This window comes from Syngnathus acus, chromosome 3 (assembly GCF_901709675.1).
Source record: "Syngnathus acus chromosome 3, fSynAcu1.2, whole genome shotgun sequence".
In the NCBI taxonomy this organism is placed as follows: Eukaryota; Metazoa; Chordata; class Actinopteri; order Syngnathiformes; family Syngnathidae; genus Syngnathus; species Syngnathus acus.
Window position 1 is genome coordinate 18666194 of NC_051089.1, and position 121896 is coordinate 18788089.

The following is a 121896-nucleotide window of genomic DNA, read 5'->3' on the forward strand; positions in this document are numbered from 1 at the left end:
CTTCACGGACATCTTTAACATTTCCCTGCAGCAGGCCATCGTCCCTTCGTGTTTCAAGGCTGCCACCATCGTACCTGTGCCGAAGAAACCTGCTCCGTCCTGCTTCAATGACTACCGCCCCGTGGCACTGACGCCCATCATCATGAAGTGCTTTGAGCGGCTTGTCATGGAGCACTTCAGATCCATTCTGCCCCCCACCATAGACCCCTTCCAGTTTGCGTACCGAGCCAAACGGTCCTCTGAGGATGCCATCTGCTCTGCCCTCTACTCGGCCCTCACCCACCTGGAGAGAAGTGACTCGTATGTGAGATTGCTGTTTGTGGACTTCAGTTCTGCCTTCAACACCATTGTGCCACAACGACTCATCTGCAAACTCGACAAGCTGGGCCTCAGTACCTACCTCTGCAACTGGCTACTGGACTTCCTCTGTCAGAGGCCTCAGGTGGTACGTGTTGGCGACAAAATCTCCGCCAGCATCACGCTGAGCACGGGGGCCCCCCAAGGCTGCGTGCTCAGTCCGCTGCTCTTCACCCTGCTGACGCATGACTGCGCTGCAACCTACAGCAACAACCGCATATTGAAATTTGCTGACGACACGACTCTGGTGGGTCTCATCACCAAGGGCGACGAGACTCAATACAGGTTGGAGGTTGACCTTCTGACCACGTGGTGCAGGGACAACAACCTCCTGCTGAACGTCAACAAGACCAAGGAGATTGTTGTTGACTTCCGGAAGGTTCACACCCAACACCTGCCGCTCACCATCGACGGTGCTGTGGTGGAGAGAGTGAGCAGCACCAGGTTCCTGGGGGAGCACAACAGTGAGGATCTCTCCTGGTCCACCAACACCGCATCACTGGCGAAGAAGGCTCAGCGCCGCCTGTACTTCCTGCGGAAACTCAGGCGAGCAAGTGCTCCTCCGGCCGTCATGACTACATTCTACCGTGGCACCATTCAGAGCGTCCTCTCCAGTTGTATCACTGTTTGGGGTGGCGGCTGCACTGAATACAACATGAAGGCCCTGCAGCGCATAGTGAACACGGCTGGTAAGATTATTGGTGCTTCACTCCCCTCCCTGAAGGACATTTACACCTCCCATCTCACCCGCAAGGCGACCATGATTGTGAGTGATGTGAGTCACCCCGCTCACTCTTTGTTTGATCTTCTGCCCTCTGGGAAGAGGTACGGGAGCCTGCGCTCCCGCACCACTAGACTCACCAACAGCTTCATACTCCAGGCTGTTAGGATCCTGAACTCTCTCCCCCCTTCTGCGTAGCGTCCTGTACTTTTGCGCTATATTCTGACTGTCTGCTGTATGCACACTTGCTCCATTTTTGCTCCTCTTATTTATTATGTTATTTGTTTATTTATTATTTATTCATCACTCTTATTTATTCATTGTTTGTGCCTAATTGTTTTTATTTTTTGTGTTGTTTACTTGTATGTATATTGTGTACTATGTCTTGTCACCGTGGGATAGTGGGACCGTAATTTCGATTTCTTGTGTCTTGGCATGTGAAGAAATTGACAATAAAGCAGACTTTGACTTTACGATGGACACCAATGTTCCCTCTAAGCTGCGCGCGTGCGCAATCGCGCACTGCCCGCACATTCTCAGTGCACAAGCGAAGCGAACACACAGCGTTTGACGTCCCATTAACCTACCCCCCCCCCCCCCCCCGAAGCGAAGCGAGCTGCATGAAACCCGGCAAAGAGCGAGCCGCGGGTTGGCCACCTGATGTTGCTCACAGTAGTCCTCAGTTTGCTCAGGGAGCTTGTGTGTATGCCCAGATACAGGAAAAATTAGAGGGAACATTGATGGACACTATCGTTTTTTCAGACTCGACATGCGTATTTGTATACATACATCATCAAGAGACTGTTTATTGCCCCCTCCTTTGTGAGTCAGCCCGGATATCGCTACAGTTTGGACAACACAAGGCGGAGATTCCTCTGCATTCAATGGCCAATTCTGGAAGCTGTTTTTAGTTTCCTTTTTGAACAACTACAAAGCGACAATAATAGAGACTGTGCCTGCTAGAACAATATGAACGAGGGGGCGTCCGGAAATTCACACAGGGCGTGCACTTGTTCAAGTGTGACCGTTCAGAAATTCAGTGCGTTGCTTAATTTTTCCATTCCGAAATTCAGAGTGCATCAAAAACCAGTGCGTGTACAGCGCAGCCTGTAAATGCGTTTACATCAATAAAAAGCCAACTGGAAACACAGTGCGTCAGTGCTGGCTGCATTCGAAAATGAATGGGAACGGAGTGCACTCTGCCTCTCCAAACACGCCCCACAGGCATCACTACTAGTAAGAGGTAATAATACATTTCGGATGTAACTTGCCCGACACTAGTGCGAAATTTACAAATCGGCGGGTGGCCGCATTGAATTATAAAAAAATTCATATGTCAATGACAGACAATATATGCAATTTGATTTAAAGTTTCATGCTGACCAATTTACCGTCATTGGAATCACTTACCAGGGAGAGACTGCGCTGGGATTCCATGGTCCCTAACATGACTCTCCAAAGCGCTCTCATCCGTGTAGACGCGTTTACAGCCGTGAAATGGACACAGCGTCTTCCTATTTCCTGTACAAGAGGTACAAAATTAGTGAAACTGCTTTAAAAAATAGATGAATCAGGAAAAAAAAGGCTGAAACTGTAGATATTGCAACTATTGCTGAGCGTATAACCGAAGAAATTGTCTTAACGCTAAACCTGACTGACTGGGAGGCTTTGTTAAAGGAAGAAAATAATAATCAAATACAAAATAACAACCTTCAGTTCCTCCATCAAACGCCTGTCGGGTCATACCAGAAGAGGACATTGTACGTCCGCACTTGTACTCTTTATCCGATGTTGGTAGCAGTTCCGCTCGGGGAGCATTTTGATGACGTCAATAACGGCAACTCCAATTGGACAAACTACACTAAAACCCATTGAATTAGATTGCGAATGTGTCATAAAGTGTCATAAAACCCCAAGTGTCATGAAATGGATCGAATTAATTAACTAATTAAAAATATCAAACAGCTACCAGAAAAGATTAATGAAATTGGCGATTTGGCGTCAGTTTACGTTACCTGAATTATGAAATTGATTGAATCAATTAACTGATTGAAACTATCAAACAGCTACCAAAAAAATTGAATGGATTTGGCGCTCAACTCAGTCTTTTATGCTTTCACAAAATTTGATTGTTATTGAAAAGCTCGCCAAACTCGCCAAAGTTTATGGCGATAGATTGGGGTCAAACGTTTTGTACTTCAAAAAAAAAAAACCCTCATACCTGAAAAAATAACAATTTCACCCATCCATTTTCTATACCGTTTCGTCCCCAAGGTTGAAAAGGATTTTCAAATCATTGTATTTTGGTTTTATTTACATTTTACACAATTTCCCAATTTCAATCGAATCCGGTTTGTAGGTAGGTAAGATTGCAATTAATTTTGAAAAACATTGGTGTCTTACCAAACCAACGACAATGAAAGACACCAACCCACGATGTGCTTTCAGTGGTAGCACAATAAATGGAACAAGCAGGTAATGTCTGTGTGTAATTTACAGCACGGCACAGAATTCACTCCGAATTGCCCCTCAGTGTGAGTGCGAGTGCAGATGGTTGTTCGTCACTGTGTGCCCTGCAATTGGCTGGCAACCAGTTCAGGGTGTCCCCCGCCTACTGCCCGATGACTGCTGGGATAGGCTCCGGCACACCCGAGACCCCATCAGATTTATATACTATATACAGGACTGTCTCAGAAAATTTGAATATTGTGATAAAGTTCTTTATTTTCTGTAATGCAATTAAAAAACCAAAAATGTCATACATTCTGGATTAATTAAAAATTAACTGAAATATTGCAAGCCTTTTATTATTTTAATATTGCTGATTATGGCATACAGCTTAAGAAAACTCAAATATCCTATCTCAAAACAGGGTCGGTTCTAGGAATGCACATAAGAGGGGGCAGTCAGAAATGTGAAGGGGGCATGTTCTTTTTTTTTTATTTTTTTTTTACACATTATATTAACTATTATTTGAGTTGTCGTTAATCATTAGTTATATCACGGGTCATTACGACGAGTTTGGTGGAGTTTTTACTGCTTCTTCCAACTCCTACCACGCTGACTGTAACTTGACACTCTCTGGCTGCGTCTTGCCTCATTTGCATACTCACAGTGATTGGATGTTTGCGGAGGGGCGCGGAGTCCTGACAGCAGGCTGTGCGAGGACACACACTGTACCGACATGAGAGAAGAGAGGGGGCCGATTAACGTGTGTTTCTATCAGCGGATTTTTCACTTCTAAAAGTTTGATTCGAGGGGGCAGGACATCTGTTTGAGGGGGCGTTGCCCCCTCTTGCCCCTGCATAGAGCCGGCACTGTCTCAAAATATTGGAATATCATGAATACGTATACTAGTCGGGTATTCAACTAATCACTTGAATCATCTAATTAACTTGAAACACCTGCAAGGGCTTCCTGAGCCTTGAAAAACACTCTGATCGCATTATTGTGACAGAGCGGTCGCTACAATTTAGAAAATATTTTTAAAGTCCTAATGGACTTTCCAAAATTTAAGTGGACCGCAGTGCGCAGGGAGCTTAATTTGGTCCGATCGCGCAACCGTAGCGCGCCGGGCGCTCACTGTCGCATTGCTTTAGGAGCGTCTTTGTGTTTTAGGATGGCTTTACTGCTCCCACTTGCTTCCTTTGGAGGCATGATTAGAGTTGATGCAATACTCAGAGTAACGAGAACGTAATAACGAACGGAGTCAGTTGGCATGCGGGTCCTCTCGGCTCATCTCGCGAGGTTCGACAACCGAATTTCGTCCGACATCCGAAGCAAAAAAATCTCTAATTTTTTGTTCGAATACCGATTTGTTCGATAACCGGGACGTTCGAATATATATATTCAAGATTCAAGAGTTTTTTATTCGCCATGTTTGAGCGTGCCAAACAAGGAATTTGACTTCGGTAAATCACACCCTCTGTGACTAACAACACTCAGGACATGTGAAAAATGGCAAATATTCTCAAACATCCCCTGATCTTAAACTCCCAAAAGGGCAAGGAAAAACTCAAAACTCCAGCTAGGGGAAATGAGAAACCTTGAGAAGAGACCACAGATGGGAAGGTCCCTCTTCCAGGATGACCAGGCTGCAATGGATGCAGAGAGGACACATAGTACAAACAGTGTAGACAAATTCAAAAAAGGTGTGGAGAGCAGGATGTTATTGCACAGTAATGACTCTGAGACTCTAAGAGTGGTGTGAGTTCATCAGAGCAACAGCCTGGGGGAAGAAGCTGTCTCTGTGTCTGCTGGTTTTGGCGTACCGAGCTCTATAACGCCGTCCGGAGGGGAGTAGTTCAAACAGACTGCAACCTGGGTGAGAAGGGTCTGTAGAGATGTTCCTTGCACGTTTCCTGGTCCTGGACAGGTACAAGTCTTGGATAGATGGGAGGTTGATTCCAATGATCTTTTCTGCAGTCCTGATTGTCCGTTGCAGTCTGTGCTTGTCTTGTTTGGAGGCTGATCCAAACCAGACAGTGATGGAGGTGCAGAGGAGAGACTGGATGATGGCAGTGTAGAAGGTCTTCAGAAGCTCTCGCGGCAGGTTGAACTTCTTGAGCTGTCTCAGGAAGTACAGCCTCTGCTGGGCCTTCTTCCGGACAGAGTCTATGTGACCGGTCCATTTCAGGTCCCAAGAGATTGTGGTTCCCAGGAACTTGAAGGTGTCTGTGGAGAGAATAGTATTGCGGATAGTGAGGGGTAAAAGTGGTGAAGGGTCACGCCTGAAGTCCACTGTCATCTCCACGGTCTTGAGCGGGTTCAGCTCCAGGTGGTTTTGGCTGCACGAGTGGACCAGCCGCTCCACCTCCTGTCTGTACGCATTCTCATCACCGTCCTGGATCAGTCCGATGAGAGTTGTGTCGTCTGCATACTTCAGGAGATTCACAGGAGAGTCACCTGAGGAGAAATCATTGGTGTAGAGAGAGAAGAGCAGTGGGGAGAGGACGCACCCCTGAGGGGCTCCAGTATTGGTGGTCCGGGTGTCAGATGTGATGCCCCCCAGCCTCACACGCTGTCTCCTGTTGGTCAGGAAGCTGGTGATCCACTGACAGGTGGAGGCAGGCACCGCAAGCTGGATGAGCTTCTGTTGGATGATGTCAGGAGCGATGGTGTTGAACGCCGAGCTGAAGTCCACGAACAGGATCCTGGCGTACGTTCCTGGTGTGTCCAGGTGGTGCAGGATGTAGTGCAGTCCCATGTTGACCGCATCATCCACTGACCTGTTAGCCCGGTATAGGCAAACTGGAGGGGGTCAAGCAGGGGGCCCGTGACATCCTTCAGGTGGTTCAGCACTAACCTCTCGAAAGATTTCATGACCACAGATGTCAGTGCCACAGGTCTGTAGTCATTCAAACCTGTGATGGCGGGCTTCTTGGCCACTGGAACGATGGTGGAGCTCTTCAAGCACGAGGGCACCTCACACAGCTCCAGAGAACGGTTGAAGATCCGTGCAAAGGTGGGCGCCAGCTGCTCAGCGCAGACTTTCAAGCAGGAAGGTGACACGCCGTCTGGGCCCGGTGCCTTCCTGGTCTTTTGTCTCCGGAACATCTGGCGCACTTCCTCCTCGCGGATCTGGAGTGCGGGCGCGGCCTCTGCAAGAGAGAGAGTGGGTGACAACGATGATAGAGGTGTGGACAGAGCAGTTGTGGGGAAAGGTGAGTATGTAGATTGTGCTGCAGGAAGTCCCGTTGTGTGGGAGGACCGATCAAACCTGCAGTAGAACCTGTTTAGCTGGTTAGCAAGCCTTGGGCTCTCCACAGGACTTAGAAGTTTTTAGTTTCTGCCTGTAGGCCGGGATCAGATGAACTAGACAGTGGTCCGAGAGTCCTAAAGCTGCACGAGCCGCAGAGTGGTATGCATCCTTGATCACGGTGTAGCAGTGGTCCAGAGTCTGTGCCCCTCTGGTGGGACACGTTACGTGCTGTCTGTATCTGGGGAGTTCGTGTGCGAGGTTCGCCCTGTTAAGATCACCCAGAACAATGATTAGTGAATTTGGTAGAAGTTTCTCCATGTCTGTTACCTGGTTAGCCGAAACCCCGCTAGCTCCACGGCGTGGTGGGGGGTTCGTTCGCTGAGCCACGTTTCAACAAAGCACAGCGCGGCGGATCTGCTGAAGTCCGTGTTCCTTGAAGTGAGGAGCAGCAGTTCGTCCATCTTGTTCGCCAGGGAGCAGACATTCGCCAGATGAATTGACGGTAGGGCAGAACGGAACCCTCTCTGCCTCAGCCTTACGAGTGCTCCGGCTCGTTTTCCGCGCCGCCGTCGTCGCGCTAGCTTGTATAGCACCGCCGCTCCGGCTAGAATCTCCGACAAACAGTCTGAATCAGAGAGAACAGGAGAGAAAATACCAGAAGAAGACTGTCCGATGTTTAACAGCGCTTCTCTGGTAAAAGTGATCCGGGATGGACAGCAGAGGACACAGAAAACACACAAAATAAGACAAAGAAACAGAGAGCGACTCACCGTGGCTGCCATCCGCGGCGCCATCATATAACATCATCATTTGTGTCACTCCAAATCATTAAATCCATCGATCAAATTTCTCGTCCTTTATGTCATCCTGGTGACAAAGGACATGTCCAGAGGAGGCGGCGCCATCATATGACGTATGTATATATATATATATATATATATAAAAGTATATATATATATATATATATATATATATATATATATATATATATATATACATATATACTTTTGGGAGTAGTTGAGACCAGCGTCTCTCCTATTTCTCCTTGCGGGGGTAATTGTGGGAGGACCATACAGCTCTCCTAATTCTCCTCGCAAGAAACCAAAAACGTCTTCTCTCCTTATTGTTTGTGAGATGTTTAAGAAAATAAACCTAACAGTAAGTACAGTGGTGAAAGATGGAAGAGCATTGCTCGCAAACCTAACATTCCTAGAATTTAGACAAGAATTTATTTAAGCCGGTACGGAAAGAAGATTCGTTCCGAGTCTAACTGCTGTTCAAGTAATCAATCTATAGAGGCTTTGCAGCTGACGTCATCAGCCGCGCACATTAGCTTGGCGGCCATCTTGCCGGTCAACATTTCAGTGCCGGTCAACGACTCACACACGCTTTCTTGTTACATCTGCTGCTATTTGAGCTTGAAAATGCCGGAAACCTGCTGTGCTGTTGGATGTAGCAATAGACGAGGCGATAAACCTTCTATAGATTTCCGGCAAACATCCAAAAACGCGATAAATGGATCGCGGCGATTCGTCGTGAACGATGGAAACCTACGATTTACACAAGGATATGCAATGAGCACGTCATAGCAGGTATGTAAACTATTCACCCCTGATTTGTTTCACAAAATGTGAAATAATACAATATGGGATGATACAAATATGATTGTTGAAAATGCTGGGTGCATTTTTAGAAAGGCAGCAAGAGCAGCAAGGCAGGGAATGGGATGATTTCTTCAGTTCACCCCCCCCTCCGTTTTTATTTTTTGTTTATTTTTTCATGATGCTTCATCTGATTGGCTTAAAAATCATATTGGAATTGAACAATTAATTCTCATGAGTGAATGCATTAGGAAATTTCAAAAGAAATTATTATGAACCTTGTGAAAAATGTTTTTTTAATGAAGCATTTTTGAACAAGAGGCTTTTTGTTACTTCATTTGGCACAAGGTAAAATCTACATTGATAAAGTTTTCAAGCCATTGGCACAAGGTTAAAACTTTTATTGGTTAAGTTTTCAAGCCAATCAGATGAGGCATCATGCAAAAATAAACAAAAAATAAAAATGGTAGCAACTTGAACAGACAGGTACAGTTTACTGAATGATTTCACTCTATTGAGTTTTTTAATATGTCAAGTTATGAAATGCCATTACGAAACAAACTGAACTGGGTATATCCCCTTCAACAACGTGCTTAATTATTTATGGTAGTCATTATGAATAATGTGATTGTTTAATTGTTTCAGGTGCAGAAAGCGAAGATCCACTATCCCCAGACTATGTGCCAAGTATATTTGAGCATACCCAGTCACCTCACAAACGAAAACTCAAATGTTCATTGAAGATCTTTGAGAGAAGACAAAATCTCAAGCAGCGCAAGAGAGACCGCGAGAGGGCATTGGCAGCAGCAGCAGCACTTGTCAATATTTCCCAGTCTGTCCCTTGTGAAAATGATCAACTACCCGCTGGTGAAGATGTGATGTTGCTTGGCCCCTGGACTCTTCTTCAACCGCAGATATCTGAAAAACATTTTACTAAAAATTGTTTTCACTATGATTAGATTATTTGTAACAGGTTGGAGAACAATAAATTATTTATGATATATATATTAATTACTAAGTGCGAAAAAAATACAAACCTGCTCTCTGGTAATGGAATGTAACTTTTCCAGCTCTGACCGGCATTTTAGTGCAAGTTCATCTGGGCTGAGTTTCATATTGCCAGAATCGTACAGCTGTGAGAGAGGTACAGGAAGCTTTCGCTTCACTGCCCTTGGCACAAAGTTGTCAGCATAGTCAGGGACAATGCTCAAAATTGCTGGTCTTCCACCGCATTCAGACAAAGCCTTGTAAAAGGCAGCTTTCTGCTCTTCAGTTGGTGGAGGAACATTCAGCAGTTTTCTCGCAGCACTTTCCTCAGGAGTTGAAACTTCTGACTTTCGTTTCTGGGCTGGACGGGCAAAATCGATATTGCATCCTTCAGCATATTCTATGTGCGATGCTGATGGTTTCAGCCACTGACAAGGTAGTGATGTGCATGAAGTGGCCGTCTTCATACGTATTAATGTCTCCAGGGCGAACAGGGATGCTGCTGAATGTGAACATGTTTCACCCAATCCAGCCATGCAGGTACAGTGGCAGCACAGGATCTGACCATCTTTCGCTATTGCTACCCAAGGTCTGAGGGGAGGATCATTCATCCGTTGAGAGTGTTTTACCTGAAACAGATAATATGACATACCTTATATTATTATCAGTCCCTAATTTGGATATAATATACAAGGCTAGACCTCTTACTGTCCATTTATGCATATTTTACCTGGCATTTGGTAAATTTTCTCATGAATCATTCATTAAATTAGCTTGAAAATTTAAACCTGGTTCATTTTGAGCAAGAGACCAAAAGGAATTATCAAGCATGAATTCTAAAAAGTATTTTTGTAGAAATTGTTGCATAAGCTCTATATTGAATAGTTGGAAATTATGTAATGTTTTATTGTAGGAATTAATTTCTCAGATTTCAATATGATATTTTCCTTACCTTGGTCATGAGAAGAAATCGATTCTGTTTGGAATCTGCCATATCAGCCCATCATGCACAAAACCTGCTGTAAAATACTTGTAGGCATCCAGACTCTTGTATGCCTTAAGGTCCTTTCCAGTGTACGGAGATGGTGAATCGACGAGGTAATTATAAATATCTGGATATGAGAGATCAGGCTGGTCGGCTGTTGCAAAATGCTCAGGTGATTTTAGCATGCTTCTCGGTAAAAGGTACGGATCCGTTGTGCCAACAAGGTTCAACTTCTCTCGGTAACGTTTCTTGGATTCTTCATCCAAATGCCCAACTTCATTGGATAGCAAATCAGCCATAATTCGGATGAAATCGGTGAAAATGTAGCGCAGAAATCAAACTGAATCTGTACGAACACGTAGGAACGAGCTGACCGGTTGACCGCCAAGATGGCGGCATAACACAAAATCACGTGATAAAACCACGTGACTGCAAAGCCTCTATAGTTAGATTAATTCCATCATTTCCGGACGCCAGTCCCTTTAAAATAAAAAAGACCCCGGTGTCGAGACCTGGGATAGAATTGATCGCGGCTGTTTCAGAGGCTTTCTTTCCTATTTTCAAGATGGCGGCGTCCCAGTCGGCTGCGGCTGCCACGGCTCTCGACGACCGACGAGCATTTTCACAAAATATGCCGCCTAGGACACTACAAACAACACAAAGTTTAGTCTATCCATCCAGTAGGTTAGTATATGATCGCCAGCGCCTGCTGGAGGTACGGTCATCAAGTGTTTTTGGACTCGTAGCCACAACTACCCTAGTCTGTTTACGTAGCCTCGGAGTGCTTCGGGCACTAGCCCCAGAAGCTCACGATGCAGCGGGCTCGCCGGGCAGCACACGCCGGAGGAGGAGTAAGCGTAGGCGGTGTGACCGGCGGCGGAAGCGCGGCTGTCGAGGTGGGCTAACGGCTAAGCTAAAAGCTAACCCCTACAAACCGCCGCTTCCATCCATCTTCCTCTCCAACGTCCGCTCACTGGATAATAAAATGGACCATCTACAACTGGAACTCTCTTCAAAGAGGGAGGTCAGAAACTGCTGCGCTCTCATCCTGACGGAGACATGGCTGAACTCATCAATACCGGACAACGCCGTTAGCCTGGAGGGGCTCGTAACATTCCGCGCCGACAGAAACAGCGAACTAAGCGGTAAATCCCGAGGAGGTGGGCTGTGTGTCTACATCAACAACAACTGGTGCAAAAATGCTAGATCTGTCGCCAGCTTCTGCTCTTCGGACATCGAGCTTTTGACTGTTAACTGCAGACCCTTCTACCTGCCCAGGGAGTTTACTGTTGTTAGCATCACGGCTGTGTATGTGCCTCCTAGCGCTAATACTAAAGAGGCCATGAGCGTTCTCTATCGGACAATCGGTGAGCTGCAATCCACGCACACAGAGGGTGTTTTCATCATTGCTGGGGACTTCAACCAGGCTAACATGAAGACTATTCTCCCTCATTTTTACCAACACGTGGATTTTCCAACTCGGGGAGAGAACACTCTGGACTTGGTTTACACCAATATAAAAGATGCATTCAGAGCAGCCCCCCGCCCCCACCTCGGCTCTTCAGACCACCTATCTGTTATGCTAATCCCTGCGTACAGGCCCCTGCTGATCAGAGCAAAACCCACAGTGAAGCAGGTGAGGGTGTGGTCTGAGGGGGCCATGGAGGCACTCCAGGACTGCTTTGAGTGCTCTGACTGGGACATGTTCAAATCAGCAGCAACACATGACAATCAGATCGACATTGATGAGTACGCCATGACTGTGTCAGCCTACATCAACAAATGCGCCGAGGACGTCAGCACCACTAAGAACATCATCACCCGAGCCAACCAACGACCCTGGATGACTGAGGAGGTACGTCATACGCTACGAGCACGGAACTCAGCCTTCAAGTCTGGTGACAAGGAGGCACTGAGGACAGCGAGAGCCACCTTGAACCGTGCCATCAGGTTAGCGAAGCGAAGCCACAGTCGAAAAATTCAGGATTTTTTCCACGACGCCAATAACACCAGGAGTATGTGGCAAGGCATACGGGCGATCACTGACTACAACTTACCCTCCCCCCCGGTGGGTGAGGTTGATGCTGACTTCCTAAATGGTCTAAATCAGTGGTCCCCAACCACCGGGCCGCGGACCGGTACCGGTCCGTGGGTCACTTGGTACCGGGCCGCGGAGCCGCACAGGAAAAAAAAAAAAAAAGAAAAAAAGAAAATGTTTTTTTTTTTTTTTTCATTGACGATCAATTCATTCAGATTAAGACGCTCGTCCCGGTCACGTGACATGTTTCCCCAGTCGAGCCCGCAAAGCTAGCAAAAATGAGTAAGAATTTATTTCGAAAAATATAAAAAATTTGGCGAATCTCTCCCAATTACATCTGTCAGTGCATCTGAAAAATAAGGACTCTTGACACAGGGCGCTCGTCTCGGTCACGTGACATGTCACCACAGTCAAGCCCGCAAGGCAAGCAAAAATGAGCAAGAAACAGAGAAGTTTGGAAAGCTTCTTCGGAAAGGGAAAAACGTCCAATGAGGACACTGAAGAAGAAGAGGCTACGACTTCTAAGAAAAGGAAAGCTGCATTTAAAAGAACATTTCTGGAGTCCTACTTAAAATATGGATTTATCGCCACAGGTGACTCTGACGCGCCAAGTTCACTCCGCATATGTGGCGAAAGGCTAGCTAACGAGGCAATGAAGCCTTCAAACCTGCTTCGGCACATGGAGACCAAGCATCCTGCATTTAAAGACAAACCGTAACCACTTCGGGTGTCATTGTCTCCGATTACGCCTAGATGGGAACGGCTCATTTCTGAGAAAAGAGCTCGGTGCTCCCACGAATTCAACGTTTTATTTTTATGTGGTTTATATTTGTTTTTATGCCAGTCGTATCATTTTATTTCATCCTATTTATATATATAAATATTTAAATAATAAATATATAAATATATTTATTTATATAAAGGCCGGTCCGCGAAAATATTTCTGACACGTAACCGGTCCGTGGTGCAAAAAAGGTTGGGGACCACTGGTCTAAATAACTTCTTTGGGCGGTTTGAGGCACTAAACAGCACTCCTGCAGTTAAATCTGTTCCCCATCAGGAAGAGGAGGCACTCTGCCTTGACTCAGCCGACGTGTTGAAGAGTCTGAGAAGAGTCAACCCACGTAAGGCCCCAGGCCCCGACAACATACCTGGGCGGGTGTTCAAGGAATGTGCAGGTCAGCTGGCTGGTGTCATCACAGACATTTTTAACATCTCGCTGGGCCAAGCCACAGTGCCAGTATGCTTCAAGGCTGCCTCCATCATTCCGGTGCCGAAGAAACCTCAAATCACCTCATTGAACGACTACAGACCTGTGGCACTGACTCCCATCATGATGAAGTGCTTCGAAAGGCTGCTCAAAGAACACATCGTCTCCAGACTCCCCCCAACATTCGACCCGTTCCAGTTTGCCTACCGGTAGAACCGCTCTACTGAGGATGCCATCTCCTCCGTTCTCCACCTGAGCCTGGCTCACCTGGAGGAGAGGAACACCCACGTGCGGTTGCTGTTCCTGGACTTCAGCTCAGCGTTTAACACCATCATTCCACAGCATCTGGTGGGAAAACTGGAACACCTGGGCTTCAGCACCCCCCTTCGAAACTGGCTGCTAGACTTCCTCACCAACAGACCTCAGTCAGTCCGGGTCGGACAGAACACCTCAGATGTCATCACCCTCAGCACAGGCTCCCCTCAGGGCTGCGTCCTGAGCCCCCTGCTGTTCACCCTGATGACACACGACTGCGTCCCCAGGTTCACCACCAATCACATCGTGAAGTTTGCAGACGACACAACGGTGGTGGGCCTCATCAGTGACAACAACGACCTGGACTACAGAGAGGAGGTGGAGCAGTTGGTGGGCTGGTGCAGAGACAATAGCCTGATCCTGAATGTGGAGAAGACGAAGGAGATCATCGTCGACTTCAGGAAGAACCAGCCCCACCACGCTCCATTGATCATCAACAGCTCAGCTGTGGAGGTGGTCAGCAGCACTAAATTCCTGGGGGTCCACATCACAGACGACCTCACCTGGACTGTGAACACCACGACACTGGTCAAGAGGGCACAGCAGTTAAGTTAAGTTAAAGTTAAAGTCCCAATGATCGTCACACACACCTGGGTGTGGTGAAATTTGTCCTCTGCATTTAACCCATCCCCGTGTGATTTTAATCCATCCCCTGGGGGAGAGGGGAGCAGTGAGCAGCAGCGGTGCCGCGCTCGGGAATCAGTTGGTGATCTAACCCCCCAATTCCAACCCTTAATGCTGAGTGCCAAGCAGGGAGGCAATGGGTCCCATTTTTATAGTCTTTGGTATGACCCGGCCGGGGTTTGAACCCACAACCTACCAGTCTCAGGGCGGACACTCTACCACTAGGCCAATGAGCTGGTACTTCCTGCGGAGGATGAGGAGAGCCCACCTGCCCCCACCCATCATGAGGACGTTCTACCGAAGCACCATAGAGAGCATTCTGACAAGCTGTCTCTCGGTGTGGTGTGGAGGTTGCAGCGCCTCCGATTGGAAGAACGTGAGGAGAGTGGTGAGGACAGCAGAGAGGATCATCGGGGCTCCTCTTCCCTCCATTCAGGACTTGTCATCCCAGCGCTGCGTGTCCCGAGCCCGTAATATTATCAGTGACCCATCACACCCCCACCATGGACTGTTCTCCCTGCTGCCCTCTGGGAAGAGGTTTCGCAGCATCCGCTGCAGGTCCACCAGGTTCTGCAATAGTTTTTTCCCTGCTGTCGTCAGACTGTTGAACATTCAAACTTAGCATTCCTCTGCACACTTTGTAAATACTGTTTTGTTTCCTGCACTGTTTACATACTTTATAACTGCTGCACTTTATACTTATCTTATTTCATATTTTTATATAGAATGTCACTTTTTATTCAGCCGCAATATCACTACATTGTTGGAAGCCGTATGCAACGTAATTTCGTTTTGTGTGCACCCAGTGTTTACAAAATGACAATAAAGTTTGTCTAAGTCTAAGTCTATAAGATTTGGGGCTTTTGCTAACCGCTCGAAATAGATTTAGCTGTTTTTGTTAAGACCGCGGGGACTCGTTTATTTCCACTGGCATGCACCCACGCTAGCTGAGCTTAAGTTAACTGTTTCGAACCAGATCTGACACTCCTTGATGTCAGGATTAAAGCTGTCTTTATTTAATAAAGAACTGAGCGGTTTACAGTCTAGATAAGCAAGGTGACGACTTATCGTGGTGGAGGAGTTTGCGTGCCCCTATGATCCTAGGAGCTATGTTGTCTGGGGCTTCATGCCCCTGGTAGGGTCACCCATGGCAAAAGGGTCCTAGGTGAGGGGCCAGACAAAGCACGGCTCAGAACACCCCTTATGATGAATAAAATATATGGACCTAGTTTTCCCTTGCCCGGACGCGGGTCACTGGGGCGCCCCTCTGGAGCCAGGCCTGGAGGTGGGGCTCGAAAGCGGGCGCCTGGTGGCCGGGCCTTCGCCCATGGGGCCCGGCCGGGCACAGCCCGAAAAGAAAACGTGGGTCCCCCTTCCCATGGGCTCACTACCTGTAGGAGGGGCCAAAGGGGTCTGGTGCAAAGCGAGCTGGGCGGCGGCCAAAGGTGGGGACCTTGGCGGTCTCATCCCTGGCTGCAGAAGCTGACTCTTGGGACATGGAATGTCACCTCTCTGGCTGGAAAGGAGCCCGAGCTGGTGTGTGAGGCAGAAAAGTTCCGACTAGACATAGTCGGACTTGCCTCTAAACATAGTATGGGCTCTGGTACAAGCCCTCTCGAGAGGGGCTGGACTCTCTTCCACTCTGGAGTTGCCCACGGTGAGAGGCGTCCAGCAGGTGTGGGCATACTTATTGCCCCCCGGCTGGGCGCCTGCACATTGGGGTTCACCCCGGTGAACGAGAGGGTAGCCTCCCTCCGCCTTCGGGTGGGGGGACGGGTCCTGACTGTTGTTTGTGCCTATGCACCGAACAGCAACTCAGAGTACCCACCCTTTTTGGGGTCCTTAGAAGAAGTGCTGGAGAGCGCTCCTTCTGGGGACTCTATCGTTCTACTGGGCGACTTCATTGCTCACGTGGGCAATGAAAGTGAGACCTGGAAGGGCATGATTGGGAGGAACGGCCCCCCCGATCTGAACCCGAGTGGTGTTCTATTATTGGACTTTTGTGCTCGACACTGATTTTCAATAATGAACACCATGTTCAAACATAAGGAATATGTTTGCACTTGGCACCAGGACACCCTAGGCCGCAGTTTGATGATCGACTTTGTAGTCGTGTCATCGGATTTGCGGCCACGTGTTTTGGACACGCGGGTGGAGAGAGGGGCGGAGGTGTCAAGTGATCACCACCTGGTGGTGGGTTGGCTCCGATGGTGGGTGTTGGGTTCACAACATTTATCTGAAAAGAATCTCACAGAGGCAGGAGATGTCTTCGATGGCAAGCGACTTCTGCAGAAGGGCGCAAATCAGACACACAGCAAGTGTAGCTGAGATTCGCGCTCTTGCTCCAGTTTGGTCGTGCCTTTTATTGAGGAACAACAATGGGGCAAATCTACATGAATGCATAGTCTCTTAGACAGGAAGGACATTCCATAATTACATCTCATAACCACAGAACAACAGGGATACTATTATGGAAAGAGCAGTATGGTCGTCTCATGACTTCTACTTAAATAAGACGTTTGTCTGCTTCAGCCATCCCATAACAACCTCATGATCTGTTCATGAATAGCTAACTAAGGAGTTTATTGTATAGCGCGACTCATGACTCCAGTCATGAGCTCCTTAGCCATATGCTCCCAAGTCATTATCACGAGGTCAAACTGTCACATACTGTGGAAGATCTTGCACACATAAGTAGATACATAGAATCCAATGATACAAAATACATTTTTCCCAACAGTGGAGGAAGACGCCGGTCCGACCTGGCAGACCCAAACGCTCTGTGAGGGTCTGCTGGGAACGTCTAGCAGAATTCCCTGTCAGGAAGAGCTTCAACTCCCACCTCCGGCAGAGCTTTTCCCACGTCCCGGGGGAGGCAGGGACATTGAGTCCGAGTGGACCATGTTCTGTGCCTCCATTGTTGAGGCAGCTGATCGGAGCTGTGGCCATAAGGTGGTCGGTGCCTGTCGTGGCGGCAATCCCCGAACCCGCTGGTGGACACCGGCGGTAAGGGATGCCGTCAAGCTGAAGAAGGAGTCCTATCGGGCCATTTTGGCCTGCGGGACTCCAGAGGCAGCCGACAGGTACCGGTTGGCAAAGCGGAACACGGCTTCGGCGGTTGCTGAGGAAAAAACCTGGGCGTGGGAGGAGTTTGGCGAGGCCATGGAGAATGACTTCCAGACGGCTTCGAGGAGATTCTGGTCCACCATCCGGCGTCTCAAGAGGGGGAAGCATGCACTGTCAACACTGTTTACAGTGGAGATGGCATGCTGCTGACCTCGACTCGAGACGTCGCGAGTCGGTGGGGAGAATACTTCGAAGACCTCAATTCCACCGACACGCCTTCCATTGTGGAAGCAGGGCCTGGAGACTCTGAGGTGGACTCTGCAATCTCTTGGGTCGAAGTCACTGAGGTAGTTAGAAAACTCCTCGGGGGCAAGGCCCCAGGGGTGAATGAGATCCGCCCAGAGTTTTTAAAGGCTCTGGATGTTGTGGGGCTGTCCTGATTGACACGCCTCTGCAACATCGCGTGGATATCGGGGACGCTACCTCTGGATTGGCAGAGTGGGGTGGTGGTTCCCCTCTTTAAGAAGGGGGACCGGAGGGTGTTTTCCAACTACAGAGGAATCACACTCCTCAGCCTCCCTGGTAAGATCTATTCAGGGGTGCTGGAGAGGAGGGTCCGTCGGGAGGTCGAACCTCGGATTCAGGAGGAGCAGTGTGGCTTTCGTCATGGCCGTGGAACAGTGGAGCAGCTCTACACCTTCGGCAGGATCCTCGAGGGGGGATGGGAGTTCGCTCAACCAGTCCACGTGTGTTTAGTGGACTCGGAGAAGGCGTTCGACCGTGTCCCTCGGGAGGTTCTGTGGAGGGTGCTTCGGGAGTACGGGGTGCCAAGCCAACCGGGGATGTGTCAAACGCGCACTTTTTATTAAAGTGCCACCGGCTCCCCGGTAACGGGTTCAATAAGCCGGGGTGAAGGGACTCGTCCGTATCTAACCACCCGAGTTGAATTAATTCTACCAGAATCAATCTAATTTCTTTACGACGCCAATCCCTCTCAAGTCATCCGACGCGCGAGCCGAGTAACTCCATTCGAGGCGAGTCGTCGAAATGACCGCGCCATAATGATGGCTCCCTTCGGTTGTCTGATGCTTGTGTTATGTTACGGATATTTTTAGATGCCTTTGTTAAGGCCTCAGGGATTCGTTGTTCTAGCGCACCCTTGCACTAGTTTTGCCGAAGTAACTTTTGATATGGATCCGCTCTACGTACTTGGTTGCGGAAGTAGCGAGCCTACTTCCCTTTATTCGAAGAAAAATCAAATTAGTAGAAGTATGACAATAATAGTATTTGAGAATGAATTTAATGCATTAAATCCTTAATTCTAACATTATATATATAAACACTTAACCGTGGGAATGCTTCAACCAACTCGATTGTTTAAAAAAAATAATTTTTTTCTTAATACGAATCAAAATGATTTACACGAATTATAATTATCCTGCAATTAATTTTGAAGGCAAATTAATCCCTCAAAATCATCCAACGTAGCGTTTGACGCAGCCCGACAAAATTAGGAACGGGCCCGTGCCCGACGGACATTTACTAATTATAACTCTACCACTAATCCAAATAGTCGAATTTAAACCTTCGTTATTTTACTCAAATAACACAAATATTTAAACGAATTAAATGTTTAACGAGATGCACTCATCCCTCAAATAATTATGAAGGCAATTTACTCCCCAAAATTGTCCGGTATGGCTTTTGACGCGGCCCGACAAAATAGGAACGGACCCGCGCTCGACGGACAATTAAATTACTTTTAATTCTACTCTCAAATTAAATATATCTAATTTAAACACCTTCGTTCTTTTTATTTATTACGGTATGATTGCATACCATAATAATCTCCCGTCAATAAATCGAATTATCAAACCAACCACAAACAATCGATTGCATATATCATACAAATTAGCGCACAACGAATTAAATGAGTATATAAAACACATTTATTGAAGAAGCATGAAATAGAATTACAAATCTCAATCCTCCAAAAACTGAACAATCCCACTCACTGATACACTTGCAAATAAAATCATTCAATCCCGGAGTACTTTTGATTGTAAAATATAAATCAGAAAAGAAGGAAAAGGTAGCTACCAATTGGGTGTTATTTTTTTGGTGGAAATAAAGTCGAGTGATCAGTTCGATCCTATTTCTAAAATTCCAATTTGGGAATTAGATTGCCCTCGAGAGGACCGACTACCCGTTGACTGTCCCCCCCACTCGCGGAAATACAGATAGAGTCGTTCCCTTCACCTAGCTCCTCATGCAATGTTGTCCAGTCCATTTCTTTTGAGAAAATCCAAGTTAATCCAGGCCAGCGATCTTGCGTCTCACACAAAGATCTCGAAGGCTTTAGAAAAAGTCTTGGAACTCGTATGGGCTTCTTCACGTATGAACGCGGTTTGGGAGAGAGCCCCGTAGATGTCCATGGCGACCTTTTTATAGACTTCTCTGCCCCCCCCCCCCTTTCGCTGGCCTCTATACTGTCCAGTTTCCCACGCTCATACACCTGCTGTTTTCGGGCAGCTGTTTCCGCCCCACTCTCTATCTTCCACCAAAAGTTCGGCCAACACCCTGGGCCCCTTACTTCCTCTTTTCTTCACTTCTTTTTTTATAAAAATAATACTTCAAAGTTACACTTCAATCAACCATAAAATCAAAAATCAAAACCCTTGAATCAATCTTTTAAACATTTTTTAACACACCACCATTTTCATAGTGGTGGGCACCTTTGTCTAATTGTGTGATAATATTGCTTAAAGCTGTTACAGAATATATTTCAGCCAAGCAAAGAAAATAAAAGAAAATAAAAACATATTTGTATCAATCTTTCAAACAATTTTTAACACACCACCATTTTCATAGTGGTGGGCACCTAGGTCTAATTGTGTGATAATATTGCTTTAAGCGGTTACCGAATATATTTTAGCCAAGCAAAGAAAAATAAAATACCGTTTTTTTCCGTGTATAATGTGCCCCCATGTATAATACGCACCCTAAAAATGGCATGTTGATGCTGGAAAAAAGCCTGTACCCATGTATAATACGCACCCAATTTTTTTTTTTTTTTTTTTTTTTTTAAGTCCCAATGATCGTCACACACGCAGGGAGGCAATGGGTCCCATTTTTATAGTCTTTGGTATGGTCTTAACTAGGCTGGATGTATTTTTTTTTGTTGGCGTTGATTTCTCCGACTGCCCGTAAAGGCACCACCGCGATCAGATGAAAAGAGAGGAAAGTGACGTGCGGACATGTGAAAAAGGCGGCTCTGTATGGGAGAGACGTTGAAGAGGAATAAAAACACCCTTGGAAACCAAAACTTGCCCCTCGTCGTGACTCAGAGCCGCAACAAATGTTTCGGATTTGTGTAGGGTACATTGTGACAGCAAACGAGCAGGTGATCGAGCAAGCGTCTGATACGAGAGCATTGCGTTCGTATGGAGCGTGTTTGAAGTGAACAGCAGAGACGAAAGGAACAAGGCAAAGTGTTGTGAAATAAAATATTACCTGTAATACGCATTTTGTTATTTGCTGATTGTATTAAACTATCACATTCATTGTCAGTCAAGAAGAGAAGAGGACTATTATCCCTTCTTTGACGAAATGACCAGAGCACAGTACAAACACACTATTGTCGGTCAGTCCTGTTGTTGGTTTTGTTGTACCATGATTTTCTTAAAAAGAAAAAAAAAAAAATTTTTAAATTTGTACCCATGTATAATGCGCACCCCAGATTTTAGGACAATAAATTAGTCAAATTTTGCGCATTATACACGGAAAAAAACGGTAAAATAAAAACCACATTTGTGCTTCCGTGCGTGACTCAAAAACCGACCCTGTGTCGTTCTATTTATTTCTATTTTTGCTAGTTCAGCTGGTCTTGCCCATCGTTGGTCTCCTGTAACAGTTTGGCACCATCTCTTGGAAAATTTTGGAATTTCAGCCCTGCCATCCATCCATCCATCTTCTTCCGCTTATCCGGGGTCGGGTCGCGGGGGCAGCAGCTTCAGGAGGGACTCCCAGACTTCCCTCTCCCCAGCCACTTCATCTAGCTCATCCCGGGGGATCCCAAGGCGTTCCCAGGCCAGCTGAGCGACATAGTCTCTCCATCGCGTCCTGGGTCGTCCCCGGGGTCTCCTACCGGTGGGACATGCCCGGAACACCTCCCCAGGGAGGCATCCTGGTGAGATGCCCGAGCCACCTCATCTGGCTCCTCTCAACGTGGAGGAGTAGCGACTCTACTCCGAGTCTCTCCCGGATGACCGAACTTCTCACCCTATCTCTAAGGGAGAGCCCGGACATCCTGGGGAGAAAACTCATTTCGGCCGCTTGTATCCGGGATCTCGTTCTTTCGGTCACGACCCATAGCTCGTGACCATAGGTGAGGGTAGGAGCGTAAATCGACCGGTAAATTGAGAGCTTTGCCTTTTGGCTCAGCTCTCTCTTTACCACGACGGACCGGTACAGAGTCCGCATTACTGCCGACGCTGCACCGATCCGCCTGTCGATCTTGCGCTCCATCCTCCCCTCACTCGTGAACAAGACCCAAAGATACTTAAACTCCTCCACTTGGGGCAGGATCTCATCCCCGATCCGGAGAGGGCATTCCACCCTTTTCCGATCGAGGACCATGGACTCGGATTTGGAGGTGCTGGCCCTCATCCCGACCGCTTCACACTCGGCTGCGAACCGCTCCAGTGAGAGCTGGAGATCACGGCCTGAAGAAGCCAACAGCACCACGTCGTCTGCAAAAAGCAGAGACGCGATGCTGAGGTCCCCAAACCGGACACCCTCAACGCCTCGGCTGCGCCTAGAAATTCTGTCCATAAAAATTATGAACAGAATCGGTGACAAAGGGCTGCCTTGGCGGAGTCCAACCCTCACTGGGAACGAATCCGACTTACTGCCGGAAATGCGGACCAAACTCTGGCATCGGTGATACAGGGACCGAACCGCCCTTATCAGTTGGCTCGGTACCCCGTACTCCCGAAGCACCCCCCACAGAACCTCCCGAGGGACACGGTCGAACGCCTTCTCTAAGTCCACAAAACACATGTGGACTGGTTGGGCGAACTCCCATGCACCCTCGAGGATCCTGCTGAGGGTGAAGAGCTGGTCCACTGTTCCACGGCCAGGACGAAAGCCACACTGTTCCTCCTGAATCCGAGGTTCGACCTCCCGACGGACCCTCCTCTCCAGCACCCCTGAATAGACCTTACCAGGGAGGCTGAGGAGTGTCATTCCCCTGTAATTGGAACACACCCTCCGGTCCCCCTTCTTAAAGAGGGGAACCACCACCCCAGTCTGCCAATCCAGAGGCACTGTCCCCGATGTCCACGCGATGTTGTAGAGACGTGTCAGCCATGACAGCCCCACAACATCCAGAGCCCTTAAGAAATCCGGGCGGATCTCATCCACCCTCGGGGCCTTGCCACCGAGGAGTTTTTTAACTACCTCAGTGACTTCGACCCCAGAGATTGGAGAGTCCGCCTCAGAGTCCCCAGGCCCTGCTTCCACAATGGAAGGCGTGGAGGTGGAATTGAGGAGGTCTTCGAAGTATTCTCCCCACCGACGCACGACGTCCCGAGTCGAGGTCAGCACCACGCCATCTCCACTGTAAACAGTGTTGACGTTGCACTGCTTCCCCCTCCTAAGACGCCGGATGGTGGACCAGAATTTCCTCGAAGCCGTCCGGAAGTCATTCTCCATGGCCTCGCCGAACTCCTCCCACGCCCGGGTTTTTGCCTCAGCAACCGCCGAAGCCGCGTTCCGCTTGGCCATCCGGTACCTGTCAGCTGCCTCCGGAGTCCCGCAGGCCAAAACGGCCCGATAGGACTCCTTCTTCAGCTTGACGGCATCCCTTACCGCCGGTGCCCACCAGCGGGTTCGGGGATTGCCGCCACGACAGGCACCAATGACCTTACGGCCACAGCTCCGGTCGACCGCCTCAACAATGGAGGCACGGAACAAGGTCCACTCGGACTCAATGTCCCACCGCCTCCCCCGGGACGTGGGAAAAGCCCTGCCGGAGGGGGGAGTTGAAGCTCTTCCTGATAGGGGATTCCGCCAGACGTTCCCAGCAGACCCTCACAGAGCGTTTGGGTCTGCCAGGTCGGACCAGCATCTTCCCCCACCATCAGAGCCAACCCACCACCAGGTGGTGATCAGTTGACAGCTCCGCCCCTCTCTTTGCCCGAGTGTCCAAAACATGCGGCCGCAAATCCGATGACACGACTACAAAGTCGATCATCGAACTGCGGCCTAGGGTGTCCTGGTGCCAAGTGCACACATGGACACCCTTATGTTTGAATATGGTGTTCATTATAGAAAATCCGTGTCGAGCACAGAAGTCCAACAATAGAACACCGCTCGGGTTCAGATCGGGGGGGCCGTTCCTCCCAATCACGCCCTTCCAGGTCTCACTGTCATTGCCCACGTGAGCATTGAAGTCACCCAGTAGAACGATGGAGTCCCCAGAAGGAGCGCTCTCCAGCACTTCCTCCAGGGACCCCAAGAAGGGTGGGTACTCTGAGCTGCCGCTTGGTGCATAGACACAAACAACAGTCAGGACCCGTCCCCCCACCCGAAGGCGGAGGGAGGCTACCCTCTCGTTCACCGGGGTGAACCCCAATGTGCAGGCGCCCAGCCGGGGGGCAATAAGTATACCCACACCTGCTCGACGCCTCTCACCGTGGGCAACTCCAGAGTGGAAGAGAGTCCAGCCCCTCTCGAGAGGGCTTGTACCGGAACCCAAACTGTGCGTGGAGGCAAGTCCGACTATATCTAGTCGGAACGTTTCTGCCTCGCACACCAGCTCGGGCGCCTTTCCAGCCAGAGAGGTGACATTCCATGTCCCAAGAGCCAGCTTCTGCAGCCGGGGATCAGACCGCCAAGGTCCCTGCCTTTGGCCGCCGCCCAGTTTGCACTGCACCCGACCCCTTTGGCTCCTCCCACAGGTGGTGAGCCCATGGGAAGGGGGACCCACGTTTTCTTTTCGGGCTGTGCCCGGCCGGGCCCCATGGGCGAAGGCCCGGCCACCAGACGCTCGCCTTCGAGCCCCGCCTCCAGGCCTGGCTCCAGAGGGGGGCCCCGGTGACCTGCGTCCGGGCGAGGGAAAACGGGATCCATTTATTTTTTTCTTCATAAGGGGCTAATGTGAGCCGTGCTTTGTCTGGCCCCTCACCTAGGACCCGTTTGCCATGGGTGATGTCATGCTGTCGTGTTTTGTGAGTTGTTTTTGTCTTGTCCTGTTCGTCGAATTGTCACTTCCTGTTTTGGTAACTCTCCTCTCGTTTCAGTTCGTGGGTCCTTCCTCTGTGCGTCAGGCCACTTGACTTCCCTGATCCCAATTGTGTGCACCTGTGTCGTTGGCCCTAATTGTCTGCACCTGTGTCCTCACCCTTCTGTGTGTATATAGCCTGCGTCTTCCCCTTGTCTTGTGCCAGTGCGTCTTGTCCCGTCTTGAACACTAGCGATCGCGTGAGTAACAGATATCCCCTTAGAGATCCCAGTTTAGAAGATACCTTTTGTCAAGCCTGAGCTCTGTGTTTTTTAGTTATGTTGTTTGCCACCGTATTTCCCTCGTTTTGAGGCGCTTTTGGTTTTTGCTGTCTCCAGCCTTTTTGTCCCTCCTTTTGAGGCGCTTTTTGTTTTTGCTGTCTCCAGCCTTGTTGTCCCTCCTTTTGAGGCGCTTTTTGTTTTTGTGCTGTCTTCAGCCTGTTGGAATAAACACCTTTTGTTGGCACTCTGCATCCGAGTCCTCTCCCTGCTCCAAGCCTGACAGGTGACCCTACCAGGGGCATGAAGCCCCAGACAACATGGCTCCTAGGATCATAGGGGCACGCAAACCCCTCCACCACGATAAGGTGACGACTCACGGAGGGGAGCCCTGCCAATTTATTCAATAATTCTCAACTCAAATTTTGCACCATCTGCTGCTAAAATTTGGAATTTCAGCCTTGCCAATTTATTCCTGGGAGCAATCCATACTCACTTTTTGCACCATTTGTTCCCCCCATACTCCATGTTACATGACAGATGAGAACAGCAAATGAAAAAAAACACTGAAAAGTAGCCAGGGTCTGGGGGCTGCATGCCCCACTGGGGGGGGGGGGGCTGTGCCCCCACCCACTTGCCGCAGGGGGCCAGGGGCCACAGGCCCCCCCAATTGGGGCCGCAGTAGGCCGGGGGCAACAGGCCCCCATTTGGGGCTGCAGGGGGCCAGGGGCAATGTCTCGGACGGGGCTCAGGGGGAAAAGCTCCCTGGAAACGCCTGGATTTTGGCAGTATAGCAACCCCAAAACCATTAATTTCATCACTCAATTTCAACAGTTTTGTTAAAAAAATATTCCTGCTTGGTGGGCTACCAAGGTGAATATAATACAGTCAAGCCTCGGTTTTCGACCACAATCGGTTCCAGAAGGCGGTTCGAGAAGCGAGTCGGTGGAATTCCGAATCTATTTTCCCATAACAAATAATGGAAAATTTTTAATCCCTTCCAAGACTTTAAGCATTTTTTCATTTGCGCATTTTTGTCAGATCGCGCAACCGCAGCGCACCACCGAACGCGCAACCGTGGCGCGTCGCCGACCGCGCAACTGCACTGCGCTGGTCGCATTATTGTGACAGAGCCGTCGCTGAAATTTAGAAAACATTTTTAAACTCCTGATGTCCATCCATCCATCCATTTTCTGTACTGCTTAGTCCCCACAGGGGTTGCGGGCGTGCTGGAGCCTATTCCAGTCGTCATCGGGCGCTTTCCAAAATTCAAGTGGATCTAAGTGCGCAGGGAGCTTAATTTTGTCTGATCGCGCAACTGCAGCGCACCGCCGAACGCGCAAACGTAGCGCGTCGCCGACCGTGCAACTGCACCGCGCTGATCGCATTATTGTGACAGCCCCGTCGCTGAAATTTAGAAAATATTTTTAAAGTCCTGATGTACTTTCCAAAATTGAAGTGCGCAGGGAGATTAATTTAGTCCGATCGCGCAACCGCAGCGCGCCGGGCGCTCACTGTCGCATTGCTTTAAGAGCGTCTTTGTGTTCCGAGTTGTAAGATGACGCTGCTCTCGAGCCATGCCCATCTGAATCAGTTCCTGATCCCGTTCGACTTGTCTATTTCCCTGGCACGATCCTCGTCTTTTTTCTCTAAAACTTTCGCCATTCTGGCTAAAACCTTTGCTAATTAGGCAAATGAGTAGGCCAATGATGTGACGAAGTAGCGGCAAAATGCTGCCGAAAGTAAGGTGGCTGTTGTCGCAATATTGCTGCCAGCCGCTCCCCCCAATATAAAAACAATTTTCACAACGGATCTGCACGATTCACGAAAATGATACTCCCGACGGAAAAAAAACACGGAAATCCGCGGATCCGCGGAAGATTCTCATCCCTGCATCATGGACAACACCTCCCACCCCCTCCATGACTTTATGCGGTCCCTGGGCAGCTCCTTTAGCAGCAGACTATTACACCCACGGTGTAGGAAGAAAATATTGCGCAGGTCCTTCTCTCCCACTGCCGTCAGACTCTACAACATGCTGATAAAATTGTGTTTCGTCTCTACCGCTACTGGTGGCACTTGTCTTTGTCCTTGTCTGTTATTGATCCTTTTTAAATTTGGCACTTGTATTCTTGCACTCTTGTACGCTGCTGTGACAAGTAAATTTGCCCGCTGTGGGATGAATATAGTTCTATCATCATTTATAACCCAGAAGTTGCACTGTACCACAGGAGCTATATTGCACCTTTTTTTGTCGTTATTCTTTGCATTTATAATTTTTGACGACACTTTTACTACACCGCAAAATTTTAATTAATTAATTACTCCGCTGTGCTATTTCCGCAGAATCCGTCTGCTGCAGTCATTTTTCCGCCAGAAGGATAAGGCTACCCCCTACTGGCGATCCTTCGCCGTTACATCACCATTGAGCCCACACACAATTCGGGTGCCAATGTGAGTAAATTATCCTCTCACTAAACCAAACTCCTTTGTCTCATGAGTCTGCGAGCATTTCGACGTCTAATAGACGTCTATTAGACGTCTATATGCTAACCAGACGTCTCGGCTAGAACACGTCTAAAAGTGTAACAAATATAGACGTCTATGGCATACACGTCTTTTAGACGTCTTTTATGTGAAAGTGTTTTTAGACGTTTATTGAGTAGATGTTCGAATGATGGCTAATAGCTATCAGCGCTAATCATTTGAACATCTAGATGTCACGTCTCGTCCCAAGCCGTTCCACTACGTGTCTGTTGTCATGGTTTCTGTCTGTGTGCTTGCCCCTCCCCTCCTGTGTGCCCATGATTGGTTTGATTATTCTCACCTGCCTCTTGTTACCTGTCGTGTGTATATAAGTCCTGTCTGCCCCTCACGTCCCGTCGAATTGTTGTCGTCTTAATGTCTTCATGTCTTTTGGTTGCACATCTTTGTCCGTCAGTCCTGTTGTTGGTTTTGTTTGTTAAGTCATGTCAGTTTGCCGAGTCTGTTAGTTTGTGTTCTCCAATAAACCCTGGTCCAAGCTGCATTTGGTCGCCCTGCTCCATTCCGTTCCTTGACACTAGATGTCTATTCAACTTCAATACATTTAACCTGAGATTCTTACCTTTGTGTAGTTCCAGGATGTTTTGGAAAATATACAGTGTGTTTTTGGACTTCTAAATTTATTTCAGTAACACAGATGTGTATATATTGGCGCTAACTGCAAATCTAAATAAATGCATTTTTGAAAACATTATCAAACCATCAAAAACAGAATAATGTGCAAATATATCATTATTTAGACAGCGTCAAATAAGGACAAAATTCAAAAAATAAAATATTCGAAATATAGAAAAAAAATATTTTGGTTAATTTCCTCATGTAGCCCCCACCACCACAACGCGCTGGCGCCTGTTTTAATTTCAGTGCTATAGATTTATACACTGATTCCTCCGTGGCCTCCGGGTATGATACCTGGACTGCTTCTGCAAACACAGACAGAGGATAAATGGTAAATTTTCGATATTAATATTAGATGAGGATGCATGAAATTTGCTAGGCCGCAGAAAAACAATTCAAGGCCTTTTGCGACCACCTTTTGATGTGCATAACATTTCAATGTAAGCTAAAAGTTAAACATGGTTTCAAGGGACCTGGCTCAATGGCACCACCCGTTATTGACTGGGTTACGCTGTAAGTAATTAAGAAATAAAGTCAGACTATAACCATAGAAATTTAATGGAGAGAAACCATGTTAATTAAGTAACTGTCAGAATGGCACAATTACCCAGTTCAGTCACACACTAACATGACACGATCCTAAAATAACAATTGAAATTTTATTTTATTTTTTTTAAATTTACCTTTAACAATTTCATAGAAGGCCGTTTTTTGGAAGGCCATCTTGCCCTGGCGGCCACTATCTTGCATGTTCTAGAGTGCCATTATGTCATTGGTGAAGAGTCTGCAAATGGAGAAAAAAGAAAAAAAAAATGCACCGCCACATTGTTAAAGTCCACTGTTGTCCGTTCCAATATATCGTGTATAAATATTAAGCTTGTAAGTGTATTCAAACCTTTCCATTGTCTTGTTTGTGCATGTCCTCAAACATGCATGGGGGGGGGTTACCGTATTTATTCTAATTATTCTAAATAATTTATTCTATTCTTATTATCGCCCATATTCTAATAATCGCCCAGTGTGTGTGACATAAATAAAAAACATTGGTACCTCTAATTATCACCCATGCTGCTAAAAATTCCCCCCAAAACTTACGTTTTCCTCCGCGACCGCATGCCGGCGTCATTGCGCAAGTTTAAATAGGACTGATTTGACAGCACGTCGAATGTCCCTTTTAAATTGGTTTTCTCCATAAACTATGATACAATTACACTCGTCACTCCGCTACAATATCCTCACACAATTACGTTATCGGGGCGTGCGCTCGAACAAGACGATCGCGATAACATGACGTGCGCAACATGTGATGTGCGACGGTAACGTGTTGGACTTGGAACATTTATGTTAAAAATGCTTGAAAAAAAAAAGATTACTAAAATTATAAAAAAGATAACTAGCTCCCCATTCTAAATTATTATTGGGAACACTGTAGGTGAATTTGTGAATCTGCAGGAAGAAAAATAAAACAGCCTGGATTGTCCCGTCACCTTGGAGGCTGCTCGCAACTTTTAAGCTTCTCATTGAGTATGGCCACGGTTGCGTTTGCTTCCGCCAGCAACTGAAAAGGGGAAGAAAAGCAACAGAAGAGCTATGTTCAAAAAAAGTGTACATTGACTCTTTTCTGGGCCATGGCAACAATAATAAATATTTTCTTTTGTACAGATATCGACATTTACATTGCAGAACTAAAAGTGGAAAAAAGAAACCTGCTGTGACGTGGTCGCCTCAGTTTGAACCACCGTTTGATTTTCCTTGATGCTTTTGAGCTGCTCCAGCTGCTGCACCTAAAGTATTTGTGAGAAAAGAACATGCTTTGATGAAAAATCCTTTATTCTTTGTGGTCTGTCACAATGGAGCTTTGACGTGCATCTCCACCTCTTGTCGAAGGTCGCTCTCCAATTTTCTCGCCTCGACCTGCTGCAGCAACCTGGACTGCTTGTGCTTGTTCTCGCTCTCTTGCATTGTGGAGACCTTCAACAATCATTTGAACATCATTTAGCCACTGGCCTGGAATTACAATTCGACACGACAACTGTGCTGTTCTCACCTTGTCCTGCAGCTCCGTTTCAAGCTGTTTTTTCTCACGCTCAACTTCTTCCAACGTCTCCCGCAACTGCGCGCGCTCCTCACCGAGAGCCTTCACTCTGCAATTGAGCTTCTTTAACTCCTCCAATGAGCTCTGATGTCGACTTTCCAGCTCGGCTTCGATCCCTTTGATCTTCTCAATTAAATACATTTTCTGCAAACAAACACTCGACATGAATAACAACAACATGAACATTTAAAAACAATCCTACCTCCGTTTGAAATGTTTCAGTCACATGCTCGAGCTTGGCCGTGAGCTCATTTTTGTCCTGTCTGAGCATTTCCAACATCTCCTGCAGCTGAGCTCGCTCCTCACTCAGAGACGTCACGGCGCAATTCAGCTTTTCCAATTCATCAGTGGCGCTCTGAAGCTGACGTTCCTTCTCATCTAGTAAAACATCTCTCTCCGTTTCAACTCCTCTGAGTTTTTCGGTTAAATGCCTTTTCTACAAAAGATAAAAAAAGCAGGGCTGTGGACTCGGTCGGATTTTTGCACCGAGTCCGAGTCCAGCCTCTTGACCACGAGTCCGAGTCCGGCTGTCCATTTTTTCTGTTAATTCATGTGACTGCTTAGTCTTTATTCAAGGCTAATTTAGATCAAAATCTAAATAATTACAACAGTTTTGTGATGGCTTTGTCTTTATTAAACATATAAACGAATACAATAAATAGATACTTTCAAGTTTTAATCATTAATTACACCATTATAGCTCAGACATTTATCTAAACACAAATAATTAGTGACGACCCCACAACTATCGAAACACATCAATGATATAAGCTGGGTGACATAATCGTCCTTGACATTGGTACATAATGTAAACATTAGCCTAAGTGCAACTCAACATGGCCGCATTGATCGTAACTTACGCTCCGTTTCCCCCCCAAATCTAGAGGCAAAACATTGTTCTCTCGCTGCTCCCGGGTTCTTCCATCTTGGCTGCGCATTGTGGGTCTTGTACGTGCACGCACGCAGACAGGCAGGCGCGGGCGCGCACGCAACAACTAAATTTGTTTTCATAACAAGCAAGCAGGGCTGTGGACAGTATTCCTACGCGCATTCTCAGCAGCATGATGAAAATAAAATTGAACGTATTTTTTTTATTGTCGGACTCGGTGGACTCGGTCAAAATCAGCACAGAGTCCGAGTCCGGCAAAAATGACCGAGTCCGACGAGTCAGAGTCCCCGAGTCCGAGTCCGAGTCCACAGCCCTGAAAAAAAGGCTTTGTTTAGTGATTTGTACTGTAATGGAAGTCAAGTCAAGTCAAGTTTATTTGTATAGCCCTAAATCACAAGCAGTCTCAAAGGGCTTCACATAAACAAAAATTGACAATTATTCTCAAAGCATCCCCTGATCTTAAGCTCCCAAAAGGGCAAGGAAAAACTAAAAAAAAACCTGCCAGGGGAAAATGAGAAACCTTGAGAAGGGACCACAGATGGAAGGATCCCCCTTTCAGGATCACCAGGTTGAAAATGGATGCAGAGAGGGCACAAATAATACATAATATGAAAATCAATGAAAAAAAAAAGTGGATGTCCAAGTCAGAGCAAAGGGCTGCCGGAGGAGCCCTCAATTGTCCTGGCAGTGTCTTCGAGGAGGTTGAGCTGCAGTTCCCCCATCCTGAATTGGCCCACGAGCAGCTCTCCCATCAACCTCCTTTTATTTGGTTTGGGGTCCCTAAGTTACATAATTCTAAGGGGTGGGGAAATCAGCACTTGTTTACATGTTCTTGTTGCATAGTCTCTGCAAGCAGACATTAACAGAGAAGCTATTTTTCACGTCATTTCATCATATCATCTAACAGCAGAAAGGTCTTCTCCGGTGGTTTCCTCTTATCGCCGGCTTGAGATCAACTGGGGCCAAGCAGAGGCAACAAGTTTCGGCCCCTCTGCTCCTGTTTGTCAGTCACAACAGACTTTCCACAGCGATCACAAATGTATAATAACGCATAATAAATCATCATGAAATATTACTCCAACACTTACTTACTTACTTAGGCCTATCGCTCCCCGTGGCGCATAGGCCCCCGACGACTCGTCTCCATTTAACACGGTTTTGGGCAGTCCTTTCTGCCTCCCCCCAGCTGTTTCCAAGGCTCTTGAGTTCTGCCTCAGTGTCCCGTCTCCAGCTGTTTTTGAGCCGTCCTCTCCTTCTCTTCCCCTGGGGGTTCCAAGTCAGGGCCTGGCGTGTGGTAGTAGCTGCCGGTTTCCTCAGGGTGTGTCCGATCCATCCCCACTTTCGCCTCAGGATTTGTTTCTCTACTGGCTCCTGTCTTCCTGTCTGCCACAGTTCTTCATTTCTGATTTTGTCTGGCCATCTGATTCTGAAGATGCTCTTCAGACAGCAGTTTCAAGATTCAAGAATTTTTATTCGCCATGTTTGAGCGTGCCAAACAAGGAATTTGACTTTGGTACATCACAGCCTCTGTTCAACATTTAGGTGACTGACAACACTCGGCACGTGTGAAAAATGACAAATATTCTCAAACATCCCCTGATCTTAAACTCCCAGGAGGGCAAGGAAAAATTCAAAACCCCAACTAGGAGAAATGAGAAACCTTGAGAAGAGACCACAGATAGGAGGATCCCTCTTCCAGGATGACCAGGCTGCAATGGATGCAAACAGGACACATAGTACAAATAATGTAGACAATTCAAAAAAGGTGTGTAGAGCGGGATGTTATTGCACAGCAATGACTCTAAGACTCTAAGAGTGGTGTGAGTTCATCAGAGCGACAGCCTGGGGGAAGAAGCTGTCTGTGTCTGCTGGTTTTGGCGTACAGAGCTCTATAACGCCGTCCGGAGCGGAATAGTTCGAACAGACTGCAACCTGGGGGAGAAGGGTCTGTAGAGATGTTACTTGTACGTTTCCTGGTCCTGGACAGGTACCAGTCTTGGATAGATGGGAGGTTGATTCCAATGATCCTTTCTGCAGTCCTGATTGTCCGTTGCAGTCTGTGCTTGTCTTGTTTGGAGGCCGATCCAAACCAGACAGTGATGGAGGTGCAGAGGACAGACTGGATGATGGCAGTGTAGAAGATCTTCAGCAGCTCCCGCGGCAGGTTGAACTTCTTGAGCTGTCTCAGGAAGTTGATGAAGGTTTGTATTTTCTGCCGCGTCCTTTTCGTGCTTCTCCACGTCTCTGAACCGTAGAGAAGGATGCTTTTCATGTTGGAGTTGAAGATACACACTTTAGTTGTTGTGGCTATTTCTTTGGAGGACCAGATGTTTTTTAGAATAATGAACGCTGCTCTGGCGTTGCCTACTCTCGCAGTGACATCGCTGTCTGTGCCTCCCTGATTATCTATGATGCTGCCGAGGTAGGTGAAGGAGTCAACCTCCTGTATGGGATTGCCTTCTACTGTGACTGGGTTGTTGGTTGAGGTGTTTATCCTCATCAGTTTGGTCTTCTTATGGTTTATCCTTAACCCCGCCCCAAGGGATGTGGTTGCTAGTTTGGTAGTCTTGTCCTGCATCTGATTGTGGTTGTGTCCGCAAAGTCAAGGTCGTCTAGTTGTGTCCAGAGGTTCCACTGTATGCTGTTTTTCCTGCCCGTAGTAGTGGTCTTCATGATCCAGTCTATGACTAGGAGGAACATTAAGGGCGATAGGTGGCATCCCTGTCTAACACTGCTCTTGACCTCAGAGCTTTCTGACAGTTGGCCTGCATATAGAACCTTGCATGACATTCCCTGGTAGGTGCTTTGGATCAGAGTGATGATCTTCTCTGGGATCCCATAATGTCTCAGTAGTTTCCACAGTGTTTCTCTGTCTACACTGTCAAATGCTTTTTCATAATCTATGAAGTTGACGTATAAGGGGGAGTTCCATTCTATTGACTGTTCTATAGTTATGCGCAGGGTGGCAATCTGGTCCGTGCATGATCTGTTACTCCACTGTGCTCCTGTTTAAAATAATTCGGGGGTTATTTATTAAAATGGCCAATCCATCATTGCAGTTTTCATTTGACCCACTCCATAACGATGGATAGGGCCACATCTCCTCCCACTGTCTGTAATTTCTTAAAAAGGGTATGCCACATTCTTGAATTAAAATCACATCGGCATTGAGGGTTTTTATGGAGACACTAGACCAGGGGTGGGCAAACTACGGCCCGCGGGCCACATCCGGCCCACGGGACCGTTTCATCCGGCCCGCCAACCCTGAATAAATTGTATTATTAAACATTTTTTTTTGGTCATTTTGCATGCAATGATTGCGTTTCCCCAGTAGATGGGGAACCGCTCGCTTGCGCATTTACTACCGGAAGCCGTGTCAGAAAGCTCGGTGCACACTCACAAGTGCGTGTACCGTGTACGTACTCAGTAGTACGGACATGGCGCACTCGCGCTCTATTTGTATCAGTCCCGAATTTAGAGCGTGGGCTGTGACGACAGCATTCTTGTAATTCGCGCGCTGAGCTTTCAGATACAGTTTTACGCTAAAGCCACCCACAAACCTTCCCCTGGAATCCTTCTATTAAAATGAGTCGCGCAAGGTGGACACAGTGCCGAGTGTTTAAAAAAGAGTGGCCAATTTGGCTCGACGTACGCGACGTGACGTTCAGCCACATCAACATCAACCCGTCACAGATCGAGGTAAACGGACCAACACCTCTGATCTCTCCTAAGAATTGCCACAACAAATTTTACTCCAGACTATGACGCACTAGCAAAAAAGGGAGACCAACAACACTGTTCCCACTGAAAATGAAGGGGAGGCTCTCAGGTTTGTTGTAAAAAAATGCATTTTGAATATGATTTGTACACATAGCAGGGATTGAAACTAGCGACCATTCTCATTTTCAAACAATGCAGGATGCTCAAGGACATTGATGCACCACCTGTTTGCGACTAATCTTAACCTGTAAAGTTCATAAGGCTTACTTTAAGGAAATGTTTCCCGTTTCCTCACCTCTGTTACCAGGTGTTTGTCAGTTAAAACTCTGCTCTGATGTTCAGATACCCCTCACCGTGTTGCTGTTTTGATTACTTTATTTGGATGTATGCTTTCACCGATTCTTCAAGATGATATATTTGGTCAGAATGTTTGCCGTTTGATGTGATCTCATAAGATAAACATCTTTCATTAATCTGACCTGCAGGCACTGAAGTGATGGAGACTGTTATTCATAATAACAGTGTCGTATTTTATGAGAATCACTGATAGCAGTTTTTTAGTGAATTATAATTTTTTTTAATGCTGTTAATAAATGCATTTGTTTTCAAAAAACCTGTTTGGAATATCCATGCTTTACTACCTACTAAAGGCCAAAATCTTTTATGCAATGACCTTTACAGGTCGCTTATATTACTTCACACAAACACTACGTCCATCTGCTCCTGGTTCGGCCCTCCGGTCCAAATTTAGAACCCAGTTCGGCCCGCGAGTCAAAAAGTTTGCCCACCCCTGCACTAGACACTTAGAGCTCTAATCTAATCGGCGGAAACTTGGGGACAGAACCGCAATCAGCAGAATCTCGGGAAGCAGAGTCGCGCTCTGCGGCAAACGGAGAGTCTGAACCGTAATCGACGGCATACGGGAAGTCAGAGCCGCAATCGGCGTCATTTGGAAGTCAGCGCTGTGCGCAGCGGTAGGAGCCACCACGCGCTGCAGCAGTGGGAGCGGGGCCAGGGACTATCACGGGTCCGGCGCACCTGGCTCGAAGTCCGGCGACGGCCGCGGATCAGGCAACAGCCGCAGATCCGGCGGCGCAAAGGTGGATCCCGATGGCGCACGTGCGTGCGGCGTCGCTGGAGCGAAGTCCGATGGCGGCCGCGGAACCGATGGCGCCGGGAGGAACTCCGATGGCGGGCGCGGGTCCGGCGTCGCTGGAGCGAAGTCCGACGGCGGCCGCGGAGCCGGTGGCGCTGGAACAAGCTCCGACGATGGACGTGGATCGGGCGTCACGGCGGGAGCTGGTGGAGGAGGTTGGTCCAGGCGCTGGTCGCTGAAGTGCGGTTGGATTGTTCTGTCAGGATCGGAATGGAGCAGGGCAACCAAATGCAGCTTGGACCAGGGTTTTTTGAGGGAAAAGGTAGTTGGAAGGGAGGATCAGGGGAACGAGCCCAACAGAACCGGTAAACTAACATAACTCAACGGACCGACCGACAGACTGGCTAACGGAAACAGAACTGATAAAGACAGGAACTAAAAGAAAAAAGAAACAAGGACGACATCAACGATCCGACAGGGAGTGACACGCAGACAGGACTTAAATAAGAGACAGGTAACGAGAGGCAGGTGACTGATTAGTACAATGATTGCGAGTAGACACAGGAAGGGAGGGGCGAGTACACAGACGCGGACAGAAACCACGACAAACTACACATAATAAAACAACCGGAGACGAGTCGCTCCCAGGCTTTCCTCTCTTCTCTAACATCGACGGCGATTCAGAGGACCGTTCAGATGCGAGTCTTTTAGCTTTTTGCGCTCAAGGAATCTGGGTGTCTGCACTCAACTCATCTGTGACATGTCACTTTCCATTTGTGTGCTTACCATATGCCCCTCCCTTTCCCTTTCCTCACTTGTTTCCTCTCCATGACTTGTAGGCATTTCTTCTACTCCATCAATTTCCTCTGCGTTCTCTGTTGGTGGGGGTGGCACATGCCCCTCCCTTTCCCTCTCCTCATCTATTCCCTCATTACCTGTTCTCTCGTCACCTGTTCCATCATCACCTGTTTCCTCGTCACCTGTTCCCTCCTCACCTGTTCCCTCCTCACCCGTTTCCTCTCCACCAATCACAGGCCTTGGCGGGAAATTTGAATTGCCAAAATGTTTGTTAGCTTCATTTTCCTTCACCTGTGTCATTTCTCTCCCGGCGTTAGGTTTGTTGGCAAAAGACCTTGGGCACTTTCTGTAGAGATGATCAGTTTCTACACAGAGATGGCACTTTCTGCCATTGGTACACTCTTCAAAAGTATGACCAATAACTACATTTCCGGCATATTATTTGCTCACACGCTTCTGCAAGGTGCCCATGCTGTCCACACTTGCGGCAGAGCTTGGGTTGGCCCTGACAATATATGTAGCCTCGGTTTTCTCCCAAAACTATCATTGATGGGAGATGTTTCAGGCCCTGGAACCCCTGAGGGTTCTCCCATTGTTGAATGGGGACCTGCCAGGAACAATTCCAGATGCCATCTTCATCTCTCACCTTCATAGCCTGGCTTTAACCGTGCAATATCTTCCCAGAAAATTACAAATGTCCTCTGCATTCACTGTCTCATTAAACATTCTGACAATAACTGTTTTCGCAGTATTGTCGGTCAGCCTTTCAACAATAAACACAGAGAACTGGGATTTAACATTTCCATACCGATTCCAAAACTCACGCAGGTTTGCCGCCAGGGCTGTGGACTCGGTCGGATTTTTCCACCGAGTCCGAGTCCGGCCTCTTGACCATGAGTCCGAGTCCGGCTGTCCATTTTTTCTGTTAATTCATGTGACTGCTTAGTCTTTATTCAAGGCTAATTTAGATCAAAATCTAAATAATTACAACAGTTTTGTGATGGCTTTGTCTTTATTAAACATATAAACGAATACAATAAACAGATACTTTCAAGTTTTAATCATTAATTACACCATTATAGCTCAGACATTTATCTAAACACAAATAATTAGTGACGACCCCTTATTTGGGAAGCGAAAAACCCATGTCGTACGGCGTCAGCACTATGTTGTTTTCAATAAAAACATGAAGAACTCACGTTTGCGTCAGTCAATTTTAATTTTTATAAAGGATTATTCTCATTTGATGTCTTTAAATTCATCCGCGTTCTGCCATTGAAGCGGGGTGCATTCAAAGACCAGTCGTACAGACGGAACACTCAATCACTTCACCAAAACGCAACAATATAATTACGTGAGCTCTTTGCATAAACCTCGATGCAAAGAAACTCCTCTTTTTGGGTACAGGCTACAAGGAGTATATATTACAAAGGAGACTTTATACTTAATTGTGATCATCATTCATCCATCCATCCATTTTATTTTATTACTCAGGTATTTTCAAAGCAAATTAATATTGTTACATTTATTAATTTGCTTTAACATGACAGCGCAATATAATTAAAAGCTGACACGATAGCAATGTCAAACGTGTTCATTTAAGAAAAAGCCACACACCTTTTGTGATCAAATCTTTCATAACGAGAATGATTTGAGTGAATTGATTTTACAATTTTTATCCCCCCTCCCCACCATCTGTCACTTTGCTTGGGACAAAAGGAGCCTTCAGAACTGAAATTTCTTCTCAATTATTCATTCAAATCAATTCACTCAAATCATTCTCGTTATGAAAGATTTGATCACAAAACGTTTCCGTCTGTACGACTGGTCTTTGATGCACCCCGCTTCAATGGCAGAACGCGGATGAATTTAAAGACATCAAATGAGAATAATCCTTTATAAAAATTAAAATTGACTGACGCAAACGTGAGTTCTTCATGTTTTTATTGAAAACAACATAGTGTTGACGCCGTACGACGCCGTACGACAGGGGTCCCCAAACTTTTTCCTGTGAGGGCCACATAACTTTTCCCTTCTCTGATGGGGGGCCGGTGTCAGTTTGTAACAGAAAAAGTGTGACGATCGTAGGGGAGCTTAAAAAATTTATTGTTTTCCAGAAAGCCACATATAACCAAATAACGGTTATTTAATAACCCTTTCCAGGTTCTTTACAGAAAAAAAGTCAGGAAACAAATAATAACACTATTAATGAAATAAATAGTAACTAAATAACCCTCTCTGAGTTCTTCACAGAAAAAACAGGAAATAAATAATAACTAAATAACTCTCTCTGGGTTCCTCATAGAAAAAAAAGCCATGGAACATTTACTTTCTGTTGTGCCATGCACAATCTTAACAGATAAAAGTTCAGCTCAGTTGTCAGAGCAGAATCTCTCTGACACATATGAGCAGTCTCTTAAAGTTCTTGTGTTCCTTCCTTATAATCCTTTTGTAGGTTCCAGTAGGCTTGTAGACACCGCTGTCTTTTTTGTTAAAGTTTGCTAGTGCGTCATAGTCTGGAGTAAAATTTGTTGTGGCAATTCTTAGGCGAGATCCGAGGTGTTGGTCCGTTTACCTCGATCTGTGACGGTTTGATGTTGACGTTCATGTGGCTGAACGTCACGTCGCGTACGTCGAGCCAAATTGGCCACTCTCTTTTAAACGCTCGGCACTGTGTCCACCTTGCTTTTCCTTGGGCGGCTCATCTTAATGGAAGGATTCCAGGGGAAGGTTTGTGGGTGGCTTTAGCGCAAAACTGCATCTGAAAGCTCAGCGCGCGAATTACAAGAATGCTGTCGTCACAGCCCACGCTCTAAATTCGGGACTGATACAAATAGAGCGCGAGTGCGCCATGTCCGTACTACTGAGTACGTACAGTGTACGTCGTACACGCACTTGTGAGTGTGCACCGAGCTTTCTGACACGGCTTCCGGTAGTAAATGCGCAGGCGAGCGCTTCCCCATCTACTGGGGAAACGCAGTCATTGCAGGCAAAATGACCAAAAAAAAAAGTTTAATACAATTTGTTCAGGGTTGGCGGGCCGGATTAAACGGTCCCGTGGGCCGTATCCGGCCCGCGGGCCGTAGTTTGGTGACCCCTGCCGTACGACATCGGTTTTTCGCTATAATTCGGTATAATTCGAGGTAGTCCACCCTCACCCAAAGTTAAGGTTTCATGGGAATATTATTGTCATAATTGTCTGGACCATATATGATAATTGTTTAATGGTAGTTATTGATAGATCTTGAAGATGTCAAGTTATAGGTGCATAAGACTATGTTGTTCATGCATATAGCACGTTCATTGTAAGAGGGGAAGAGATGTTGTGTATTTTGGGCTAACTCAAATTCCGTAGTAGAAAAACCCCGGAAGTGGGATGGGCATTCTGTGTTGTTCTGGTACGCCCTGTGAACGCACTGTGAGTAAGGAATAAAGCAGTTATCATTCACGTCGTTGTCCGACCTATTCTTGCTATCTAAGAACCTGGAAAATAGAAAGGATATAACATATATCACGTGTCATTACGACGAGTTTGGTGGAGTTTGTACTGCTTCTTCCAACTCCTACCGCGCTGACTGTAACCTGACACTCTCTGGCTGCGTCTTGCCTCCTTTTTTTATTGTCGGACTCGGTGGTCAAAATCAGCACCGAGTCCGAGTCCGGCAAAAAATGACCGAGTCCGACCGAGTCCGAGTCCCCGAGTCCGAACCGAGTCCACAGCCCTGTTTGCCGCAGAGCAAAAGCTCACATCAAAGCCTTTGCTAAAAGGCAACGTTAGAATGCAGTTCAAATCATATGCTTTAAATTTCAGGGTTTGTTGGTTTAGCTTTCTGGAAAAGTCTAAACTTGACATTACCAGCGGCTCACCATTCATTTCCTTCAAATTGAAGCGTACATTATGGTCCCTCCGCATGGCCGCATGGGGAGCCGCCATAGTGGAAGCACCACCTAAAGACATTTAGACAAAAGGAAAGAAACACTTAAAGAATACCAAACAACTACAAAATAACACAAAGTAAATGAAAGTAACTTGCCACAGTAGATTATGTCACAAAAGTATCAGGTGATTTGTAACACAATGCTATGACACTATTTCCTCCACAAAGTGAGTCAAGTTCACTGCCACGTCAGGGTGAGAACTTGCGACTCAGGAGAGGTGATCGCCTTCCTAGCCAGCTAAGAACAGATACTACACTTGATCTTAGCCAAAAGGCCGAGAAGCGATGGAGTATACGAGTGACGGACTCACTTACAGGCTTCCCTGTCTACCCATTCTCACCGACAGTTACAGTACGGAACAGAGTGCTGCTCTTCTGGGCACTAATAAATCGGCAAACTTGTCTGCCGACTTATTTGTTCATTCTTCTTCACCCGCAGTAAAGCGTGTGTCACGTGCCGTGCCAGAGAGACGCTCGGCCGGCAACTTCCCTCAGCCACACCCTTTTGTTGCCATCATATCTGTCACCTGCTCCCTCTTGTTATCTGATGTATTTAAACCCTGCCCATGTGTTTCTCCCTGTCGGTGTCTACTGTTGTCCCCCGTCTGTGGCCGCGCCTCGTGTTCCTGTCCTGCTCGTCCAGTTGCACCTCGGTCTTGTCGGAGGCTCACGGTCAGAATCTGTTCCGTGTCCGACTGGACTTCTGTATATCTGTTCGCTGGCCGAGAGTCTCTATCCCGTCTGTGTCTTCGTTTCCCCACCTACCTCCCTTCCAACTCCCTTTCCCTTCAATAAACCCTGGTTCAAGCTTCATTTGGTCGCCCGGCAATCATTCCTGACAGCATGTAGTCGTTCACGAGGCACATGTATGTGTCTCCTTTCAGCAATCTCTATCCAAATACACAGTGCAGGTATTCAATGGGTAGTCCCGGTGAACATAAAAGGCAAAGATTGAGATTTTGCAAAGAGCTTTCCAGGGTCATCATATGTATCGAACGGCTGCGCTGGAAAGAGTTGGGCCAGAAGAATAGAATGCAACTGATGCAGAAGTGGCAGGATTGAACCCACGCCTCAGGAGAGACCGGAGCCTTAATCCAGCACCTTAGACCGCTCGGCCACACTACCAACCACCTGTCATTTCTACATTGTATTTTGTTGACAAATCTATTAAAATGTGAACTTGGAGGATAAAAAGTTGGTTTCTCCACCAGCATCCAGTGCTGCCCGACTGAGCTTTGTTCATAATGTAATGAAGCCTGTACACAACAGAGTCGAAACAATATGAATGACAATCAGAATCCAGTTGAGCTGGATCCGAATGCTTGTTTGCTGATTAGAGGACATCATGAAGGACTAGCGCTGAGTAGCAGAGTGGCGCAGCGGGAGCGTGCTGGGCCCATAACCCAGAGGTCGATGGATCGAAACCATCCTCTGCTATTTGGAACTTGTGTCCTTTGGACCTTCTCTCAAGTCATGATTTTGAGAAGAAATAATATTTTCCACACGTTGGTTGTGCTGCGTGGAACTCGACCCATACTCAATGCATACAGTTTATTAGGCATATATGTACTTTCTTTCACCATTCTCAGTCCAAATACACCAGACATGGGCAAAGGACAGTCCGCGGGCCAAATCCGGCCCACGGGGCCTGCCAAACCCGAATAAATTGTATCATTAATCATTTTCCCTGCAATTACTATGTTTCCCCCAATAGATGGGGAAGCGCCCGCTCGCGCATTTACTCCCGGAAGCCGTCTCAGAAAGCTCGGTGCACACTCACAAGTGTAAGCAGTACGGACCCGGCGCAGTCCGCGCTCGATTTTCATCAGTGCCGAATTTCGAGTGTGGGCTGTGACGTCAGAATTCTCGTAATTCGTGTGCTGAGCTTTCAGATACAGTTTGACGCTAATGCCACCCACAAACCTTCCCCTGGAATCCTTCCATTAAAATGAGTGGCCCGAGGAAAAGAAAGGTGGACACTGAGTGCCGAGTGTTTAAAAAAAAAGAGTGGACAATTTGGCTCGACCTACGTACGTGTGTGAGCAGACGTTCAGCTGCATGAACGTCAACACAGCCCGTCACAGATCTAGGTTAGAGGACCGACACCTCGGCTCTATCCTACGAATTACCACAACAAATTTTACTCCAGACCATGATGCACTAGCAACAAAGGGAGACCAACAATACTATTGATTTCTTTATTACTTTATTTCGATGTATTCTTTCACTGTAATTCAAGATGATGTATTTGGTCAGAATGTCTGTCGTTTGATGTGATTTCGCCTCATTAGATAAACATCTTTCATAAATTTGGCCTGCAGGCGCTGAAGTGATGGAAATATTATTCATAATAACAGTGCCGTATTTAATGAGAATCACTGATAGTAGTGTTTTGGTAAAATATTTTTTAATGCTGTTAATCAATGCATTTGTTTTCAAAAAGTTTATTTTGATTGTCCATGCTTTACTACCTACTAAAAGTAAAAACTTTTTATGCAATGAACTTTACATGTCATTTCTATTACTTCACACAATCTACATCCATCTGCTCCTGGTTTGGTCCCCGGTCAAAATTTAGAACCCAATTCGACCCGCAAGTCAAAACGTTTGCCCACCCCTGAATTAGACAAACACAATTACCTTGATTGTCAGTGAAGAAGTATTGTGATTCCCATTTTTCTCTTGAAAGCGACAGCCCTCAACATCAACTTTCCTTGTGTTCTTTCCAGTCGCCATGGCAGAAATGAGCGGCGCTGTTGCCACCTTTAAGTTATAGGAGAAATTACAGTTTCAAGTTTCATGATTTTTTTATTCAGTTTGACAGTGCAGGCGGGCCATAAATAATACATTATAAGACCGAAGCTGCGGGCTGAATGCAATCTGACCGGGGGCTGGATTTGGCCCGCGGGCCGGAATTTGGACATGCATGATGTACAGTGAATAAAGAGCAGCAGTTTTTACTTGTAAACGAACCCAACGCAACATATTGCGCTTCCATGTCGTGTGTTCACCTTTTTCATGACGTTTATTTCGATACAGCAAAATGCAGGTCACAACGGCAAATTCGTGCTACCACATAAAAAGCTGTCAATAACTTTTCATGATCGCCATGATTCCATGAAACACCAAGTCTTGGAAGAAAGCCTGTTTCGGATCTGGTTGTAAAAAAGGGAAGGAAGACCGTCAGGGAATACCAGGTGCTGAAAGCCTTTTTCCCCCACGTCAATTGTGAAAGGTAACTTTTACAACAGCCAACCGCCACTGCTTGGCAGGGTTTCAGGGGCGATTGTGTCTATAAAATGGAACATTTGGATTTCTCTCACGGCTTACGTCCATACTACCCTTAAAACGCCCGATCTCGTCCGATCTCAGAAGCTAAACAGGGTCGGGCCTGGTTAGTACTTGGACGGCAGACCGCCGGGGAACACCAGGTGCCGTCAGCTTCTTTCTTTTTCTTTTGTGCACTTCAATCGTTAAGCAAAACATTTTTACGACACCATATAAAGTTGTCTTCAACAAAGATATGGCAGTTACGCCAGCTTTTTATTGCTCCAATCGCATTTTCAGGCTGCACTGAGCACCATGGACAACTCTGCAGTGTGCGGATCAGGACCGCGGATAGATTTGCACTGTATATAGTGCAGCACCATGGACACCTCCACACCTTGTGCGGCTCAATGCCTATGACAGACCTGCGCCGTAGATAGCTCTCTGTGTTCTTGCTATACAGCACCGTGGACAGCGCTCATGATTTTTTTTATTTGTTAGGGACTATGATAAATTAACAATATTCCAAGATATCAAACGGCTACTAACATACTGTGTGTTCTGCCCTCAGGCGTTTTGACTAAGTTCCTAGTCGGACCTTTTTTCAGTGACGGACCAGCTAAAACAACGACAAACTAATACCAGTCTGCTTCAGCAGAGCGCTGGGTTAAATCTCTGTCTGTAAATATTTTCACATCAGCATAACTTTAGTGTGTGGTGTATTTGTTTTCGTTTCATTACAGAGTTTATCACATTTCTGACTGTACCTACGTATTTTCACGAGTGAAACTCGCGGTGAATAATGTTCGTCCTGCCGACGCTATATTCCGTTTGTGGAGCTATGCTATAGAATTCACGTTGATGCATATTTACGTGTGTATGACTGTACGTATAACTTTGTTTTATTTTTGTAAAGTGAAAACAAATCGTTACATTTTGTAATGCTTATTTTTATTGATGTCATTTCAGTCTTACAGGAAGATTGTGTCATAGAAGAGTTGACAAATAAAGCTGAGGAAAAAATCCAAAATAAAATCGTCAACAAAATGTCTAGACTTCTTCGCCATTACCTGGCTGTTAGCTATCTGTCTAACAATTCAGAACATAGCGAGGGCAGAATAACATATTTTAAGACAATTTAACAGTATTACAAAATATCAAACGGCTATATGCATATTTTAAGGTAATTCAACCGTATTACAAAATATCAAACAGCTGTATACATATTTTAAGATGAATTTCTAAACACAGCAAACTTGAACAGCAACACAATAAAACATGACTAAACATAAACATGACTACTCGGACTCACTTTCACTCTCTGTTTCAGAGTCAGATATAGATGTGGATGTCGTTGATCCAGAGCCTATCTCTGAGTCAATGTCTTTCTCTCCACCCTTGGACTCCTTCCAATTCAACAGCTCTTTCCATTTTGACAACTTGCCTGAAAGGCCAAGTCTGACATCTGGCTTGCCCAGTTCCTCCTATTCCAGCCTTGATGCATTTTCCCGGCTGTCCGTAGCAGACTCCTTCCAGTGCAACCACTTGGCTAAAAGGCCAGGTTTGACATCCAGCTCGCCCATGTCGTCTTCCTGGATTAGCCGTGCCAATATCCCTACTTCTTCATTCTGGAGTCGAGATACGTTCTCCCGACAGTCCTGAGCTTCCTCCTCCTTGTCCTTTTCAGATGAGCTTTCCTGGCTGTCCTGCTCCATCTGTTCCACTTCTCATGATTTTGGAAGGAACAAGATAGGTCGGTTTAGTGTTGACTGAGAAAACAAGAAGATGCAATGAAGCTGAAGCAATCTCAAGTACTTACCTTGGACTCTCGCAGCCATGCTTATCTCGCATGTGGCGGGACAGGATGGCGTAATCTTTTCCGCACTCTGGGCAATGTTTCTTTGTCTAAGGTGAGTCAGGACATGACAATATTATACATTTGATTACTTTCGTGATAGCCAAGTCATCAATGAATAAATGCAAGTGAAAATCGATATTCATTCTTTAATGTCTATTTCCTGGAAGTTTACGTCTACTTCCAGGATCGTGATGTACAGTAATCCCTCGTTACATCGCGGTTCATTTGTTGCGGCTTCAATACATCTCGGATTTTTTTTTTCCAAATTAAAAAAAAGAAATCAAATATTCAAAATAAACCTTCTAAATTGAGGCACTATGGCACGAAAGTTGCTCACACACCAGCATACGGCAGGGAGTGCCCACACTATTGCAGTACATACACTTGTACCTTTTTATAAAAAAAACTTGTGATAATAATAAGAGTTCTATAAACATATTTACAGTATTGTACCTTGTTATAAAAATTGTTATAATAATAAAATAGTTCTAAAAACATATTTACAGTATGTTCACTTGTACCTTGTTATAAAAAGTTGTTATAATAATAAAAGAGTTCTAAAACACATTTACAGTATGTATACTTTAGCTACATCTACATATGTTACGCACAAACACACACACAGGGCGGTGACGCTACACACACACAGGGCTCTCCAATACACATCGAAACCAAATGGTCAGGTGACGCTTTTCTGGAGAGTATAAAACCTTCATTCCTGGAGATGGGGGATGCTGTTACATCTGCTACGGTGCCATGTGTACTGGCCGCCATTTAACAACCAATAAAGAACTAACTGTTACTCCACATCTTAGTTTTCTTGACCCAAGAACAGACACCATCAACAACACGCAACAGCCTTAACCTCTCGGCCACCTCGTCTTGTGTTGAAATGTCCTGTTATGTGCGTTGTGCCAAGATACTTTGGATGTGAAGATAATGAAAATTCAACGAGGTTGTGATATGTAATGAGTGGAGAGCACAATAGAGTAGCAACCCATCGCCTGAATATCTCAGCCACCGCATCTCATGCATGAGTTGTATGGGCGACATGATATGGTATGTACGGCGTGGTATAAGCCGCAAGGTAATATGATACGATACTTTCGATGTGTAGCGAAGAAGAGGTAAGCCACAAAAGGAGCGACACTGTCAACAAAGAAAAACGTTTTTCAATGTTGTCCCACCCCAAAACGTTGGGATCATCGGATCTGCGCAGTTGGATGGTTCCACCAACATTTTAACATCAACATGGTCTGCCTGGGTGTCCTGGCTGAAGATCCGAAAGAAAAGACCCTAAACTTATTGTACGCTATTGCATATTGGTCATGATCGTATAGTGTTGTGGCCGCAGCATCCCCGGAACGAATCTGGGTCATGGCGTAATTAAATTACCTTGCTGAATTTGTCCGTTGTTCACTGTTGTCAAACAGCCTTGTGTTCAAACAGCACAAGCTTCCAGACATTACGTTCACCTACGTTTTAACGTAGGTGGACTAATTCATATTGGCGAAACGCCCTCAGGCGTTCCCATCTTTTTTTAGGCCTGGCTGCCACGAGGCAGCGATAGACACACAATTATGACCCTGAAAGGATACGCGCAAACCGGCTATGATATTAATCAGAATTCATTAATCCCCGAAATGCAGTCCAGGTCCATCATATTCGCCACCAATCGGAATGTAACAGAATCAGCTAATTCACTACAGGCAGAGGCGTAGCCAAGCCGGGGCGGCGCCCCGGTTAGGACTCCCTGCGCCCCGGTTGAAAAAAAAAAAAAAAAAAATTCGATTCTTCATTTTCATGCCGTTTTTTTCTTTCGGTCTTGAGCGAATGTGCTTGCGCTATTCTATGTGCGCGATGTTATCCATTCACCGTTTGCCTCCCGGACGTTGTTTTAGCGATCAGCGAACGCCGTGGGTGATGTTCGATTTTTTTTCCTGTGGGCGTGCGCCCCTACTGGAAAAATTCCTGGCTACGCCTCTGACTACGGGGCTCGTTGGTCTAGGGCAGGCATGTCCAAAGTCCGGCCCGCGGGCCAGATCCGGCCCCCGATCAGATTTCATATGGCCCGCAGCTTCGGTCTTATAATGTATTATTTATGAGCCGCCTGCACTGTCAAACTGAATATAAAAAAAAAAAGAAATGAAACTTGAACCTGTAATTCCTCCTATTACCAAAGGGTGGCAGCACCACCCCTCGCCGCTCATTTCTGCCATGGCGACTGCAAAGAAAACGAGGACAGTTGACATTGAGGGCCGTCGCTTTCAAGAGAAATGAGAATTACAATACTTCCTCGCTGAAAATCAAGGCAATTGTGTTTGTCTAATTTCTAAAGAGACGGTTGCCTTGTTTAAGGATTTCAACATAAAGAGACACTAGTAGACTAAACATGCTGACATATACGACAAGCTAACAGGGAGTAACCGCGCTGATCAAGTGAAGCAGCTCCAAGCTGAAATGGCATCACAACAGCGATTCTTCACGCGGGGCTGTGAGTCAAAATTAAATAAAAATTAAATATTACTTAATATTAAATATTACAAAGTGGCCATGTTAATACTGTTGATGTTATAAACCTGTAGACATGACACAAACTATTACTGCGGATAGTGAGGGGTAAAGGTGGTGAAGGTCTCGCCTGAAGTCCACTGTCACCTCCACGGTTTTGAGCGGGTTCAGCTCCAGGTGGTTTTGGCTGCACCAGTGGACCAGCCGCTCCACCTCCTGTCTGTACGCAGTCTCATCACCGTCCTGGATCAGTCCGATGAGAGTGGTGTCGTCAGCATACTTCAGGAGCTTCACAGGAGAGTCACCTGAGGAGAAATCGTTGGTGTAGAGCAGGGGTGGCCAACCAGTCAGAGACTAAGAGCCACATTTTTTACTGTGTCATCGCAAAGAGCCACATCATACACATGAGCACACATGAACCCCCCCCCCACACACACAAACACGCACGCGCGCGCGCGCACACACACACCCACACACACACGCACGCGCACACACACGCACGCACGCACACACACACACACACACCCCTCTGCTCAGCCAAATTTATTGTGTGACATTATTATGTCACGCACCAACATGATAATGACAAATTGACTCCTACAGTACTAAAACCACAGACCAAAGACCACATTTTCAACAATGAACATTGTGCGCATTGTCTCACGCAGACAAACTCTCAGTTCAACAAATTCCACAAACAAAAACATAATAAGTTTTTTCACTTACTATGTGTGGCGGGACAGACCATTCGTTTAGTCGTTTTCAGGAGACAAGATTTCAATAACGTCACTGAGGCATTTTTTAACGAACTCCACTTCATTGTATGGCTTTTTAGCCCGTGCAATGTTCCAAGCCAGTTGAAACAATGCAAGTGTGACAGTCTCTGAGTGCTTCGTAATTTTTTTGAAAAACTGTACCTATTTTTCTGCCTGACTTGTCAAAGTGTCCAAACTTGTGCTTGCGAAATTCAGTCCCTTTTGCAAAGTCCTTATCGATATTGGCATGAAGTGAGCTGAAGTGGCGCTGAACATTTGAAGCTTTTAAATGCGCTAATGGCGTCCGACATATCAGTCAGAATGGCTTGCCATTGCGTTCAACAAAAAACAACTTTAACTCTGTTAAAAACGTCCTGTGTTCATCGTCATACATTCGTTTAGCTGTGCATTTTTTCCTTGCCATTTTGAGAGCGAAATTGACACTCCTCAAATGGGTTTGTCCCTCCTCCTTTGCGGGATTTCACCTCACGCGCATGCGCGTTTGACCAAAATACCATATTGAACTCAAGCGAAGCAAATACGCACGAAAAATAAACACAAATGTTGATATGAACGTAAAAGAGCCGCATGAAACCAGCCAAAGAGCCGCATGCGGCTCGCGAGCCGCGGGTTGGCCACCCCTGGTGTAGAGAGAGAAGAGCAGTGGGGAGAGAACGCACCCCTGAGGGGCTCCAGTATTGGTGGTCCGGGTGTTAGATTTGATGCCCCCCAGCCTCACACGTGATCAGCTGGTGATCCACTGACAGGTGGAGGCAGGCACCGCAAGCTGGATGAGCTTCTGTTGGAGGATGTCAGGAGCGATGGTGTTGAACGCCGAGCTGAAGTCCACGAACAGGATCCTGGCGTACGTTCCTGGGGAGTCCAGGTGGTGCAGGATGTAGTGCAGTCCCATGTTGACCGCATCATCCACCGACCTGTTTGCCCGGTAGGCAAACTGGAGGGGGTCATCCGTGACATCCTTCAGGTGGTTCAGTACTAACCTCTCGAAAGATTTCATGACCACAGATGTCAGTGCGACAGGTCTATAGTCATTCAAACCTGTGATGGTGGGCTTCTTGGCCACTGGAACGATGGTGGAGCTCTTGAAGCACGAGGGCACCTCACACAGCTCCAGAGAACGGTTGAAGATCCATGCAAAGGTGGGCACCAGCTGCTCAGCGCAGACTTTCAAGCAGGAAGGTGACACGCCGTCTGGGCCCGGTGCCTTCCTGGTCTTTTGTCTCCGGAACATCTGGCGCACTTCCTCCTCGCGGATCTGGAGTGCGGGCGCGGCCTCTGCAAGAGAGAGAGTGGGTGACAACGTTGATAGAGGTGTGGACAGAGCAGTTGTGGGGAGAGGTGAGTATGTAGATTGTGCTGCAGGAAGTCCCGTTGTGTGGGAGGACCGATCAAACCTGCAGTAGAACCTGTTTAGCTGGTTAGCAAGCCTTGGGCTCTCCACAGGACGGGGGGTTCGTTTCTTGAAGCCCGTGATGCTCTGCAGACCTTTCCACACTGTTGAGGGATCAGGATTGGCAGAGAGGTGTCTCTTCAGGTTCTCCCCGTAACACCTCCTGGCTTTCCTGACCTCTCGGTTCAGTGTGTTTCTGGTCTGCTTGAACAGGTCGCCGCTCCTGTAGGCCTCCTCCTTGACTTTGCGCAGCCTCCTGAGGTTTGGTGTAAACCAAGGTTTGTCGTTGTTGTACGTGCAGAAGGTCTTAGTCTGCACACACAGATCCTCACAAAAACTGATGTATGACGTGACAGTGTCAGTGAGTTCATGCAAGTCTGAAGTTGCAGCTTCGAAAACTCCCCAATCGGTGCAGTCAAAGCAGGCTTGGAGGTCCTGCCTTGACTCCACTGTCCACTTCCTCACAGTCCTCACCACAGGCTTAGAAGTTTTTAGTTTCTGCCTGCAGGCCGGGATCAGATGAACTAGACAGTGGTCCGAGAGTCCTAAAGCCGCACGAGCCGCAGAGTGGTATGCATCCTTGATCACGGTGTAGCAGTGGTCCAGAGTCTGTGCCCCTCTGGTGGGACACGTTACGTGCTGTCTGTATCTGGGGAGTTCGTGTGCGAGGTTCGCCCTCTTAAGATCACCCAGAACAATGATTAGTTAATTTGGTAGAAGTTTCTCCATGTCTGTTACCTGGTCAGCCAGCATCTGCGTGGCTTCACTCGCACGTGCGTGTGGTGGAATGTAAACAGCCGCCATGACGATCGAGGAGAACTCCCGTGGTGAATAGAACGGCCGGCAGTTTATGAAAAGTGTTTCTAGGAGAGGGCTGCAAAACTCTTTCAACACCGTGACATCAGTACACCAACGTTCATTAATGTAGAAACAGAGACCACCTCCCTTTGATTTTCCGGAGAGATATTCTCATTCTTTGCTAATTCTCTTGCAAGGGAAATTGTGAACAATTGTGTCCCCTGCAGGCGGCACTTTGCACGTGCAGGTGAACAAAAGATGGCCGATCTGCCAATTGATCGTTTGACTCCTGACCTCCCTCCATTCTCACATGTTGGAGGGGATTACTTTGGACCAATAGAGGTGAGAAGAGGGCGTGGCATGGTAAAACGTTATGGCGTGCTGTTTACTTGCCTGACTACTAGAGCAGTCCATTTGGAAGTAGCACACTCAATGGATACAGACTCTTGCGTGAATGCGTTTAGGCGCTTCATAGCCAGAAGAGGCCAAGTGAAAGAATTAAGATCGGACAATGGAACTAATTTGATCTCTGCTGAAAAGGAGCTACGTGAAGCACTGAAACGATGGAACATGGATCAAATTGAGCGTAGTCTTATCCAGAAAGGTGTCAAGTGGACGTTCAATCCTCCAGCTGGTGCACACCTTGGAGGCATCTGGGAGCGCATAATAAGAATGGTGAAAAGGATATTATCCTCCATCACAAACCAGCAGTCTTTGGATGATGAAGGTTTAGTAACAGTGATGTGCGAGGTTGAATCCATCCTGAACAGCCGTCCTTTGACAACCGTTTCCAGTGACCCTAATGACTTGGAACCACTGACGCCTAATCACCTACTGCAGCTAAAGGTCCAGCCCGTGCTTCCACCAGGAACATTCAAACAGGAAGACTTGTATGCCCGAAGGCGATGGCGGCAAACACAGTATATCGCAGATCTTTTCTGGACACGGTGGATACGGGAATATGTTCCACTCATGCAAGAACGATCCAAATGGTCCCGCATCAGGCCCAACTTTGGTGTGGGAGACATTGTTGTGATAGCTGATCCTACAGCACCGCGAGACTCATGGGTGATCGGAAGAGTAATCGAAGCCATAGCAGATTCCAAGGGCCTTGTTCGTTCTGTGAGATTGCAAACTAGAACCAACCACCTCTTACGGCCCATCAGCAAGATCTACCTGTTGGTAAAAGCCAACAACCAACATTGAACAAAGACTGCGCATGTGCTTACATTTGCATTACATTCATACACTGATACTTGCACACATTTGTAGTATAATTGGAAGTAAAACTTAAAATTAGAATTAAGAAATTAACATTGTTTATTTTTTGTTATAGCCACACGTGGTAGCTATAAGGGGCCGGATATGTTGGAGCCAATTTAGTTTCCTTAGCTTAAATTCTTATTTTTGTTTAAGATTCGCTGGCCTTGGGCCATGGACTTTTATTTGACAAAGCCTTTGGTCACCTGATCAGTCACCTGATCAGGGAAATAAATAGGCTGCTCCCACTTGGTAGTCAGTCTCAGTTAGACAAGGAAGGAAGATAGTAGTGACATAGTTTTTTACCGCTAAAAAGCCCGCTTCAAGCTACTTCAAGTCTGCTCCAAGCTTGTAGTTTTTGGAACTTGAAACTTGGAATTTAGAAACAAACTTTAGTTTACTTCTTTGAACCCTTTATGTTGAAACCTTAGTTGAATTACAAACAATTTGGATTTGTATCTGTGTGCCACCTGTTTGCCTGCCTGCTATTCCCTCTCCCCCCTTTCCTTGCTTGGCCTACCACCTTTGCCTGCCTGCCATTGCCTCTCTCCCTCGGCCTGCATGCCTGCCTGCCTGCCATTGCCTCTCTCCCTCGGCCTGCATGCCTGCTTGCCTCCATTTTGGACATTCTACCTCCACCTTCAAAAGGGTATGAGCAACAGCTGTACACAGTGTTTTAAGATAAGCGTGTGACAAGAACTATACAACATCTAACCTTTGAAATTTAAACTGAACTGAAACTGACACTCACAGGTTCTCACCAGTGTGGGTTCTTGTGTGTCTTTTTAAGCTTCCTTTCTCTGAGAATCTTTGGCCACAAGCTGAGCAGGAAAAACTGCGCAAGCTGGATGTATAAGAGTTGAGGGTGCAAGTCCACATACGTATCTTGTCCATGGTACTGGTGACCAGCAGTTGTGTGATGAGTTGTTATTGTCTTTGAGGATCTTAAGGGAAATTTTATAATTTCTCACGGCACACAAATGTGTCCACACTGGATGAGAATCACTGGATTACAGTCCTGTTTAGACTACATTTTCAAGCGTTTCTTTTGGTCAATCTTCTCAAAGGTTGACACAGTTTTGCCAAGCAAGGCCGCGTACCTCAGTAATAAGAGCACTAGAATTGTAACTCAGAGTGTGTGAGTTAAATTCCCACTAGGGTCTGACAGACAGCTACATCTGCTAACCCTGCTTGGTTGTAGTTGTTTGAATTTTTGATTAGCGGTAGGTGCTTAAGCCTCATTGCTAGCAAGAGAACTGGTCTTGCAAAAAAAGATTCACTCGCTGTGTCCAAATTGAGTTTGAGTTTTTTTTTTATTCACGCAATATCCAAGACATACAACATGAAACAACAAACAGTATTACGGATGCGTGAAAGGTCACCCCAAGCAAGCTATTTAAAGCTTTTAATAGGGGGCCTGGTTTCCCATAAGTATCAGATATTGGCCAGATATCCTTACATTTTGGACAACATACAGATATATAATAGACAATAACAATAAACACACAATAAGGTACAACACACAATAAACATACGACAAGTACCGTATTTTCCGCACTAAAAGGCGCACCGGATTATAAAGCGCACCTTCAATGAACGGCCCATTTTAAAACTTTGTCCATATATACGGCGCACCGGATTATAAGGCGCATAAAATAGAAGCTATACTGCAACAAACTGAGGTTGACTAGGGTTGCGGTATGCATCCACCAGCCAATAACCAACGAGCCCTTTGTAAACAATCGCGTTTCTCAAACGATCTCCTATAAAATGATCGGAACTGACTAAAGTTCGATCTAACGCATTGGTACTACTTACCTATGTTTCCCTTCCATATCGATCCGTAGATTTACTCGAAACATTAACAGAGCAGCCTATTTTGACATGAAATAGCCTGGTGCGTATAGCAGCTATCGTTATAGCATTAGCCATCCGCAAATTCCCACGAGCCTCAGCTCGCAATCTCCCATGAGCCTCAGCAAAGTGTAAACAATCGCGTTTCTCAAACGATCTCCTATAAAATGATCGGAACTGACTAAAGTTCGATCTAACGCATTGGTACTACTTACCTATGTTTCCCTTCCATATCGATCCGTAGATTTACTCGAAACATTAACAGAGCAGCCTATTTTGACATGAAATAGCCTGGTATGTATAGCAGCTATCGTTATAGCATTAGCCATCCGCAAAGTCCCACGAGCCTCAGCTCGCAATCTCCCATGAGCCACAGCAAAGTGTAAACAATCGCGTTTCTCAAACGATCTCCTATAAAATGATCGGAACTGACTAAAGTTCGATCTAACGCATTGGTACTACTTACCTATGTTTCCCTTCCATATCGATCCGTAGATTTACTCGAAACATTAACAGAGCAGCCTATTTTGACATGAAATAGCCTGGTACGTATAGCAGCTATCGTTATAGCATTAGCCATCCGCAAAGTCCCATGAGCCTCAGCTCGCAATCTCCCATGAGCCTCAGCAAAGTGTAAACAATCGCGTTTCTCAAACGATCTCCTATAAAATGATCGGAACTGACGAAAGTTCGATCTAACGCATTGGTACTACTTACCTATGTTTCCCTTCCATATCGATCCGTAGATTTACTCGAAACATTAACAGAGCAGCCTATTTTGACATGAAATAGCCTGGTACGTATAGCAGCTATCGTTATAGCATTAGCCATCCGCATAGTCCCATGAGCCTCAGCTCCAATCTCCCATGAGCCTCAGCAAAGTGTAAACAATCGCGTTCCTCAAACGATCTCCTATAAAATGATCAGAACTGACTAAAGTTCGATCTAACACATTGGTACTGCTTACCTATGTTTCCCTTCCATATCAATCCGTAAATTTACTCGAAACATTAACGGAGCAGCCTATTTTGAAATGAAATAGGCTCGCGGGTACAACTGCTATTCGGTGACGCCCCCTGACTACAGTTGCCGTAATGTTGGGAAGCGATGCGACCTTGTAATTTACTAGTCGTACTAAAACGTACTCAAACATTTTGGCAGAGCACTGTGTACAACCAGTATGGATCAACAAATTCATCAATTGATCCATATACAAGGCGCACTGGACTATAAGGCGCACTGTCGGCTTTTGAGAAACTTTTAGGTTTTTAGGTGCGCCTTATAGTCCGGAAAATACGGTAATAGATAGTCTCAGTATTCTGGTTACACTGGATTTGATGTAAAGTACATTTGCAATTAATAAATTAACAACAGGACACAGGTGTTCATGCGATTAATAATCAGCACATTAAACATACATTGATAGGAGTTGATTTTTTAGATTTGCCTTGAAGATGGATATGGATTGCAACATTTTTAGTGTTTCATCAAGCTCATTCCAAATCTGTGGCCCTCTGCACACAATACTAAAGCTTGTAGATTTTAGTTTCCGTTTTTTCCCAATGATTAGATTGCTATTCCTGGTGGTGTGGGTGTGGCTGGGAGTACAGATTGGGATGAGTTGACAGAGTTTATGGTTTCGTTTATGGACAGTCTGATACATGATGCAAGCATTCTGGAAATAGTTATGCTCAACAAGCCTCAGAAGATTGTGTTGGTGGAAGATTGTTTTAGTGGGGGCGTTAAACTCAGACCATGTTATGGCACGTATGACCTTTTTCTGAAGTATCTCCAGCTTTTTTAGATGGGTTGGAAATGTGTTACACCATATAATATTGCAGTATTTTAAATGAGGTTCAAATAAGGATTTGTACAGAATAAGAAGTGCAGTGAGTGGGAGATAATGTCTCAATTTGAAGAACAAAGCACCATATTTAGACAGTTTGATTGTGAGATCATCAATATGTTTTTTAAAGTTCAAGAACTCGTCAATGTGGATCCCCAGAAATTTAGTAGAGCTGACTCTTTCAATGTTTTGTCCGTTGATTTTTATGCAAATTTGGTCAATGTCCTTTTTTTTATGGGAGCGGAATACGATGTGGTTTGTTTTATTGACATTTAGGGAGAGTTTGTTGCATTTAAACCATGTGTTTATTTTCGCTAACTCACTATAATTTTTTCAAGTGTATTTGGATTTTTGTGGGAAAGAAACAAGTTTGTATCGTCAGCAAATAATACTTTATGTCAGTGGTCCCCAAACTACGGCCCGCGGGCCGTATACGGCCCCCCTCCGCATTAGACCCGGCCCCCTGAACAATACCAGAGATGGAAAAAAATGCTAAACAATACCAGACCCCCTGAACAATAACAGAGACGGGGAAAAAAATGCTAAACAATACCAGAGACGGAGAAAAAAATGCTACTACAACCTCACTTTGCCCCAGCACGTTTTTACCCTTATGGCCACCCATGCCCCAGTCATAGAACGTAAAAAAACGGAATAATGGCAAAAAGGTTGGGTAAGAGAAAAATTGATTCCGAATGCAGGGTATTTAACCCGCAGTGGACACACTTTTTTTTTTTGTTCAATTCAAAGAAAAGACTGCTTGTCTCGTCTGTCAAGAGATGGTGGCGGTATTCAAGGAATACAACCTGCGCCGACATTATGAATCCCGTCACAAAGACAAGTACGCCAGCTTGCAAGGCCAAATGCGAGCAGAAAAGTTCTGAAAGGGGGATCCTTCCATCTGTGGTCCCTTCTCAAGGTTTCTCATTTTTCCCCTGGTAGGGTTTTTTTGAGTTTTTCCTTGCCCTTTTGGGAGCTTAAGATCAGGGGATGCTTTGAGAATAATTGTCAATTGTTTGTCTATGTGAAGCCCTTTGAGACTGCTTGTGATTTAGGGCTGTACAAATAAACTTGACTTGACACCACGGAGCTTCTTATTTTTATTCGTGGACTTACCGCAAACTTTGAGATGTGCGAGGAGCTGGCATCCCTACAAAGCCTGAAAGGCACTACGACTGGGGAGGATATTTTCGACAAAGTATGTAAAACCATGCAACGGTTGGATCTGGACTGGGCAAAGGTTGTCAGCGTCACGACTGACAAGGCCCCAAGTATGGTGGGCGCGTCTCGGGGTTTAATAGGACGCATGAGCCGGGAGATGGAAGAATGGGGTCTCAAGCGAAGTTGAACTTTTACCTAGGATTGTGCACGGCACCGCATAACTTTCTTTCTGTTAAGAACCCACTGAGGGTTATTTGATTCTTTATCGAGTTCATAAATAGTGTTATTGGCCTATATATTTTCCGCGTTATTTTATTCTGTGAAGAACCCAGAGAGGGCTATTTGATCTCAGAAAGGGTTATTAATATTTGGATATGTGTGGTGCGCTGGAGTGTCAGCACGTTTTCTGGAAAACACTAAATGATTACATTTCGGGACACCTGTGATTGTCACACTTTTTCTGTTCGAAACTGACCCCGGCCCCCCATCAGAGAAGGGAAAAGTTATGTGGCCCTCATTGGAAAAAGTTTGGGGACCCCTGCTTTATGTAGTATGGGTGAAGTATTAACAATGTCATTTATGTATAAGATGAAGAGGAGCGGCCCTAAGATGGACCCTTGGGGAACTCCATAATTGATGGGTTTGTATGAAGATTTATGGTTGTTAATAGAAACATATTGGTGTCTTCCAAACAGATAGCTGCGGAACCAGTCTAACGCCAGGCCTCTAATACCATAGTGTTGTAATTTATTTACAAGAATGTCAATCATGATGGTGTCAAAAGCTTTAGACAAGTCCAGAAAAATCCCAATACCATATTCGATTGCCTCGTAGATTTTATCAGTCAAGTCAAGTACTGCCATATATGTAGTGTTTTCCTTTCTGAATCCATACTGGGATGGGGCAATGATGTTTAGTTTGTTTAGATAGCTGTTAAGTTTATTGTAAACTACTCTTTCCCTTGGAAAGAGTAGGCAAGATTGATATTGGTCTGTAGTTGCTAAGATCGTTTTTGTCTCCTGATTTAAAGACCGGTGTGATACGTGCTATTTTTGCTATTTGTGGCACTACTCCAGAGAGTAGAGACAGATTGATGCAATGTGTAAGAGGTGCAGTTATTATATTGGAGATGCTTTTCAGAATTTTACCTGAGATACCATCTGTTCCAGCTGAGTTTGAATTCTTCATATTCATGATTATTTTATACACTTCATCGCAGTTAGTTGGATTCAGGAAGAAAGAGCCCAGGTAATTACCTGATAGGTAGTCTTTAAACGAGGCATCCTGAGGCTGACTGATTTTACTGGATATGTTGCTACCAATAGAGACAAAGTAGTTATTGAATTCGTCGGCAAGACTATTATTTCTGATGATGTTGCTTGTATTATGATCATGGTCAGGGAATACAGGAGTTTTTTGGCTTCTGTTCAAGACCCTGTTCAGTACTCTCCAAGATTTCTTGGAATCACCCTGTGATTCGTTTATCAAGTTGGCAAAATGATTACTCTTCCGCTTTCTGATAATATGTGTAAGTTTATTTCTATAATTAATATATGCATTTTTATTGTTATGGTTAGGTTCCTTTATGTATCTCTTATATAATTTATTTTTATGCTTAATAGACTTTAATATGCCCTTAGTGATCCATGGATTTTGAGTAGTTGTATTACATATGATTACTTTCTCAGGAATGGTCCTTTGAATAGAGTCGGATATTTCTTTGGTTAGAGTTTCAAATGCAGCATCAACATCACTACAATCATATATTCCATACCATGTCTTGGTCTGCAGGTCCTCACCTAGACGTCGTATGGTTTCTTCATTGAGTATTTTCAATTTTATTGAATGACGAGTAGGTGGGGGCCTAGCAGGGAGGTCAATGAATAATACAATAGGGAAATGATCAGAAATCTCAGAGAGTACAGTTCCAGAAGTAAGTGTGGCGTTTGTAAGATTTGTGATGAAATTATCAATAATTGACTTAGTTGAGTGAGTGACTCTGGTATAAGCATTTATTGTGGGAAAGAAGGATGAAGAGTGTAATGTGTTTATAAAGTCATTTTTGGCTGTATCATCCTTGGAAAGATCAACATTGAAGTCGCCAAGGAGGACACAGCTTTTGTTGTTATCATTTATAGAAAATAATGCTTCCTCCAGTTTGGTCCTAAAGATTTCAAAGTCAGCGTCTGGGGGACGATAGATTATACCAATAATGAGGTTTTTCATGCTTTTTCCGCTTATTTCAACAAAAAGGGAGTCACTGTGGTTGTCTGCTACGACAATGTCATCACAAATCCCCACGTTGTATGTGGAGGAAATATATAGGCACACGCCACCGCCAGGTCTGCCACATCTGTTCTTAGTCAACAACTTATAGCCATTAAGATTTAAGATGTCAGTGTATGACCTGTCGTACAGCCAAGTTTCACTGCAGCCAATTGCGTCAAAGCTGCAGCCTGTGTTTGTAAGTAGAGTAACTAGATCATCATGATGTTTATTCAAGCTCCTGATATTTAAATGCAAAAAAGAGCAGTTATTTATATTTGTTAACTGTTTTAATTTTCGGGAATATACTGATTACAATTTATATTTCGATGATGGTCAATGGAATTTATCACCTCGTCTCCTTCACTGTCCATTTCATTAAGTGCCATGCACAGGGTAACGAGTGAGATTTACTGAGATCCAGCAACAAAGACACACAATTAAGACCATGGACATATACGTACATACACTCACCCATACCAAAGCTGGCCTGACAGACGTACACACATACACCCACACACTCAAACACACAAGAACACTCTGTAGACATTACCCGCTGTATTGTCACAGAGCAGACGAACAGACAATTGCCTCGTCCTACCCAGTCAGTAGTATTCAGGCCAGTTCCCAAGCCAAAATGAGAAAATAAATGAATGAGAGAGGAGAAGAGAAAAAGAGGGGGGCGAGTGGTAAGATGGGGGGAGAAAGAGAGAAATAAGCCATTCACCGTCTCCAGGTTAATTGGTTGTCATGACGACAGGGACGCTGTTTTTGATGACGTCATCACCACGCGCCTGTGTTTACAGTTGTGGGGAGGCGGCATGTTGCAAGTTAGTAGACAGTTCTTCTTGGAGTTGAGAATTAATGTCTCCATCTCCTCCACTCAGCCAGTTGTTCGGGGGTTCCTGTACAGTTTGCCGTCGATGTAAAGTTTGTCAATGAACAGTCGAGCAGTCTTTTTGGCTTTCCTTGCCTCGGCCATGATCGGGTGAAGCAGCCTCCGTCTATTCATGATCTCCGGAGGGAACTGATCGCTGATGGAGTAGTTAGAGCCTTTTAGCTCTCTGCCCCTCGACATGACGGCAGACTTCATCTTTGAGTCAGCGACTTTAGCCACAATGGGACGGGGCCTCCTCTGTTGGTCGACCCTGATCCTCCCGAGGCGATGTACTCTGGAGAAGCGAACAGCTCCGACGTCCTCAGGCTTCATTTTCAATTCGTTGACAAGAAATGTTTTGACAAGTTCCTCTGATCTCCGGTGAGTTTCATCTTTTGTTTCTGTAAGTCCGTGTATAATGATGTTATCCCTCATACTTCGGCACTGCAGATCAAGAATGGAGTTCGCCATGTTGACTTTGTCTCTTTGTAGTTCGGCTGTCAAATGTTTGAGGTGGTTTACTTCAGTCCGAAGTGACGCATTGTCAGCCTTTAGCACCTCGATGAGTGAGTTGTTAAACTCCACAGAGTGCTTCAGTTCTTTTACATCAGTAGTCAGTTGCTCGAGTAGATCAAGCTTCTTGAGTTGTAGTTTTATAGATGTTATAGACTCACTGATGTCAGAGATTTCCTTTTCGCTTGAGTTCGACTTGGCTCGGGTATTCATGGCCTCGGGTTTGTTGTTAGGCGTATTACAATAAAATGCGTCGATGTAGGCTTCCATGTCCTCTAACGACTCCTCAACAGGCGAATCCAGTTTGATTTAAATTCTGATCATTGGTCAAATTAGATGCGATGGCATAATTGGGAGGTTTCCTGGCATACTGTACAGCTCAGCACCTCATGTGGTCGGCCATCTTCCTTCCTCACAGGTGTTGTCAATCCAAATTCACAGGCTGCATCCTCAGAAAGTTGGTTTTTTTGCCAATTATCAGGCTGCATGACGTGACTTCCGGTGCGACGCGAACGCACGTCACGTGACACACGAATTCAGCCTTGAAACTGGCATTCGTTAAATGGCGACGGATGCTGAGCGGAGACTACATATATTTTAAAGTCATTTCCCATATTACTCTTTCAAATATCTATTCAGAAACTCTGAACATATAAGGACATATTTATTGAGAGAAAACAGGTGGGGGGGGCTGAGAGTGGACAGGTTTGGCGAACCCCCGACATCTGGTCAAATCAGAGCAGGGGGTGTTTTGTGATGTTGGGGGAAACAGGGGGAAACTTGATTGCTTCCTCTGCAGCTGGTCAACCAGTGCAGCGGTCTTAGCACTTTGTTTACGATGTTGTGAGAACAAACAGAAGAAGTTGGTTCCCCTCAGCAACCGGTTAATCAATATAGTCTGCATTCCAACATAATCATACGATCAAGAACAGTGGAGCCTCGGGTTTCGACTACAATCCGTTCCAGAAGGCTGTTCGAGAAGTGAATCGTTCGAATTCCGAATCGTAACCCTCCTTTTTTAACCATTTTTTTCATTTGCGCATTTTTGTCCGATCGCGCAACTGCAGTGCAGCGCCGAACGCGCAACCGTAGCGCGCCGCCCACCGCGCAACTGCACCGCGCTGGTTGCATTATTGCGACAGAAATTTAGAAAATATTTTTAAAGTCCTGATGTACTTTCCAAAATTTAAGTGGACCTCAGTGCGCAGGGAGCTTAATTTTGTCCGATCGCGCAACTGCAGCGCACCGCCAAACGCGCAACCGTAGCGCGCCGCCGACCGCGCAACTGCACCGCGCTGGTCGCATTATTGAGACAGAGCGATCGCTAAAATTTAGAAAATATTTTTAAACTCCTAATGGACTTTCCACAATTTAAGTGGACCTCAGTGCGCAGGGAGCTTAATTTGGTCCGATCGCGCAACCGCAGCGCGCCTGGCGCTCACTGTCGCATTGCTTTAGGAGCGTCTTTGTGTTGGAGGATGGCTTTACTGCTCCCACTTGCTTCCTTTGGCGGCATGATTAGAGTTGATGCAATCCTCAGAGTAACGAGAATGTAATAACGAACGGAGTCAGTTGGCATGCGGGTCCTCCCGGCTCATCTCGCGAGGTTCGACAACCGAATTTCGTCCGACATCCGAAGCAAAAAAATCTCGAATTTTTTGTTTGAATACCGATTTGTTCGAGAACCGGGACGTTCGAAAACCGAGGCTCCACTTGTCAGGATTGATTTGAGCCAGGGTGACCAAATGCAGCTTGAACCAGGATTTATTGAAGGGAAGGGTGAACAAAGGAACCGGCGGAAAGAGGCTCACGGATAGCGAGCGGGAAACGGGATTCCCCGCGTACCAAGCGCAGACCAGGAAGAGGTTCTGACCGTGAGCCGACACACAAGACCCGGCGAAGACACAACAGGCGAAGACACAACAGGCGCGGACACAAACGGGAAGAAACAGGAGACACCGACGGAGAGGAAACACGCGTACAGGGTTTAAATACATCTGTTTCTGTTTAGTTCATAAGAACTTCTTTCCCTTTAAGTCAACTCTGTAACTTTTATCTATGGATTGTTGTTGATTGAGACTGTTTGTCTTTAAGTCAAAGTCAAAAGTCAAAGTCAGCTTTATTTAAGTGTTACAGAAATATTAGTATTGTGTGAAACTTAGCAAGAAAATCTAGTTGCATTGTTCCACAGGAAAACGGCACTCAACACGCTTCGGGATATCTCAAGGATGAATCAGCCAACCAGCAGCCAACCGGTTGAGGAGGAGCAGGATAGACGGCAAACTAACTGCTGGAGTCACGAATCGGCCAAGGCCTCGCACCACATAACATCCCTTAGCTAATCAGCGTTGCTATAGCCACAATCTCCCCTCCCTTTAGTGTCGCAACGCCTCTGTAACCAGGGCAACCAACACATTAAAAAGAGGAGTACGCAGAAAAAGGACTCAGAATTGATGGAGATTGTAACTGAGCTTCCTTTCTCCATTGTTCTCCTCGCGAGTAAACCAATCCTGGTTGTCTTCTCCTCTTTGTTATAGTGTGTAAAATAATGTCTGATGGTACTTAAACCTGACATTTTATTACTCAGAATTGATGGAGATTGTAACTGAGCTTCCTTTCTACATTGTTCTCCTCGCGAGTATCCAATCCTGGTTGTCTTCTCCTCTTTGTTATAGTGTGTAAAATAATGTCTGATGGTACTTAAACCTGACACAAAGATTGACATCGGGGTGACATATTTTGGGCCTAGTAAAGGTTACCTAGAAGTTATCCATCCATCCATTTACTGAACCGCTTAGTCCCCACGGGGGTCGCGGGTGTGCTGGAGCCTATCCCAGCCGTCATCGGGCAGTAGGCGGGGGACACCCTGAACCGGTTGCCAGCCAATCGCAGGGCACACAGAGACAAACAACCATTTGCACTCGCACTCACACCTAGGGACGAGTTGGAGTCTTCAATTGGCCTACCAAGCATGTTTTTGGGATGTGGGAGGAAACCGGAGTGCCCGGAGAAAACCCACGCGGGCCCGGGGAGAACATGCAAACTCCACACAGGGAGGGCCGGAGGTGGAATCGAACCCGCACCCTCCTAACTGTGAGGCGGACGTGCTACCCAGTGCGCCACCGAGCCGCCCCCTAGAAGTTAGTTCCACAAAAATTACCTTTTGTTAAACTGGTAAAGGGGGTGACTGGTTGATCTAGTCAACCTCTATTGCAGTTCCAAAATTTCACCAGAAGATGGTGCCAAAGTCAGATTTACCAGACATAGTAAAATAATAGTTTAAGAGTTACTGACTAAAAAAACATGATCTGAGTGACACAGCAAAACACAATTTTGGATTATTTTATATTATTTTGTTTTTCTATAATATACTTTGAAACAGTTTGAGTATTTCTTTCTGCTAACGAGGAGAACCCATGATCATAGTTATGGTCAGGGACGTGCGGTCTGAGGAGGCAAGGCACGCCTCCCCTGCCATCATGAAAAGGGGAAAAACAAATTCAATCGTTCTTATTATAAAGTCATTTTCCTTTTAATTGCAATAATTTTGTATCATTTTGAACCAAAATCGCTGAATTTCTATCGTTATTTTAAAACCAAAGACAATTCGCTCAGAGGACCCAGCGTCCTGTCTAGCCTCCTCTGAGGATTGCGTAATCACACGGCTGCCTATGTTGACAGGCTATGCAGTTAGACTGAACTGCTCTCTGTCTTCATGTCGCTGTTTAAGTGTTCAAACACTGGCTATATTAATTAATTTTCGTAGTTGAGATGGTGTATCTTGTGTTTTTTGTCATCTGTCTGTAACGTCGTGTTTCTTTAGATCAGGGGTCACCAAACTTTCTTAAACCGAGAGCTACTTCCTGGGTACTGATTAAGGCAAAGGGCTACCAGTTTGACACACACTTCTGAAATAGCCACTTTGCTCAATTTGGCTTTCACTATGTGTTATTATTGTTATTTCCAGTTCACATGTAAGTGTAATTTTTAACAAGAATAGCAAAAATACAGTCAAATCTTGGTTTATGACCACGATCCGTTCCAGAAGGCGGTTCGAGAAGCGAAACGGTCGAATTCCGAATCTATTTTTCCCATTACAAATAATGGAACATTTTTTAATCCGTTTCAAGACAAAAAAACCCCTGCCTTTTTTAAGCATTTTTTCATTTGCGCATATTTGTCCGATCGCACGTCGCCCACCGCGCAACTGCACCGCGCTGGTCGCATTATTGTGGCAGAGCCGTCGCTGAAATTTAGAAAATATTTTTAAAGTCCTGATGTACTTTCCAAAATTGAAGTGGACCTCAGTGCGCAGGGAGCTTAATTTGGTCCGATCGTGCAACCGCAGCGCGCCAGGCGCTCACTGTCGCATTGCTTTAAGAGCGTTTTTGTGTTTTAGGATGGCTTTACTGCTCCCACTTGCTTTCTTTGGAGGCATGATTAGGGGTTGATACAATCCTCAAAGTAACGAAAATACAATAACAACGAAGTCAGTCGGCATCCGGGCCGCGTGGTCGGGTTTTCTTGGGTCCTCCCGGCTCATCTCGCGAGGTTCGACCTCAGAATTCTGTTCGACACCGAAGCAAAAAATCTCGAATTTTTTGTTCGAATTCCGATTTGTTCGAGAACTAGGACGTTCGAAAACCTCTCTCTCTCTCTCTCTCTCTCTCTCGTGTAACGTCAGAGCTGTCATGCTGTCGGGTTTTGTGGATTGTTTTGTTTTGTCCTGTCCTTCGTATTATCACTTCCTGTTTTATTTTGTATATCACGTTTCAGATCGTGGGTCCTTCCTCTGCACGGCAGTCCACTTGACCCCCCTGTTATCCAACTACGTACACCTGTGTCGTCCGCCCTGATCGTCTGCACCTGTGTCCTCCCCCTTCCGTGTGTGTATTTAGCCTGCGTTTTCCCCTTGTCTTGTGCCAGTGCGTCTTGCTTGTCATGATCACCAGCGATTCCGTAGCCACAGATATTCCCCGTGAAAGCCTAGATAGCAGAGACTTTTTGCCCAAGCTCTGTGTTTTGTTCGTTAGGTTTTTGCCTTCGTTTTTCCCTCAGTTTGAGGCGCCTTTTGTTTGCTGTTCTCAGCCTTTTTTCCCTCGTGTTGAGGCGCTTTTGTTTTTGCCTTTTTCCCTCATCTTGAGGCGCTTTCTGTTCCTGGTGCCTGTCTTCCGTGGAGGAAATAAATACCTTTGTTTGAACTCTGCATTCGAGTCCTCTCCCTGCTCTGAGCCTGACAAGAGCTCCAACTTGGTGATAAGAAAGGAAGGAATTCTCTGGAGCTAGACAGAGAGCTTTGTTGAAGCAAGAGACTCCCAACTCGTAAATAATGAGGCCTTTGGTCAGGCCGACCATCTAATAATTCCAACACTTTGGCACCATCTCCTGGTGACATTTGGAAATACTACATCTTAGGATAGCCAATATGAAAGTAACTCTTACTTAGGCCCCCTTAGGTCCCTCAGTCAAGCTTTGGCACCATCTCCTGGTGACATTTCGAATTATTACGTTTTAGGATAGCCAAGTTGCCTGGGCCAAATCCAACACCCAATTATACACCATCTTGTACCACCATGCCACTTGACAAACACAAAACGTGCATTTTTGACAAATTGTATGTTTTGTAATGACTAAATATTGACTCCATAAATGTACAAGTTCATTCATCCATTTTCTATACCGCTTGTCCCCACAGGGGTCGCGGGCGTGCTGGAGCCTATCCCAGCAGTCATCGGGCAGTAGGCGGGGGGCACCCTGAACCGGTTACCAGCCGATTGCAGGGCACACAGAGACAACCAACCATCCGCACTCGCACTCACACCTAGGGGCAATTTGGAGTGCTCAATTGGCCTACCAAGCATGTTTTTGGGATGTGGGGGGAATTCAGAGTGCCCAGAGAAAACCCACGCGGGCACGAGGAGAACATGCAAACTCCATACAGGGAAGGTCGGATGTGGAATCAAACCGGCACCCTTCTAACTGTGAGGCCGACGTGCTAACCAGTGCCCCACCGAGCCGCCCTGTACAAGTTAATTTGCTATATAATTTTCATGTCATTTCATAATGATGCCAGTCATTTTTTTTCTTTGCCCCACGGAAAGCAAAGATTTTAAAAACGAACGCTCTAAAATGTGTTATTCCATTTATATGTGGCGGACTACTAGATGTTGGCTGAATGAAATGTGTTACGCGTCGTGGATCTTTCCAGAATTGTCGTTACTCGTCACTCAAAATGCAAGCATTACGGGTGTGACCGTGTACATTTTTCCCAACCTGTGGCGCATGCACATGGCGGACGATAGTGTTGGCTCGTGAGTGAACGATTCGTTCAAAAAGAACCTTTTTTCCTCTTTTCCTTTCATATATAACTTCAACCAGTAAGTGTCAGTAATGCCCATTGAAGCTGGTGCTACCTCGCCTTAAAACAAAACGAAGAAGAAAATGATGTAACGTCCCGTTCACGAACGAGTCGTGAATTGCATTTCCCGTTCACCAACGAACGAATCTGTGAGTGAACAAATCACTCAGTGAGTGAATCACTCACTGAGTGATTCGCATTTCCAGTTCACCGCGAGAACGGATCAGTGAGGGAACGAATACTGGCTTTCCCGTTCGCGAACGAGTCAATGAGTGAAATGCCTTCTTGTGCATCAACGGATCAGTCAGTGAATATGGCGTGAACTATGGAAGCCAGAATGTAGACTTAAGATTTACTTATCGTAGGTTTTAAATAACGTGTATGCATATATATGCCCAAATGTTGTTATCCAATATATCGACTGCAGTTCCACATTAGATTGCTGGTTTGAAATGTACTTTTATTATTATTATTATTATAAACATTTATGTTATAACTTGTCTGGTGTTTTATTCCTTGTTTTTATATTCGCCATTCAAAACATAAAAATCAGACATTTGGTTAACTGCTTTATATGACATGTCGGCATAACGTGTGTCGGCTGGCAATAGCATAGCAGCAATGCTGTCTGTCACTCACTCGTGAAGACCAATCAGCAGCGCCAGCGAGCGAGGCTCAGTGGCCTCGTGGTAGAGTGTCCGCCCTGAGACTGGAAGGTTGTGGGTTCAAACCCCGGCCGGGTCATACCAAAGACTATAAAAATGGGACCCATTGCCTCCCTGCTTGGCACTCAGCATTAAGGGTTGGAATTGGGGGGTTAGATCACCGACTGATTCCCGAGCGCGGCACCGCTGCTGCTCACTGCTCCCCTCTCCCCCAGGGGATGGATTAAAATCACACGGGGATGGGTTAAATGCAGAGGACAAATTTCACCACACCCAGGTGTGTGTGTGACGATCATTGGGACTTTAACTTTTAACTTTAGATGGAGGAGGGACTTTACGAGTCAGTGACGTAATTTCCCGTTCATGAACGAGTCAGTGACGCAATTTCCCGTTCACGACCGGGTGAGAGACTGTTGCCAACGGATCAGTGTGTAAGTGTTGTATTATAGATTAATTACCCGAGCCAATTATTATTATATATAATAATTTGGGGGGGTTGTGTAGTTAGGGGGGGATTCATTGAACGATTCGTTTGAACGAATCTTTTGAGTGAACTGATTCTAAAGATTCAGTTGACCTAAAAGAACTGGAATGCACATCACTACCCGTGATCAATCTTTGTCCTTTTTGTAAACAACCGCTGCGCTGCGCTGCTGACGTCACTTGAAATTCAAATTACAGAAATCCCTTGCTACATCGCGGTTCGTTTATCGCGGTTTCACGTTTTTTTTTTCTTTTGGAAAATTTTTGAAAAGATTCACATATAAGTCGCTCCTCATTATAAGTCAACCCCCCCCCACCCAAACTATGAAAAAAACGCGACATAGTCCGAAAATTACGGTAATATTATGACCAGGAAAATTATTATAACGTAAAATGATATTTTGACAGTAAACATACTTTCATGGTTTTGCCACAGGTCAGTGATCAATTATTGTGTCTCATTCAAAAGTGCCTTGTAAATGCCTCTGATTTATGAGTCATGACAGGTAAAAGAAAATACCATAAAGGTGGATGATGCGGTCAACATGGGACTGCACTACATCCTGCACCACCTGGACACCCCAGGAACGTACGCCAGGATCCTGTTTGTGGACTTCAGCTCGGCGTTCAACACCATCGCTCCTGACATCCTCCAACAGAAGCTCATCCAGCTTGCGGTGCCTGCCTCCACCTGTCAGTGGATCACCAGCTTCCTGACCACCAATACTGGCGCCCCAGAGGGGTGCGTCCTCTCCCCACTGCTCTTCTCTCTCTACACCAACGATTTCTCCTCAGGTGACTCTCCTGTGAAGCTCCTGAAGTATGCGGACGACACCACTCTCATCGGACTGATCCAGGACGGTGATGAGACTGCGTACAGACAGATGGGAGGTTGATTGCTCACTCACTCACTCACTCACTCACTCACTCACTCACTCACTCACTCACTCACTCACTCACTCACTCACTCACTCACTCACTCACTCACTCACTCACTCACTCACTTTTGGATCATTTTAGGATATTTTGCTTTGCTGTCATAAAATCCCTTACATCTGTTAACATAAGGAGTACCCATAAGCATAGGTTAGCTATGATTATGTGTTGAGTTAATGATTGTTCGATGAAGTTGTGTTTTACATTCTTTTGCTTTGCCATGAAGTAAGTGCAACAGCTTAAGCGTTACAATGACATCTGTTAAAATAATATAATGCGCACCCCAGATTTTAGGACAATAAATTAGTTAAATTTTGCGCATTATACATGGAAAAAAACGGTACTACCTGTGTGGTGTGCCATTCACCATCAGGACTGACCACGCTGCCCTGCAGTGGTTAATGTCATTCAAGGAACCTGAGGGTCAAGTGGCACGGTGGCTAGAGGAGCTGCAGGCATTCCACTTCACTGTGGTGCATCGGGCTGGGGCCGTACGCCCTAGCCGATGCCCTTTCCCGACGACCATTTGCTGTTGACGCCTGCACCTACTGCGACCGGCGGGATGCCAGGGAGTTGGATCTGCGTTCCGAGGGCGCTGCTGCGGGACCATCGTGCTGCACCGTGGAAGCTGTGGATACTGCGGAGTGGCCTGTCAAGCAGGAGGGGGACCGCGATCTCAGCCCAGTGCGTCAGTGGGTTCAGAGTGGCAGGAGGCCACCCTGGGAGGACGTGATGGGACTCTCCGTTGCTACAAAGGGCCTGTGGAGCAAGTTCTCGGTGCTGCGCCTGAAGGATGGCGTGCTTCAGCATGCGTGGAAGGAACCAGCCACTGGGGAGGAGAGGTGGCAGGTGGTGGTGCCCGGCGTTTTCCAAGAGGCGGTGCTGAGGGCCTGCCACGGGGCACCGGTTCGGGACACTTTGGTAGCGCGAAGACTCTCCGACGGCTGCAGCAAGGGTTCTACTGGGGTCAACATCGTCGAGACGTTGAGGACTTCTGCCGGCGTTGTGATGAATGTGCAGCCTACAAGGGGCCTCAGAACCAGTCACACGCACCGCTTCAGCAACAGAGGGTTGGGGCGCCCATGGAAAGGGTTGCTGTGGACAGCATGGGTCCTTTTCCCGTGACGGACAGAGGGAACTGTTATGTGCTGTGTGCGATGGATTACTTCACTAAGTGGCCAGAGGCATACGCACTTTTAGATCAGGAGGCAGAGACGGTGGCTGACGCGCTGCTGGAGGGCATGTTCTGTCGGTTTGGGACTGCTGACATTCTCCACAGTGACCAAAGCCGAAATTTCGAGTCCAAGGTTTTTGCTGTGCTTTGTGAGTGCCTGGACATGCAGAAGACACGCACCACCCCTTTGCATCCGCAGAGTGATGGCCTTGTGGAACGGTTTAACCGCACCATGCAGCAGCAGCTCGCCATCCTCACTTCCAATCACCAACGTGACTGGGACCGACACATTCCGCTTGTGCTGATGGCTTATCGTTGGACCGTTCAAAGTTCCACGAGTTGCACTACTGCTCTGCTGATGCTGGGCCGGGAAATCAGGAGGCCGGAGTTGTCGTTGGGGAGGCCACCTGGTGACTCTGAGGACCGACCGGGCGGGGCTGGAGTATGCCCGGAGACTGCAGGATCGACTGGAGGCGTCGCATGCATTCACCCGGGACCAGCTGGAGAAAGCCGGTGTGCGCCAGAAGCGGAACTACGACGTGCGGAGCAAGGGGCGGAACTTCCAGATCGATGACTTAGTTTGGGTGTACACACCCAAACGGAAGAAGGGGCGCTGCCCCAAGTTGGACAGCCATTGGGATGGCCCGTGCAGGGTGCTTGAGCGGGTGGGGGAGGTGGTCTACTGAGTGGCGGTTCCCCCTAGGGGCAGAAGGGGTGTCCTGCACCGAGACAGGTTGGCTCTGTACCGGGGCAGTGGGGTTCCCGTGTTTGAGGTTCCCCAGATTCCGCCAGTGTTGTCCCTGCTCAGCTGGCGGGCGGTGAAAGCGGCCCGGGCCGACCCCAGAGACGGAAGCGAAAGCCACGACGGCTGGATGACTTTTTTTGTTGACCCCTTGGGTCGAAGGGTTTCATAAAGGGGAGGGCAGTGTAATGTCCTGTATTATTTGTTGTCGTATCTGGGCGTGTGAGGGCGGGGCCAGGAGTGAGAAGTGACGTCATGCGGGTGGGTTGTGTGGGCTGGTTAGCTTGGCAATAAGTTGGTGTGAGGCACATGGGCGTGAGTTGTGGCCACCAGCAACTCCTGTTTGAATGTGTTTTTCTGTTGCCTTTTTTTGTTATAATAAAAGCGGCGATCAAACCGTCTGAACATCCTTCACGCACTGAGGGGCATTACAATATATATATATATATATATATATATATATATATATATATATAAATCAGTGACGTGCAGTGAGGTTCATGACTGGGGAGGCACTGACGTCAACCCCCATAAAATTCTCGGCAGCGACGGCCTGACGTTGATGGTTGATGAGAGGCTGAGAAGAACAAACAAGAGGGATGAGGCCCCCACCTCGATGCCCTGGCAGGTCACTTAGGGGGGTTGTTTGAGAGGGAGGAGTGAAGTCCCACTTAGAAAGGAAACACTACACTCCTGCGCGACAGATTTTCTTCTGAAAGCAATATGGTAATATGTATTTTAAATAAGTTTTTAACTAGGCATTTTTAGTCTATGATCCTGTTTTCACTTTCACAAACATGTTCTTACTGCTGAAATGGCATACTGAAATGTAAATAAGAGTATAGTGCTAATAAAAAACCTGAAAAAAAAAAAATCTGTTCTTATGAGTTTAATATCTGATGCGTCCCATATCCGGGGACCACATATTAAATTGATTTTTGGAATAGGGAGATGGAATAGGGACTTGCCCCATCCACTCCACGCATCGACCTGGTATAGCAGTACCTACAGGAACGGTGCACCCCCTCTACTGGTCAAATCCATAGTTCATAAGTTAAAAAAACATTTCAATCCGTTCGCTTCATTTTACTTTTGTTCAAGTAATGATTGCACACTTTCTGTAAATCGTATAAACATCATTTCACTTCTCAAATATCACTGTCAGGGTCCGGGGTGGCGTACCCTTTTTGTCCACAGGGAGCAACAGTGAGCAGAGCAGCAGAGTGCAGAGGGCCCAGGTGCGACTCATCAGGCTCGTTAGAGGAGAGCTCTTAAGGAGCATGCTGTCAACTGCTCGTCGCCTGAGTGTCCCTTCGTTGTGATCTTCTCCACGGTTGTGCCTCTAGCTCCTCGCTCGTAGTTCTCGCCTTGCTCTCCGACGCCAAGTTCTTCAGATCCTCTGGTTCGCAGTAAGAGCTCCACCACAGCCACGTTGAATTCTCTGACCAAATCTTGTGCATCCTGCTTGTAGATTACCTCCACCGATCACCGCCAAGATCCACCCCGTCCTGGCTGAACTCCTCACGCTCCGCCACTGCTGCCACGCTCCGTGCTCCTGGCTCCGATCATCCCGCTCTACCTGCACCGCAGCTCCTCCAATAAACACGCACTCATTCTGGATGTCTGAGTTGGTTTTTCTGCATGTGGGTCAAATCAATCGCTAAAACGATGACACTGTGTTTGTCTGCTATATCAGTGGTCCCCAACCTTTTTTGCGCCACGAACCGGTTACATGTCAGAAATATTTTCGCGGACCGGCATTTATATAAATAAATAATACATTTATATAAATAAATAAATAATACATTTATAATAAATATATAAATACGATGAAATAAAATGATACGACTGACATAAAACCAAGTACAAATGACAAAAATAAAACTCACCATTACGTTGAATTAGTGGGAGCACTGAGTTTGTTTCTCAGAAACGAGCCGGTCCCATCTAGACGTAATCAGAGACAATGACACCCGAAGTGATTAAGGTTTGTCTTTTATTGCAGGATGCTTGGTCTCCATGTGTTGAAGCAGTTTTGAATGCTTCATTGCCTGGTTAGTTAGCCTGTCGCCACATATTAGCTTTGCGGGCTCGACTGGCACGTGACCGGGACGAGTGTCTTGACCTGAATTAATTGATCGTCGATAAAAAAAAAAATTCTGTGCGGCTTGGCGGCCCGGTACCAAGTAACCCACGTACCGGTCCGCGGCCCGGTGGTTGGGGACCACTGTGCTATATGATATATTTAACGGTAATTGCTGATCCGAGCAACCAATGATTTATAAAGGAAAATCATGAAAATGATCAGGGGTGCCCAAACATCTGCATCTGACTGTATATAGAGATAAAAGAAGGCTTTCCAGAAGTCTGGTAACAGGGTTGAGTTATTTCGATGACAGTTTCGATTGTGTCTCCAGACTTCCTCAGATGACACGTCAGCAGCACGTCGGACGACGCATCTGAGGAAGACTGGAGACACGGTCGAAACTGTCAAGCAGATAACATCCAGAATTTTTACTTGTCAGAACAAAACAATCTGCAGTATATAACAGGGTTAAGATTTAGAATTTAGCCATGAGTGGGTCTCAAGGGCTTCTCCATGTGAAAAGTGTCAAGATACATAAACAGCACAGGAAGACAAAGCCAAATGGCCAAAGAAACTAAATGGCACAAGAAAAACACAAACTCACTGGCTAAGGTGTAAACACTTCATGGAATCTTCTTATTTCTGTAACTTGTGTTGATGTTTACATTTAACCAAATGATGCCGGATTTTGGCCAGACATTGAGGATCCAAAGATTTACTTTATTACAATTCACTGAGACATAAGGAGCATGACTGGAGTAAGTCAAACAGTACATGTAAAATCGGCAAGTTTCCATGACACCAGTAATTAACTGTAATTAACGTAATTACGTTCACACATAGAATTAATGGTTCCCCTATTTTGGGCAAAAAGGAAAACATTTGGAGTAGCTTCTTTTGCCTGTGGTTTTGACATAAAAAACTGAATGGTGGCTTATTTTGAGAGGATATTAAATTTACAGTTACAAGCTGTACACTGACTACAGTACTTCACATTGTAGCAAAGTGTTATCTCTTCCACGTTGATAAACAATTGAAAAATTAGTATGCTCCTTTTTTGACATACTAACTTTCAAAATACAAGAAATTGTGTTGCGTAAAGAAACACACACAAACAAACAAAAATACGATTATAGTGGAATGGTAAATGGACTGCACTTATATTGCGCTTTATCGACACCGTATGGTCCCCAAAGCACTTTTACAATGCCTCACATTCACTCATCCACACACACATTTATATACCAATGGGAGGCTGCTGCAATGCAAGGTTCTGCCAGGCCCATTGGGAGCAAATTGGGTTCAGCGTCTTGCTCAAGGTGTAACCTTAATTTGGCTGCATATTCTTTACAGCACTGTTCAGCTTGCTTCTCTGGATTATGCTCTTGGGATGCATCCATTTCGGTGCGTTGTGTGATTTGAATTTGGTGGTACTGTGTGTTCCAAGGGGCGGCTTGGTAGCGCAATGGTTAGCACGTCTGCCTAACACTTAGGAAGGTGCTGGTTCGATTCCACCTCCAACCCTCCCTGTGTGGAGTTTGCATGTTCTCCCCGTGGCCGCGTGGGTTTTCTTCGGGCACTCCGGTTTCCTTCCACATCCCAAAAACATGCTTGGTAGGCCAAATGATCACTCCAAATAGCCCCAAGTGTGAGTGCGAGTGTGGATGATTGTCGTCTCTGTGTGCCCTGCGATTGGCTGGCAACCGGTTCAGGGTGTCCCCCGCCTACTGCCCGATGAAAATAGAAAATGGATGGATGGATGTGTGTTCCAATGTCAGTATTTTGTATCTCCTGATTGGATTAGATAGTTTGTGTAGTAGCGGTAGAAGTAAGGATGCTAAAGTGATGGATTTGCAATGTGGGCTTAAAACTGTTACTTGTTTGACTGACATTCACCAGGTATTTTTTCTCTCAGTCTTTGTATGTTTCAATTCCTTGAGCTCTTTGAGGACATGATCTGCCTTATTTAGTTTTTCCATTGCCTTCATCAGCAGATTCCCTGGTATGGATGCTTCATCTCCTTCCATATGGGACTGGCACACACTGCTCATTAGCTCGCTTGTCTCTTGCATTTCCAGAGTCAACTCATTTTCAAGTGTGATCAAGTCAACCTCATTTCTCATGAAAGCCTCTGAATGGCACCGCGAAGAAATAGTATGTGATGAGTCAGACAGCAGATTTCCAAAGGAGACAGATCTAATCTTGGTTGACAGAGGCATAGACTTAAATTGTCGACACATTGAGCCCTTAGATTGATTTTTTGTTGTAGCAGTGACTGCTGCCTGCATCAAATTACCATCGCTACTAATGTTCAGAACATCTGTATCTGAATCACTAACTGCGGTTTTAGACATTCTAAATGTGTTTTCGTGTCCAGTTACTGCACTCTTTGCATTTAGATGTTGAAACCAACCTACACATTCATTATCTGAATTTATTCTCTTTTCTTGTGGTGTTGGCAAAAACATTTGGCTGTAATTGGTGGGGTCGTTCAGCAAACTATCATTGGAGAGGGAAGAAAAACAAACCAATTTTTTAAGCCAAGAAGCGTGATCTTCTTCCTCTTGAGATTTAGTTGTGACTTCTATAGGTTGGATGTTAAATTTAGATGAAAGAGAATGTTTTTTGTTGGGGCTTAGTGGAGGAAAAACTGTCTTTCTTTCTGTGGGTATCATTATCTTTGAACCAGGCATTTGTGGAATGATTTTTGCCTTGTCATTTTCCATAATGATTCCTTCTATGCATGTAGTTGTACCATCACCAACATGAAGAAGAGTTTGATATTTTTTCTGAGGTAGTCTTGCTGTATCATTTTTATTTTCTTGTTGCTTGTCCTCATTGCTGTCTGGGGGACGTTCGGCCTTTTGGTTTGGTGCCGAAAGAACGAAGGAAGGCTTCATGTCTTTGGGTGGTGGGTTTGGAGGGTGGGTGTGATGTTTCAGTTGATAATTTCCTGCAAGTTCACTCGAGGGGCTGCTTGAGTGACTGGGAAGCGATGATGGACTTTCAATGGGTAGCTTCAAGACCTTTAAGTCATAAACCAAATATATTTTTATGATACAAATAGATACTATTTTATATTTGATGACTTTAGTAACATGCAAACTTGACTATTTTGTTGCATGTAAATTTTCTGTATATTGTAATTTTTCTGGAAACCAACCTTTAAGTCAGTCTGGGTTTCTGCAAGTAGATTCTCTGCACCCTCAGTGAAATTACACTGAAGCACAAATTTGTTAGATTCTCGAGGCATGTCAGTGTCATCACTATTGGCATCATATGTCCCATTCGGCACTGCAGCATTTAAAAGGTCAAGATCCAAGCGCAGCATGCCTTCAGATGACAACTCTGCAACCTTAAAGGGGAAAGGAATATCATGATCATATAGCTTTAAAGTAAATCTGATGATGCTATGCATTATAGCATCAACAACATTAACATCAACAACCGATGACTCTGATTGCATGCAGACAAAATCATTATTTTAACAAAGCACCATTTCAACACGGCCTCATTTTCTATTCGGTGTCAAATGCTTTAAAATGCTTCCCTTGGAAATTAGTGTGGCTGCCGCAATAGAAAAGCTTGATTCTTGACTTACACTTCCATTTGGTTAACCCATGTTGAAATTACTGGTGTATAGATTCTGTAAAAAACGGGAAGAAATTTGAGGTAAGACCACACCCCTATGCCATTGACCAACCGGGTGAGGTCCTGAGGGAGAACGATGGTTTTATATAAACAGTGGCCCAATGGCCCAGAGCCGAATTATGGGTATCGAATAATGTACTATTTTTGGCACACACCGATTTGAACTGCATAGAACAGATTGTTAGAATAGGCCTCTTTGGCACAGGCGATTAGATTGGAAGCTTGAGCTATGCCGTTATCTTGCTGTGAGCCTTCTCTTGCTTTCACTGGTCTTCCCTTCTCTATGATACACTTTGCACATACGTAGGAATTGATTTTAGTTAAGACTGAGAGGTCACACATCATGACACAGGCTAGGCAGAGTCGCCCCTTTACAGGAAGGCGACAGTCAAGTTTTACAAACGTGAGCTGTTTTAGTGTTAAACACACAATCACAAAACCTAGCGGAGCTCCTGACGGCCGTGCAATAATGGAAGTTAGAGAGACATGAGACCACAATACCTGTCACTACAGACAATGAATGCCAGGAACTTCATCAACAAAGTAAAAGGAGGAGGACTGGATTCTCAGATTGGTTGTTTTGCACAGACAATAAATTAGACCTTAGAGTCAGACAATCAAGTGTCCAGAATTTTGGAAAAAGTCATAAATATAATTTTTTTTTACAGAGGCACCACAGCTGCCCATATCTTGAAGAGCAAGCATGAAATGCTTAATATTCCAAAAAATGCACTCGTTCAAGATGTTTCCACCTGCTGGAATTCCAGCTATGACATGATAAAACAATATCTTGAACAGCAAGCATCATTAACCAAAAGAAAAAATAAATAGACATCCACAGTCTTAATGATTTTGAAATATAGCAGAAAAAATTGAATTGGCGACAATCTCTCGAGCAGCATCACGCTGAGCACGGGGCCCCCCAAGGCTGCGTGCTCAATCCGCTGCTCTTCACCCTGCTGATGCATGACTGCACTGCAACCAACAGCAACAACCGCATAGTGAAATTTGCTGACGACACGACTCTGGTGGGTGGCGACGAGACTCAATACAGGTTGGAGGTCGACCTTCTGCCCACGTGGTGCAGGGACAACCACCTCCTGCTGAACGTCAGCAAGACCAATGAGATTGTTGTTGACTTCCGGAAGGGTCACACCCAACACCTGCCACTGACCATCGACGGTGCTGTGGTGGAGAGAGTGAGCAGCACCAGATTCCAGGGGGTGCACATCAGTGAAGATCTCTCCTGGACCACCAACACTGCACTCCCGCACTACCAGACTCACCAACAGCTTCATACTCCAGGCTGTTAGGATCCTGAACTCTTTCCTCCCTCTCCCCTCTCCACCCTCGGCTGCATAACGTCCTGGCCTTTTGGGCCACGATGGCTGCCTTGCACTTCTCCACTTGCACTACTCCTCCTGTACTTTTGCGCTATTATACTGACTGTCTGCTGGATGCACAATTGCTCCATTTCAACCAAGTTGCTCTTATTTATTCATTGCTCTTATTTATTCATTGTATGTGCCTTCTTATTTTTACTTTTTGTATTGTTTACTTGAATATTTTGTTTGTCTGTGGACCAATTGGGTGTAATATGTCTTGTCACCGTGGGTTAGTAGGAAACGCAATTTCAATCTCTTTGTATGTCTTGACGTGAAGAATAAAGCAGACTTTGACTTTGATACAGAAAATAATGTATAAAAAATATTGAGGTAGTGGAGAACTACAAATTCCTGGGTGTTCGCCTTATCAACAAACTGGACTGAACTTGATCACACCCACACCCTGTACAAGAAGGGCCAGAGTCGCCTCCACCTGGTGAGGAGACTGAGGTCCTTCGGTGTGTGCAGGGCTCTCCTCAGGACCTTCTATGACTCTGTGGTGGCCTCAGCCTCTACGCTGTGGTCTGCTGGGGTGGGGGCAGTACGGACCGGGACATGGGGAGACTAAATAAGATGGTCAGGAGAGCGAGCTCTGTCCTGGGCTGTCCCCTGGACTCCATTGAGGTTGCGGGTGAGAGGAGGACGTTAATTAAGCTGAAATCCATCATGGACAACACCTCTCACCCCCTCCATGACATTGTGCGGTCCCTGAGTAGCTCCTTTAGCAGCAGACTATTACACCCACAGTGTAGGAAGGAACGATTTCGCAGGTCCTTCATTCCCTCTGCTGTCAGACTCTACAACATGCGTGGCACCTGATAAAATTGTGTTTCGTCTCTACTAGCGGCACTTGTCTTTGTCCTTGTCTGTTTTTTATCCTTTTTTGAAATTTTGGCAGTTATATTCTTGCACTCGTATGCGCTGCTGTGACAAGTAAATTTCCCCGCTGTGGGATGAATAAAGGTCTATCATCATCATCATAAATATGATACGTGTGTGTGTGTAACATATGTAGATGTAGCTCAAGTACTGTAATGTAATGTACTGTAAATATGTTTTTAGAACTCTTATTATTATAACAACTTTTTTATAACAAGGTAAAAGTGTACATACTGTATATATGTTTTTAGAACTCTTATTATTATAACATTTTTTACAACAAGGTACAATACTGTAAATATGTTTTTAGAACTCTTATTATTATTATTTTATATTTTATAACTTTTTTATAACAAGTGTACGTACTGCAATTGTGTGGGCACTCCCTGCCTTCTGCTGGTGTGTGGGCAACTTTCGTGCCATAATTCCTCAATTTAGAAATTTTTATTTTGGATTTTGGATTTTTCTTTTAATTTGGAAAAAAATCCGCGATGTACTGAAACCGCGATAAATGAACCGCGATATAGCGAGGTATTACTGTAATCCATTCTCAGCCAGCAAGTTTTTACCCTAACGTTGCCTCATTTATACCACAATTGCGAAGCAAAAATATGCAGAGTTGAATATGCACTATAAATTAAATAAGAAACATCATTAAAACAGTAAATTTAAGATCTACATACCTTGATTGATGAGCCGCTGAATCTATTAACGCAGAGGCGGAAAGGAAGGGGGTATCATTAAATCCCTTCTATAAGAATAATCCGGAGGCTGCATTTTGTCAGTGATTTCCTTTCTTTGTTTGGTCCACTGGGACTTGGCTGGTAAGGCCTCGTAACACCCTTAGCAACACTAGCAGTTTTTAGTCCTCAAAATGAATTTATGGTCAATCTTGGCACTTTGAATTCCGATGCCAACTACAAAACACGCATGCCTCTTTCATACTTGTTTATGATTGCCTTTTTCAGCTCTATCATTGTTTGCGCCACTTTCCTCTTCTGCCTTTTTCTTGTGTCTTTCTTAGGACGCATGTTTTTTTTCCTAGTGCAGTGCAGTCTTACAGTGGTCTATAACCCGCCAAATAACAACGGCAACCAACGCCGACTAGCGGCAGGTGGTACAAACTCTTTGTTTATAATAGCTGCGTGACTCGGGTCAGTTTCCGAAGCTTTGTTCGAGAACCGGGACAAAGATGTCCCGACATTTTGCGTTTAAAACCAAATATGTTGAGTTCCAAGGGGATTGATTTCCGGGGTTCCACTGTACCACCCTGATAAGACTTGAAACAAGTTTCTGTTTCTGTGATACACCTCTTGAAAGCCACTTTCCTTCATTCTATAGCCCCAAAACAAGACAGTGTGAGTGAGCTCTAGTTAGCAATCACAAAAATATCTGATGAAGAGATACTTGACATATTGTGATTTTTTTTACACTGAAGGTTTGAAACCCTGCTTTATTTACTGTAGAAGATATATATTCAATATATATTCAATATATATTCAACGACCCCATCATGGAAATTAACACAATACAGGAAGAGGTATTGTGTTATGATCGAAGTAAATTTCAATTTGCTATGAAAATATTAATTTGCATTTTTTCCATTGTTTTTCCGCAGCCTGAGGATGTCACTGAGATCAACTGTCATCTCAGTTCATCTCCAGGGACATCATCCACCTCATCACCTCTGGCTAAGTCTGTAATGACTGAACTGTTGGGTGAACCTCCCAGGGTCAGAGGGAGGTGGTAATCCAATTCTTTTGGACCAAGTCTAAGAATTGGTATTTAAGTAGAGAGCTTCGGAGTGCCTTTCCCTGGAAGCCAAACTTCTTTTTTGTGGAAAGGCAATGAGTCCACACTGCCACATACTGCACAATTAGCAAAGTGCTCCCACTCAATATCAACTATTTGAATGATGCGACTTCCGGTTCATCACATCACAGGACAGGAAAGGAACTTTCCTTGGAAAAATTAGAATTGGAAGAGGCTTCAAAGTATCAACATAATTGTAAAATAATAATAAAATTTTGCATTTTCATGTAATGAAATCTACTGAAAATATAAAAAACATAGTCCCTTAGAAAAGCTAAATTGATTAAAAAAGGAGTCAGGGTTCCTACAAGTTTCTTCAATTTCAATGTAAGACGTTTTATGACCCACTTTAGATCATTACAAAAAGTTAATACCAATTTCTATCTCTCTATCTCTCTCTATCTATCAATCCAACTATCTATCTCTCTCTCTCTCGCTCTCTTCTTTCTCTCTCTCTCTCTCTCTCTCTCCCTCTCTCTCTCTCTCTTTGCAGGTTTGCAGACTACATACATTCATGTAACGGTTTAGTATATCCAAACGCTCTAAATGTTTCAAATTTTCTAAACCATTGCGGCCCGCAAGTTAAAAGTTTGCCCACCACTGTCTTAGAGTACTAAAATACCGGAAATGGACTAAGGATTTAGTTTGGGCACATCATCAATATATATATATATATATATATATATATATATATATATATATATATATATATATATACGTATATAACCCACAACATGTAAAACACATTAATGACAATGTCAAACTACACGAATGTAGCCCGATAATGAGCTGACAGACGTGTCGCAGACAAATGTAGTGTGTTGTGGCCGATTTTGAGTTGTCTTGATGTGTCACAATCTGTGTAGTGTGACATAATCCACAATTGGACGGCTGGCGTCTAGGATAGTTCACGACCACGCCGACGAAAGTCTGGCATGTAAGAATCTTTGGTCGTCATGCCACATAGTAGTGCTTTGAGTGGTTCTTGGGCATTGACCAATAGGAATACAGTGCGCTCCTATTTATGGTCCGAGATTGAACATATCGTACACAAACAGACAAAATGGCATAAAAAAAGAACGGACAGTTGTTCTCTGATGGGCCATGATATGGAGGAAAGATTTGTGGAGCTGTGGCTGTAATGTCCTCAGCTCGTAGCTGCTTAGGGTCATTAAAAAAAATGTGATGCCTGAAGTTTTTTCAGGAGAATAGACAGCCTGCATTGCCTTATGTTTGGATACGGGTTGAATCTGTAGAAGTCGTTTCACTGTGATTAGTACCCTCTATTGGTGAAAGTAAGAAACCGACAGACTATTTCTCTCGCTCTCTCTCTCTCTCTCTCTCTCTCTCTCTCTCTCTCTCTCTCTCTCTCAAAGTACCTTGAATTGCCTTGTGTATGAATCGTGCTCTTTAAATAAACTTGCCTTGTCTTGCTATTAGGGACATTTCTCATAAATGTACACTCAGTCACATTATACCTCTTTCATATGAATCCTGGTTGGTGGGCGTCGGTTACGGTTCCCTTTGGGTCTTGTTCGAGTTAAATGCTGTAAATTACTGTTTTCATCCATCTTAACCTGTCGGGAAAAATATAGTCAGTGTAAAGCTTTCCCAGTGTATGGTTGTAGATAAGGCACATTATTGTTTAGAGGGTTATTCATTTATAGCAGGAGTCTCAAACTCATGGCCTTTGGCATTTTGTGGTCAAAGTTTGTTCGTGTAGCTCCCAATTTTGTCAGTTGTTGCCCTGGGCATTTTGTGTGAGTGTGTTTGGGTGTTTTTCTTTGTTAGTTTTTAATCACTTATGGGCAGTGTTGTACCTGAACCTGTTCAATGAAAGAAAGCTCATGAACTTGTTCATAATTTGGACAAAGGTGAACTAAATGCAGCGCATTTTTGCTTTGTGAACGTTTTTGCGAATGCGCTCATTCTGGGGACAATGAACGGTTTTGAACGGCAGTTCACTTTCGTTCAAAGATGTCAAGTTCTTCTTAGACTTAAAAATAAAACCTTGCTAAACACACTGTAAACAAGGCTTATATAGGCGGGAGAAAAAGGATTTCGCAACCCTGCTTACAAACAATCGCATCTTCAAAATGCAATGAAAGTGAAATAACAGATGCTCCAGTCGATGAAAATGTCGCGCGACGGGCATCCTTAGTCCCCACTCGCCCTTTCTCGTCAAACGGCAACAATAATGTATGTGAGAGCATTCAGGAATTTTAGAAGTTGTATTGTTCAACGGCATTGAACCACGAATTACTCTTAATGATTGTTTTTTGTTGTTTTAGTAATTTATTTGGGCTTTGCACCCTTTGCACTTTTATGTTCCAAATTAGAAACGTTTTCTGGTTCTTTGAGTAAACAAGTTAAGAAATAATGCAGTCACTATAAATTAAAAGTTAGTAAAAGCAAATATGTTACCTTTAAATGTTTTGCCCTTTATTTGTACATCCTTTGTTTCCTACAGCAAATTGTGTTTGCACCTTCTGGACCACAGTCATGTTTTTGTTCTGTCATTCAAGACAATTCAAGCAATTTTCTCTTGTATTTAAGATTCCAAGGTGATAGCAGCACCTGGATACTAGTGTGAATGGAATGGGTGAAAATGCAAATATGTCAGAGGGTCGCATATTTTTATTGGGGGGGAAGAAAAGAACTATGATCTCTTTCATTTTTAGAATGATGAATTTAGTTAATACATTTTCAATAATGAATTATGAACTGAGCTAGTTCATTTTAAAAGTTGTGAACTGAACTTTTGCAACACTGCTTATGGGCTACGATAGCGCATACTCATGACAGCATTTCGCAAAACTTAATTATGATGTGACGCCAAGTGGAATAAAACGATATCCTGTCACCCAGTTCCAGTCATGTTTTTTAACCTGCTGTTAAAAGAAAGGTTGGCAATAAGCCTGTGGGCCATTTGGATATTAGGAGTAGGATATTTTGTGGTCATATACTTTCTATACTATTGTTACGTCTAACTATTACTTTATAAAATTTGAAGTATTGGCTCATTGTCAACGTTCATTGTCATGAATGCAGACAAATCTATAGCAGCTGTAATAATAATTTGTCACCCAGTATTGCTCTATTGAGTTACTGCTTCTGGCAACTGGTTCATTTCCCTCATAATGGTTTGATTGATAATCTCATAAATGATTTCAATGCTGTTGTTAAACGCCTTCGATGTAGCACCTTTACGACTTAAAACTTGACGAGGAGGCTTGTAACAGATGAAACTCGCACACAAACAATTATGCAGAAATCTTGAGCGCAAATGGCGTGCAACTAAACTTGAGGTCTTCCGTCTGCCATGATGTGACAGAAAAACAAGGAAGCGCTCATATTAGCAAAACCAATTATTTCTCTAGAATTATCGGTCTAAAAAAAACAACCCTATATACTCATTTGATTCTGTGGCAAAGCTAACAACAGCAGCCGACCTTCAATAGCTCGGCCAACAATTTCATGCAATTATTTACATAGAAGGTTCAGTTCATTAGGGATGAGATTACGGACACCGCTCCTAAAACCCAGTCAAAACTTGCGATTACTGAAGTTAATATTAATAAGGCTGACAATCATCTGATAACCCTCTCCCATTTTAAAAAAGGTGTCCCTTGAAAGCCTTACACAACTAGTTAGTGCGGCAAAACAGACAACTTGCTTACTCGACCCGTTAAAGAGGGCCCTAAGAACTATTTCAGATCTTAGGACCCTCAACCTTGAATATCATTAATTTATCACTCTCCTTTGGCCATGTGCCAACAGCTTTTAAAACCACAATTATTCGTCTACTAGTCGGTTTCATATTTACCGTTCATTGCGAAAATTCTTGAAAAGGTCGTAGCGCAACAACTCAATGATTATATGGTTGCTAACAATCAATTTTAACCTTTCAGTCGGGTTTCAGAGCTGACCACTCTACTGAGACAACCCTTCCTAAAGTGAGACAACCCTTACTAAAGTGACTAAGGATCTTCTCCTCGGTTTGCACTCCGACACCTTTGACACTGTCTATAACAACATATTATTAGATCATCTTGAAATGTGAGTATTTCGGGCTCAGCACTTTCCTGGTTTAGTTCTTACCTCTGAAAGAGGAACCACCGTGTAGTTCATCGGAACGCGACTTTTGAGCTTAGTAATATTACATGTGGTGTCCTACAGGGATGGTACTTGGACCTATATTGTTCAGCATTTACATGCTTCCGTTTGGTGACATTATATGGAAATATAACATTAGTTTTCATTGTTATGCCATACCTTTGGAAATGACAAATCCGCGGGATTGCCGTGATTTTGAGGCATGTCTTGCTGAGATTAAAAAATGGATTTCCTCTCAATTTCTTACTTTTAAACACAGGTAAAACTGAGATGTTGATAATTGGCCCTGCTCTTCATCGGCACCTATTTAAGCACACCATTGTCAGTCTTGATAAATGGACTATATCTTGCCACTCACACTAGTGTATGTCTGGGTGAATGTTTAGCGGTGGTTGAATGCGCAAACTGTCAGCCTGCGCCAGGGTTGCTGTAGCTACTTTCGTAGTTTACCACCACCAGAGTGTGAATGTTTGAGCGTATGGATAATGCATCTACTCTGAGTGCTTGGAGTATAGGCTTCTATAGAAAAGTGCAATATAAATCCAGTGCATTATTATTACAGTGATCCCTCGCCACTTCGCTATTCATCTTTCGCGAATGCGCCGATTGGCACATGCAGTTCCGTATTGGCGACGCGCGCCCCCAAAGTCTAGCACGGAGGGCACGTCAGCCGGCCAGCAGGGCGAGAGCGGAAGACGTGACACAGCCGCGCATGAAGGAAAAATGCACTGCCGTGCAGAAAGAGTCAGGACAGCACAAATAAGCGCTCATGCCTCTGAGCAATATCCTTCACTGAGGAAAAGCACTGCCGTCCAGGAGTACAAATAATAACTCTGAGCAATGTGTGTCACTGCAGACGTGACTGAGTTCAAACGCAGGAGGCAGCAGCCGGCCACGCGCACCAACCATCATCGTGACAATATCATGTGTTTGTTCTTTTATTTACTGTAGAGGTATAATATATAGGGCGGCACGGTGAGCACTGGTTAGCACGTTCGCCTCACAGTTAGGAAGGTGCAGGTTCAATTCCACTTTCGGCCTTCCCTGTGTGGAGTTTGCATGTTCTCCCCGTGCCCGTGTGGGTTTTCTACGGGCACTCCGGTTTCCTCTCACATCCCAAAACCAGTAGGCTGATTGAGCACTCCAAATTGCCCCTAGGTGCGGCTGGTTGTTCATCTCTGTGTGCCCTGCGATTGGCTGGCAACCGGTTCAGGGTGTCCCCCGCCTGCTGGCTGATGACTGCTGGGATAGGCTCCACCACGCCTGCGCCCCCGTGGTGACAAGCGGTATAGAAAATGGACGGCTGGATGGATGGTACAAAATATGCACAGAACAGTGTGGGAATGGTTATTAAGGGAATAAGAAAGGCGTATGTAGCGCAAAAGTTTTGGGGAGGGTTTAAAAAGCTTTAATATTGTGTACTGGACCACAATGCAACAGGAGATTCATGCTCAATCGTAACACTTTGGTTTCGTTATGCATGGTGTCCCCCGAGTTAGGGTAATGTTATATTTCCGAAGGCGGACACTTTGCATTGCTTGGCAAGGTAAACCACACTTTTAAGTGACTTACAATACACCCATGCCCTCCTGCGGCAATCAAGAAACACTATGTGTTGGAAATTTCAATGCATTGGTATTTAAATTTCTAAATTATGCATATACCATATCTACTTGGCAGATTTTCGTTTTTCGTGGGTGGTTTTGGAACACATCTCCCGCAAAAGACAGGGGATCACTGTATTATTATTATTACCCAAATTAATTCTGTTATAAATCTCGGTGTTACATTTGACCCTACTCTCTTCTTTCAAAAAACAAATTAAGAACATTACTAGAACTGCGTTTTTTCACATCCACAATATTGCTAAACTCTGTCCCGCTCAACATGTGATGCAGTTTGTTACGTCGCGCCTCAATTATTGTAATGTAGTGTTCTCTGGTCTTTCCTTTCCTAGTATTACAAAATGTATAGTTAATACAACATGCTGCAGCTAGACTCCTCACAAGGACGAGAAAGTTTGATTATATTACCCTGATACTAGCCAACTTGCATTGGCTCCCGGTCAACTCGAGATGCGACTACATCACACGGTTTAGCGCCTTCTTATCTCGTCGACCTAGGTGTATCATAAATTCTATCCCAAAACCTTCGTTCACAAAAGGCTGGTCTTGTAATAACCCCAAGAGCCAAAAAGAAGTCCGTATGTTTGAGGCCATTCTCTATTTGGGCTCCAGAGCTCTGGAATTCCCTACCCACAGATATCAGAGCTGCTACCTCAGTAGAAGCATTGAGGACACGATTAAAGACTTATTTTTATGCTCTTGCCTTTAGTTAAACTATGCTGGCCGATTTGACTGCTGTTTTTACTGTCTCTCCTACCCCCTCCAAAGGCAAGGTGACAACCATACTGAAAGTTGCTCTCTGGATTCTACACCAACTGGTCAGGACAAGAACTGAGGCGGACCATCTCCTCGCAGGCGCTGCCACGATGACTGAGGGTGTTCCTGAAGAGCCTCATCTGATTTGATGGATATCTACACGACTTTATTTCAGATTATTTCATATTATATTGCATGTTGAATGTTGCCCACTCCGTATCCATTGCGGCCTGGTCATCCTGGAAGGGGCCTCCTCCGATCTGCGATTCTTTCTCAAAGTTTCTCATTTTCACCAGTCCGGGTTTTATGTTTTTCCTTGCCCTCCTGGGGGTTATGATTAGGCAATGTAGAGAATATTTGTCAACTGTGGGCATGTGAAGCCCTTTGAGATGTTTCTGTGATTAAGGGCTTTATAAATAACTTGACTTAACAATTTCAAGAAAAAGGAATGTTGTTTTTTGTTTAGTACAGGTCATACAGAATGTTGCAGTGATCAACAAATCAGACGTCATTACTCAACTAGACATTGAGGGGCATATGCAAATTACCGAGGAAATGAGAAAGACCTTAATTTAATGGATGTGTTATGTCACAGAGGAAGTGGCCACGAGAGCCATTTTTCATCACTTAAAATACATTCACATACAAATGACAGCACAAATCTCAAGTTATTTTACCATTACAGTATGTCTGCAAGATTGTAAGCATTGAAATCCAGCAATTTGTTGTAAAGGGAGAAATATCTCTCGCTATCTCCAGTGACCCACACATGAGTTGAGTTTGAGACCCCTTATCAAAAGGAAAACACATTTTATAGTAATTTTACAATACCTCATCCAGCACTTTGTTCTTTGCTCGGTTGATCCCATCATTTAGGGCTTGAATCCAAGCCTCTTTTTCCTCTTCAGTCTGTACTTGGAATTTAATATTACGGATCTGTTAATAGTATTAAGAAAGTGGGGTTTAGAGAAATCAATTATAAATTTTTTTTGCAGATATGAAATTTTTCTTTTTGGTTTATAAAGCCTGTAGTCAAGCAGTGACAGAGCCAGGATTTTATCAATGGGGTGGCAAAGGCAGAAGCTGGGGAGGCCGGGTGGGGTGGGGGGTTGTTAGTCGTAACTGTACAAAAATATGACAAAAGCACATTTTACAAAATGTGTATATTTTACAAAGTATACATGCTGTACACTATTCAATATACAAGAGTTTAATATACATTGATACATTCTGCACAAACAAAATAACTTCACGTTACCACCTTGCTCACAATAAACAGAAGCATTAAGAAAACCAAAATTTTGCTGTTTAATGAAGTCTTCCATATCCACTCTTTGAATGCCAAGCGTTTTCAGAAAAAAATAACCCCTAAAATCCCAGCCGATTTTGAGCATTTTCACTCATTTTGTAAGGCCTACAGAATATTGTGCGCTCTGGCTAGTATATACGTATACACAGGTGGTACCAAATGAAAGATTGGACCCTCTTCTTCAATTAGACAAGAAAGTATGTTTCTAACTTATACAGTCCTTTAGTTATCACCATTTGAAAATAGCTTGGTTTCACTCGATAAACTCGTTAGCATGTTATTTATGCTATAGTTATTGAATAACTCAATATGTTACGTCAGGCACGTTCTCAGTTTCTTGTTTGTGTTTACGTAACGTTAGCATATCGTACCTTCAGCCTGTTGTTTACTATTTTTTTATTTTAAATTGCCTTATTTTAAATTGATGACATGTCTGTTCCCATTGGTCTCCTACTGGCCAATAGTGTGCTGTAAAGTAATATGGGCGGACAAAGCCCCGTGCTCCAAGTGACGCCGCAAAAAGCCTCAACGCACCGAATATATCTGCAATATTTGTAAGGGATCAGGCAGTACAGCCAAATGCAGAGCGACACAGACTTTATTGTGAGAAGGGAAGGGAACGGTGGAGCGCTGGAGCGGCGATCAGACTGGGGGGTTGGCTTCACTGGATGGTGGCTGGTTGATGAACCTGGCGGAGTGACATTCAGATGCGTTCCTCACCGGAGCTGGCTGGCTGCGGGCTGGGAACCACCTGGTGGAACAATCAGTAAGACGAGCGGGCGATTGATGCAGACGGATCAACAAACGTGCCAGGTTGGCAATGGGAGTCAGATGGACAAGGGCTAGTGAGCTAACGAGTGGCATCACGAGACAGACTGACAAGGAAGTGCTTCCTCGCAGTGTTAATAGCCCAGATAACGAGCCGGCGACAGGTGTGAGTGATTCAGCTGATTGGAGGGGGCGTGGCCAAGTGGCAGGTGCCGCAGGCACGTGACAGAATACCCCCCCTCAAGGGACGGCTTCTGACGTCCCCAACAACCACCCCAACACCGGACGGGCGGGTGGGATCAATACTCCGCCGAGGCGTCTAACTCCTCGATGTCGGAAGCTGGTGCAGAAGGCGCAGGAGCTGGGGTTTCAGGAGCGGATGATTCAGATGCCAGTGGGAGGTGCTGTACATGACCGTCCGTCACGGTCCTCCTGGATCCTCTTGGATGACCTCGCCGAAAAGCAGGCTGGTCCGGATGACGGTGGTGAAACTCCGCGATGAGTGTCAGGTCGAGAATCCAACAGCTCAGTAGATGGGGAAACGCCCGCCCGCATATTTACTCCCGGAAGCAGTGTCAGAAAGCTCAGTGCACACTCACAAGTGCGTGTACATACTCAGTAGTACGGAGCCGGCGCACTCCGCACTCTATTTCTATCAGTGCCGAATTTCAAGTGTGGGCTGTGACGTCAGCATTCTCGTAAAACGCGCACTGAGCTTTCGGATGCAGTTTTACGCTAAAGCCACCCACAAACCTTCCGCTGGAATCCTTCCATTAAATGAGTGGCCCAAGGAAAAGAAAGGCAGACACTGAGTGCCGAGTGTTTAAAAAAGAGTGGACAATTTGGCTCGACCGACGTGTATGAGTAGACGTTCAGCCACGTGAACATCAACAAAGCCCCGTCACAGAGCACTGGCAAGGGTTGGAGCAGCCCAGACGGAGGACGGTTTGATGACTTGTAGCGGTTACAGGAAGGCCCGGACGTAATCGCGGGTGTCCTCCCTCCTGGTAGGCCACCAAAAGCGCTGGGCCACCACATACCTCATGCGGGCAGCCCCGGGATGACAGGCGAGACGGGAGTTATGGGCCCATCGCAAGGCCGACATCTGAAGGTCCTCTGGAACAAATAAGAAACTCTCCGAGCAGTTGCTGGAGCCGGGTTGGTCTCATGTGACTGCCCTCACCTGGCGGTCAATGACCCACGAGACCGCAGCGACCCGGACTGAACTTGGAAGGATAGTGGGAGCCGGCCCCTGCTCCTCCTCCCCACCAGGGAATACTCGCGACAGTGTGTCTACCTTGGCGTTGCGGGAAGCCGGTCTGTTTGAAAGCATGAAATTAAACAGGTTGAAGAAGAGAGACCACCGAGCTTGCCGTTCATTTAGACTTTTAGCCGTTTTCAGGTATTCCAGGTTTCGGTGGGCCATTCAGACAACGAACAGGATGGTGGCGCCTTCCAGCCGATGTCTCCACCCCTCCAAGGCCAGCTTCACTGCGAGGAGTTCCCGGTTGCCGATGTCATAATTCCGTTCTGCGGACGACAGGCGGCGAGAGAAGGCGCACGGGTGGAGTCGGTTGTCCTGGCTTCTCCGCTGTGATAGAACCGCCCCGACTCCCACATTTGAGGCATCCACCTTGACCACGAACTGCCTTTCGGGGTCAGGCATTCGGAGGACAGGAGCGGATGCAAATCTCTTTTTCAGTTTGCGGAAGGCTTGTTCTGGCTGCTCTGTCCACTTGTACGGGGAGGCCGGCTGGTAAGGGCAGTGAGGGGAGCGGTCACCGTGCTGTAACCGCGAATAAAGCGGCGATAAAAGTTTGCAAAGCCCAAGAATTGCTGCAGCCGCTTGCGCGTTTCAAGAACGGGCCATGACGTGACCGCCCTCAACTTTTCGGGATCCATTTCTATGAACCCCTACCGTACCACGTACCCGAGGAATTTGACTGACAGAGCGTGGAATTCGCATTTCTCTGCTTTCACATACAGCGAATTTTCAAGGAGACGGCGCAGCACCACCCGGACGTGTCTGATGTGTTCAGGGAGCGAGTGAGAGAAAATGAGCATGTCATCTAAATACACGAACACGTATTTGTTCAGCATGTCTCTGAGTACATCATTGACCAGTGCCTGGAAAACTGCGGGGGCGTTGGTGAGTCCAAACGGGACCACCAAGTATTCATAGTGCCCGCTCGGAGTGTTGAAAGCCGTCTTTCACTCGTACCCCTCCCGAATGCACACCAGGTGGTAAGCGTTATGGAGATCCAACTTCGTAAAGATGGTGGCTCCCTGGAGACTCTCGAAGGCGGAAGAAAGGAGAAGTAGCGGGTAGCGGTTCTTGACTGTGATTTTGTTTATTCCCCGGTAGTCAATGCACGGGCGGAGAGTGCCATCCTTCTTCCCCACGAAGAAGAAACCGGCTCCCTGGCCGAATGATATCGGAAGCAAGATGGCCTTGTGCTCGGGAGCAGACAGGGAGTAAATGCAGCCCTTGGGAGGCGAGGTGCCGGCTAACAGGTCGATGGCGAAATCGTCGGGCCGGTGTGGGGGAAGAGAGTGTTAGGAAAATGTATATATATATGTTATCATGCGTTCTCTAATCAATGCTTTACCGCAATATTACTGCAATATATGCTTGCTGTTTTGCCTTGCTGTTTTTATGATGTACCACAGAAGAGAAAAGGTACGGCTGGGCCAGGAGAGAGGTTACAGCTGGGTCAGACAGGACGCAGCTGATAACTCAGCAAAAAGAAGACATCTACCGAGACAGTTCCTTCTTAACAAAGACCGCTTTGTTAGACAACATGCCTCATTGCTGTCTTGCACTTCAGATGAACCTACAAGTGACCATCAAAGTCTGGGTTTTCCAAGCTATCTTGATCGTTAGATTATGTTTGTGCGTATCCAGTAATTAATAACCTAGCTTGTCTCATCCTACACAAGGTCGTAAAACCTCCCTTGCTAGAGCTCAAGGACTTTCTCTTCTCAACTCAAACTCCTTTTTCTCACGTTCTTATTATTTTGCTTACGAGGCAAAGCCCACGTGCTCCCCCCCTTCCTTTAGGGGCTTTCGTCTCATAATTGTGGGCAGGGCAAATCCAAATAAAAAGAGCGGGAGTGTACACAGATATTTAGTGTTGTGAGATTGTTGTAAACTATCTGTACTGCACTCCTCGCGAGAAAAGACTTGATATTCTGTCTCACTTGTGGTTTGTTTGCTGATGCTCTTCTCTTAATAGTTGTTCAGTCAGCGATTTAAACCTGACAGAGAGGTAGCCTTGGCCTTAGTGAAAACCTCGAGTTCATGATATTGTGCAGGTACATTGGAGATGTCTGGGGTTGAGCTGGGGGTGGATCTCCCGAGCGGGCTGGTTGCTGCCTTCAGGCACTGACGGTGGCAGCGTTCGCTCCATTGCCGCACGGCCCCCACCTTCCAGTCCAGAACGAGATTGTGCTACCGCAGCCAGGGGTGCCCCAGGATGAGCCGCCGATCTGGGAGGGGCAGGAGGTAAAATTGAATGACTTCGCGGTGATTGCCATAAAGTAGTAGCCTGACCAGTTCTGTGATGGATGTCACCTCGCCGATTAGCTGACCATCAATGGTGCGGGCTGGGATGGAGGTGCTCAGAGGTAGGAATTCAATGTCCCACTGATGGGCCAGACCAATGTCCATGATGTTGCCCTCCGCCGCGGAGTCCACCAAGGTTGCCACGTTCCAGTCGCCCGCTGCAAGCTGAACCCGAGCCTGCAGTGTGAATGCGCTGGGGATGGGGGAGCTGGTGCCGGTCGAGCTCACGCGAATCCCCCGACGCCGCGTGAGCTCTGGTCTTTTAACGGGCAATTTGCTGCCCGATGACCTCCTTCTCCACAGTATAGATACAAGTTTTGTGTGAGGCATCGACGGCGCTCCTCTAAAGGAAGGCGAGCTTGTCCCAGCTCCATGGGTTCGGCATGCTGCGTGGTCTGCAGGTAGAGGAGGGAGACTACGCGAGTTCAGTAGCGATCTCCGCTCACGCTCGCGCCGCCGGGTTCGGATCCGTCGGTCTACTCGGGCCACCAGGTACATCGCATCCTCAAGGGTCCGAGGGCGCTCATAGACGTGTTCCATTTGCTGCTACCGGCCAATGTCTGGAACTTCAAAGCGTACTCCGCTACTGATTTGCTGCCTTGACGTCCTCGATGGCGTCTTCAGCAGTGGAGCCCAAGTCAAACATGCGTAACAGCTTGTCCGCAAAGGTGTTGAATGAAGCACAAGTAGGAGCCCGCCTCTCATACTCGGCCATTCCCCACAGCCATGCCTCACCCGTGAGGTGGGTCAGGACAAACCCCACCTTGGCCGGTTCGGTCACGAACATGATGCGGCAGTTGGTCACATAGGCCCTGACGTGCTTGGGGTCTCCGTCGAACTTCTCGAGGTTACCGAGTTGGGGTTCCGGGACGTCCACGAGCCCCCTAGCCTCAGTGGCCGGTCGGGGCGTGGGTGTAGCGATGGGCGCAGCAGCGACCGGAGGAGCGTGGCTGGATGTGTTGGTCACCGACAGTGCACAGAGGTCGCCGAGGACTTGTGACACCTCCTGTTGCTGCTGCTCAATTTGCTGGTGCTGTTGTTGCAGCTGTTGCTGCTGTTCTTGACCCACCTCAATCAGAGTCCGGATGTCAGCTGACAGACTGCTGACTCCGGTCTTCGTCTGCTCCAATTGGCACAATGCCGTCTGGTCGCTCTCTGGCTGCATTGTGATGGTCAGTCTGTACTGTAAGGGATCAGGCAGTACAGCCAAATGCAGAGCGACACAGACTTTATTGTGAGAAGGGAAGGGAACGGTGGAGCACTGGAGCGGCGATCGGACTGGGGGGTTGGTTTGACTGGATGATGGCTGGTTGACGAACCTGGCGGAGTGGCGTTCAGATGCGTTCCTCACCGGAGCTGGCTGGCTGTCGGCTGGGAACCACCTGGTGGAACATTCGGCAAGACGCGCGGGCGATCGAGGCAGACGGATCAACGAACGTGCCAGGTTGGCAATGGGAGTCAGATGGACAAGGGCTAGTGAGCTAACGAGTGGCATCACGAGACAGCTGATTGGAGGGGGTGTGGCCGAGTGGCAGGTGCCGCAGGCACATGACAATATTTGTTTTCATAAAAATCCGTGATGCATTGAGGCCGCGATAGGTGAACCGCGAAGTAACGAGGGATTACTGTATGTGTATCTCTTCGGCATCACAGTCTCCAAAGACCAAAGATTTCTTAAGTCTGGAGGTTAGGTCTTCTTCATACAGCGTCTCCTGTGACTGGTGAGTCCAATCCGTGAGATGCAGACACGGCCGCAGATGTTACAGGTGTGGGCCGGATCCGGTGATGGTGAGGGCATGGTAGCTTGCTGCTTCCTCAACTTCCTTTTCATTTCTCTGTGTTGAGCCAGGGTGGTTTTGTCGGTCTGCAGCCCGTTTCGAAGAGCCTGTTGCCATTTGTGACGATCCTGGGCGACGTCTTCCCAGGTGGCTGGGTTGATGTTGAAGAATTTGAGGTCTTGTTTGCAGACATCCTTGTAGCGGAGCAGCGGGCGGCCTACTTGCCTTTTGCCTGATTTTAGCTCTGCATATAGGATGTCCTTTGGCATACGACCATCTTCCATCCGACAGACATGGCCCAGCCACCGGAGACGCCGTTGTTTCAGCAGGGAGAGCATAGTGGGGAGCTGTGCACTCTCCAGGACTGCACTGTCTGTGATCCCGTCCAGCCAGGTGATGCCCAGTATGCGTCTCAGGCAACGCAGATGGAAAGAGTTTAGTTGTCTTGGTTTTGTTTAGGCTGATGGTCAGGTTGAAGTCCTGACATGCTTGGCTGAACCGGCCGAGGAGAATCTGCAGGTGTTCCTTGGTGTGTGTTGCCAATGCTGCATCATCAGCAAACAACATGTCCCGAATGGTGAGTGGTCTGACCTTGGATTTTGCCCTCAGTCGGGAGAGGTTGAATAGTTTGCAGTCTGTCCAGGTGTGTAAGTAGGCTCCCTCAGTTGATGTTCCGAAGGCTTGGCGCAGGAGGAGAGAAAAGAATATCCCAAACAGAGTGGGTGCCAGTACGCATCCCTGTTTGACACCACAGCGGATGTTAAAGGGCTCAGAAGTGCACTTGTCGTACTGAACAGTACCTTTCATGTCAGTGTGGAAGGACTGGAGGATGCTGAGGAGTTTTGGAGGGCAACCTATCCGTTCCACCAGTTGGAAGAGGCCGCTCCTGCTCACCAGGTTGAAAGCCTTGGTAAGGTCATCGAAGGCCATGTAGAGAGGTTTATGTTGCTCTCTGCACTTCTCCTGCAGCTGTCTCAGGGTGAAGATCATATCCAGAGTTGATCTTCCTGATCTGAACCCTGCCTGTGACTCCGGGTGGAGCTTCTTTGCGAGGACTTGGAGTCTATTTAGTGCAACTCGAGCAAAGAGCTTACCGGTAATGCTGAGTAGGGAGATACCATGGTAGTTGTTACGGTCACTCCTGTCTCTCTTGTTTTTGTACAAGGTGATGATGTTAGCATCTCTCATGTCCTGTGGGGCAGAGCCTTCTTTCCAGCACAGGCATAACAGCCTGTGTAGTCTATGCAGAAGACCAGGCTTCCCACACTTGAGGACTTCGGCTGTTATCCCATCGGTGCCTGGAGGTTTTCCGCTGGTCAGGCTGTTAATTGCTTTGCTTAGCTCCTCAGTCGTTGGTTCCATGTCGAGCTCTTCCATAACAGGTAGATGCCCTACATGCCTGAGGGCTGCATCAGAGACACTGTCGTCTCTGGCATAGAGCTCTGAGTAGTGTTCCACTCAGTGGTCCAGCTGTTTAGAGCGGTCAACGATGGTTTCTCCCGAAGCTGATTTCAACGGGGCAATTGTGCGGGGTGATGTTCCAAGTGCCTTTTTGATGCCGTCGAACATGAGTCTGATGTTGCCTGTGTCAGCAGCTGATTGAATGTTGCTGCAGAGCTGGAGCCAATAGTCGTTGGCACAACGTCTAGAGCAGGGGTCACCAACCTTTCTTAAACCGAGAGCTACTTCCTGGGTACTGATTAAGGCAAAGGGCTACCAGTTTGACACACTTCTGAAATAGCCAATTTGTTCAAGTTGGCTTTCACTGTTATTATTGTCATTTCCAGTTCACATGTAAGTGTGATTTTAATAAGAATAGCAAAAATACAGTCAAACCTTGGTTTTTGACCACAATCCGTTCCATAAGGCGGTTCGAGAAGCGAATCGGTCGAATTCCGAATCTATTTTTCCCATTACAAATAATGGAAAAAAAAATATCCGTTTCAAGACAAAAAAAACCCCGCCTTTTTAAGCATTTTTTAATTTGGGCATATTTTTCCGATCGTGCAACTGCAGCGCACCGCCGAACGCGCAAACGTAGCGCGTCGCCCACCGCGCATCTGCACCGCGCTGGTCGCATTATTGTGACAGAGCAGTCGCTGAAATTTCGAAAATATGTTTAAAGTCCTGATGTACTTTCCAAAATTTAAGTGGACCTAAGTGCGCAGGGAGCTTAATTTTGTCTGATCGCGCAACTGCAGCGCACCGCCGAACGCGCAACAGTAGCGCGTCGCTGACCGCGCAACTGCACCGCGCAACTGCACCGCGCTGGTTGCATTATTGTGACAGAGCCGTCGCTAAAATTTAGAAAATATTTTTAAAGTCCTGATGTATTTTCCAAAATTTAAGTGGACCTCAGTGCGCAGGGAGCTTAATTTGGTCCGATCGCGCAACCGCAGCACGCCGGGCGCTCACTGTCGCATTGCTTTCTTTGGAGGCATGATTAGAGGTTAATACAATCCTCAAAGTAACGAAAATACAATAACAACGGAGTCCGTCGGCATCCGGGCCGCGCGGTCGGGTTTTTTTCGGGTCCTCCCGGCTCATCTCGCGAGGTTCAACCTCCAAATTTTATTCGACAACCAAAGCAAAAGAATCTCGAATTTTTTGTTGGAATTCCGATTTGTTCGAGAACCAGGACGTTCGAAAACCGAGCTTTGACTCTAAAATAAATAGATGCAGCTCACTGACAAGTTCCGCTATTTGAGCTAATTTTAGAACAGTCCTCCGGGCGACTCCTGCGGTCCTCACGGCCGACTTGGTGCCCGTGGGCACCGTGTTGGTGACCCCTGGTCTAGAGGCTTGTTGAAGTTTCCCCCTAGAACAGGGGTCTCAAACTCCAGTCCTCAGGGGCCGCATTCCTACATGTTTTCCAAGTTTCCCTCGTTATACCTGATTCAATTATCAGGCTCCTGCAGAACGTGAGGATGAACTGATCATTTGAATCAGGTGTATTTAACAAGGGAAACTTGGAAAACATGTAGGAATGCGGCCCCCGAGGACTGGAGTTTGAGACCCCTGCCCTAGAAGATCGGAGGGCCTGTAGAGTTTTGATGTTTGGAGCAGGGACGTGCGGTCAGAGGAGGCAACGCCTCTCCTGCCATCATGAAAAGGGGAAAAAGAAATTCTATTGTTTTTCTTATAAAGTCATTTTCCTTTAATTTCATTAGTTTTGTATCATTTTGAACCAAAATCGCTGAATTTTTATAGTTATTTTAAAACCGAAGACGGTTCGCTCGGAGGAGCCAACTTCTTGTCTAGCCTCCTCTGAAGATTGCGTAATCACACGGCTGCCTATGTTGACAGGCTATGCAGTTAGACAGAACTGCTCTCTGTCTTTATGTCCCTGTTTAAGTGTTCAAACACAGTGGCTATATTACCGTAATTTTCGGACTATAAGTCGCACCGGAGTATAAGTCGCACCAGCCATAAAATGCCCGAAAAAGTGAAAAAAAACATATATAAGTCGCTCCGGAGTATAAGTCGCATTTTGGGGGGCAATTTATTCGACAAAATCCAACACCAAGAACAGTCATGAACGAGCAACAACAGGCTAAACGATAGGTATGCTAACGTGACATAAACACAAACTAAGAGCTGAGAACGGCCCTGACGTAAAATTCAGAGTTATTCAAAAAACTATTACATAAATAACACGTTAATAAAACCATCTGTGTCACTCCAATTCATTAAATCCATCAATCGTCCTTTGTCAACAATGCGTGCGCGCCGCTGACGGCTCTTGCACTTCAAAATATTCCACAGGCCCATATAACGATATATAAATTATATATCAAATAACTATTATAAAAGCAATAATGTTATCAAACCATCTGTGCACTCTAAATCATTAAATCCATCGATCAAATTCCTCGTCCTTTGTCAACAACGCCGCGCGTGCGTGCGCCCTGACGTCAGCCTCGTCGTTATTCCACAGATCTACTATATAACTATATTGTAGCGTTAACAAAGTTCAAGGAAAGACGTGGGTTTGGTAAACGGCTCTTTATTTAACAAAACAAACTTACAGGCGTGTGGCGGCGTGGACTTCCAGCCCCGGAAATGGAAGAGAGCTCCATAGAATAGGACCGGGCGTGCGTAAAAGCCATGACTGAGCCCCATCCACCGTCCCCGGACAGCCACCCGGCCGAGCGCCGGCCCTCGACTTCCATCCACGGAGGTGAAAGACAGCTCGGTAGAGGACCGGGCGTGCGTAAAAGCATTGTCCGAGCCCCATCCACCGTCCCTGGACAGCCACCCGGCCGAGCGCCGGCCCCCGACTTCAATCCACGGAAGTGAAAGAGAGCTCCGTCGAGTCAATCTTTGTCCTTCATGTAAACAACGGCGCGTCGCGCTGCTGACGCTGCTGACGCTGCTGACGCTGCTGACGTTGCGCTGCTGACGTCGCGCTGCTGACGTCGCGCTGCTGACGTCACTTGAAATTCAAATTACAGTAATCCCTTGCTACATTGCGGTTCGTTTATCGCGGGTTTTTTTTTGGAAAATTTTTGAAAAAAAACACATATAAGTCGCTCCTGAGTATAAGTCGCCCACCCACCCAAACTATGAAAAAAAACGCGACTTATAGTCCGAATATTACGGTAACTAATTTCCGCAGTTAAGCTGATTTATATAATATCTTGTGTTTTTTTGTCATCTGTCTGTAACATGACGTTTCTTTAGATGAACAAAACGGCTTTGAAAAGATACCTTACGGAGGCTACGAAAAAAGGTTCCCCAGCCTTATGGCAGGGGGTGCTAGTGATCCCGGGATGCCTCATGCGCCTACCTGTAGAATAAGTGATCTCCAGTTCAAATTTACAGTGAACAACTGAGGAGCAGTCGTCCATTTATTTCTTTTTTTTTTTTTTCTCGTTTTCACATTTTATTTTACAATGGAGGATTACATATCCAAACGATTTTCAACTATGGATTTTCGGTCGAAGCAGGAAAGGAAGAGCAACTCCGGAGTTAAAAGGTTTGATTCAGACAACAGGACTTCGGAACGGAGTTGTACGCACGATCGAAAACAAGTTTTTGATTCCATGAAGACTGCTGATATGAGATTTTAATTAAAATAGTTCAAATTAAATAATGAATCAGCCACACTTGAGCAGCGTTCCCCAACCTTTTTTGTGACACGGTTAAGTGCCGGGGGGGGGGGGTTGACGTCAGTGCCTCCCCAGTCATGAACTTCACCGCACGTCACTGGTTTGGAGTATGCTTGTAATTTGTGAGGGCGACGCGTTTTTCTTCGAGGATTGGTGCCAATGTTGTTAAATTGGCATCGAACCAGTCGTTTGGCTTTCCCTGCTTTTTGCCAAAGACTGACAGGGCCGTGCTGTGTATGGCATCCCTCAAGCCATCCCAGTACTGCTGGGCAGAGCTGGACAGGGGTGGGTCGGGGAGGGAATCCTCTAAGGCACAGAGGAAGGCTGTATCTTTGGTTGGTTCAGTTGTTTTGCTGCTGTCGATGTGGGGGACTGTACAGTCAAACCTCGGTTTTTGAACGTCCCGGTTCTCGAACAAATCGGAATTCGAACGAAAAATTCGAGATTTTTTTGCTTCGGTTATCGAACAAAAATTCGGAGGCCGAACCTCGCGAGAAGAGCCGAGAGGACCTGAGAAAACTCGACCGCGCGGCCTGGATGCCGACTGACTCCGTTCGTTGTTATTGTATTTTCGCTACTTTGAGGATTGTAATAACCCTTAATCATGCCTCCAAAGAAAGCAAGTGGGAGGAGTAAAGCCATCCTAAAACACAAAGACGCTCTTAAAGCAATGCGACAGTGAGCGCCCGGCGCGCTGCGGTTGCGCGATCGGACCAAATTAAGCTCCCTGCGCACTGAGGTCCACTTAAATTTTGTAAAGTACATCAGGACTTTAAAAATATTTTCTAAATTTTAGCGACGGCTCTGTCACAATAATGTGACCAGCGCGGTGCAGTTGCGCAGTCGGCGGCGCGCTACCTTTGCGCGTTCGGCGGTGCGCTGTAGTTGCGCGATCGGACAAAATTAAGCTCCCTGCGCACTTAGGTCTACTTAAATTTTGGAAAGTACATCAGGACTTTAAAAATATTTTCTAAATTTCAGCGACGGCTCTGTCACAATAATGCGACCAGCGCAGTGCAGTTGCGCGGTCGGCGACGCGCTACGGTTGCGCGTCCGGCGGTGTGCTGCAGTTGCGCGATCGGACAAAAATGCGCAAATGAAAAAATGCTTTAAAAAGGCTGGGTTTTTTTGTCTCGGAACGGATTACATTTTTTTCCATTATTTGTAATGGCAAAAATAGATTCGGAATTCGACCGATTCGCTTCTCGAACCGCCTTCTGGAACGGATTGTGGTCAAAAACCGAGATTTGACTGTATATCACTTTCACAACAGCTACTACACAACTCAAATACTGAATTGGACATTAAAAATTAATGCCGAACTCCAGCACGCCCGTGACCCCCGTGGGGACAAGCAGTATAGATAATGGATGGATGGATAATTATATGCATTTTGGAGTCAATTATTTTTAAATATGCTCAATTTCTTGATGGTAAAAAAAACTGTTTGCAACCATTAAAACTGAACTGAACGTCTATTGGATGACTTTGTGAAAGTTTGCAACCTTGAATAAACCCTGACAAAGAAAAAAAAAAAATCAATATTCACTACATTTGCAAACATTCGCAAATTTCGTTCCTGCGTGGGATACGAGCTTAAGGCTAAGGTCAAGGCCGGGTCCAACATAGATTGGTTTCCCTCTGACCTGTCACTCAATCCGCACTCAATACATTGAAATCATGTTGTTGTACTGTTGTCATTTCACCTAAAAATTCTTTTAGCTTACCTCATTTGCAGTCTTCGGCGATCGAATAAGGATCAGTCTGTGTTTCCTCATTAATCGGCTTTTTAATTCATGACATTTATCATAGTTTTGTAGGTCAAGACTTTCAATGCAGTTTGTGAGGTCCTGTAACACAAAGCATGTATTATTCATCAATTCAATTTTACCAATAAAATCCAGAGAGTGTGGGGAAATCTACAGTATTTTGTATTGCTATTTTGGCCATATTAATTTTAAATAATTTTGATAATACATCAAACTTAACACCGACATCACTACATCTAACCTGACATAGTATACGGCCGCCCTAGCTAATTCTATGGGCCTTAATTTTGTTTTGGGTGCAAGTCTAGCACAGAGCAGTCTGTGCGCATGGGTGAAGTTCTTTCTTTTGGTATTTTGCTAGACGTTGTGCTGGTAGAATTCAGCGAAACGGGGTGTTTGCGCCTTTGTGGAATAGAAGTACACTTTTCCGAGCCAATTCGCACCGTGTCCCTCATTTGCATCAAAATCACTGCGGTCGATGCACAAATCTATGTCCTGACATTGCGAAACCAAAAGAATCACTATTTGAGGATTGTAGCCACAGCCCCAGCAGGTTTGGCTTGGAAACGCAGAGCACTAACCGCTGAGGTCGAAGTTGGAAAGTACAACAGAGGTTTGTATGATTGGCATCTGTTAAACATTTTCATATTTGGACCTCTCAGCAAGAACATGCACATTAATCTATTCAAGATCATTAAGATTAACATTAACATTACTTACTTACTAGTGGTATATCACTTCACGTGTTATTTTCACACTGAACCGCATGAGGGCGCTCTAGGCCTGTGGTAAAATTGGAACTGCATTTGACGATGAGTCTGAATACATCCACTGATTTCCGGAGTCAGCGGAGTTGTTTATAAGTGACACAGAGGACGAAGATTTCGATGGATTTAATGATTTGGAGTGACACAGATGATTCAATAAACTTTTTAATTCATAGTTATTTGATATGTAGTTTATATATAGTTATATCAGCCTGTGGAATAATTGGAACCGCAACTGACGATGAGTCTGACGTCTACTTCCGGAGTCAGCAGTGGCGTTTTTTATAAGTGACACAGAGGACAAAGATTAGGAGGCGGCAACCGGCCATGCACACCAACCAATGCAGAAGGAGTTGGGACACGTGACAATATCACGTTTGTTCTTTTATTTACTGTAATGGTACAATATATGCACAGAACAGTGTGGGAATGGTTATTAAGAGAATAAGAAAGGTTTATGTAGCTGTAAAAGTTTTGGGAAGGATTTAAAAAGCTTTAATATTCATGAGATTCATGCGCAACCGTGACTCACTTTGGTTTCGCTTTGCATGATGTCCCCCCGGGTTAGCGTAGTGTGGTAATTCTGAGGTTGGGCACTTTGCATTGCTTGGTCAGGCAAACCACACTTTTAATTGACTTACAATACACCCATGCTCTCTAGCGCCCATCAAGAAACACTATGTGTTGGAAATATCAATACATTGGTATTTAAATTTCTACATAATGCATATATCGTTCCTACTTTGCAGATTTTAATTTTCCACAGGTGGTTCTGCCCAAACTGTTAGGGTCTGGGAGCCTTCTCCTCTTTTTCCACAGGTGGCGTCCGTTAGCAGGGTGGCTGAGGATCCACAGGTGTTGCCGATTGAAGCTTATTAAGGTGAAGCTTTTAAGGAGCTTGCTGCCAGCAACTCCTCGCCTGAGTGTTGCCCATGTGGTTGCCTCCAAGGCTTTGGATTTGTGCGCTGATCTGCCCTGCTTGCTTTCCGCCACTTCACCTGGCACTCTGTTTGCCCTCCGCCAAGTTCCTATCGAGCCATCTGATAAACTCTGTTGCTGTCTTCCAGCTCCTGGATCCACCCTGCTGACCTCCCGGCAGAATCCACTCCTCTCTGGTGGTACTTTGCTCTCTCCACCTTCTGAAGGATCAGTTCTGTTGCTCCTGTCCCGGACCCTCAGCTCTGCTATTCATCCCCCTTTCAATAAACACTTTAAAATCTCCTCAGACTCCTGAGTGTGTTCTGCATGTGGGCCAAATCAGTCGCCAAAACCATGACACAAACGAGGGATCACCGTATTTATTAAGATATGCAGCAAATATTGACTACAATTTGGAGTTACACTATTAACCTATCAAAACCATTTTCAATTTGCCTATACAGTAGATACTTATAATTTTCTTGATGTAGGTATTAAATGTAAGAGATTTTCTATATAGACTATATGTTCTCATAAAATTTTATTGAATACTTATTTGTATCATATATCAAACATTTTACATTGTAGATACAAAACGTATGTGGAACATGAGTTTGAAAATCCCTATATGATTTATGGGTTACGTGGCTCAGTGGTAGAACAGTCATCCAGTCACCGGAGGGGTTGGCTGGTTGCCTGAGTCATGGTTCATTGTGTCCTTGGGCAAGACAGTTTACCCACCTTGGCTGAAGTGCTACTCACATTGGTGTATGAATATTTGGTGGTGCTCGGAAAAACCATAGTCGCACATTGGCAGCCATGCTGTCAGCCTGCCCCAGAGCAGCTATGGCTACTTACGTAGCTTACCACCACCAATGGGTGAATGGGTGAGCGTATGAATAATGTGAGCCCTTTGAGTACAGGCTTCTATAGAAAAGCGCAATATAAATCCAACGCATTATTATCACTTTTAGTATGAAAGGGGCCATAATCGCTCTGATATTGTAAAAGACATATTAAAAAGCTAATCCTACTCTATTTATGCAAGGACAATATGATACTTTCCACATAGTATATAAACCATACAAGGGAATGACAACATACTGTACCTCATTTTGATATACAGCAATAGCAGTCTTGTCAACATGGATGTAGCTGTCTTTATAGCTAGCCAGCAGTCTGCAAGGAGCCTTTTTAACCCACCCGGCCTTACCAAGGAATTCAGGGTTGTTAGACGGAGCTTGGTGATCATGTGTAGCCTTCAATGATAAAAAATGCTCAATGTTATATATACAAATGTTTCAGAGGCGTAGCCAAGCCGGGGCGAGCCGGGGCGGCGCCCCGGTTAGGACTCCCTGCGCCCCGGTTGAAAAAAATCGAGCTTTTTCGATTCTTCATTTTCATGCCGTTTTTTTCTTTCGGTCTTGCGCGAATGTGCTTGCGCTATTCTATGTGCGCGATGTTATCCATTCACCGTTTGCCTCCCGGACCCGGATGTTGTTTTAGCGATCAGCGAACGGCGTGGGTGATGTTCGATTTTTTTTCCTGTGGGCGTGCGCCCCTACTGGAAAAATTCCTGGCTACGCCTCTGAAATGTTTCATTAAAATGCACACATAGTATTGTATCTTTTATGTGGATACCAAACATAAACAGCTCTGTTAAGCGGCAAATATAAAAAAATAAAATACCTAAGGTCACTTGCATACCTAAACCACACATATTATTTACCGTAAATTCTGGACTATAAGACGCACCTGATTATAGGCCACACCAGCTATAATTAGGGGGAACTCTTGTTTTGTTCACATATAAGACGCACCAGACTATAAATCGCAGGTGTTTTAATGTTTATTTATCATTTGTAAGAGAATATACACAAGATGGTTCTTTGGGGACGCATACCTTTTATTAACATAATGTATATTGACAGAGATGAAGAAGCTCTGTAAACTTGCAAACATACAAACATGCATAAATCTCCGCGATGTCCTTAATATACTTAATGTGCAGGGAACACTAGCAACACACAACTAATAATAAAATTGGACCACTTACAGGGGTAAAGTTTGCCATGCGATACGAGCTACACCTAAAGCTCTGGAGAAGACATGACCCGGGGGAAAAAAAATACTGAAAAGGTTCATGCGACAAGATGTCATCAACAATAGCCCAGTGGCCTCTAGTGGCCAGAGAAAACCTCTACAAGAGATGCTGCAGCTCTATTTCCTTTGTTAAGAGCCAAAACGACTGCCTTTAACTTAAAAGCTGCATCATATGCATTTTTTTGTCCCCTCTAATGAGGGTTTGTGTATAAAAGCTTCCTTACTCCAGTAATGTCCGTCTTGATCTCGTACTGTCTCTTGTTCGTGTCAATTGTGCGGCATTATTTGCCTGGCGGACGGACATGTGATCAACACACTACTCTTCTCCCAGTGACCGTGTGTCTGGTCACATATCTCTCCATTGAGCAAAGCAGTGCTGCACAACAGCTGTCCAGTACCTTTTTACTAATGAGTGTATTAGACATCACAAAAAATCCATAGATATGCCGCACCAGACTACAAGCTGCAGGGTTCAAAGCTTGTGCAAAAATTGGCTGCTTATAGTCTGTAAAATACGGTATACATGTAATAATAATTGAAGAAATTAGGTCGAAATACAAAAAGTCCTGCCTAGTTACAAAAACAGATATGCTCAAACCTCATTGAATAAAGTACATAAGCAGACAAGTATATTCACATATTAAATCAATAAAAGAAACATTTTAAGCATATAATTATACCTTCACGCCAAATCAATAAAGAAGACATAACTAGACGTTTTTGATAGGTGGTAATGACAAAACGTTTTTATAACTATGATCTGATTTGTATTTCTGTGCACTTTGAAATAACAAATGTTTTTTGATATATTGCCTGAATACCTTAATGACCCTTAAGGCAGTGGTTCTCAAAGTTTTTTCAGTGATGTACCCACTTTCAAATATTTTTTCAGCCAAGTACCCCCTGACCAGCGCAACACATTTCTGCTCGAAAAGAAAGAGGTACAGGATTGTCCCATCAGTGTTTGATTTGTGAAAGTTAAACAACTTGTAGCAATGTACCTGACAGACACATTTATGTTTCAAACATTGCATATAGAAACAAAAACGATAAACAGTAAACAGTGACCACCAAGAAGGCATAAACCCTTTCAAAACTCAAATACTGTATGCAGAACACTGCTAATTTATATTAATCTTTCTTGTAATAATCTCTTGCAAGGAAATAAAAATACACATAACTAAAAATGTGTTCACAAAAATAAATTAACTTAATTATAAATAATGAATATCTTTACAAAATAAATTGATAACTTAATAATAAAGATTTGCTCATAAAAAATAATCAACTTAACCTCTTTTGGGATAAAAAACAACCTTTTTTTTCTCCTAAAATTGAATTGTTGCATTGAACATTTGATTTAGATTTGACAAGCATTGAACAAGCATTGAACAGTCTTGAAGCTTGAATGAGTCTTTTGCACACTACATTTTAGTGAGAAACATGGAGCTATGCTGAACGTTTTTTTGGCTTTAGCTACTAGCAAAGAAACCGCATAAGAAGCCTTCAGGGCTTTGGCTGATGTAGTGGAGGCTTTTCGCATTGTGTCTTGGGATGACTTGAAGTCAGAAAGTTTCCTCCTGAAGAACTCCGGTGGCTTACCAACATGGTATCCGTGTTTTGTGATGAGATGCCGCTGGAGATGTGCCGGCTTCATGCTAGCGTTGGCTAATTTCTCCCCCCGAAAAAAGCACAGCGCTTTGGGTGGGTTACAACTTGTGGACGTAGATCCCATCAAACAGTAGTCTTTCATTTACTGTCGGTACTTCGTCGGCTCTGGTTTTGCCTTCATTTTTACTTGTTTCTCAGTGTTTTCAATAGCAGCATCGCTGCTACGCTTTAGCCACATCTCCATGTTACAGTGCGTCGTCAAGGCAACCGCAGGTGACTGCTATTGGTTTGTGGAGAGTCCGTTTATTAAGGATTAAAATTGAATACTGAATATAAAACATACATTTGTATTTCATCAAACTTTTTATAACTAATTCTCAAGACAATCAGGCTTACTGTTTTTTTTTTGTTTTTTTTTAATACCGGTATATATTTTTGTAATATCTCACGTACCCCCTGGAGTACCTCCACGTACCCCCAGGGGTACGCGTACCCCCATTTGAGAACCACTGCCTTAAGGAACTGTTTAATGCATGCCTGATGTTTTTCTCAATCACGGACACTGTCAAAGTCGTCTAAAAAATGTTCAGTACTTGATTATATCTTGTGTTTTCATTAATGCTGGATGTGATGTCATATGTCGCCTAATGCTAGACGCCAGTTTTGGATTACTACTGAATGTTCTGGACAGAGGGAAATGTTTTGCCTAACAATGAAAAGATGTGTGTCAAAAGATAGTGTCAAAAGAACAAACAAACAAATGCATGGTAAGTGGTGAGTAAGAACTTTGCATAGTCAGGGAACATTAATAAATTGATAATGTCACACCCAAAAGTTCACATAATTCCGTACAAAATGATAAAATTGAAAGGATAATGAATGGTGAATAGTTTACAGGAAGGACACTTGGAGATAAGACTGGTAGAGGTGCCAGAGGAAGAGCAAAACAACCAAGAACCCGGCCAAAGGTGATCGCCAAGGCCGAAAGACGGGATGGAAATCAACAGCCCCTACACACACCGAATCGCCCATAATCATCACCCACCCCCACGGAACCAGCTCTGTATTGTATTTTTCCTGAAAACAGAGAATTAACAAGAATTGTGATTGAACTCAACCAACCTGTGTATGTCTAAATTTTGTTTCGGTGTCTTAGCCTTTTCCTAAAACTGAAGAAATAAAACGAGCACGGAGTGAGTAAATTGGATAACAGGTGATTGGCTATGGCTTTTGCCGTGAGGCACGGATAGCGCGCTTCCCAAATTGTGGACCAAATCCAACATAATGTAGTTTGTTTTGTGATGTGGTGTTTGTGATGTTTGTTATGTGACATGATGTTTATGTGATGTGATGTTTATGTTGTGATGTTTGTTATGTGATGTTTAAGTGTTGCGATGTTTACGTGGTCACGTTTACATGATGTGGTGGTGTTTATGTGAATGCAGTTTTTGTGATTTGATGTTTATGTTATGGGATGTGATCATTTGTGATGTGATGTTTTTGTTAATGTGATGTGATGTTATTCATCTTCCAAAGCACTTATCCTCACGAGGATTGCATGCGTGTCTTTTGGGCAGTAGTCCGGGTAGACCCTGAGCTGGTTGCCAGCCAATCGCAGGGTATACATGGACAAACACCCATCAACACTCACAATCACACATACACGCAATTTGGAGTGGTCAATCAGCCTTTCATTTCATGCATGTTTTTGGAATGTGGGAGGTAACCCGCACAAACACAGGGTAAAACATGCAAACTCCACACAGGAATGCCGTAGTAGTAGTAGTACTAGTAATAGCAGTAGTAGCAGTCGTCGTGCTTGTATTAGTAGTAGTTGTAGTAGTAGTAGTAGTAGCAGTACTAGTAGTAATAGTAGTATTCGTCGGACTTGTAGTAGTAGTACTTGTGGTAATTGTAGTACTTGTAGTCTTACTAATAGTATTTGTAAGAGTAGTAGTAGTACTTGTGGTAATTGTAGTACTTATAGTATTACTAGTAGTACTTGTAGAAGTAGTACTTGTAGTAGTAAGTACTTCTAGTAGTAGTACTTGTAGTAGTAGTAGCACATGTAGTAAAAGTAGTAGTAGTAGTAGTATTTCTAGTAGTAGTGAAGGAATGGGGTCGAAATAAAAAAAGTCCTGCCTAGCTACAAAAACAGATATGCTCAAACCTCATTGAATAAAGTACATAAGCAGACAAGTATATTCATATAATAAATCAATAAAAGAAACATTTTAAGCATGTAATTATACCTACACACCAAATCAATAAAGAAGACATAACCAGACATTTTTGATAGGTGGTAATGACAAACGTTTTTATAACTTTATGATCTGATATGTATTTCTGAGCACTTTGAAATAACAAATGTTTTTTGATATATTGCCTGAATAGCTTAATGACCCTTAAGGAACTGTTTAATGCATGCCTGATGATTTTCTAAATCACGGACACTGCCAAAGTCGTCTAAAAATGTTCAGTACTTGATTATATCTTATGTTTTGACTAATGCTAGACGCCAGTTTTCGATTACTACTGAACGTTCTGGACAGAGGGAAATATTTTGCCTAACAAAGAAAAGATATGGTTGGAAGAATGATTAAACTAAGAATATGATGACGTAAGCAAGTACATGGAGTATCAAAAGAACAAACAAACAAAAACATGGTAAGTGGTGAGTACAAACTGCATAGTCAGGGAACATTAATAAATTGATGATGTCACAGCCAAAAGCTCACATAATTCCGTACAAAATGACAAAATTGAAAGAATGATGAATGGGCGGTGTGCGACAGTGGGCGAAGTGGATGTATGTGCAAGAATGGTTTACAGTGGTCCCCAAACTACGGCCCGCGGGCCGTATACGGCCCCCGTCCGCATTAGACCCGGCCCCCTGAACAATACCAGAGACGGAAGAAAATGCTAAACAATACCAGACCCCCTGAACAATACCAGAGATGGGAAAAAAATGCTAAACAATACCAGAGACGGAGAAAAAAATGCTACTACGACCTCACTTTGCCCCAGCATGATTTTACCCTTATGGCCACCCATAACCCAGTCATAGAACGTGAAAGAACGGAATAATGGCAAAAAGGTTGGGTAAGAGAAAAATTGATTCCGAATGCAGGGTATTTAACCCGCAGTGGACACACTTTTTTTTTTTTGTTCAATTCAAAGAAAAGACTGCTTGTCTCATCTGTCAAGAGATGGTGGCGGTATTCAAGGAATACAACCTGCGCCGACATTATGAATCCCGTCACAAAGACAAGTACGCCAGCTTGCAAGGCCAAATGCGAGCAGAAAAGTTCTGAAAGGGGGATCCTGAAAGGGGGATCCTTCCATCTGTGGTCCCTTCTCAAGGTTTCTCATTTTTCCCCCTGGTAGGGTTTTTTTTTGTTTTTCCTTGCCCTTTTGGGAGCTTAAGATCAGGGGATGCTTTGAGAATAATTGTCAATTGTTTGTCTATGTGAAGCCCTTTGAGACTGCTTGTGATTTAGGGCTGTACAAATAAGCTTGACTTGACACCGCGGAGCTTCTTATTTTTATTCGTGGAGTTACCGCAAACTTTGAGATGTGCGAGGAGCTGGCATCCCTACAAAGCCTGAAAGGCACTACGATTTTCGCCAAAGTATGTAAAACCATGCAACAGTTGGATCTGGACTGGGCAAAGGTTGCCAGCATCACGACTGTCGGGGCCCCAAGTATGGTGGGCGCGTCTCGGGGTTTAATAGGACGCATGAGCCGGGAGATGGAAGAATGGGGTCTCAAGCGAAGTTGAACTTTTACCTAGGATTGTGCACGGCACAGCATAACTTTCTTTCTGTTAAGAACCCACTGAGGGTTATTTGATTCTTTATCGAGTTCATAAATAGTGTTATTGGCCTATATATTTTCCGCGTTATTTTATTCTGTGAAGAACCCAGAGTGGGCTATTTGATCTCAGAAAGGGTTATTAATATTTGGATATGTGTGGTGCGCTGGAGTGTCAGCATGTTTTCTGGAAAACACTAAATGATTACATTTAGGGACACCTGTGATTGTCACACTTTTTCTGTTAGAAACTGACCCGGCCCCCCATCAGAGAAGGGAAAAGTTATGTGGCCCTCATTGGAAAAAGTTTGGGGACCCCTGGTTTACAGGAAGGACACTTGGAGATAAAACCGGTAGAGGTGCCAGAGGAAGAGCGGCAGGAGGAAAAACAACCAAGAACCCGGCCAAAGGTGATCGCAAAGGCCGAAAGACGGGATGGAAGACAACAGCCCCTACACACACCGAATCGCCCAAAATCAGCACCCACCCCCATGGAATCAAACTCTCCTGCGAACTTGCCACACCCCCTGACTCATCACCCATCAAACTCGGCCCACACTGGCATATGCAACTGAATATAAGCTGACCAAAGAACCTTGAACGTTGCCTTTTCTGAATGGAGACTTTCTGCTCTTGAGCATGGTCGCACCAAAGGCCCAGCGCTGTATTGTACCTTCCTGAAAACAGAGCTTTCTTAACAAGAATTGTGATTGAACTCAACCAACCTGTGTAAGTCTAAATTTTGTTTCGGTGTCTTAGCCTGAAGACTGAAGAAATAAAACGAGCACGCGGTGAGTAAATTGGATAACAGGTCATTGGCTACGGCAGTGGCTCTTAACCTTTTTCCTTGTTCGCACCCCATTCAATCACCAACCAGTTCTCGCACTCCTAACCCTAACCCTAAATAATTATTATAATAATAATTGGTTTACTTTACAGCTATAAAGTAAGGCTTAATTAGCATTACCCCTAATGCCAATTAACACAATGACTTCTTGATTTCCAGAATTTTTCACTTTTTTCGGTTACCCGACCATTATCCCCGAAAAATTGTAAATTTCCCCCAGGTTATCCTCGCACCCCCTAGGAAGCCTTCTCGCACCCCTAGGGTTAAGAACCACTGGGTTATGGCTTTTGCAGTGAGCCGCGGATAGCGCGCTTCCCAAATTGTGGACCAAATATCCAACAATACATATATACGTATATATATATATATATACATATATATATATATATATATATATATATATATATATATATATATATATACATTTTTTGTGGGTAGATCTTTGTGACTTGGTCATTTCAAAAGTAGCTCGCGAGCTGAAAAGGTTTGGGCACCCCTGCTGTACATGGAAGTAAACAATCTAAATAACCACTCCCCGATCTCAATCCTTCCTCAGTGCTCAAAAATGGGAATTTTTTTTTAAAGACGAGAGGTGTACTACAGAGAAATAACTGCAGCCTTGTGTCTGTCTTCTGACTAGTATCAAACAATGCTTTTACCGTTATTACCAAACCGATTTTTTAATAAATTTTTTTATGGGGTGGCAGACATTGGGACCATACCTTTCACCCAGCATGGATTTGGGGCGTGTCTTCACAAATCAGCGACACACCCATTCCGCTGGACGCTCTTCCGCCACAGCCGCCTCCTCCATCACAGTCATCTGCCAGGGGCGCTGTGTGCTTGTTAGTGCCAGTGACAGCTGCTCAGATGTCAGCTCGCAGGACGACAGCAATTCAGGCTTGCAGCACCATCAGGACAACCACAGCATGACACGGTCAGAACTGGCCCAACTCTGCCTCCCTGGCCATCAAGTCAGCACCCCCCGGGGCCCGCCTCTTGCACCTCAGCACGTGCTCCCTGTGAGAGATCCACTCTCTCGTCCTTGTCGAAACCCGCATGTGGCTGACCTCCGGCGTACCTCGCCCGTCCTTCTCGCCAGCCATGTTCCCTGTGACAGTTGGCCGTACATTGGTAGGTACTGCCTTTGAATTTCAATGTCAAGTCCGTCGCACCGCCTCTTTCATACTTGTCTACGTATCATTGTTCTCACCATTTTCCTCTTCAGCTTTTCTCCTGCGTCTTTTCTCTTCTTCGTCTTTAATGGCGGTTGGCAACCAGCTTAATAACGCCAACCAGTGTCAACTAGCGGCAGGAGGAAAGAACTGTATTTTGTTTACAATAGCCGCGTGAGTCGGGTTGGTTTCCGGGACAAAGATTTCCCGACATTTTGCGTTACAAAGGAAATATGTTGAGTAGCGATGGGGATTGATAAAATTTTTACGATTTCTATCAGGGCTGTGGACTCTGACTCGGGGACTCGGACTCGGTCGGACTCGGTCATTTTTGCCGGACTCGGTGCTGATTTTGACCGAGTCCGACAATAAAAAAAAATACGTTCATATCAACATTTGTGTTTATTTTTCGTGCGTATTTGCTTCGCTTGAGTTCAATATGGTTTTTGGTCAAACGCGCATGCGCGTGAGGGGAAATCCCGCAAAGGAGGAGGGACAAACAGAGCGATTGGTTTTGCTGGCTTTTTAATGAATGGCGACTGTGACTACGGGGGCCCATTAGGTCCAGAAAAGCTGACAAGACGCTTGCCAAAATGGCAAGGAAAAAATGCACAGCTAAACGAATATATGACGATGAACACAGGACGTTTTTAACTGAGTTAAAGTTGTTTTTTGTTGAACGCTATTGTAAATGATGTAAGTTTGTGCATGAAGCGTTCGCTGATTCCAGTGGATGGCGCTCTTGCTATCGATGTAGGTTTACACTAATTATTTTGATTTATTTTGTTTGTACATTGTTTAAGTTGTGTACATTGTTTATGGCACTATTATCTCCATATTAGTAAATATATTCTATTTTTTGTAGAGAATTAGTCTAAAATTTGGGGTTTTACGTCACGTGAGTTTTGGCTCGAACTTCCGGTTCCCGTCCTGTAGCGATCAGTACAAGTGTATGGCGGACTCCGACGCTGGTGTTTAAATCCATATAAAGACTCATCTTTCAAGAAGATTAACCCCAGCCCTAGCCACAAGCAGGCAAAGTGGTGTGTTCGTTACTCTTTATTCGTGTGTAATGTGTTTATTTGTGTAAGATGTATGTATGTACGAATTAATGGTTTTGTTGTTTCTATTTCTGTTAGTTCTAAGGTGATATTTTTGGCGAAGATCATTAAAATCATCTGTAAAAGGAACTCTAGTCTTCCCTTTGTGACTGAGGCTGGCATAGCTATGGCAAGCCATTCTGCCTGATATGTTGGACGTCATTGGCGCATTTAAAAGCTAAAATGGTCAGCGCCACTTCAGCTCACTTCATGCCAATATCGATAAGGACTTTGCAAAAGGGACTGAATTTCGCAAGCACAAGTTTGGAGACTTTGAAAAGTCAGGCAGAAAAATAGGTAGTTTTTCCAAAAAATTACGAAGCACTCCGAGACTGTCACACTTGCATTGTTTCAATTGGCTTGGAACATTGCACGGGCTAAAAAGCCATACAATAAAGTGGAGTTCGTTAAAATATGCCTCAGTGACGTTATTGAATTTTATTTTCATCATGCTGCTGAGAATGCGCGTAGGAATACTGTCCACAGCCCTGCTTGCTTGTTATGAAGACAAATTTAGTTGTTGCGTGCGCGCCCGCGCCTGCCTGCCTGCGTGCGTGCACGTACAAGACCCACAATGCCCCGCGCGCAGCCAAGATGAAAGAACCCGGGAGAGAACAATGTTTTGCCTCTAGATTTGGGGGGGAAACGGAGCGTAAGTTACGATCAATGCGGCCACGTTGAGTTGCACTTAGGCTAATGTTTACATTATGTACCAATGTCAAGGACGATTATGTCACCCAGCTTATATCATTGATGTGTTTCGATAGTTGTGGGGTCGTCACTAATTATTTGTGTTTAGATAAATGTCTGAGCTATAATGGTGTAATTAATGATTAAAACTTGAAAGTATCTGTTTATTGTATTCGTTTATATGTTTAATAAAGACAAAGCCATCACAAAACTGTTGTAATTATTTAGATCTAAATTAGCCTTGAATAAAGACTAAGCAGTCACATGAATTAACAGAAAAAAATGGACAGCCGGACTCAGATTCGGACTCGTGGTCAAGAAGTCGGACTCGGTGCAAAAATCCGACCGAGTCCACAGCCCTGACTATTCCATTTTCAATTCCTTATAACGATTCAATTCTTTATCGATTCTCATTTGGGGAAATAAGAGGCTCAAATGATTATGATTTTTTTTTTATATATTACCACTTTGTGAAATATTCAGTTATGAGGAAAGAATGCAAACATTCTCCTATAATAGAAATCATCACCTACTGAAATCATTGGCTTCTTCAGTGGCAAATTGGTGCAAGCCTTTAACGACACACTGTCACTGCACAGTGACATTCCTTAGTCCTTTCCCTAGACATTTTGCTCCTCCCTGCCTCCCTGTGAACGCGAGAAGTACAATACTGCTGGCAACTGAACCAGTCCGACGGTGTCATCTAAAATTAAACATGAGACGCGATTTGCATGACAGATTTTACAATCATAGAAATACAGCTAGCATGAAAGGCAGTGTTAGTTACCTGCAGTAAAACTGCACGCCGGGCTCGGGTCCATTTTGCTGCTGGTGCTAGGTTGTTGACAGTCCCTTCGCAGAGGATCAAACACGCGACATTCTGTTAAACTAATGGCATGCTTTTGCATATTAGAGGTATTTCCTCCCTTTGTTGAAATTTCAGCTTTGCAAGTATTGCATGTCGGTCTATTCTCGTCCTTCTTGGCGAAATGTAGCCAAACATTAGAGCGTATCAGCCTCGCAAGTGCCATCATTGTTTCTGGCTGCGCTAACGTGCGTAGTGACATAATTCCTGCTGACTGGAATCGCTAAGGGAATTCTTAAGAAAAATAGCCAACGATTCCAAGAAATTGGTAACATGGGAACCGATTCTCAACAAGAACCGGTTCTTAATTCCCATCCCCATTATTGAGTACCGAGGCGGTTGACTTCCAGAGTTCCACTCTATGTTCTTTGTTGCGCTCTTTATTCACTTGATGGCAGTCTGTGAAAGACATGTGCTTCTTAGGTCTGCCACAATGGCATATTGCACACATGCATGTACCTGGGTGCCTATATTTTTTACACAACTATCAGGCCATTTTCTTCTTTCTCGTCAAGTCATGCCCATCTTTATCTATTTTTGCAACACATTTCCAATAAAAAGTGTCTATAAATACAGAGTCAATTTCATCTGAGCTGCTAGCAAAGTTAGCAAAACAGTATATTGTTGTCAGCCTCCGTTCCATCCCATCCTGCCTGCCCATCGTGTGAATAGTGATTGGAAGAGACATCGCGAACTTTAAGTCTTAAAGGGATGGTAAAGTAAGCCCAACATTGGCATTGTATTAAGAAAGCTATGTCAGTGCTACAATGCTAGATTTAAACATATTTTGGAACAGAAGGGCTTACTTACTTACTGACACCCAATTTTTGGGCGGAGTCTGCTTGATTAGACACCAGCCTGATTATGTCATGGAAAGAAGAAATCACAATTTCCCCATTGGAAACCATTGTAAAGACTATCGCTTAAAATGAACCAAAAAAAATTGGCATGCATAATAAATAAAATAAAAAATAAATAAAATAAATGCAGAAATTAAGGCAATGTAAAGTGTTCATTTAAGAAAAAAAATTACACACTTTTCCATTTGTTACATCAGCAAATTTTGGTGACGAAATCATGAATTGAACACTTTCATATTACCTTAATTTCTGCATTTAATTACTATACTTATTATGCATGTCTTTTTTGTATTTACATACTCCCTGCAATTTCTTTTTTGGTGGCATTAATGAGTTTTCCAACTGTGTGTGCGGTCCATGAACGCACCCCAAGTCTACGCCAGAATGCGATCAATAAGAAAAGTAAAGAAAATCAACCTAGTGACTAAAAATGGAAATTTACAAACACCAAAGTGTCAGCCGGCTCAGCCAGGAGGCTCACACTAGACTGCGTCATAACGGCTGGCGGTTGTCTTGTTGGAAAGATTGCCAGCAACAGACTTCCAGTGAGGAGGCCGACCCTTCAAGCTGAGTGTGGGCGTTTAACGAGCCTCTTTAATGCCGACATCAAACTACACGAATGTAGCCCGATAATGAGCTGACAGACGTGTCGCAGGCAAATGTAGTGTGTTGTGGCCGATTTTGAGTTGTCTTGATGTGTCACAATCTGTGTAGTGCAGGGGTCACCAACACGGTGCCCGTGGGCACCAGGTCGCCCGTGAGGACCGCATGAGTCGCCCGCGGGACTGTTCTAAAATTAGCTTAAATAGCGGCACTTGTCAGTGAGCTGCATCTATTTATTTTACAGTCAAACCTCGGTTTTCGAACGTCCTGGTTCTCGAACAAATCGGAATTCGAACAAAAAATTTGAGATTTTTTTGCTTCGGTTGTCGAACAAAATTCGGAGGTCGAACCTCGCAAGATGAGCCGAGAGGACCCGAGAAAACCTGACCGTGCGGCCCGGATGCCGACGGACTCCGTTGTTATTGTATTTTTGTTACTTTGAGGATTGTATTAACCCCTAATAATGCCTCCAAAGAAAGCAAGTGGGAGCAGTAAAGCCATCCTAAAACACAAAGACGCTCTTAAAGCAATGCGACAGAGAGCGCCCGGCGCGCTGCAGTTGTGCGATCGGACCAAATGAAGCTCCCTGCGCGCTGAGGTCCACTTAAATTTTGGATAGTACATCAGGACTTTAAAAATATTTTCTAAATTTTAGCGACGGCTCTGTCACAATAATGCGACCAGCGCGGTGCAGTTGCGCGGTGCAGTTGCGCGGTCAGCGACGCGCTACGGTTGCGCGTTCGACGGTGCGCTGCAGTTGCGCGATCGGACCAAATTAAGCTCCCTGCGCACTGAGGTCCACTTAAATTTTGGAAAGTACATCAGGACTTTAAAAATATTTTCTAAATTTTAGCGACGGCTCTGTCACAATAATGCGACCAGCGCGGTGCAGTTGCGCGGTGGGCGACGCGCTACAGCTGCGCGTTCGGCGGTGCGCTGCAGTTGCGCGATCGGACAAATATGCGCAAATGAAAAATTTTTTCAAAAAGGTGGGGTTTTTTTTGTCTTGAAATCGATAAAAAAAAAATTCCATTATCTGCAATGGGAAAAATAGATTCGGAATTCAACCGATTCGCTTCTCGAACCGCCTTCTGGAACGGATTGTGGTCAAAAACTAAGGTTTGAATGTATTTTTGCTATTCTTGTTAAAATCACACACTTACATGTGAACTGGAAATGACAATATCACATAGTGAAAGCCAAATTGAGCAAATTGGCTATTTCAGAGGTGTGTGTCAAACTGGTAGCCCTTTGCCTTAATCAGTACCCAGAAAGTAGCTCTCGGTTTAAGAAAGGTTGGTGACCCCTGGTGTAGTGTGACATAATCCACAATTGGACGGCTGGCGTCTAGGATAGTTCACGACCACGCCGACGAAAGTCTGGCATGTAAGAATCTTTGGTCGTCATGCCACATAGTAGTGCTTTGAGTGGTTCTTGGACATTGACCAATAGCAATACAGTGCGCTCCTATTTATGGCGCGAGATCGAACATATCGTACACAAACAGACAAACAAAATGGCATAAAAAAAGAACGGACAGTTGTTCTCTGATGGGCCACGATATGGAGGAAAGATTTGTGGAGCTGTGGCTGTAGTGTCCTCGGCTCATAGCTGCTTAGGGTCATTAGAGAAATGTGATGCCTGAAGTTTTTTCGGGAGAATAGACAGCCTGCATTGCCTTATATGTTTGGATACGGGTTGAATCTGTAGAAGTCGTTTCACTGTGATTAGTACCCTCTATTGGTGAAAGTTAGAAACCGACAGACTATTTCTGTTCTCTCTCTCTCTCTCGCTCTCTCTCGCTCTGCCTCTCTCTCTCTCTCTCTCTCGCTCTGCCTCTCACTGTCTGTCTCTCTCTCTTTCTCGATTTCCCTCGCTCACCCCCACCCCCTCTTTCCCTCCACCCACCCATTCCCCTACTTATTCTACAACTTTGTCCGGCCACGCTCTTTGACTTGTGAGTGACTGTGTGGATGAGGTGCTTCCGCTAAGGGGGCTAAATGCTAAGGTTTACACGCTAGTAATGTTGCTTCGTATACATTCCTTATATCGTCCATTTAAAATACTCCCTGAAAATGTGGCAAATAAAAAATTTATTGGGGTCCATGACTAAACCACCTAAAACAGAAAGTCGGGTAGGATCAAAGCGAGTAAAATCAAGATTTAGGTGTACTTTGTTCAAGCACTTTGCGCGCTTTGTCCAGGCAGTAAGGAATGTGAGTTATATCTGTTTAATAATTCCTTTTTTAAGTCCTTTTTTTAAGGAGCATTTGCGAAAGGTTGTGTTGTCTGCTGGCTGTAAGATATTTCTGTACAGTACTTGACTTCCTTTTTTGCAAAATCGGCTTCCTCAAAATGAACCCACATGAGATGCACGTTGACAGTTGCTTGCTCAACAAATTCGAGCAGAAATAAATTACTTTGACACAGTTGACTGGAATCACTTGTTTCAAGATGGGTTTTTGATTTGTTTACAAAACAAAATGACAATGAGCACTCAAAACCTAACATTAATACTAAAGTTAATTGATGTGTCTTCGATTCCTTTTCTTCCTTTTATGTGGCCAGGTCACTTCTTTTAATACTTGCATGAGATCATGCTGTGTAGTTTCAATTACATTTTTTAAAATAAATGCTTTCTTTCATAAAAAGGAACTAACATAGGAACAATATCTGTTTTTTTCTCCTGACCATTTCCAATTCAGGTAATCAAACATTTATTAAAGTTTTTAATGGTGTTAATATTTGTCAACTGTGGGCATGTGAAGCCCTTTGAGACGTTTCTGTGATTAAGGGCTATATAATAAAAGTTGACTTAAACATAGCAGAACTCATGGCAATCACTCAAGTCCAATGTAACCAACAGGATGTAAAGGACTGACATGTACGTGGGAGGTGTGAAAACAAGATAAAAACAAAACTAACAATGTTTCTCAATTTGCAACCTTCAGGCGTGAACATGCGTTGTAGTACTGTAAAGTAATTTGGTAAATTAATGGAATCTCACTTTTGCTTACTACATACCATGTATTCTGGGCTGAATGACGCTAGCTGAAACACATAAGACTGTAATTGATAGAACAATCAAAAAATAACTTACGTTTTCCATTATAAAGGTACAATCCGTTATGTGAACTGCAAATGGTTTGAAATCACTCTGCTGTTTTATCACTTTTGAGACAATGTGGGTCCTCCCTAATATTCACATTGCCAACACTTCCTGTAAATGAAAAGAAATACAGAACTGTGTCGGTCTATAAGACCATGAAGAGTACCACTTCCTCTTTTCTTCACAGACACTGCACACAGAGCTTTTTAACTTTCCAGTATACATAAGGCACAGCTCAGTAACTCCATGACACATAGACACAAAACATTCAGTAGATGATGGGACATTCAGGTGATAACAGAACAGATGTCTACCTTATAAGGTCATGTTTTTCCTTCCCTCCCCTTCTCTTCTTAGTTCCTGCTAGTGGACAGTATAAAACCTTCTGATCTGGAGTATGACGTTGTTTCATCTGCTGAAGTGCCTTGTGCATTGATCGCCATTAAACAACCCAAGATCTTGCAAATAAAGAACCAACTGTTACTTTACATCTTTGTTTTCCTTCTCAACGACGGACATCTTTAACAAAACACTATTTGGTAATAGTATCACTCCCTCCGGATAGACCACACCATAGTTTGCCACAGCAGATGTTTATTTGTTCGTCTCCGTCAAACTACAAACAGACAGAATCATATAAAACATACACTCACAAAAGCAATAAAAGAAATGTACAACAAACACACACAAACTTAGCATAACCAATATGACAAGCAACAATTTCGTACCTCGATGGCTGCACAACACCGAAAAAGTGAATGAGTCCGAATTTGCACCGAGCCCTGGAACGCAAATATGCTATCCTAACAAAATCAAGCAACTCAGTACTGTCCCAGGTGCAAATCACAATTAGTAAGAGAAACTCTGAACACAAAACATGTATACAATAATAATAATAAATCAAACAAATTAAATGACAAATATAATTTGGCAGTTAAACTCCCACCAAATCACAGCTATGGGATTTCCCTCTCAATGACAAGTGTTTTGACTATGACATTAACCTTTTTATCACTTCTGTCCTCCCCCTTTTTTTTTCTTTTCTTCTTGCCTGTACTAAATAACTGCCTAGCCTCCTAGACGAGCTTAACTGCCTCAGTATCAGATGTGACGCTCACTAACCCGTCATCTACATAAAGGTTTCGCTGGATGAATTTAACTGCATCATGGCTAAATTCCTCTTGACCTTCTGTGGCTAGATGTTTAAGACCAAAATTGGCACAGCCAGGGGAGGAAGCTACGCCAAACAAGTGGACTTGCATACGAAAGACTGATGGTGGTGACT

At 45.2% G+C, this 121896-nt stretch overlaps 3 protein-coding genes, 2 long non-coding RNA genes and 3 pseudogenes across 8 annotated transcripts; 2 read left to right on the plus strand and 6 right to left on the minus strand.

The window, feature by feature from the left end:
* Positions 1 to 2487: 2487 nt before the first annotated feature.
* Positions 2488 to 2936, minus strand: LOC119120085. The gene is made up of 2 exons (XR_005097434.1): positions 2789 to 2936; positions 2488 to 2599 (listed from the first exon to the last, which is right to left on the minus strand). It is a non-coding gene; the product is annotated as an uncharacterized LOC119120085 (long non-coding RNA).
* A 6156-nt stretch (positions 2937 to 9092) lies between these two features.
* On the minus strand, positions 9093 to 10238 carry LOC119120864. Its single transcript, XM_037248089.1, has 4 exons — positions 10098 to 10238; positions 9418 to 9996; positions 9242 to 9298; positions 9093 to 9125 (listed from the first exon to the last, which is right to left on the minus strand). Exons 1-4 carry the CDS (start codon positions 10119 to 10121, stop codon positions 9093 to 9095), a joined length of 693 nt encoding a protein of 230 aa, XP_037103984.1. The 5' UTR covers positions 10122 to 10238.
* Positions 10239 to 29736: 19498 nt separating this feature from the next.
* On the minus strand, positions 29737 to 33832 carry LOC119120865 (nucleoprotein TPR-like). The gene is made up of 6 exons (XM_037248090.1): positions 33623 to 33832; positions 30568 to 30801; positions 30318 to 30509; positions 30146 to 30241; positions 29977 to 30054; positions 29737 to 29828 (listed from the first exon to the last, which is right to left on the minus strand). Exons 1-6 carry the CDS (start codon positions 33830 to 33832, stop codon positions 29754 to 29756), a joined length of 885 nt encoding a protein of 294 aa, XP_037103985.1. The 3' UTR covers positions 29737 to 29753.
* A 7163-nt stretch (positions 33833 to 40995) lies between these two features.
* On the minus strand, positions 40996 to 41093 carry LOC119121138 (annotated as a pseudogene).
* Positions 41094 to 44130: 3037 nt separating this feature from the next.
* Positions 44131 to 44249, plus strand: LOC119121140 (annotated as a pseudogene).
* A 28145-nt stretch (positions 44250 to 72394) lies between these two features.
* LOC119121137 lies at positions 72395 to 72567 on the plus strand (annotated as a pseudogene).
* Positions 72568 to 74234: 1667 nt separating this feature from the next.
* On the minus strand, positions 74235 to 121010 carry plekho2 (pleckstrin homology domain containing, family O member 2). 4 transcript variants are annotated; one of them, XM_037246682.1, is made up of 7 exons: positions 120603 to 120999; positions 104945 to 105094; positions 102109 to 102231; positions 88682 to 88786; positions 82832 to 82930; positions 76790 to 76981; positions 74235 to 76652 (listed from the first exon to the last, which is right to left on the minus strand). In XM_037246682.1, exons 1-7 carry the CDS (start codon positions 120609 to 120611, stop codon positions 75519 to 75521), a joined length of 1812 nt encoding a protein of 603 aa, XP_037102577.1. In that variant the 5' UTR covers positions 120612 to 120999; the 3' UTR covers positions 74235 to 75518. The 4 variants fall into 4 exon arrangements, with proteins under 4 accessions (XP_037102577.1, XP_037102579.1, XP_037102578.1 ...); XM_037246684.1 differs by lacking the exon at positions 88682 to 88786 and having other exon boundaries at positions 120603 to 121001; XM_037246683.1 differs by lacking the exon at positions 82832 to 82930 and having other exon boundaries at positions 120603 to 121001.
* LOC119120095 lies at positions 112898 to 115873 on the minus strand. The gene is made up of 2 exons (XR_005097445.1): positions 115708 to 115873; positions 112898 to 113514 (listed from the first exon to the last, which is right to left on the minus strand). It is a non-coding gene; the product is annotated as an uncharacterized LOC119120095 (long non-coding RNA).
* Positions 121011 to 121896: the final 886 nt, after the last annotated feature.

Bases quoted from the DNA above. Each gene is read 5' to 3' on its own strand.
- LOC119120864 (XM_037248089.1), bottom strand. From the start codon at position 10,121: ATGAGAAAATTTACCAAATGCCAG. The intron at 9,997-10,097 runs GTAAAATATGCA...TATCTGTTTCAG, and splicing joins GAAAATTTACCAAATGCCAG to GTAAAACACTCTCAACGGAT. The intron at 9,126-9,241 runs GTAGTTGATCAT...CTTCTCTCAAAG, and splicing joins CATCACATCTTCACCAGCGG to ATCTTCAATGAACATTTGAG.
- LOC119120865 (XM_037248090.1), bottom strand. From the start codon at position 33,832: ATGCAGGACAAGACTACCAAACTAGCAACCACATCCCTTGGGGCGGGG. The intron at 30,242-30,317 runs GTGAGAACAGCA...TGATTGTTGAAG, and splicing joins AAACGGAGCTGCAGGACAAG to GTCTCCACAATGCAAGAGAG. The intron at 29,829-29,976 runs GTTTCTTTTTTC...TCCCCTTTTCAG, and splicing joins AGGCGACCACGTCACAGCAG to TTGCTGGCGGAAGCAAACGC.
- plekho2 (XM_037246682.1), bottom strand. The intron at 76,982-82,831 runs GTATAATGTGAC...TTCCCCTTTAAG, and splicing joins CCAGGATTCATATGAAAGAG to GTTGCAGAGTTGTCATCTGA. The intron at 76,653-76,789 runs GTTGGTTTCCAG...TATGACTTAAAG, and splicing joins AAACCCAGACTGACTTAAAG to GTCTTGAAGCTACCCATTGA.